General features: G+C 35.2%; 14 protein-coding genes and 5 long non-coding RNA genes across 25 annotated transcripts; 9 read left to right on the top strand and 10 right to left on the bottom strand.

Moving 5' to 3' along the window:
- Positions 1-1040: 1040 nt before the first annotated feature.
- LOC143460928 (bactericidal permeability-increasing protein-like) lies at positions 1041-2818 on the bottom strand. The gene is made up of 7 exons (XM_076958620.1): positions 2645-2818; positions 2475-2562; positions 2204-2332; positions 1973-2072; positions 1694-1831; positions 1507-1570; positions 1041-1242 (listed from the first exon to the last, which is right to left on the bottom strand). Exons 1-7 carry the CDS (start codon positions 2745-2747, stop codon positions 1220-1222), a joined length of 645 nt encoding a protein of 214 aa, XP_076814735.1. The 5' UTR covers positions 2748-2818; the 3' UTR covers positions 1041-1219.
- A 4341-nt stretch (positions 2819-7159) lies between these two features.
- On the bottom strand, positions 7160-7894 carry LOC143461155 (uncharacterized). The gene is made up of 2 exons (XR_013118005.1): positions 7769-7894; positions 7160-7438 (listed from the first exon to the last, which is right to left on the bottom strand). It is a non-coding gene; the product is annotated as an uncharacterized LOC143461155 (long non-coding RNA).
- A 3189-nt stretch (positions 7895-11083) lies between these two features.
- LOC143461027 (uncharacterized) lies at positions 11084-16466 on the top strand. 2 transcript variants are annotated; one of them, XM_076958768.1, is made up of 9 exons: positions 11084-11363; positions 14066-14190; positions 14288-14378; positions 14495-14623; positions 14781-14933; positions 15069-15165; positions 15542-15682; positions 15968-16022; positions 16201-16466. In XM_076958768.1, exons 2-9 carry the CDS (start codon positions 14088-14090, stop codon positions 16248-16250), a joined length of 819 nt encoding a protein of 272 aa, XP_076814883.1. In that variant the 5' UTR covers positions 11084-11363; positions 14066-14087; the 3' UTR covers positions 16251-16466. The 2 variants fall into 2 exon arrangements, with proteins under 2 accessions (XP_076814883.1, XP_076814882.1); XM_076958767.1 differs by lacking the exon at positions 11084-11363 and adding an exon at positions 13943-13991.
- A 4690-nt stretch (positions 16467-21156) lies between these two features.
- LOC143460927 (bactericidal permeability-increasing protein-like) lies at positions 21157-23027 on the bottom strand. The gene is made up of 7 exons (XM_076958619.1): positions 22840-23027; positions 22670-22757; positions 22425-22553; positions 22195-22294; positions 21887-22024; positions 21695-21758; positions 21157-21372 (listed from the first exon to the last, which is right to left on the bottom strand). Exons 1-7 carry the CDS (start codon positions 22940-22942, stop codon positions 21350-21352), a joined length of 645 nt encoding a protein of 214 aa, XP_076814734.1. The 5' UTR covers positions 22943-23027; the 3' UTR covers positions 21157-21349.
- A 3183-nt stretch (positions 23028-26210) lies between these two features.
- LOC143460063 (uncharacterized) lies at positions 26211-28683 on the bottom strand. Its single transcript, XM_076957423.1, has 5 exons — positions 28552-28683; positions 27667-27873; positions 27373-27531; positions 26769-26962; positions 26211-26640 (listed from the first exon to the last, which is right to left on the bottom strand). The coding sequence occupies exons 1-5, from the start codon at positions 28577-28579 to the stop codon at positions 26551-26553; spliced, it is 678 nt and encodes a 225-aa protein (XP_076813538.1). The 5' UTR covers positions 28580-28683; the 3' UTR covers positions 26211-26550.
- Positions 28684-30294: 1611 nt separating this feature from the next.
- Positions 30295-32111, bottom strand: LOC143461224 (uncharacterized). Its single transcript, XM_076959057.1, has 4 exons — positions 31694-32111; positions 31369-31527; positions 31104-31303; positions 30295-30942 (listed from the first exon to the last, which is right to left on the bottom strand). The coding sequence occupies exons 1-4, from the start codon at positions 31860-31862 to the stop codon at positions 30823-30825; spliced, it is 648 nt and encodes a 215-aa protein (XP_076815172.1). The 5' UTR covers positions 31863-32111; the 3' UTR covers positions 30295-30822.
- Positions 32112-34174: 2063 nt separating this feature from the next.
- On the bottom strand, positions 34175-35961 carry LOC143460889 (uncharacterized). Of its 2 annotated transcripts, none has more exons than XM_076958560.1 (4): positions 35658-35961; positions 35404-35562; positions 35061-35278; positions 34175-34700 (listed from the first exon to the last, which is right to left on the bottom strand). In XM_076958560.1, exons 1-4 carry the CDS (start codon positions 35809-35811, stop codon positions 34566-34568), a joined length of 666 nt encoding a protein of 221 aa, XP_076814675.1. In that variant the 5' UTR covers positions 35812-35961; the 3' UTR covers positions 34175-34565. The 2 variants fall into 2 exon arrangements, with proteins under 2 accessions (XP_076814675.1, XP_076814676.1); XM_076958561.1 differs by having other exon boundaries at positions 35061-35275.
- A 511-nt stretch (positions 35962-36472) lies between these two features.
- LOC143460888 (uncharacterized) lies at positions 36473-39050 on the bottom strand. Its single transcript, XM_076958558.1, has 4 exons — positions 38739-39050; positions 38467-38625; positions 38137-38306; positions 36473-37910 (listed from the first exon to the last, which is right to left on the bottom strand). Exons 1-4 carry the CDS (start codon positions 38899-38901, stop codon positions 37173-37175), a joined length of 1230 nt encoding a protein of 409 aa, XP_076814673.1. The 5' UTR covers positions 38902-39050; the 3' UTR covers positions 36473-37172.
- A 1477-nt stretch (positions 39051-40527) lies between these two features.
- Positions 40528-42836, top strand: LOC143458828 (ketohexokinase-like). The gene is made up of 8 exons (XM_076955705.1): positions 40528-40787; positions 40975-41112; positions 41308-41445; positions 41605-41671; positions 41764-41919; positions 42003-42091; positions 42213-42249; positions 42301-42836. The coding sequence occupies exons 1-8, from the start codon at positions 40687-40689 to the stop codon at positions 42601-42603; spliced, it is 1029 nt and encodes a 342-aa protein (XP_076811820.1). The 5' UTR covers positions 40528-40686; the 3' UTR covers positions 42604-42836.
- Positions 42837-43277: 441 nt separating this feature from the next.
- Positions 43278-50370, top strand: LOC143460024 (uncharacterized). Its single transcript, XM_076957378.1, has 16 exons — positions 43278-43828; positions 44566-44723; positions 44966-45158; positions 45444-45671; positions 45900-46060; positions 46269-46428; positions 46578-46835; positions 47054-47158; positions 47440-47510; positions 47618-47733; positions 47891-47943; positions 48069-48109; positions 48406-48646; positions 49236-49338; positions 49464-49600; positions 49732-50370. The coding sequence occupies exons 1-16, from the start codon at positions 43742-43744 to the stop codon at positions 49849-49851; spliced, it is 2232 nt and encodes a 743-aa protein (XP_076813493.1). The 5' UTR covers positions 43278-43741; the 3' UTR covers positions 49852-50370.
- A 3049-nt stretch (positions 50371-53419) lies between these two features.
- Positions 53420-58583, top strand: LOC143460620 (mitochondrial tRNA methylthiotransferase CDK5RAP1-like). The gene is made up of 12 exons (XM_076958206.1): positions 53420-53964; positions 54168-54288; positions 54380-54461; positions 54679-54810; positions 54898-55018; positions 55195-55300; positions 55944-56074; positions 56957-57054; positions 57243-57429; positions 57505-57654; positions 58158-58298; positions 58380-58583. Exons 1-12 carry the CDS (start codon positions 53494-53496, stop codon positions 58485-58487), a joined length of 1848 nt encoding a protein of 615 aa, XP_076814321.1. The 5' UTR covers positions 53420-53493; the 3' UTR covers positions 58488-58583.
- Positions 58584-62353: 3770 nt separating this feature from the next.
- LOC143459069 (uncharacterized) lies at positions 62354-70411 on the top strand. Its single transcript, XM_076956034.1, has 8 exons — positions 62354-62600; positions 63074-63269; positions 63391-63569; positions 65713-65890; positions 66044-68017; positions 68179-68255; positions 68431-68541; positions 68796-70411. Exons 2-8 carry the CDS (start codon positions 63079-63081, stop codon positions 68987-68989), a joined length of 2904 nt encoding a protein of 967 aa, XP_076812149.1. The 5' UTR covers positions 62354-62600; positions 63074-63078; the 3' UTR covers positions 68990-70411.
- A 1394-nt stretch (positions 70412-71805) lies between these two features.
- LOC143459066 (VWFA and cache domain-containing protein 1-like) lies at positions 71806-81505 on the bottom strand. 3 transcript variants are annotated; one of them, XR_013117734.1, is made up of 25 exons: positions 81291-81505; positions 80895-80957; positions 80391-80552; positions 79946-80154; positions 79521-79680; positions 79254-79401; positions 78997-79080; positions 78759-78893; positions 78393-78457; positions 78100-78238; positions 77649-77798; positions 77238-77355; positions 77026-77137; positions 76706-76871; positions 76347-76483; positions 75846-76027; positions 75553-75663; positions 75283-75411; positions 74889-75078; positions 74568-74747; positions 74291-74397; positions 73975-74093; positions 73750-73868; positions 72741-73422; positions 71806-72652 (listed from the first exon to the last, which is right to left on the bottom strand). XR_013117734.1 is itself a non-coding variant. In XM_076956030.1 (24 exons), exons 1-24 carry the CDS (start codon positions 81429-81431, stop codon positions 73219-73221), a joined length of 3330 nt encoding a protein of 1109 aa, XP_076812145.1. In that variant the 5' UTR covers positions 81432-81505; the 3' UTR covers positions 71806-73218. The 3 variants fall into 3 exon arrangements, 2 of the variants coding, with proteins under 2 accessions (XP_076812145.1, XP_076812146.1); XM_076956030.1 differs by having other exon boundaries at positions 71806-73422; XM_076956031.1 differs by having other exon boundaries at positions 71806-73422; positions 74291-74388.
- A 95-nt stretch (positions 81506-81600) lies between these two features.
- On the top strand, positions 81601-83880 carry LOC143459070 (uncharacterized). Its single transcript, XR_013117735.1, has 2 exons — positions 81601-82487; positions 83755-83880. It is a non-coding gene; the product is annotated as an uncharacterized LOC143459070 (long non-coding RNA).
- Positions 83881-85202: 1322 nt separating this feature from the next.
- On the top strand, positions 85203-86903 carry LOC143459073 (uncharacterized). Its single transcript, XR_013117738.1, has 3 exons — positions 85203-85395; positions 85485-85732; positions 85841-86903. It is a non-coding gene; the product is annotated as an uncharacterized LOC143459073 (long non-coding RNA).
- A 1255-nt stretch (positions 86904-88158) lies between these two features.
- LOC143459067 (VWFA and cache domain-containing protein 1-like) lies at positions 88159-96931 on the bottom strand. Of its 2 annotated transcripts, none has more exons than XM_076956032.1 (24): positions 96717-96931; positions 96321-96383; positions 95817-95978; positions 95372-95580; positions 94947-95106; positions 94680-94827; positions 94423-94506; positions 94185-94319; positions 93819-93883; positions 93526-93664; positions 93075-93224; positions 92664-92781; positions 92452-92563; positions 92132-92297; positions 91773-91909; positions 91272-91453; positions 90979-91089; positions 90709-90837; positions 90315-90504; positions 89994-90173; positions 89717-89823; positions 89401-89519; positions 89176-89294; positions 88159-88861 (listed from the first exon to the last, which is right to left on the bottom strand). In XM_076956032.1, exons 1-24 carry the CDS (start codon positions 96855-96857, stop codon positions 88658-88660), a joined length of 3330 nt encoding a protein of 1109 aa, XP_076812147.1. In that variant the 5' UTR covers positions 96858-96931; the 3' UTR covers positions 88159-88657. The 2 variants fall into 2 exon arrangements, with proteins under 2 accessions (XP_076812147.1, XP_076812148.1); XM_076956033.1 differs by having other exon boundaries at positions 89717-89814.
- A 95-nt stretch (positions 96932-97026) lies between these two features.
- On the top strand, positions 97027-99306 carry LOC143459071 (uncharacterized). Its single transcript, XR_013117736.1, has 2 exons — positions 97027-97913; positions 99181-99306. It is a non-coding gene; the product is annotated as an uncharacterized LOC143459071 (long non-coding RNA).
- A 1322-nt stretch (positions 99307-100628) lies between these two features.
- Positions 100629-102329, top strand: LOC143459072 (uncharacterized). Its single transcript, XR_013117737.1, has 3 exons — positions 100629-100821; positions 100911-101158; positions 101267-102329. It is a non-coding gene; the product is annotated as an uncharacterized LOC143459072 (long non-coding RNA).
- Positions 102330-103584: 1255 nt separating this feature from the next.
- On the bottom strand, positions 103585-112719 carry LOC143459065 (VWFA and cache domain-containing protein 1-like). Of its 2 annotated transcripts, none has more exons than XM_076956028.1 (25): positions 112504-112719; positions 112108-112170; positions 111605-111766; positions 111160-111368; positions 110559-110718; positions 110292-110439; positions 110035-110118; positions 109797-109931; positions 109440-109504; positions 109152-109290; positions 108704-108853; positions 108313-108430; positions 108101-108212; positions 107781-107946; positions 107422-107558; positions 106921-107102; positions 106628-106738; positions 106358-106486; positions 105964-106153; positions 105645-105824; positions 105368-105474; positions 105048-105166; positions 104827-104919; positions 104602-104720; positions 103585-104287 (listed from the first exon to the last, which is right to left on the bottom strand). In XM_076956028.1, exons 1-25 carry the CDS (start codon positions 112642-112644, stop codon positions 104084-104086), a joined length of 3423 nt encoding a protein of 1140 aa, XP_076812143.1. In that variant the 5' UTR covers positions 112645-112719; the 3' UTR covers positions 103585-104083. The 2 variants fall into 2 exon arrangements, with proteins under 2 accessions (XP_076812143.1, XP_076812144.1); XM_076956029.1 differs by having other exon boundaries at positions 105368-105465.
- Positions 112720-113022: the final 303 nt, after the last annotated feature.

Genomic DNA, 113022 nt, shown 5'->3' with positions numbered 1-113022 from the left:
ACAAACTTTTTGCTATATGTTATTTTACAATTTACGTACACGACTTAAATATATTTCAAAACGATTCTCATTAACTCTTTGATTTCTTGTATTTCTTTTTAATCATGTTTAATTATTGTAGATGTAAACGATTTCATGAAACGTATACTTAGAAACTTCAATCAGAGAAATTTAACCTAAAGCTCTTTCATTATAATAACTTTTTGCCACACTTCAGGCTAAATTTAACTGTGATTGCGCTGTGGACAATGTAAAAGTCAAGATATAACTTCATATTACTTGATGAGGTTCGCCGTGCTTTATGTATCTTGCTTTTTCAATGCTGTTAGAAACGTATTGAAAATTTTCATGAATAGGTATATATTAAATTAAAAATATTTATGTGTTAATGCTTATATGTTAACTGCCTTAGAAAATAATCAAATTTGTAAAAGTTTTGCATCAAGCAATCTATACTATGTAACATTTTATATAGACGTCAATTATAAAATGTAACATTTGTTACATATCTATCAAAAAGAATGATTTACTGTAATTTATTGCTTCTATAAATAGTTTTTATACTCTTTGTAACTTTGTACTGCATTGGTTTAGTAAAAGAAATTTTAATTAATTTTTGTAATACTGTGTCTGTTACACCGGCTCTGCATGCACAGCATATGTGTGATAGAATTATCAATGATCTCACACTTATGTTTTATTCAGGGTTTTACAGCGTAACACATTTCAACATGTTTTAATTGTTTTTGTCTGACTTGTGCGTGTGTTGTAGCTTTATCACTTTGCACGTTTTTCTTATCTTGTCTATCATTTTAAGCTGTAGCCTGTAGCCTAAATTTTGTGTTGTTGATACTCTCTTAAGGTTTTCTTAAAAGTTTTACAAAAACCTTAAGTTCTATCTCCACTCTACGATTAGTAAATTAATCCAGAATCAGTTAAAGTATAATGACCTTGACCGTAAGGAAAATTTAAAGACATTGATCTTAATGTAACTCTATTCGTTTTAAAATCTGTTTAACTAGAGCAGTAAATAAATACACTTATGTTTGATATACACCGCAATTTGTATTATAGATTGGCGTTGTTGAATAAAACGCGGAGAATTTTATGTACGTCTAAATCAGGCAGCAAAACTTGAACAAAATTAATAAACAACAAGTGAGCAAAAAAAACAGCAAATTTTTGTCTTCAAAAGTTGTATGTGTAATCATTTAGACTTTTATCCACGGAGGTGAAGGTTTGCTGTAAATAGAAAACAATTTTCTGACTAAAACACCATTTGCATCAGCAAAAACTTTGGTTTAACCAATAAACAGAATTTTGGCATAGTTTTACAAAATACCTCTAATCAAAAATCATTATATAAACTGATAATTAACTAATTTATTTGCTTGGAGGTTGGTTCGCTAAACAATCGTCTTATTTTTCCTTTGCAACAACAATATTAAACATTTGATAACAAAACATGTTTTGCAAGATTACTGGTGTTATAAATGACGTTCTTACCCAAAAGTTGTTGGTTGAGCTTGGCCACATTTTTAGTCATTGCTGATTCCACAGCTGGGCAAATCTAAAAATAACGTTTGCAAGTTGGTAAAAATTGTGTAACGTGAAACAGATAACTACTTAAAATAACTTAAAAATAAAACCAGTGGATTTTTGTAATTGAAATTTTGTTTTAGATTTTACTCACTCGGTCTTCTATTTTGTCTCTGATCTTTTTTTCGAAGAGATTAATGATGAGGTTGATTATCCATTTGAGCGAAGTGTTGTAAACTTTGGCGTCAAATTTACCAATGTTGGCGTAGCAGCTTTTTGGCACATATGAAAACTAGAAAACCAACTAACACATTTTGCTATTCCGATCAATAAATACATAAGATAGGCTATAGGCTATGGTCTTTTATACTCAAATTTTACATAATGTAAAATCTAGCGTTGTCAACTAAAATAAAATTTTATCCCAACTCACATAAGGGCGGCCATTTCTTGTTCCCAGTTCTATTGTTAGGCAAAGGTCAACTTTACTTCCTGTAGCGCGAAGGCTTCCTGATTTACGCAAGGTAAAGAACCTATAAAGGATTGAGTTTAAAAAGAAAACGTTTGCACGGCAACTCTGTTAAAAACCAAACAGCTCAAACATTTCGCATTGTATTTTTGTGCGTTTTGATAAAAGTATCATTTGTCTCTAGAAAATACTTACAAAATCTTTTTCCAAGCTTTCCAGTCAGCTCTTGCTCGAAGATATGCGCCTTTAATGCAAATTCTAAACTGACATCTCTTTGGTTGTTTAATACTGATTGCTCCCAAGTTGAAACTTTCCAGCTTAATGCTAAAATGCAAATAGAAATAGTGCAAAAAATGAGCTAAACAATAACTTGCAAAACAATAATGCTATGTTATATATATTTCCTAATGATGTTGCAGCCTGTCGGAAAATTTAAAACAAGTTGTTTTTGACTTCAGAAACTTACTTCCAGGCTTCGTAATTGCTTCCTTTCTGCCGTGGAATCGACAACTGTGCCAAGTAGCCCTTCAAAAAGTTTGCCCCAATGCTTGCAACTGCTCAAAAAACACGTAAATCTTGTCATATGCTATATGAACTTAATATTTTATGCATAGTTTTTTTTACAAAAGCACTCACGTTCGTCAAGTTCATTTTGGGGCACAGTTAAACAGCCAGTGGTCGCTGTAGTGCTTATGAGAACCAACAAAGCAACAAAAGGATGAAGTTTCTTCAAGTGCATTTTTAAGATTAACAAATGGCAATGGCAAACAGTATTTACCTGAATAATTAATCTGTAAAAAACACTCTTTTAAAAAAACCAGTAAATTTCTACACAAATTGCAATTTTAACGGTTTCGGAAGCATAACTTTCAACCGATCAGTATTTTAAAATTTTCTTTGAAAAGTTGCTTCTCATTCTTTGAGAAACATTTCACTTCTGGTTCATATAGCGCAATTTTTCTCCTTATATAGTCGACCGCTGACTTTGACGTCATGAGTGGTTTCATGTTTTCTGGAGTAATGCATAGATCCAGAAAACAGTTCAAACCTGTCAACAGAAACTACGAAGTCAAAAAAAACTTTTGGCTCCGCAAGCGAGTTTTCCATTCCAATTACTGTCAAAATAAAATGTAGAAACATTCGTTTACGAAATAAAAGCTCATCTATAAATACATTCATCTACCCGTGATGTTACTTGGCAAAATTTGTTGCTGCGATGATCGAAAGTTTGGCGTTTGTTTGCAGTTTTAAAATCTAACAATAACAAAAACTTTGTATAGGTAACTTCTATTACTATTCACTATTCACCACCCCAAATATGCAGGCTATATGCCAAATATCAAAATTACACTTCTTTGCGGCATTTTTGCAATGGTTATGGCATTTAGCCAATATTTACATTTTCAAATTCCATGTGTTATTATCCTTAGCTTTTTGATTGTTATCATGTATAGCACTTTATAATTTAAACGTTTTTGTTGGTACACTTTTAATAAACTTGATAAATATAGAAACAAAATTATGCGTTGAAAGTTTCTTGTAAACATTAAAACTTAAAATTAAAGTATTAACTTGTCAATCTTCGAATATAGAGGCAGACAACGACAGCTTTTGGTCACGAGTCTTTAATGTTTTCGTCATAATAATCGGTCAGTTGCGTGCAGAAACTATAATGTCTACGTGCCGAATACAAGCGTCATTTAAAAAACTTCTTTGCTAAAGGGCAACACACTTACCACCACACAATAACTATTATACTTTTCAATTAAATTATAAAGAAATTATCAGTCACAACTTTAATTTGTTAAATCGACATTTGTGTGGTGATTGTAACATTTATATAATTTGTATAACTGACGCCAGTGCTTTTTGAGTTTTAAAAGATCAAAAGGATCTTTCACAATTTCTACGTCTGCATCTACAGCAGAATACATTATCAGTTTAGTCGCCAAAATTCGCTGTCTCAATTATAGTTAGCGGTCTACAAAGCCAAACCTTAAAATATTAATTGAACATGAGAAAGTCTGTAGATAAAACTGCACAAAAATATGGAAAGTAGAAACCGATCAAAAAAGCAGTATTTGAATGCAGTATTTTATACCTTTGTTTTTTGAGCAACTTCAATTCATATTTAGTGAACATATACAAATTCACAGAAGACGTGCTGCACAACTATAACAGAGAATTGGTATATTTATGATAAACTAAGTTCTATTAGTTTTCGGTATATATCTCAAAACAACTTCGACTTAAAGTTTGACACAATGAGCATTCATTTGCAGAATGCCCGGAGGACAATCGAACATGCGGGACGTCGAATTAGAAGAACAGAAATAGACACCGAGACCTTTTATCTATATCAAGCGAACGCCTATACTATATGTCACGTATAAGAAATTTATCGCGCCCACAAATATCCTTGTTATGATGTCATATAATCTAAACCAGATGCATATACACTATACAGTATATAAACAAATGCTGTTACTATTTTACCGGAAAAACATTGTACGTTCAAAGTCATTTTTACGTTTTTTTACCTCACTTAAATGTTACAACATTATAACCTAAACCTAACCTAAATTTTCCTACTAATCCAAATCTAACTTCAATTAAATCCTAAATAGCATAAATCGAAATTTTGCATACTCGTTCTCCTAACCCACTGGTTCTTAACCTTTTTTCTATATTGTACCCTTTTGCCAAACAAGATTACCAGATTTACCCCCAAAATATTCAATGGTGATAATTTATTAAAAAAACGGCTAACACAGGATAATAAAAGAAAGAAAAGCATGAGAAGTTGCAACTGCATGCTCAGTGTGTGCCAATTTTAGCACCACTCATGCGCCTTACAATCGAGTAAAGATGGTATAAGCCAGGGATGTCCAACCTTTTATTATAGTGGGCCGCATTGTCACTTGAAATAATTCAATGGGCCGCAGAACCTATTAAATTTCAAGAAAATGGGTACATAAAGAATATATATACATATATATATAATCCTGTTTCTCCCATACTATACTATTACTGCGCCCCTAAAAGCTGACTGGTACATTTTAATTAGGCTAAGATTCAAAGTTCAAAATACTACTTGGAGTGAAAATGACTAGCGGGCCGCACAAAAATCTCAGGCGGGCCGCAGGTTGGACATCCCTGGTATAAGCTTTTGCTATGAGAGAAACGGTTATAAATTTACCCCAAAAAATGAAGAAATTTACCCCCAGGAGTAAATTTACCTCAGGTTAGGAAAAGCTGTCCTAACCTAACCGCCTATGTTTAACTATATGAACTGCATGACTTACTTACGGTGAAATAGTCACTCTGATAAACATATTAAGTTAAGTCTAAATCAATATGTATAACACGGAATATTATATTACGGCATTTGATTTCTTTTAAAATTTCAGCAATAAAAATTTACTTCTAAAAAATTGCAGTTTAATGTTGATCTTATAATAGATATGTAGGTTTATTTTATTATAGGTTAATAAAGCACTACAAATTACTTATTAACTGTTGCGCTATTATGGTAACTCTGAAAGCTTTTTTCATCTGTGGTCACCTCATGTCTACTCTTCTTGGGTTGGGCTTGTAAGGGCATAAGTGAGTGTACTTGCAATATAAATACATTCACTGTTGTGCTACGTGTTGCGCCGCTTTTTTAAATTTAACTGTCGCGAATAGCAGCTGTTCATGCCATAGAAATCTAAGTTACGATGAGAATTAGACCTGTAGCGCCACCAAACGCTGGATACTCACAACAACCACACGACATTTGCCAGAATGCAGCATTGTTACACTGAAGTCCCCTTTAATGTATTGCGTGGCTTATACTCAAGGACGACCCATATCTGTTTGTTTTGTGTTTTCTGTGCGGCTGATAAACAAGTGCAGGCTAAATTAGGCTGAGTTAGGCTAAGTTTCTTTCTCTTTGCATACATTTCATAAATAGAAGAAACGTTGATGTGGTATTTCAACGCAAATGAGCTCGAATGATGAAATATAAAACGTGCTTTTGTGATTTATCGCAGTTGTAAGCATGAACTAAAAACGAATAGACAGGCTGATATTTTTTGTGTCAAAGAAACGTTTTCATCATTTTTATCATTTTAACAGTAATGAAGGCAGTTCAAACCAACATCAAACTTGCCTTGAGTTATCACAAACTGTCAACTAGCGGAGGAGTTTGCCTTTTTCTTTCTTCCCGCGTGAAGGTTGGGGTTTCCCCTTAGTTGGTTTCACGTTTAAAAGTCAGTAAAATATGCAGATGCATTATGGGCCGCAACTGTTTTTGCCTGTTATGTCTGCAATACTTATGGTAGCAATGTTACAGCATGGAGGACTAATAAATAACTAACTGTTTGTCGAATACAACAAGTCAATTTTAACTGTATAGGAATTATAAGAGGTCTCCAAAGTAAAAATCGAAAACGTTATTGGTTTATGAGGAATTGTAAGTCTTCTCGATAATTAAAAAAAAAACATTTAAGACTGTTACATTGTGCGTTTCGTGCAAGATACATATGAATGATTCATCATGACAGACGTAACGTTGGTTTTCTTATCGCTTATTTATGGTTCTTGATTCGCAGTTCAAGCGATTTACCTGTTTAATTACTTGTTAACTTATGTAAGAGTCAAGATTTAAATCAATTTAAAAAGTTTTAAGCATAAGTTTAAATAAACTTATTCGAATTTATACAAATTCATTATACTTACTCTTATTTTTAATAATGTGCATGATTTTAATTTGATAATATATTAATGATACTGTGTGTTGTTAATTTTCCTTTCGTCCAATATAGAATAGTTTTATACAATTCATAAATCTAAAACCTATTTAAACAAGCCTCTGTTGACGGCCAAAGTATGTCCGAAGCTAATTACTTCAAAAAAATCATGTATTTATAGTCTGCAGTTATATTGCATTTTGCAAGCTTGTGTTGAGTTCAATAAAAATCAATTCTAATTCAATTTACAGTAAATAATATCATGTAAACTCAAATAAATTCAAACAATCATTGACTTAAAAGCAAATAATTTAAAAAAAAAACTACTATCATGTGTTTTAACAAATATGACAAACGCCTCACAATAAAGTTTGTTATTGTATTTCATACGTCCACCAAAATCCATACGTATGCTGGGAACAGCTTTTTTGATTCACTTGCTGTAATGCAAATGTAAAAAATTCGATTTTTAACTCAGAACAGTACGCACGTTGGCGTTAAACATAAATAGTGGACATGAGACATGAAAGGATGTACTATAAGCAAGCATGTCGTCGCACGTTTCGCGGTCGTTGTAACAGCGACGAATGGCAATTTGCTCCCACCGGGCTCGTACCTCCGGTGAAAGTTTTTGGATCGCCATCTTGCGGCTCTGCCGGAACGGTTTCTGATTGGGGTGTGACCGTCGACTCTTTACCTGTGTAAGAATAAATATCAATATACATTTGTGATGGAGAAGAAAACTTAAAGACGGACGAAGCAATTAACGCAGCGTGTGGAAAATTGAGAAAGATAAAAAGCATTCAACTTAGGTTTTAATTTGAAAAGAAAAAAATTGAGGAGACTATATACTATGTCTAAGGTAAAAAGGTGGAAAGAGCCAATGCATCTAAAAGTGGAGGTTATAAACAAACGGAAGCTATACTTTAACATGAAATAATACAAAGCAAAGTGCCTAAAAGTAAAATCTGATGAGTATAAAAAAATCTTCATATATTATTCGTATTTTATTCACGAACATACTCACGTTCGTCAATTTGATTTTGGGGCATAGAAAAGCAGCCATTGGTCGTTGTAGCGCTTATGAGAACCAACAAAACCACAAGAAGATAACATTTCTTCAAGTACATTTTTATAAAAGGTTTTATTAGTGACAAACTTCAGTATAGCAGTAACCTAATTTGTCGATTAATTAATCTGTAAAAACACTTTATAATTTCAGTTCCGTTTACGGTCTTCGGAGATATTTCAATAGAACTGTCTTTTTGAAGTTGTTTTTTACTGAAAAATTGCATTCTTCGAAAACCTCATTGCTTCTGGCTCAGATAACGTAATTTTTCTCCTTATATAGTCGACTGCTACCTATGAAGACATGATCGTTTTCATGTTTCCAAAGTAATGCTTAGATCCAAAAATCAACTTCAAAGGGTCAACTAAAACCGCATATTGCGTTGCACGTCAAGATTTTGCGTTTATACTGTATAATAGGTTTATTGGATTGAAAAAATCATAAAGAAAGATACAAATTCTGCGTTCAAATATTTTTTTTATGCTAATGTAATTTCAGCATTCCCACACTGTTTTGTCACATCGCATAAATTTGTCATCGTCAGTCGAACAAAAATCAATAAAACAAATTAAAATTATGCATGAAAAAATCTTCAATTAACCAGTAGTTTAATCAGATTAAGGTTTCTTAGTGGTGAGTGTGATATTGTTAAAGTATAAATCAGTGTCGTGATGACGCTCATGTGGCACGTAAGCGTTTTACTTTCTGCACGCAACTACAGTATATCTATAACCAATTATAATGACAACAACATTGATGATCTCCGCCGGCCAACGCTGTGGTTTTGAAGCATCAGCAACCGCTAATCATACGTATCACAAACGTAATCCGGTTAACTTCCATATTCGAAAATTGACAATCTAAAACTTTGATTCGAAGTTCTATCAAACAACGTAATTTTTGTCGGAATCGTTTGTTGCTATTTTAACTAAAAGTTTGTTTTTAACCGTGCAATCTATAGGGAGAATTAAACAAGATGTTATCAGACAATTCCTTTAAGGCTTCGTAATTGCTTTCTTTCCGACGTAGGTCCGACAACTCTGCCAATTAACCCTTCAAGGAATTTCTTCAAATGCGTTTTACCAAAAGCAATTTAAAATTGATTTTGTAATCGATATGTGTTTATACATATAATAACTTTATACAGAATTATCAGAACCGTTAACTGACGCGTGATTACATTTTCATTAAGATCATCATTAAGAATATTTTTGATTCTTAATTAGGTTTTAAATCTTAATTGAGAAATATTAATTATTAATTATGATAAGAATTATTTAAAAAACAAAATTTATTAGTTCTTAAGCTAGCCATATGAAGGTTAAGAATTTAAAAATTATGACAATTTTATCAACGGCCTAAGTAACTACTCAGCGGTTTACTGTATTGTACAAAAGTCGTAAGCAAAAAAGCTGCGCATATCATCTTATTAACTTATACCTTATGTTTCCATACTGCCCAACGTTACCTTGAAATTCTGGGTCAATCTGGTAAGCCAGGTTTAATGACACAAATCAATGAGTCTGATATACTATGGTAGGCATGTTTCAAATAAATTAATATGTAATAGCACATTCTCAAAGTTGAAAAATGTTTTAAATTACAAAGCTTGTTCAATTTCTTTAAAAGGCTATGACATAGTGTTGTTATTTCAGGCTGTACTTTTTACATGCGCATGGTTTCAATTAGTTTCAAAACCATTCTCGTTGACTTTCCAGCTTGTATTTTTCGTTTTAATCATGTTTAATTATCGATTTAAACGATCTCACGAAAAGTAAATTTGGCTAATTTCATCACAGAAATTTAACCTAAAGCTGTTTCGGTAGCGTCATTTCATGCCACGTTTCAAGTTAAATTTTACCGCATTTATCCTGCGGGTATAATTATGCTGCGGTAAAACTTAAAACGTTTGGTAAACAGAAAGATATAGCCTCAAACTTAAGTGGGCTAAAATCGAAGTGGAAAGTGGTACACTAAGAAATACACACGAAGTAACACAAGCTCACATTTAACCAGACGTTAATAACAACATAAATGCAAAAGCGTTATTGTTTTTGATAGCTTGTTAAATGGTTTATTGACGGGAATTCCCAATTTTATGGATCTATGTTTTTACTAATGAGATGTTTGTTAATCTGCATGCACAGTATTTGTGTGATGGAATTATCAATAAATTTACACTTATAATTTAAACAGGTTTCACTGCGTAACTTATTTCAACATGTTTTAATTGTTTTTGTCCGATATTTGCGTGTCTTGTAGCTTTATCAATTTGCACGTTTTTCACATCTTATCTTTCATTTTTACGTCTAAGCTGTAACCCAGTAGCTTATATAATATAAGCCTTGTTCATGTTAAGCAAGAGTAGTCGTTTTCTGTTGCAAATAAAAACTTTTATTCAAAATTCTTGTCTTTACCTGATGTGTTCGACGCAGCGGTTCACCGTTCAAGAAAATCGGCCTAGTAGGAGTGGACGCGTTACATAAACCCGTTAGTTGTGAAGCAAAGTTCAATCATTGCCATTATAAGAAATGATTTACTGTATGTGTCACGGGATTATTTTATGCACCCGTTTTATAGCCACCGTATCGTTTGTTCGCACCACTCCTATATTTTAATCTAGTTAAATGTGTGAGTCAGCTCTTATTTTTATTCGCGTTGTGTCTTTTGTATGCATGCTTGTCAGGTTTTAGGTTTGCTCACGTGATGCTGTATTTTACTTATTTATTTGTACACGTGTTTTTAGTCGATCTTTTGTGACGTCTCGCATCGCGACCCCTAGGGCCTAATTGGTGTTTAGCCGTCCCACGTTGATTCTATGATTGCGTGGAATTTGTTTTGGTGTGGTGTTGCGCTCGGGTATAGAGTGGTGGTTTAGTTACGTTTGGGTTTTATAGCGAGAAGATGATTGTTTTTATTTAAGAAAATGCTATTAAAAGTTATTAAAGCAAACAGAGCTATTTGACTAGCTGTCGAGCGGGAAGTTCCTGGCTGAGAAAAAGTTTGGTTACATATGTAAACATCATATAAGCTATGCATATAATTACGTTCATAAAAAATTTTGTTACATAAATTGCATACTTTTAAATCTTTGTATGTTCATTAATTAAGAAGCAATTTATTTTTAGCAGTATAGCTAAAAAGAACTTTGTGTACTAAAATTATAAACCATTTATTCATGAGTAATTTAACTTACATTTCATCTATAAAACCTTGGTACTTAGATTAATTACATGACAAAGTTATCTCAAGTATAAAATCTATTTACAGTACAGTAAGTATTACAGTCACAAAATCTCGCAGCGAGTGTTCAAAACTCTTCAAACGCAAGAAATCATAAAAAACAAGTTTAATAGAAACTCCTCGAGGTCAAACTGTTTCTAAACGTTGGTGCCATTTTGTGCTTTTTATTGAGAAGCATTAAATTACTAATTGCGTCACTTTTGAATTCAAGACTGATGAAAATCGTGACTTTATAGCGTCATAAAGCCAAAAATAATTTCTGAGTCGCAAGTTATTACATTGAGAGCTGTATATAAGCGGATGTGTGAAGGTGAACTTCATCATAGCAAGTTAAAATGAAGTTCTACAAATTAAGTATAAACTGTTAATTTTGTTTAACCCTCCGTCTACCACGAAAAAAACTAACGTTGTGAACCAATGGGGTCAATTTGACCCCATGCTGTATTGTTCATATGTTGCTGTAGTTCTACGACCTAAATGTCTGCTTTTCATGCAGGATAGCAAAGTAGTACTTTAAACTGTTGTTTTATTAATTTTGGTATAAGCTTTAGCATATACTTTACGTGCTTGATCAGTTAAATACTTTATGAAGTTTTGGATTACTTGTGAACTAAAATCATTTTGAAGTACTCTCGCAAATAATACAATAACACATTCAAACGAAAAATGCTAAAGTTTTAGAATAAACAAACATCAGTAAAAGAATGAAAAAAATTAACAAATAACACCAAAAGCTAAGTAACAAATAACACTTGCAAGATAGCAATGTTCAATGCAAAAGCACTAGCAACATAGACCACAAATTGTCTCGGAATGTCCCGAGCAAACGTGCTTCTTGCACATATAGCAAACCAAACTAGTCTTCTTGTCCTTTTTTCTGTCACAAAGGCTACAGCGCTGTCGTTTCATTTTTGGAGGATTGTCAACATCATCTTTGTTTCTTCTTTTTTGTGCTGATGCAGAAGAAACTGAAAACCTTTGAGAGGGGTCAGGTTGGGTGTTCACGCCAGCAAGCTCTTTACCCAGCTCTAGAAGGAAATTTCGTCTCTTCTTTACACTGATGCTTGGGCTTTCACCATTCAATTCCAGCCATACAATAAAGGCATTTACAGCACTGACGTCGATCATATTGTAGAAGAGTGCAACAGGCCATCTTCTTGTCATCCTCTTGCAGGTGTACGTTCTCACCATCCGGTCCAAGGTATCGACACCTCCTTTGGTGGAGTTATAGTACAATATAACTTCCGGCTTTCTGTCTGAAGAACTTGCATCAACATCTGGCTGGGAATGCATAGTTGACAGCATCGGCACAACACAGTTCTTCTTAGGGCAATACGAAGCTATCATGGCATCATCTTGAAACCCAAATAATGTTGATTTGGTCTCCCTACCTTTTCCCACTGTGAATTGAGGAGGAAGTTCTGGTTTGTTTTTTCTTAGCGTTCCAACGATGGTTAGTTTTTTGTCCAAAAGTGTTCGTGCCAGTGAAAGACTGGTAAAAAAGTTGTCGCACGTAACATTTCGTCCAGATTTTTCAATCTCCTTTGTCATGTCGAGAACAACTCTTGTGCCTTGATTGACTTCTCGGGGAGCGTTATCATTTTTTCCCAAGTATACTTGCATTTTCCAAGCATAATAAGTATTCGAATCACAGATTGTCCAAATTTTGATACCGTATTTACCTGGTTTAGAGGGTATATACTGCCGGAAAGGGCATCGGCCTCTGAAGCATAAGAGCTGCTCATCCACCGTCATGCAAGCCCCAGGGATATACGCATCTCGTAAGTATGAATCCCAAGTGTCAAAAACTTCTCTGATTGGTTGAAGTTTGTCCAAAGACCTATTTCTTCTTCTTCTTTGTGCATCATCAAACCTAAGAACTCTCAGTATTTGCTGAAACCTTCCACGACTCATGATTTTGTTGAAAATTGGTCTGCCATCATCTTTACTCCAAAGATGGGTTGCATTTTCATTTCCTGACTTATAAACTCCAATAAGTATTACCACGCCAATGAAACTCTTGAACTCTTCAGCTTCCACATGTTTCCATTCTCTGTTGTATACAACTTCTCCTTCTGCATTGGTCCATTTACAAATTGTTTCTATGAGTGGTTGACGTAGAAACAGCATAAATGAGTCGACAACGGAACCACCTTGCCTGTTGGCAAATCGTGATGGGCCTGGTGTTGCATGGATGATGTTGCGAGCAGGAGCTCTGCCAACTGAATGTCCTACAGGACTGGAAGACCAGCATACGGATTTGTTTCGAGAGAGAAAAGAACTTGTGGCAGCTGTCAACGAAACATCTTCACTGTCACTTTCGACTGAAGTATCTGAGGAAGCATAGTCGCTGATGTGATCAACCTCTCCGTCATCAGAAGACAAATATTCATCATCAGTCGACTCTAGATCTTCTTCGTCCAGCAAACGCGCAACATCCCCCACAGTTAACCATCTCCTTTCCATAGTAGAACTCTTGTATTTTGAAAAATTGTTGGTTTTATCTCTTTTGCAATTTTCAAAAAAAAATTACTGTATCAGTCTTATATATCAAAAATAAACTAATATTTGTGGTTACTATTATATCATATACAAATAAAAGTGCAACTCCTAGTTTATTTTGGTGATTTATATATAAAAACCTTTTTGCAACCTCAGTTTTCCGGTTATGATTCCGTTGGGGTCAATTTGACCCCATTGGTTCATAACGCTGCTTCGTTTGGCAGGCGTAGTAAAAGATGATTTTATTTACTGAAGTTTGTGTTGGTTATACCACTGGGGTATGCGCACAAAGTCACCAAATTTCAATGTTCAATCTTTAAAACTAAAGAAATAATCACACAGTAAAATTACGATTGGGGTCAATTTGACCCCATGGTAGACGGAGGGTTAAACAATTACCGGCTTACTTAATTTTTTGTCAGAGCTGGAATTTAAAGTAAGAGTTATCTACAACTTATTACATAGATGTTGATCAATATGGATTAATTACTGTATGGTATATTTTAACAGGCTGTAAACTACAAAGTTCACGATGTTTCTGGAAAAATTCAAACTCGTACTACTTCTCGTGGTGGTTTTTAGTCTCAACGAGAAATCGTCAGCCCTTGTTGTCTCGCAAACACAGTTGGACAATTGTAAGTGATCTGCACAATATCTTCTATTGATATAACAGTAAGTTTTTCCAATGTTAACAATTAAGCTATTTTACTCATATACTATATGCTCCTGCAGTCGCCGGATTTCTGAAATTGATGGTGGGAACTTTTCTTCGTCAAGCGTCTATTCCCGACATCAAAGACAACAAGAAGTTGGAACTCACAAAGTATATAGGTTGTGTTTTCTATAGTAACCCAAGTTGACATAAAACCTAAAAACATAAGATCATGCAATATATTTGGAGATAAGCTGGATTAATGCAACAGCTGATACGTTTTCCAGCTTGGACGTCACTAGAGCAAGCGTAGGAAACGTTATAATCAAAAATCCAAAGCCAAGTGAATTCAAGATTTCGCTGAAAAACATCGATATTTCAATAAAAGGAAGATTTCGATTCAAACAAGAAATAAGGTGATTGGAATACATTGTTTTTATTCTCTCATGCAACTCATGTGTATAACTTAAGGTCCTTCATCATGCAACTCAATAACTTTATAATTTTTGTTTTGTTGATAAACTGAAAACTTGATTTATACAAACTTTAAATACAATGATTGTTGTTTTTTAGAGTGCCAATTATAGCAGCCGCTTTGCCGTTTTTTGGAAGAAAAAAACGATTTATCGGCAAAGTCTTCAAGAAAATTAAAAATGTTGTCAAAAAACCTTTCGATCTTGCTAAAAAAGTAGTAAAAACGGTTCTGGATAAAACACCGAAATTCAAGTGAGTATATTCATTCTATATTTTGGTTAAATCATTGACTATTTGTACGTCGCCTGATATACTACCAAAGACATGCAATAACTTCATTTGAAGTTACCATAATTTGTTTTGTTTTAACTTTTGTTATGTGTTTAGGTTGACCACTATTAAAACATCAGGTAATGTCCAAGTGAGCGGTAAAATTGATTTGACTGTGACACTAAAGCTGGAAACCAAGGGAGAAAAACTTGTGGTAAAACTCCCAATGATATCAAATTACAGTGAACAAATATATCAACAAATTTTAAATGTAAAAGACAGGCTTGAAGTCGATCATCACTATAGTTCTTTATATTTATTTGCAGGTTTATATGCAAAACTCGAATTTACCTATCCGCAATGCGTCTTTTTATTTCGTTACTTATATATTTACACATCAAGTTGTTTATGTTACTTATAGCTTGTTATTTATTCCTATTAATAAAGTCATTTACCAAAATGAAATAGCTAGTAACTGAATAAGTATACACGAGGAACCAACATAAGAAAGTAACCAATCTTATAATGATGTAAAAATGAGAACTCTTTAACGCGGATTTTGTGCATCTTTAACGCTTTATTACGTTTAGCTCACCTCTTTGCCAAACAGTTGCGATGACGACATAAACGATTTTAAAATCAGGATCAGTGATAACAAGCTCAAATTCATCATCAACCCCATCTTGAAGTTGTTACGTGGCACAATCGCTAGAAAAATTATTGAAAACAAGGTAAGTCGGTTTTAAAAACCTTTTCTTCACTTAGTTGTTTATATAGTGTTTGCGTTATTGTGTTGTGTGTTTGCGACGATTTAGCAATTGGCGTATCTTTTAACCTTTAGCGTGACAATTAGCGGTTTACTGTATAGTTACTCTCATTCAAGGGTGTCGAGGTTCACCGTAACTCCGAAATTAAACCTGATTTCATGGATGAGAGAACTCTTGTAACATTTGTAGATTGTTTGTGTATTGTTTTTCGTCAACTTCTACTATAAATAACACCATTAATTCATACAGATCTGTGAAGTCGTTGACAACAAACTTAACAAAGACTCCGGACTCACAATATTTTGTGAGTACTGTAGAACAGTGTTTATTAAGTCTGTGATCAGTTTTGCATACGTTTAGTACTGTAAAATGTAACTAAATTTTTAATGTTTGCAAAAAAGTCGTGATTTTAAAAATTACCAAAATTTTCCTTAAAATAACTCTTATTTTGTTTTTTAAAACATTTTTTTTTCTTTTTACAGCTATTCCGCGCAATCGGTTAAACAGATATTCCCTAAACAGACGTGTGTAAAATGAGATAAACTAAATGAGCTGATATTCTACCATTGTTTGGAAGTCACAACTCGCTTTCTCTTTGTCATAATTCTCACAAATTGTTTCAAACATGTTTTCTGTCATTTGTTATGAAATGTTCTTTGAATGTTTATTACAATTTTCTATAACTTTCCAGTCGTAAAGGAGTATATGGCTAATCCAACGTGATGAATAAAATTACAGTATAATCGCAGCAGTAGTGCTTTGCCTTTGCATTTGTTAGATATAATAAGATTTATAGCAGTTTTTTGGACAGATCGTTGAGAGTAAAGTTGGCAGCCAAGTTTATCTTAAACCATTTTCTAACAAGAATTTCAACTGTTTTTAACGGCTGAAAACAAAGGGTTTTAATATTTTTCCTGCACGTTTTTAATTTTCATATATGATGGCACATTATAGAAATTTAAAAAATATATTTTTTTTGCAAAACAATACCGTCATTAAGTTTTTAATAGTAAACGGAGTGTGGTAGCCACAGTGCTTGGAAAACCAGTATCAAAAAAATTTTGCAATATTTCAAAATTTCGTCTCTATGTTATGAGAAAGTTGCAAAATACCGCAAATATAACAGGCACCATGCAAATTGGTTACCAGTGCGTTGGTTGTTTCTTCAGTTACCTAATTAAAACGTGAAATTGTAGTTTATTAGGTTAGGTTACTGTTCAAATCACTTGCTACCTATTGCAAAAAGCATAGTTTAAGATAATTTCAAAATAATTGGGGAAAACTATACAACTTAAAAAATGTTGATATAATTGTTTAATTAAAATATGTTATATAATAGTATAGAATATTATATAATAGTATATAATAATGTTATATAATAATTTAATTTTTGATAAGTCAATACAAATGCAAGTAAAGAGTTATAAGTAGGGCGATTATTTTTTGACTTGTCAAAAAAAGTCAAAAATTTGTCAAATTTACAGCGTTAGGTTAAAAATTGTCAAAATTGTTTAAAAAGTCAAAATTTTTTACCAAGTCAAAATTGTTTACAAACTGCATTGTTATGGTGTAATAGAAGTTGCACTGTAGGTGAACTTGTCATTTTACATCGTACACCTTGTAGCCTAATTTTTACTATTGTAAATGGCCCATTGTCTACTTATTGTGAATCAGCTCTTGCTTCGGTTTTGCTTTAGGTACTTCATGTATCTTTAGTTTAGAACAGTTTTTGGTGTGTCTTAGTTGCAGTTTTTTGGCAGTGATTTGCAATTAGCTCATTTCCCTTTTCAGAATAGGCTAGGTCTGTGTTCAGATTTTTGCCTTTCTTTACTACAATAAATTTTAAATTTTGTACAATAATGCTTAATTTAACTACTTGAGTTCTTCATACGTCAAAATTTGTCAAAAAAAAGTTTTTTAATGTCAAAGTTTGTCAAAATTTTCAATTTTTAGGTCAAAAACTTTCGTTTTTTAGGTCAAAAAATAATCGCCCTAGTTATAAGTATTTCCAAAAAATGTGAAACAAAATATTTAAACTTAATATTAAGTAAGTTATTGTTATTTTTGTTCGCAATAAACACTCCAACAAATAAAGCAATGTAAGTTTGACAAACGTAGTTATAGAGGTAAAAACAATTTAATGCTTGAAACTGTCAAATACAACAAAAATCCTTTTGCATACTGCATTAAGTTGTTTTATTATTACAAACGCAAGACGATCATCATAGCTTGAAATATTTCAATAATCATTAAAGTTTACTTGAAAAACCTTAGACATAATTATTTAATCAAAAATGCATCATAACCTTTCATATTTGTTGCAATAATAAACTTTGCGTTTGCAACTTTTTATGAATGGAAACGCTGTTTGTAAAAATACATGAAATGTGTGCAACTTACAGACTAATTTGATTAACAGTTTGTAATGAATCCGGCATCTTTAGTTTAATTATGTGATTTAGCTGAAGTTCGAAATTCTGAATAACACATTTTGCAGCAACTGCACTATTTAGCTTCTGCTGCATATTTAACTAAAGTGACGATTAAAAAACGATTAAAATCGTGTTAATTAGGTGTATGGACCATACAGCATATGGTCAGGGTCGCCATACCGTCCTAAATTCTAAGATTTTCCTTATTTTGAAAGTCTGTGTCTTAGAAAATATTTTGGTCATTTTTTCTACGAAACGTCCTTATTTTCACTTAGCCTACGTCTTTATTTTAGTCTTATTTTTAAGGCAAAAGTTTGGACATTTCTACACCGTTAATATACCATTTTAGATCATAAAGGAAGCTTTTTTACAGTTGCAATTAAGCTTTGCTCAGCAACAGAAAAACAATGTTGTAAAGGGGAGGCAAACATAACGTGTACTATTAATGTTGTGAGTACATTTCTTTTTTCTCTTGGTATACATTGATTTGTGGCTGTGCATTGCGTTGTAAGCATTACATAAACTAAATGTAGATTGCAGGGATTAGTTTGAAAAATGCTCTGTTAAAAGGCTATTACAAAACTAATCTCCATGAAAAGCTTAAACATCATTTACAGTAGCAAGTATAAGTAGGTTAAAGGAAACAGAAATCAAAGCAAAGTCTAGGCCAATGTTTAACAATAATATGCATTAACTATTCTGATTGACTTCATTTGGATATTCATAAGGTAAAATATAAAGAATCCTGTCCAGCACCGAAACTGTATTAAATGCCTGTTGTGAGCTATGGTGTACCGACACTTAATCACGCGACACTTAATCACCGACACATAATCACTAGGACATTTAATCACGCGACACATAATCACTTGGACATTTAATCACGCGACACATAATCACTTGGACGCGACTTTTTGCTAGTCACGGGCCAAATGTCGAGTGTACAACTCTTTGGCGGGCCGGAATTTTCATTAATACTATAATTCACACTCACTTCAGTATATTACGCTACATTGCTGCAATCTCAATCATACCAATCACAAAAAGAGCAAAATATATGTATTCACACTTGAATAAGGTCAATTTGAAATTTTTCGGGAATGGTATTGGCGTCCACATCAAAAGGAGTACTGAATAGCCTGAATTTATTTTGTAGAGAACGAATGTCGGAAAAGCGTGAGGGAAATTCAGTAATTCAAGCTCGTGTGCATCTCTCTTTGTATCTATAACGACTAGTCTAGTCTACTAGTCTAGTCTACAGACAATCTCGTACTTGGTACGAGATACTAGTCTACCGCCTTCGCACCATTTTTATGTCTCGGGCCGGACGATTTCGCAGGCCCGGGCTGTAGGTTGCCGACCCTTGGTCTATAGCCTGCCGCTGTCTTACCGTTGTAAATCGTGATTATTTTAATTTAGCGGACATTACTATGACTAGACAGTTAATCACGCGACATTTATATAATCAACCTTCTATTCCAATGCGGTACAAGGCACTGAAACTGCGCGTACAAAACACAGTTGACCGTTATCTGTCAAGCGAGATTTTAGTTTATCTTCGTGCAGTTGCTCACATTTCCCATGCATGACATTGTTACCTACTGTGTACGGTAGCCTTATCTGCGCAAGCAATGTTTAAACATTTTAACAATTTCTTTTCAGGTTTATATTTGTTTTTTCGTGTGTAGACATGCAATTTTCGATACTGTAAATGTGTGATTAAATGTCGCGTGATTAAATGTCCTAGTGAGTATGTGTCGGTGATTAAGCGTCGCGTGATTAAGTGTCGCGTGATTAAGTGTCACCAAACCGTGAGCTATGTGTAGTATCAACAAACACTTAATTGTTGTATCCCATCTTTAAAATAGCCTCGGCATGTTGGGAAATCCCCTTTCTGACTTAGGTTCGTGTTATAATTTGCATGAATTTTGAATGCCAAATTACGTTAAGCAAATCTCTCATATGTTTTTTTCGTTCAGTTGAGTTTGTTTAAATGAACGAATCTTTGTTATCTAAATTTTTAAATGCACAAAAGTTTTATTAAAGCCACTGTGACGAATTTTGTTCCTCACGTGCCTTATCATGATTACTATGTTGTCTGTTTGAAGCGTTTTATCAATTAGCGCCCTTTAAGCCGTTTTTTTGAGGAGCACGAACACGTGTTGGAGTTCGAAGATTTCTAGGTAATACTGTAGGAGAACTTGGATTGGTCTGATGTTTTTAACTTCTATTGGACAAACGATTCACCTCCATTTCCTTCACATACCTTGGAACAAGGAAAAAGTATCGCTCGGGTGGACATTGATTCAAGATGAGGGTGGGTTGCGAAGTTTGTTCCTCACGTAGCTTGTCATTCATGACTATGTTGTGAGTTTGAAGAGTGTTTTCAATTAGCACCTTTTAAGCGTTTGTTCTTATCCTTTTTAATCACTGTGTGTGACACCTTTGATCAATATAAACGTTTTGCTTGCTTTTTGTTGAAGTTAGTCGGTGTCTAGCTATGAACGATTATTTATATGTGGCTTTATAAAGTTGATCAGTTTGTTTTGCTAGCGTCACGACGCTACACAGTATACAGTTACTCACAGTGAAGGGTGTTTGCGGTTCGCCGTAAACGTGAAATTTTAGCCTGGTTTCGTGAACGAGAGGATTTTTCTTACATCATTATTTTATTTGAGTCTCTCTATTTGAACAGCACAAAACGGGTGTAATTCATCTTTCGCTGCGCTTTCCACTTCTGCTGCACCATGTACCGTTGGTTGGCTATTTATACCCTCACTTTGATAAAACATTCTAGATGAGCTGTGCTGCTGAACACTTCTACTTTATTTATGAAAAGAGATAGGATTGCAAAAGCGTTCCAGGTCAGAACCATCTCTTGATTGATAAATTTTCCAGAGCCAGTGTTACCCCATTTACTTTCAACAGCCATGATTGACATTAATCTCAGTGTACTGTAGCTATTGCTTAAATTCTTGTGACTGCTATAACGCACCCAGACTCATGTTTGATATGTATGCACAGCAATGTATTATAGCGGTATTTTAGGAGGAACGGTTCAGCATATTTTAAATTCAATCAAATCAAGCAATAGCTAACAACCAAATAAAGCGTGAGCAAATACATTAAAATACAGCCAAATTTAAAAAAGTTTCCAAAGTACCGCCTTTGACAATTTCTTGCGACGTCATTCGTTTCTTTATCCACGGAGATGAAGATTTCCTGTAATCAAAAAACAGATTTTTATAATTACGTCTGCGATAACGTTATTTTATTGTTACGTCAACAATGATCTTGTTATGGCTATAGAGCAATTTGTTCTTTTTGCATTACCTGAACTGTATAATACACACCTCATAATAAAAATTAAGAACTTATACGTAAAGCAATCTTTTTCTTGTAACTATAACATGTGTCATTTTTTTAGACGTTGTTTTTTTAATGAAACAAGTGTTCGTCCTTCGCAAAATATCCGTAAATTCGACACGTTGTATTATAAGTGTTTTGCGAGAATATTCCTGATTGATAGAAAAAATGTTCTTACCAACAAGCAGCTTGTTTAATTTAGCTGCGTTTTTAGTCAGCGCTGTGTCTACAGCTGGGCATATCTAAAAATTGGTATTAAGAGAAATTGTATATTTAGTATTTAGTATATAGTAAAACATTTACCCAAAGTGACATTCAAATAAAAATGCGTAGACTGATAAATTCAAATTTAGATTAGATTTTATCTCACTGCGTCTTCTAGTTTGTCTCTGATCTTTTTTTCGAAAAGATTAATGATGAGATTGACTATCCATTTGAACGCAGTGTTGTAAACTTTGGCGTCAAATTTACCAATGTTGGCGTAGCAGCTTTTTCGTACGTATGAAAACTATAACAAATCAATAAATGATTTTTACTATTTCAACCAATTCAGTATAAAAAGTAATTTATTAACCTTCCATATAAAAATCACAATTTTTTGACTTGAAAACATATTCATATACGCGCCATTTAACCATCACAACGGTAAATTAGATTATTTGTATGTATCTATCTCACATAAGGACGCCCGCCAGTTGTTCCAAGTCCTATTGTAAGACAAAGGTCAATCCTGCTCCCTGTAGCGCGAAGGCTTCCTGATTTACGCAAGGTGAAAAATCTGAAACGTGATAGAACGATGTTAACAAAAACGACTTTGTAAAATATTTTACACTTTTAGCATTTATGAGAAACTGATGTGCTCTTTCTTATGAATATCGTTTGAATCAAAGCATTAATTAATTATTTACAAAATCTTTTTCCAAGCCTTCCAATCAGCTCTCACACGAAGATATGCGCCTTTAACACAAATCCTGTACTGACATGCCTTTGGCTGTTTAATACTGATTGTCCCCAGATTGAAACTCTCCATTTTAATGCTACAATGCAAATAAAAAAGAGTTTTAAACAATGAAATACAGGGAATAACTGCTATTAGCTAATATCATTTTAAAGTGCTAAAAATATTTAAAACAAAATATATTCGTTGACTTACTTCCGGACTTCGTAATTTCCTCCTTTCTTTCCTGGGATCGGCAACTGTGACAAATAGCCTTTCAAGAAGTTTGCCCCAATGCTTGCAACTGCTCAGAAAATATGTAATTCTTGTTATATGCTTGATAAAACGTAATATTTTACGCATAGTTTCTTTACAAAAGCACTCACGTTCGTCAAGTTCATTTTGGGGCACAGTTAAACAGCCAGTGGTCGCTGTAGCGCTTGTCAAAACAAACAGAACCACGAGAAATTGAAGTTTCTTCAAGTACATCCTTATAAGGTTTTATAAGAATGACAAATGTGATCAGTAAAAGTTTATACCTGAACAAGTATTAATCTGCAAAACAAAGCACATTCAAGTTCATGAGTTTCACAGACTTCAGAGCAATATCAACCGACAAGATTTATGATTTTTTTGAGAAGTTGCTTCTCAATTTCTGAGAAAATTTTTACTTCTGGTTCATGTGGTGTAGCTTACTCCTTTATAAAGCCAGTCGCTGGCTGTGACAACATCAGCGGTTTCATGTTTTCCAGAGTATTGCAAAGATTTATAAAAAAAAAACATTTAAAGCATCAACGTTGAAACCACGCATTAAGGAAAAACCTTACCGCCGCGAGCCAGTTCATTCCAAATCCCACCAACTCAATAAATGATGTTATAAATTTGTTTCTATATGAAAAATCACTTGTTGTTGTTGTTGTAATCGGGAACTTCCATTCCCAAGTTACCTTTCTACTGCTGCAACGATAGCGTTTAATTAAAGCGCATTACGGTAATTTTACAACCTGCTGGTTTTAATATTAATGCAAAACGAAAGTTTCGAATCCTAAATTCGTGTCGAGTTAAGTTTTCCAGCCGGAAGGCAAACAAGGTTTTAATTCGTTCGTCAGCCAAGTACAATTGCTATAAATAATTTCTAAACATAACAGATTTTGCGATGACCGTGACATAAACGATTTGAATGTTTTCATTTATACTGAGTTATAGTGTTTTACATGGTGGTTGTTATATTATGATGAATCCCTTTTCACAGCATATATGCTACTCAGTAGCAATATACTGTAAAAATGTTTAGTCCCAATTTTTTTACAGGTTTATTAAAACATCAACATAAGTTCGTTTGCAGAAATTGGTGATGTCAACCTTACAATGTAAATTGAAGTGATGATTTGGCGTTTGCGGTCATGTATGCACACATAAGTGGTAGCCGACAACTTTGAAATCATAAATTTTTAACTAGTCACAATAATTGTTGTAATTACAATCCAAAAAACAGCACAACATATATCCTACCTGTCTTAAAAAATTCGTTTATTTTGACTATATGGCACTTTAGCGGGTCAACATTACAGGCCCATAAAGCTTCATATATTGAAGTGTTAAATTTTCTATCATACTGTAACTTCAATTTGTTCAGTCAATCTTTGCGTTTTATCTTATAACACTATGTACATGTAATGACAATAAGAAACTTGTGAAAGTTTAAAACTGTATCGCAAATATCGACGTTATCAGAAAAAAGTGCAATCTTTTGCAGCGTGCATAGCTTTTCATTGATACTGTACAGTATGATTTGTCCGTTTTGAGCAGCTTTAAGACATGTAACGAATGTTTTCAATATTAGCCATTTATCTCACTATTGAGGATTTAGTTTGAGTTTTGCTTGTACACTTAATTGTATATATATATATATATATATATATGTGTGTATGTTTTATCAAAATATAGTTATCTTAGATGCTTATGTTACAAAATGATTTATTGTTTTTCTCACAAATTTATTCATTATATTCATTATACTGTAGTTACTAATCTTCCTGAATATGAACACGTTTTGATAGCATGTTTGTTTCGTATGGTCTATACTGCATCTCCGAAACCACCAATTCCGCTATACGGGTACACAGAGCGTTTAACTTACGTCGATCGTATACGATTGCACCTGGGAAACAGCAACGGAAGCAATAAAACACTTGGCATAGGGAAAGTAACAATAGTGCAATGTGGATAGACGCGTCTTGCTCTCTCCTACTTTGTATGCTTTCAGCTGGTTTTTAAGATGGAATGGTCTATTATACGCTTAAATAATAATTGTTTGAAATACCGGTTTGAATTACAAGTTGCTTGGAACAACTTGTCGAGCACCATAAGGATATGTAGCCAATGACGTATTTAGGATTTCATTAAGGGGTTTGCCAATAGCCAAAATTCCCTTTAAGCCCGAAAACATTTCACTATGGTTACCTCGTTTTTATTACTTGCTTTGCCCTTAAAAGAATTTCGATTTTAAATTTGGCAGAAAGTCTGAAGCGAAATGAAACTTGAAAGGAGCAGAAACTGAAGCACAAATGTAGACGCGAAAGTCGCTGTTATCTATATAAAGCGAATGTCTTTGCGAGGTATTTACTATAATTATGCTTTCTAAGTTGAGCTTTGCGTTGTGCGGGAGGTTTTATAGCACTCTGAGCGCATCCACATTCGAGCAAAGAAGGTGAAATAACGACGCAAATGTGGCAGAGTGTGAGTAAAAATTAAGCCCGAACTCGAAACCGACACGAAAAGTCCGGCCGACTTACAACTCTATATGCCAACGGTTATATATTGCCAGAGTATAACAGAAAACGTATAATATTGCGTGAGTGATGTTTCGTTGAAACCATATCTTGTAAATTAAAAAAATGCTTTTAGCCAAATGGAAGAAAAACAACATTATTCTGAAAATTTATTCAAATTTTCTTTGGAAAGTATCAATGTTATAAAGTATAGTAAAATTTCGTTTTTATTTTTTCTAAAGCTTTAACTCATTTTCCTGTTGCTGTCCGCTACTTTATAGACTTACGTCAGAAAAACATGCTCGCTCGATGTCATGCCTTCATGCTGAGCTTATCCTCGTTATTTCACTATCAAATTTGCTATCTTTATTTTATGCGCGCTTTACAGGCCATAAGAATAATTTGTGACTGTAACCGTGGTCAATACGCTTGACGCGCTACTTTGGAAATCTTTGAGTGCCTCAATTAAGTTTGACACCACTGCTGGTTTAGTGATTAACATATGATTAATCTTGTATGTTCCTTCAATACGCGACATACTTCTTGCAAATACGATGTGTGCTGGTTATGAGAGTTTATGACGTTAAAAACGTGTTTGTTAGCGATGTAAATCCATTCGACGAATATTTCTTAGTTTGTTTTTATCAAACCCTTTCACAAGAATATTCTTCAATGACGTCAGTGTCGGAGAAACTTTACGCAATATTACTGGGCCCAACTAAAAGTGATTTAACTTTATGTGAGTGTTATTAATGTCGGCTATATACTGTTGTTATTACTCTGGTAATCTTTTGACAAACTGCAAGAAATCTTTTCTTCCAAAATGGGAGACGGAACCTCTATGAAACCCCTAAAGCTCACGAAATTTCACAAAGATTCCAGGGAACTTTTGTCAAAGAGCGCTCTTTTTGGACCATGAAAACACTTCAACTTAATTAATCGAATCTTCGAGTTAACCGTATATATATAGTTTTTATTTAAACGAAATAGGACGGTATACGCCAAAAAAGGGTCTATGTTTGGAAAGTTGCTTCGAGTAATTACAGGAAAATTTAAATTAAACGAAATTGGTTTGAATACCTTTCACTGTATTTTAAGTAAATTTTTTATCGATATAATTTTGACATGATGGCACATAATAAATTTTTGTATACTGCTTTTGTCTAAATTATTTAAAATTTCAGTAAGATAAATTAAGGGTTAAATAAATCAATTCAGAGATAATCTCATAAACGATATATGTTTATCTCTATAGTTTATTACAGCATTACAAAGGACCAAGTAACCGTTGAGCTATAGTATTATGTTGCGTTTAACTTATTCATTTTATTTATTGCTATCGGCCGATGCATTGTAGTAAACTGCTGGAAGGCTTGCATCACCAGTGGTCTTTTCTTCGTTCTTTTTGACCGTTTCCTAAAATCGAAATTTTACGTCTGGTCATATTCCCACAAGTGAACGTGCTGTTTGCAAAGTTAACTCTCTGCCTGTTTACAATGCGTTTTACAAATTTTTTAATTTTTTTTAATTTTTTAATTACTTACTGGTTGTGAATAGCAGCTGCTTACGCCGTAGAAAATTCCTGCCAGAACTAGAGAGGCAGCGCCACCAAAGGCCAGATAAACACAATATCCGAACACAGCATCCGTTTCAGTTATGTCCACTATAGGCTCCGGTACCAGCAGGGTATAATCCTCAAATCCATAAAATAATCCTCCACCAACAAGTAGAAACGCTCCTGACAACATTTAACAAATACCTATATGATGGCATACCGGTTTACGTTGCACTTCAGGTTCCCTCTATAGATTTGAGCAGCACACGGGCGATGATTTCCATTATTGTGCAGTTTTTGCTCTGTTACCAAAAATGTAGGCGCAATGGGTACAAACGCTAATAAAGTACAGTACAATATCCTTAGAGGTATTCACGAAACTACATAGGCAATGATACTTGCGCCAGGTTAACTTTTTTGTATGCATTTTATGCAACACTCAGCGCAGCAAGCATCAGCGCTTGAATTTGTGGATACATTGCAGACCTCAAACATCGACGTAGAAATCGTATTATTGTTTTGATGTATAGAAATTACTGTCAAAAAAATGTGTTCTAAAGCAATCTACATTTACAAATTAAAAATTTAAGAACCTGAGACGATGTAAAACAACCCAATAATTATCTTGAAACAAACTTGACGACCGCCTACACACCGTGCCACCCCAGCCCCGAGCAACATAGCAAAAGTGTGAAACGCCACGCCACAAATGAGAAAACCTCTTGCCAGACTGAAATCACTAGACGACCAGGCTGTAACAAAAATATTATTGTTAAGTGTTATTTTACGTTTCTTGTATGTCAACGTCAACGTATGTAGTTATAAGGATCATGCAATTTTAAAACTGCCAATTGCAAAAGGCAAATCACTGTGAACAGCAGACTTACCAATGTCATCGCACTCCTCACTGGTGCACTGCTGCCATAGACCCAATGTCAATGAGGTGACTCCAGATTTCTGGTAATACAACCAGCCCGTTGTAGAAAAGGCAACCGTCGACAGAGTAGCACCAATTATTGCAGTAAGCAAACCAACATTAAGAGCAACTGCTGACGTTTTGCTTGAGGATATGATCTGGAGGACCATTCTGAAACCTTAAACTATAATGTCTCAGTTCTTAGTTATGGCGATTACAGTATATCTTCCGTGAGTTTAACCTACCCACATTTAAAAGTAAATTTCTTATTGGAACCTGTTTTATGCCTGACCGTTTTCACTTTACCGACCGATATTAGTTTATCTACCAACAGAGATATGAAGAGGTTTATATGTAGGACTATTTCGTTTTTGATATACCCGGAAATGTATTACTGCTTCTACTTTCTGTTTTCTAGGCCTAAATCTGACAACATAGTGAAAGTACACTGTTTTTTACAATCTGCTTTACTGCAGTATATCAATTATCTATATTCTATAAATAATACGTTGTATTACGTAATACGTAATACGTTGTATTTTATGAGTCCTGTTGAACGATTATGAAAACAAAACTCATTTATTTAAAAATTATAGTTTTATTTGCAGATCGGAAATCTTTGAAGCAATGTTTATTAGCCAAAACTAATAATGCGGTTTCCAACAGTATCACATGCAGTATCAGGTTAATTAAATTGTTTGTTTGCTCGTTGTATTTGTTTATTTTGTAACCATTCTCATTGCGTTCTATTAAATGAAGTGCCTCTAATTCCCAACCATATGTAGGCCTATATAAAATATATAATATTTTACAGATGTTATATAGTAAAAGTACAGATGTAACCGAAAATTCTTACTTTCGAATGCCTGGCTGTCTTCCCACATTCACAGTGAACCGCGACACGATCAGTGTAAAACCCAAGAAAGATTTATATTATTAAACAGCCCCCACGACCAAAACCAAACCGACCTTCTTAAATCACTTAACAACGGCTTTTATACAATACAAAAGGTGAGGTTTTAAGCTATTGATAAGACAAAAGTGCACAAAACGTGAGGTAAACAACGATAATCGCAATTAATCCACTAAAAGCAAAACACCGTGATCATTGCACATCAAGTAGAGAATTAACACACCATAAAAAACGGTAAAATATAAGATACTATAAATAACACGTGACATATTTTTGTTACACAGAGAAGGCCTAAATTGCTAATCGTCTTCGAGGAACACAAATCGTCAATTATGACTAGGGCAACCAGTTTTTTGACCTAAAAATTTTAAATTTTGACCTTAAAATTTGCAAATTTTGACCTCATTTTGACCTAAAAAGTTTACATTTTGACCTTATTTTGACCTAAAAAGTTTACATTTTGACCTTATTTTGACCTAAAACGTTTAAATTTTGACCTCATTTTGAAAAACGCTATACTGATAGTCTCTACACTGTCTACAGCAACTTTCTAATCTAAAGCTGCATTTAAAAATGACAAAATGCTTTTCTAGTGTTGACTTTTTTTTCGTTTCTGCGTATTAAGATTGACAACTTGCAGTTTCAAATGCAATGCCGTCACATCGTGACGTCACCAAACGCGCTGAAAAGCCTTCCCTCTCTTTGTGTCTTTGGTTCTAAGTAAAATTTGCGGGACTGGAATTGTTTGCGGTACAAGAAAAGAGAAAAACGGAAGAATAATATTACAAAATGGTTACAAAATTACAAGTTTAATAGATTTTGACCTAAAAAAAAGACCTAACGAAACAATTTGACCGTATTTTGACCTAACGTAACATTTTGACTTTATCTGACCTAATAACTTCTATACCACACGTCGTACAAAGCTGAAATTTGTTTTGTGCTTGTTTCATAGCATTCTGAGCAGGTAAAAAAAATTGACCATATTGACTTTTGGTTGCCCTAATTATGACCAAGCAGACCCAAAAGTAATATGTACAGTATAAAGTATTAGAACGAATGTAAGTCGACATATAAACTCTATGTTATAATAAATACAGCGTGTCGCTGTCGATAGCAAATAATGAAACCTGAAATTTCAATTAAAATATATGTTTGTGTTTGATTAGGTTGTACAAACATCGCTCGTTGCTCTTTTCCTACGACGTAGACTACACAATGAATAGAAATATTTCAACATAATTGCGTTTTTCCTTTTGCGGTTCATTTAACAAACACGTCACTTCTCTCATTTTAGTGGCTTATCGCCTCTTCTCTCTTCTTTTTGCCGTAAAGAAGAAGTCAGGCTTAAACTGGTCTCAAAAGTCAGTGACGTTACTTAAGCAGGAAACGAACTAAACTGCATGCGATCAATCCTTACCTAAATTTTTTTTACCAAGAATTGTACTGTAAGTCTTGTTTTCTTGGCAAAAAGACATGTAATGTACGCATTTTAACAGGTTTTATTAATCAAGGTTTACATTCATGGTAATTAAATCCGTAGAAATTGTGAAATTCGGATATTTGGCAAGCAAAATAGTGTCTGTTAGTGCCCTTGCTGTTTTTGTTCGCTTTTTATAGCATCATTGCTTTTGTTTCTGCTATTTTACCATATATTGTGGTACGTGAAATAAAAGTAGCTAAAAGTCTATTTACATTTTTTTATTGATCAAACTCACTACGTGAATTGTCATGAAAGCTTTTACAACATAAATATACATGAAAAATTTAAATAAAAAACACATAAATAACATCGATTGTATAGACATTATTTCATACAAAATAGCAATAACTGTAAATAACTTCTTTGAAAAGATATTTTCTGTAATATGCAAGTCAACTTTACAGTGGCCATGTAAGTAAAAAGTTACATAATTTTGATAAGTTTTAGTAGTAAAACATATCTTGCTATTTTATGTAAGCTTTTAAAATACACTATCTCACTAAAAGGCAAGAGCACAAGAAGTATACACCAAAGTATCACACATGAAACTAGTTTATAATTAAAATACGAAAGGGCATTAACAACAACACATAATGCTTCCTGTGTTTGGTTTCACAAAAGTTTGCTAATTACAATCATGCAGTCACATCAAATGATGGCCATATAAACCAAACAACATCATTGGTAGCTAGTTTCTGTCATAGATTAGACTTGTATGGAATTAAGGACCTTTAAACTAGCTGCTGATGGTACTGCACCTTCTGGCCAGGTAGTTGATTTGGAATGTAGACACCAGGCTGGGCAACTATTGTGGTGGCTGTAACCGCATTGGTCTTAGGCGCTACCTGTGCCTAAAAATTGGAGTAAAACAAGTTAGCAATCAAGTGTTCAATGATAATAATTAAACATCTTATTAACTGAATTTTCTACTTCTTATCTAAATTTGGATGTGTATAATGTGGGGAATTGCGTGGAATGTGGAAGTGCAGTTCTACAATAATGTTTTACTTACTGGAGAAGATTCGCAGCATGCGCTTACGCTGTAGAATATTCCACTAACAAACAAAGCTGAAGCTCCACCAAGTGCTAAATAGACAGAAAGGCCGGGCGTGACCGTATCAGTTGCGACAATACTGCTGATAGAATCTTGAAGAAGAGATGAAAGAGAACTGTATCCGTAAAAGACTCCTCCTCCGGCAGCAACAAGAATACCTACGAATTGCTCACATTAAATATTACACGTAACCGACAAACATATGCATGAACGACAGTCTCACCTGCAGTTATGTAAAGTGAAGACACGGTGCCCTTGCAGCATGCCTTGCTGCTGTCGCAACAAAATAGAACAGAGAAACCTAAAAAGAGCCCAAGAGAAAAGAAAAATATGCCTCCGATCATTAGACCTCTTCCTATTGCGATGTGCAGCACTGACCATTCTATAAAAACAAAAAAGTGTTTTGAAAAAATGCCTTAAACCAACTTGTGTTTATATCAAATAACTATCCATGGTAATTGGGCTTGATATTTTTTGAGTGCAATATGACAGAGCATAGTATATAAACTGTTAATGTTAGCTTTAGCATCACAAACGTTGAAGCTCACCAATGTTTGTACAAGGTGTGGTGGAGCAATCTACCCAAAGTCCAATTTTATTTGTGCTGCCATCCTGTTTTTGGACCGTCAGCCAATCAACAAGTGCAAATGCAACTGAAGAGAGACTGATCCCGGCCAATGCCAAAAGGACTGCAAGAACGTGGGCAACTTGAGCCATCCTGACAATTTCTTTGAATCGCTTTCAGCAAGAATCAATTCTTCCTGCTCTGAACTTTAAGTAACTGCAAGTTAATTTCTACGATCAGTATAAAGCTTTCTGCAAAAATGATCTAAACATTTTCTTTTCTTTATTTACCACATGCTAATATTTAAAAAATCTAAACTGAGTTCGATTGACCAGCAACGGTGTTAAGGTTTATTACATATACAACGGCTCGTGTCATAAGATTATAATAGAACAAAATTTATCTGCATGTAGTACATATACCTAAAGCTGAGACTAGAGCTGAGACTAGAGCTTCACCGCTGTTGTTTCATTACAAAATATAGAAGCTATTTTTGTCTCCAAAACAGCAAATGACTTGGGCATTTTCACAAAGACGTTATTGTTTCAGGCAACATGATATGGCAGATATTCAATTTCATCGCTATTATTCCGAGAAAAAACAGTGGGATCGGTTACTTCGCTCTTAGCAACTAATCATCACAAACACACACAAGTTACAACACTGCGGTTTCATAATAATTAAAGAGAGCATATTTCCGGCTTGTCATCTTCGATTGCATCATTCAAACTTTGAATTACAGATTTACAAATCTTTTTTTGTTGCAGTAGGTAATACGACAAAAAATACCTGGATAAATGTTTCCGGACTTTCTAACGCAGTTTCATGGCCTGCGTTTGCGCTACTAACGCTTTAAGAAATTTTCGTAAAGCCTAAATTTTGGGATTATCACATCGGATTTTATATGACGAACATCTCGGTTGTACAAATTTTTGAGACAATTTTGCGTTTATTAACCTGACTGTATCACACTCACTGTGTTCTTATTTATGATCTGCGCTTTAAAATAAATCTAAGCTTTTTTACAATTTATTGGAATTAGAACACAGTAAAGCCTTACTATACGTTATATCAGGTATATTTTTCAACAAATTACTTCGCGACCTACGAACAAGCCACTTCATAATTAAACCCATCACATCAACTCTTGTGTAACATTTATTGTGTCGTCAAGAGAATATGTTTAAATTGATGTGAGTAAGGTAAAATGACACCACATACGTACCTTCGATGGTTGTCTTTTGTGGACCACATGGACCGCCACGGTTGTTCTGAAAAGGTTTTGTTGCGGACTTTGCTCGAGTTTTCTGAAATGAATTTCCTTGCAAAAACCAAATTTACATTTTTCTTATCTTCTGCCGTATATTGTGTCCTGTTACTTTTTTGCATTCATTTTCTTTTTCTTTCTTGTAGAGATTTGCATTGCTCAGTCTTGGACTTCTCAGTCTTTGCTTCGGAGTGTCCATCTTAAAAAATCGTTATTTTTCTTTTCTTTTGTTTTTTTCTTATCGCGAGTAGACTTAAGCCAATTTATGCAGGAGACCAATCCTGATTGTGAAGATTTGATTTAAGTGGCCGTGAAACTGGTTGAAGCCTACATCCAGGCATTACTTTACGTGTTTTGCCAAGACATCGCCGTGCACACTCAATGAACGTCAAACTGACAACTTTTGCGGCCTTGGTCTTTTGCTATAAGCCTGTTGTTAGGTCACAGAGCCGTGATTGTCTTGTAATATTGTATCAGTCAGTTCAGGAAACTTTCCAGGAAATATCAATATCCAGCATTATCATTTGTACAGAGATACTTCGGTCTATTTTCAGAATTCTATTTTGTCACAACTGAGACGTATTCTCTGCTTTCCCGTTCTCCCTTGCTTCCGAGATCCGCCTTCAATTGCAACTAATCATTTTGCAAATTCTGCAAGTACGTTGTTTGCCTCAGTTTGCGGACCGATAGTGGCGCTAGTGAGCTATAGGCAGCACATAAAAGTTGACAACCTCAAGCCCAAAACAAAAGATCTAAAATACATGTACACTATAGGTGCGATTTTGTAGCGATACAGCAAAGACGTCCCAAAACGTAAACGCGATAGGGAACGCACGAGATGGTCAATCCGCCCCCGGCATGCCCATTTGCACTTGCCTGTAAATTGAACGAGCGTATTTATGGATGTTTATCCAATGGCGGCAATAGGCAAATATAACTGAATATGATTCAATTTTTCTCACGACATTAGTATTCAAACACTGAAAGTTACTGTGTTTCTTTCCCGTTTTACATTACATCTTTATTTGACTAAATTAGCTTTTTTTTGGTTTTAATGCGTTTTAATATCGTAATCAATCCTTGATGAGATATTATTACTGTAAGATATTTGTACAAAATTTTCAGCTGTAACCGTAATTTATTGCTTTTTACCTGTCTTTAAAAGCTCTTTATTCTGACATATGTGCTTCGAAAACATAACAATTAGATATCTATTTATTTTTTGGATATTTTCTTTAATTAAATCCCGATAAATCAGACAATACAGTTGATTTGCTGAAAAAAAAAATAAAACAGTGAAAGTGCTGGAACATGTGCAATGAAAAGCATAAAACTTCTATTAGATGTCACAAGTTTTTGTAAAAAGTTGTTTTAACCTTTTAAATACAAGGAACAATTACAAAGCAAGCAGTTCGTATGAAGGCTATGAATTGTGAAGCTGTGAGTACAACTACACGGAAATATTTCATTTACTTTTGTTTTTCTAACTAGTTTTTTGTAAAAAGAAATCTAAAGTGTTTGTGTATGTATAAGCATTTTAATGGTGCCGTACGTGAAAATACATGTAATTACAAATACTTCGTAAACACTAGTAATATAGCGCTCGATCATTTGGTTGAATCGGTTGAATCATCGCTGGATTTTGGTAGTAGGGCCCCGGCTGACTTGGGCCTGCCGGTGCAGTTGCTATTATCCTAGTTTCTTGATGTGGTGTTATTTGCGGCTGTAAAATATAAGTTATGATTTGGTAATCGTCTTCGCCCAAGTATAACTTATCTTTTAAAGTTCTCCAATGTACGAATATAATTTTGAAACAATATATTGTTGAAGTTATTGTTCCCATAACTATAGTTAACTATATAACTATGTAATTAACTATAGTTGAACACAAAAGTTTTCAACTTTCCGTTTTCAGTTGTGCAAAAACGAAAATATATTAAATAAACTGCTGTTATTAAATGCAATAAATGATAAAAAGCTCAACATTTTGTCCGGCGTTGTTTACTATCAACCAAGTGTTTACAAAATTATTATTTTGACGAACTTTAGTGACTCTTGCGCAAGCCACGACTCAGAAACTTACCGACGAACTGCAGCAGCCACATATGCAATAGAAAATGCCGCCTATAAACAAACAAGCTGCCCCCGCCCAGGCTAGGTAGAGTGAGTAACCAAAGCTGGTAGATATCGACGATGAAACGGTCAAAGTTATGCCCAGTAAAGAGAAAAGCCCAGAAACTGACGATCCAAGATAGTTGAATCCGGTAAAAATGCCTGCTCCAATTCCAACAAGTAAACCTGCTAAACCAATTTGAAAAATGTTGTCTTACTGCTAACACAAGGTTTTAAATTTTGCGACCGTGAGCTTAAAATATAATATTCTAGTTCAACGTATCGCATTGCTGTAAACTTTTAAATGCTTATGCCTCCAACGATGTAAAATGCTCCCATGGTGGCTCTAATGCAAGCATGATTTCTTTCATTGCAAAGCTCTAGTAACCCAAGAAATCCAGCCATTCCATAGAAAACTATTCCCCCAATCATGGCGCCTCTAGTAGCTGTGGTAATGATAGATGCGGACCAACCTTGAAAAGAAACATTGTCTCAAACATTTTCCATGATATTTGGGTAGTAGACGCAGCCCAAAATGTGATGTATAACAATGATATACACCACTCACCTATTGGTGTGCAAACGCTCTCTATACACTGCTGCCACAAGCCAATGTTAACAGCTGCATAACTGATCCATGACGGAGTAGAGAAGCCAACCGTAGCTAGCGCAGCCCCAGCTATGGCAAAGATAATTCCAATGATAAAAGTTGCTTGAGCCATATCTTTAGTTTAGTTTTAAATTTTGGTTACAGTATATAATCTCATCTGCCGGACTTATACAGGCCTGAAACGTACTTACAACGTACTCAGATTAAAACTTACTGCTTCAATTTTTCTTTAGTTACATGTTATAGTTTTTACAATCCTTGTTTCAATTAGAAACTCAGAAATTCTTTATAAGAAACTGCAGAGGCTTCTTTCAGGAAAGCTAGAAAGCTGTTGTATAAGGCTGTCGCTCAAGTCTCAAAGTTAAGGAACTTTTCTCGCTTGTTATGTTGATATACTGTAATTGTAGGAACATATTGAGAACATATTTTACTGTTGAAAGTTTTCTCATTTGCACATCCCTTGCTACAAAACTGGTAGCATGAAAACGACTCAAACCTCGACTTGTTTCAGCAACAATGCATAAAGGTTCGACAGACGCTGAAGTTCGTCGTCTTGCTGCTTGACTACATTTAGCTTGAATATCTTTGCTGACAACTCGTCGCATTTACGCTCGTAGTTTAGCGTGACCATTAACACGTTTAAGCAGCCATGACGTGTCAGCGCCGCTGTCGTCCTGACGACTGGGAGAAGATATCCTAACGAAAAGGTTTTTGTTAAGAAGATTATTTAGCTCACCGAATACAAAGAAAAAAAACGATGGAATAAAAAAGTCGGCTTGTCCTTTACTTAACCACACAACAATAGACATGTCATTAGTTATTACTTACAACAAACGAACCATGAAGTAACACAGATGTTAGATCATGTCATTATTTCACAGGGAAATATTATACGTTTGAAATTTTGTCTATGTTTCTTAATAATCCAACTTAAAAGTGTAAAAATTGCAACAGAAACTTACAATAAACTTGGTCTATCTTATTTTCTATAATTCTAATACAACATCAGTTTAACCTTAAACAAAAGAAATCAACTTTTAAAGTGCATACCTTATTTTCTTCACTTAAGCATAGGCCATAGGGCTTATCTACAATGGATTGCGTGACCATATACTTACCGTAAAATAGTCACTTTCAATAAACATCAGTCGTCCATCAGTCCAATTATACAAAATAGGTTTTAAAGTTTCTGTTTACACGTATAACTTATAGGTTGATAAAAGTCACTTAAAAGAAATATTGTCATGTTGAATGCCATCGCATGCGCTTTAGTTAAATATTTAATAACTCCCACAATATCGGCTTGAACGATAATTTTATCAACAAACTTTTATTGTTAACGTTATTAGTCCTCCAACTATTTAACAGTGAATTTATTTTTCAATTTGTTTGTAAATTGTAGCCTATTGTTTTACAAAAATGTCTTCAGCAGATAAAGAAATGAAAAAAAACAGCAGAAGCACTGAGTATACTTTATTTTTTTTGGAAGGCGATGACTCTGGCTTTTGGATCGCCATATTTGGGTGTTGTTGATTTTGGCCTCTGTTCTTGTCGTGATTTTTTGTCTGCTTTACCCGGTGTAGTTTTTGGTCTTTTCCTGACGTCAGAATCAACTGTTGTTTCAGAACTTGCTCCTCTTGTGTCTTCATCAGCAACAGATTTGTGAGCCTCATCACCGTCTCTGACATTCTTTATGACTTGAGAAATATTTTCTTTAGCTTTATCTGCAGCGGGCGTTACAATGATATCTGAAGTGTTTTTTGTTTTCGCAGCTTCTGTGTCTTCTTCTTTGGGAACCGTTTGGCCGTTTTCGTCCTTGTCCCAAGCTTGTCCGTTTATGACGTTTCCTTTATCTTTCAGTTTGGGTATTGTCGGTTCCGCTTCAATGGAATTATCTTTCGATTTCACATTTTCTACCGTAGATTCCATTTTACCATCAGGCTGTTTCTCCGTGATATTTCCGGGAAGGTTGATGTCGGTCTCTTCTTCCTGAATCGACAAAACCTCGGCCTCTTCGTTTTTCGTTGTCACTGACAGGTTTTTCTTATTTATTTCGATCTCCTCCTTGAATTTGTTATCCTCTTCCGGACGAGTTTTACGATTTTCCATTTCTGTCACCGCGTCGTTGTTCGTCAGCACAATCGCTTCATTTTGCTCGCCGAAAGGTGTCCCCGGAGCGTTTGCAAGTGCATCAAGGTTTTCGACCTTTCGCTGCAATTACAAAAGAAAGTGACGTAAAAACATGCTTGTTGCACACTTCGGTCACGTTTCGCGTTGACCAAAGTAGGGTGGGGTAAAATTTTTAACGCAGAATATGTTGGCATATTTGTAAAGTAACGTTTAACAAAGAACATTGTGTTTTTGATTATATCTATAAAGACTGAACAATTTGTAAAATTCGTTGCCTGCTAGCTATGATCGAAGTTTGTTCCCTCACCTTTACCATACTTAAATACGCGATCACCCAGAAGCATATTCCGTTGCAGATATTAAAGCCCCCGCTTATCCAAGCTAAGTAGATTGAAAACCCAAACGTCCGCCTCAGCTGTGCGTAAGGTTCCTGGTTTGTTACGAGAAAGACCGCAGCTCCGGCAAAGGCGAGGACTCCTACAGAACCGACAGTATCAACAACATAACAACTAAAACTTAAGACATGATGTTTGTTTAAATCGGGATATCATAAACTAAAATCAGAAGGTTCAACTGGATTTTACCAATTCTTGAGCATGAGGCTTTGCCAAATCTTACACTACTGTTAAATTGTTACCTGCAATAAGCCCAAATAAACCAACAAGCAAATGTACAAAGGTGCGATCAGCCAGGTCGTCTTTGCACGGTATAGTGATGGCAAAAAGACAAATAGTAAAAAAACAAGAAAAAATTATAGCAACGCCGAGGATCTCATTATGGGTGTTCTGGTTTGAAACTGTAAAAATATTTTTGTACATTTAGAAAATTAATTGTAGTTTAAGTTAGAAGTATTGTCTTTAAACAATAAGTTCAAGTAATGCAACTATAATAAGTAAGTAAGTCTCTCACTTCCGTAAGTGGTCACGTAACTTGCGTCATATTGAGTCCAAGATACTATGGCAACAAATAGGATGATAGAAGCGACAGACCCAGCTACGCACGCGAGAACGGAAAAGAATGTTTCTCGTTTTGTTTGCGTCAGTTGTCTGTAGACTCTCTTAAGTTGCCCCATTGTTGTTAGTTTACACGCCTTTTCTGTCTTATAGCTTCTTTTCCAACTTCAAGATGCAGAGCAATAAAAGCAGTTTAAAACAGATAACTAACTCATAACTTAGAATTGATTAGCATATTGTAGGTCTTACAGTCTGCAAATTGTTCTAAACAAAAAATCTTTAAACAAAACGAAAATTGACAACGACGAGAATATATGATTATTGCCTTAAACAGGCAACCGTCCCAAGTTCTCTGCATTGACATTCACAAAATCATTACTTGTGGCTCTATCGCCAGTTAGTACAAGAAGTACTGTATTTGTAGCTGTAGTTTCATTTTAATAGCCTATTTGGTAGGGGCATTGTCGTGTCTTTTCACGTAGAACAAAACAAATTTACCTCTGAAACAAAAGCGTGCTTTGTGAAGAAACCCAGATATCGTTACCATGTTTCCACTTTAAAGTTTTTGAAGTAGATGGCTATTGCTAGAATAATTTTCTTTATAAATATAAACTTTATTCTGTGTTTTTGAAACAGGCAGGCTGCAAATCTGTTAACAAGTCAATGATTTTTAAGTGATTTCATCGTGTTGTTTCCGAAAAGTAGACTGTTTTGGCATAACACCGGATTTATATGTTTATTTTCAACCTTGAAACCTTGCTATAGCTTCTAAAATTACTCAACTCAATGCTTTCCAAAACAACACTGTTATCACGTAGGCCTTAATTCCTTTGTACGGTCCAGAGCAATAAATATACCATTTATCGTATATACAAGGCCGAGCTATTTTTGTTGTGGTTTTCAATTGGTTGCCGTTTTAAGCTTGTTTAATTGCATGCTGCTCTGTTTGTTTATGACCAACAGGATAACCAATACCAAGCCCAATATTTGCTCACAAATTGCACAGTAACACCAGGATGACCATAAGTCAAACCGCAGATAACTTCTTCTGGCGTTCTTTAATTCTGTTTTTGTGTTGCAAGGTGGAAAACTTTCCTCATATTTGCAGAGAATTACTTTGAAAAACGATGTCTCAAATCGATCAAGGGTTGCGTTGTTACGTAATTGTTTAAGATTATCACACAGAGCAAGTTCCCGTCAGATACTTCCCAAAGTTGAAATAAGTTCATATATGTGACCATAGTGGGGCCCCGTCTTTATTTAGGGTAAGTTATAGTGCGTTGTGTATACAGGCTTGTCAACGTCTTGCAAAACACGTAAGTTATGTAACATATCGAAGTGGTACAGTATTTTCACCCGCTACGCGTGCGTTCAGGGAAAACATTGAGATTAATAACATATTCGTGATTGTATACATGAACTATCATATATGCACGTGACATTATGACGGAGCTAGTTGATATTTTTAACATAAAATCCCCCACACAGAATAATTGCCAACATACATGGCTCACTTTCGCGGCCATTGTTTTGCCTTATCATGTCCATAAACAGGTTAATGTAGGTCACGCCCACCTTCTTGAGGGACTGTAATTGGTTGATTTGAATGAAAACGCTGAACTTCATGCCAAGGTTTACGTCATACAGATTATGCGGTGTAGAAACCTTGACAATAACAATCAAAGGTGCCTTATCTGTATCTGTCTGCCGTTGTTTTCATGTCACTTTGACTTATCGGCCGGCAGCTAATTGACGGCGTCACGTTCAATTAAACCACTAAGAAGCAAAATTCGGCCAAAAAGTTGATATATAAACCATGTCAGCAAGATTTACTCATACATAAGTTCCGAGGAAGCAAAGATATTGATCAACAGAATCGTTATTTTCCAATACACGCAGCCAACATGCTACATTCAAGCAGTGAGCGGATTCTTTGCGTTGGGCTGATTTGCTTCGATAACATCAGCGTTTGTGATAAGTTTCCTGCTGAAGGAAAAAAGAATGGGTAACATATTTTTGTTTTTTGTTGTTTATTAAACAATGCTTTTTTCTTTGCCTTACTTCTTGTCTTCGTGACGAGCAATCAGCCTACGCAGTCGCTTTTTGTGCGTAATAAAAGTCACGGATAAGTTTTCGTAACGCTTTGATCAATGTTTTAGATCGTTTTTATTTTTTCGCAATGGGTTTTATAGGGTAACAGGAATGAATTGGCAAAAAGCTGGAAACGCTGCCAACACTAGCGCGGTCCTTTCAATGCTTGGGAATATAGTGGACTTTTTTGGTGTTTTGCCGAAACGAAAAAAAGCCACTTTTCAGAACAACGCTGTTGAGTAAGCTTTATTGTAATAAAATTTTGTTTGCACTTTCCACATATAGGTTTAACAACACGTATTTGCGACTATAGTGGTTATGTTGTGATGAGGTATTTATTTATAAATCATTTAGTGATTGCTTCTTCAGACGTAACTTATGAAGAAGTTTGCATAATTCCGTATGGTCGGTTTAAGTTCCTTTCTTTCCCATAGCTTTATCAAGCAAGAAATGAAAAGTTATGGAGTCAATATGGAAAAGGTTGTTGAAAGACCTGATGCGACTCTATCCTGCTCTAGTGTGATTATTGGCCAAGACAACGATTCCAGGACTATTTTGCACCATCCAGTGGGGTGAGAGTAAGCTAATAGTTGGAACTTTTTTTAGCTCATGATGTAGCCTAAATTAAATAGCCTAATCATGACTGGCTATAACGAACGTTATGCTTATACAAAGAACAGCTTGTTATAAGCTACTGAACTTACTCAAGCACTGTTTAACTGTTTATATAGATCTGAACTTGATTATGAAGATTTTGCAGAGTTAGATTTATCGCAATATACGTGGGTTCATTTTGAGGTTGGTAGGCTATAGCCTATATAATCACAGTTAAAAGTAAATTTCAATTTCCCAAAATTGTAAACTCAAACGCTTATTTGAAAAAATAAAAGGGTCGCAACGACAAGGAAGTAGCAAAAATGATCGATCATGTCGTAGACTATAACAAGGAGAACACAGGCATACATTCGCCCATCGCAATATCGGTGGAACTAGAAGATCCAACTAAAACACGTCGTCTTCTGTCGTTACTTCCTCATGCTGACTTGGTAATTCAACAATTAAATCTATTTTGATAACAGTTAAGGACCTGTATCGCTTTGCTTGTGCAAATTCATGTTTTGGTGTAAAGGTTGTTGTCAGTCAGGACTTTGCTACAAGTTATGGACGTGATAGCGCCACATCGGCTGTGAAGGCCATCAAGCTTCACACAAAACCTGGGTAATTTATCTCTTGTTTGTAATAAACAGTAGGCTAGTATCTCTCGCATAAGGTAGGCTATATAATAGATGTTACTAATCACAAGATTAATTAACGCACTAATATGACAAACCAAGTGTAGAAAAACTATCGACAATACCGGTATTATTCCTAAACAGGTTAGCATTCAATTTTTGATCGATTTGTGGCTATCTATCCGCAGGGCCTAGATTGTTTGTGCTTGGGGAAGTTGTGGTGCGGCATCCGGCACATCAGGAGTCATCGGTCATGTTATTACCACTCCAGCTTTTGCACCTGACTGTGTTGTGGACACACTCGGCGCTGGAGATACTTTTATAGGCGGACTAATTCACGCCCTGGTACATCGAGCAAGCCTTCTCTCTGCTGTTAACTTTGCTTGCCGCGTTGCTGGCCACAAAGTGGGCTCATACGGTTACGATTGCCTGCGTGATTTTACACGAAATGAATCAAGAACGAAGCAATCTCGAACATTTGTCATGGCTTCGTGCTGAAAACTGTCATATGTACTTATGAGTTGATTTTTTTTCTATTCAGTTATAATTGTTTTATCTTTATTCGAATAATAACGCAGCCTAACTGTTCATATCAGTGTATTTTAATGAGTTGAATTGAGCTATGATGTGTGATGATATTTTACAGAATTGTTTTGATATTGAACCGTACTCTTTAACTGCATATTGTGCTTTTGCTCACTCGCGGGAGAAATAAATTTAATCCAATGCAATTTTTAAGTTGTTATAAAACTTGGCTTGTGGCGCTTAAGATTTTTTTCTCCTGTTAATTAAGTGGCGTTTACATTTGTGTTTGTATTGTAGCTTTTGTTGATGTAGAATAGATGTAGGCTAAGTTTGCAGGGAATTGTAGACACAAGAGTCTTGTGTAGACAAGACTCTCATTTCGGAATACTTGCAATGTCTGGATGTAAGAGTAATTTATTAGTGACTCGTCTTAATTTTGTTCGCAGCCATATATCAGCACATTTTTCACAAAATAAAACCAGAAATCAAATGACTATAGCTAGGCCTAGGTATATGCTAAATAGCCTAGCCACTTCACCAGTTTAGGCTACTGTGAAGAGTTTCATAGCCTAGCTTATAAGCCACTAGCCTAATATTCTCTTCAAAATTTTCAGTCTGGCTTCGCTTTACAGTATTTTGTCTGACCAGGTGGCACTTGCAAGCACGAGATTTATCAACATACTGCATACACCTAACTTTCTTCGTGCCGATTTATAATAAATAAAGAAAAAAACTTGTTGTTTAAATGCCAATTTATAGCCTAATACAAAGCAAAGCATTGAGACAACAGTACACACCATCGAACCAAAAATCATGTCTTCACATGCACAATTTCTTGTCAAAAACTGCCTTAATTTCCAGTCTGGAACAAAAGTAACCTATGTGTACTTAACTGAAGTTTGTATGCATTTAATCAATTGTGGACACAGTTTTATGCATTTTTACACCTGGCAGCCTTAAATTGTTCACTTGAAGTGAACGTTTAGATCTTTTGAGCACTCTAGATCTTGTTAAAAAAGGATAAAAAATGCAGTTCGTGTTTAAGGGTTGTATTTATGCTTAACAGCTTGCTTTGGAGTATATATGCATATACATTGTATAAGTAAAAGTTATGGATGCTTACGAAGTACTAAAGCCCATCGGAAAGGGCAGTTATGGAGAAGTTCATTTAATTCAACACAAGAAGGAAAGGAAACAGGTTGGTGCCTTTAAATAAGATAGAATATTTAATGTATATAGCTTTAGGCTTTTAAAGCTTACCAAACACATTGTGAAACGTGGAATTTTTAAGGATTAACAAGTATATATATATATATATGCTTATTTAGAACATTTATAACTTCGTCATTAATGTTACCTGTGCTTGCATTCTGAGTAAAGCTAATACAGTCAGACCTGGTTTATCCGGCCACTTTGTTTCGTCATAAAATGTCGGGGTAGCCGGATTATCGGAAAGCGAAAAATCAATCAATTCTGCAAATGCAGCACCATGTTCAAAAAGCAGTACGCACCTTACTCCAATTCAAAGTTTGCGTAGGAGTTTAAAGAGAGAATGTGCAACATTATTATGCGTGGATAATCAGCTATTGTTTTCATCAACTAACTACTGCATCTAGGACAATCGCGAATCATTTTCTCTTCACTCTTAATAATCTGGTTTATCAGATTTTATTGCTATTTATTTAGCACATTTGTCCCAAAACGTTTGTGTCGGAGTCGGACAGCGGGGTTTCCGGATTAAAGGAGTAAAATGCATAGAAAGAAATCCGTTTCAGGCAGTTTTGTGTCGGATAACAAGGATTCCGGTTGTTAGGGGTTCGGATTAACGAGGTCTTACTGTATATAACTTTTGGGCAGTTGGTACATTGCCTTTAGCGTACTATATAGCCTACTGGTTTTAGTAATTAACGTGAACTATCTATGCATTGCTTTTAGTACGTTGTTAAGAAGATGATTTTGCACAAAGCTTCTAAGCGTGAGAGAAAAGCTGCTCAACTGGAAGCAAAACTTTTGTCAAAGTTAAAGCATCCAAATATTGTCTCATATAAGGATTCCTTTGAGCACGATGATGGATCGCTTTACATAGTTATGGGGTACAGATAATGTATATTGTTTATTTGTATAGGCTTGTTCAATAATTGGCTAAACAAGTGCTCTTTATGCAGTGAATCTTTTCAGTAATAGGCTATTGCTATTTAACTGTTCTAATCTAGAAGTTTTTACAATTATACTTCTGTTTTATCATTGCTTTATCAAGCATAGACATGCATACTTGTTGCAGCTTGTGTAATAATAGAATTCAAAAAGAATTGACCTGTTGTGAATTATTTGCAAGGTACGCTGAGGGAGGAGACCTTTACACACGATTAAGAGAACAGCGAGATCGAAATGAATTTTTGAGCGAAGTCCAGGTCGTTAGGTGGTTTATACAGATTTGCATGGCCTTGCAATACCTTCATCAACAACATATTCTGCATCGTGACCTGAAAACTCAAAATATTTTTCTTACAAAAACAAAGATGGTTAAGGTGAGATTCACACAAGTCACCACCTACAAATATTAACAGTATTGTAAGAGAAACTTTGCATTAGACTTAATCTCACCCTGAAATCTTGTTTCTTCTTGTTATTGACATTTGGCGCTACTATTCTTGGAAGGAATTTTCTAATGATGTATATGAATTGCATACTAGTGCGACAAAGTCATTGCATCTGTTCATTGTATACACCATAATGAGTACCAAAATGTTATATGATACACCTTATATTCTGCATTTTCTGATTGCCACTTTTGCAATTTTCTCCAACTCTAGGTCGGTGATCTAGGAATAGCCCGAGTTCTTGAAGGTGCCACAGACATGGCAACAACACTGATTGGGACTCCCTATTACATGAGCCCAGAGCTGTTTTCAAACAAACCGTACAGCTACAAATCTGATGTATGGTCTTTGGGTTGTTGTGTTTATGAAATGACCACTTTGAAACATGCCTTTAATGCTAAAGATATGAATTCGTTGGTATACAAGATATTGAAGAAAAGGGTAATGTGGTTTTGTTTCAAACGCAGGCTAAACGTACATGAAATGATACTGATTTATACTATTTATCATGGAGATTTTTTTATTTAATTTCCTGGTAATGTACTGTAGTGAACTAGTAACTGTTATTGATTTGTATGGCTTAACTTGTAGTTCTAATTAATCTTCAGTTCAGGAGAGACTGTTGTATGTCTGTGGCTAACTTTCTGGTTTTTATTTTTGCACTGCTAGCCTCCAAAAATGCCAGATCAATATAGTGAGGAACTCTGTGAAATCATAAAGAGCATGTTGCACCAGAATGCTGACAAGCGACATTCAGTTAATAAAGTATTGCGACATCCATTCATCAAAAAACATATACAGCTTTTTCTAGACGAAAGCAGCAAATCACGGTAAAATGAAAATAATTAACTTTACGAAATGATGTATCAAGTTATAATAAGCATACACTGGTACAGACAGGTTATAAAATAATTATACCGACAAACTTGTTTTATATTGTTTGATTAAGACACTGCCTGAATGTTAGATTGAAAACTTCAATAAAAGTTGTTATGACTCAGTTGTAATTTGAGCTTATGTTTACATTTTGTCCAACAGGCGACCGACCTCTGGACGTTCTCGACGTGGAAGTGAAATCTCATCTCGCAAAACCTCTACATCATCCGCACAAAGCAGATGTAGTTCACGGGAGTCAAACCATTCAGTGCTGGATAGAGAATCCCCAAAACCTGTTGAACATATTTTTGCTGGTCCTCAAGTAAACTACGTTATGTTTATTAACTTGCTTGATGCATTTTTAAGTTAGGATTTTTTTCAGAAAAGTCATTAACGTTTAGCGTATATTTTTCTCAGTTTTAAAATCATCAAATCTAGTTGTAACATGATGTAACAAAACGATTTTTTTAGAAAAATTCAAAATTGCCAGCTGTTGAAAAAGCAAGGCAGCATCGTCCACATTCAGCTCCAAAGCCAAAAACAACAGACATCGCAGACAATCCACCAAAAAGTGTTGATATCTTGGTTAGTGAACCTACTGAACAGAAAGCGAAAGAGAAAAAAGTTGATGTTAATGAAAAGATGCAAAAACTAAGTCTTGAAAACGGCAACAACAACAACAAGCTTACTCCCCCAAGCAAAGATGGAAAGTATAGCCAGGGTGTTAAAGTAAGAATAACATCACGTGTTGTGTAGTTTCACTTTTATGCCACCCATAGTTTGTATAGTGTTTCGTTTATTTGTAAAATATTAAAGAATGTTATTGTTAAGGTTTTCAATTATGGTATGTACTTGTGTATAGCCAATTGTAATTACAAATACGAAATTGAATTGGCGCTTTTATTGTGTCAGTTTTAACTCATTGGGTATTTCCTTGTATTTATTAGGAACATGTCCCAGATGAACCAAAAGCAAGAGCCATCAAAAGTGACTATCAGCGAGCAAAATCTGCAGGTTCAACTGCATCCAGCTCATCGGAGGACAGCAAAGCAGTATGTGCTTGTTGTGATTGTTGATTATGTGGTTATTCAAAGTATGAAGTGCTTTAAAAAGCTAAGTGAAAAGTTACCTGTTATGGATAGCTTCCAAACCTTAAGTTCATCTCAATATAGGTGTTTTCACAGTATTGATCAAAAATTCACAGCCCAATGCCAGGGATGTAAAGTTAAGGGCTAAGGCACTTAGATTTTGTTTGTTTTAGATATCTTCACCACCACATTGAATTCAAATATTTACAAGCTCTTAAACAAATAATAAATGTGACTTTTTACAGACTGTTTCATCAAGACCCTTGCCATCCGTTGCAAATAGGGCCACATCTCCGACATCAAGTCTAGAAATGCGGTAACTTTGATCATACTTACCTTTCCATTTTATGATTTATAATAAATATATATGTATAAGATTTATTTTACCCATTAAAAGTTTTTATTACCGTCGTTGTTTTACAGTGATTCTCGACCAAACTCAAGTGAGCAAGCATCTATCTCATCAAGTAGAGTAAGAGTGAGTTCAGCTCGTGAAAGAAGAAGAAAAGAGAAACAAAGACAAGCACAGAAGGAAGATGGTAGCTGTTTCCTCGCTGATAATTAATTGATAATTGACAGTTTTTTGAATCAAATCTATCTCAATAGGTTTTCTAACTGTTTTTGAAGAGCTTTGCAACATACCGGTATAAGATAGAACACTCCTAAAATGATTTTAGTAAATTTCTTTTTCTATAGACATTAAGAAGAAGCATATACCTCATGAAGTTGTTGTAGATGCACCAGTTACTGTAAATATATGGAATTTTTATTACAATTTTATGCTATTGCAACTTGCAAGTTTTCAACTCTAATCATGTAAGACAAGTTTATAATTTTTTTTTCTTCATACTAAACTCACTTCAATCTGTTTCAGGTTAGCAAAGAACATGAACAAAATTCGGCATCAGATCGCAGGTATGGAGCAGTTCATATGATTTTGTACTTAGTATTAGTCTTACATTACCTTATTATACTTCATATTGTAATACCCATAATGTTTAACATCGTGAAAACTTTCTCTTTTTTCGAAAGAAAAAAAAGACTTTAAAATGCAATACGGTAAGACAGCATTAACCTGAAGCTGAAATCCATTCAGTTGTTTATCAGATTGCTTATTTTTGTCATAAATTGACTTATCTAAATGAGTTTAGGGAACTTCGATAAACGAATTTATAACTTAAAATAATCTTAACTGATGGTTATTTTTGCAGTAAACGTAAAGAGAGTTCTGGAGCGGAAGAAATCAACCAATTTTACACTCTGCTGCACACAACTCTCAAATTGAACTCTGAGGAAGACTCTCCTCCTCTCACTCCTCCTCAGGATGAGTTGATTGAGCTCTCTTCTATTCCCACTCCTGAGGAGCAGAGAATAAACAGACTCACTCCAGTCCAAGAACTCTCTGAAAGCTCAGGGTCCAGCATAACCCAGGAAAAGATGAATGTTGTGAAGGTAATTTGTTGATTTTCTTGTTTTCATGACTTTTATTCTCTTCTGTCTTATCAGTGTTTCACATGATTAAAACTTTCCAAATTTTATATATGAAATAATTAGGTCTTTTTGGCAAAGCGTGCAGCGTGGGTTTATTGGTTTTAATCACTTGGTCAGATATATGACTGCAATTAATACACCAACCCTTTGCATGAGAGCGTACGGGTCATACCAGCCTCTTGGTCAACACAGAGCACCAAAATGATGAGAGGTTTTGTAGCGAGGATTTTCGTAGAAAACGGGCTAACTAATTGAACACTACAATTGAACTCAATAACTTAAAGAGAAAAATTGAAATTATAATGGTCAAGTATGAGAAGACTAGGTAGAAATTCACACTCACACACTCCCAGAACAGTTGGTGTCAGTTACAGCGAATTATAACATTTCCCTTTTCGTTTTAAACATGTTAAGTAATACGAGGAATTAATCGCCAAATAACATAAGTTTAGTTAATATAATTAGCAGAAAGTAAATCAATGCAATTAGAATTATCAATTCGTATTCAACTATTCACTTTGTTTTATTCTATTTTGTTGTCATCCAATAGAAGTCGGTAGAAGAGCCACAACTTTCCAAGAACACACCTCCGGCCACTGTGTTTGGTGTTCAAATGCCAATGCGTGCTCCACCTATGAGGGGAATTTCTCAAGGTATTGTGATGATAAAACGAGCTGGCCAGTGTTTTGTTTCGGTTTAAGACTTGTTCTAAATTTATATGCAAGGCTTTTGACAAGCTCACAAAATTCTTCATAAAACAAACTTGAATTCTATTCAGCAACTCTTGGTTCAACTGGCCGTCTGATGGACAGAATTGTTGCTTTGCGCAAAGATTGTATTCGAGGACTCGGCGTTCCATTGCTGCACAGAGCATATGAACTCCTAGATGGTAATTATGAAGAGGAACAGTTAGAGGTATGTTTGATCTGATCTTCAATGCTTGTTGAAATTATTTGTAGGTCCTTGTGTTTGTTGGTTGTCATATCTTTGAGGATTTCATATAAGTATTTATAAAATTCTTTAAATTTGTTTGTTGTCATTTTTAGAAAAGTTTAGTTGAACTGCTTGGTGAGGTTCGCTTCAAGCAATGGGCTGGAAAAATCTGGCAACTAAAATTTTGTGAAGAGTCTATCTTCAAACATTGCGGTAGCATCACTGCCTACTGATTTGCACTAAACCTTACAAGTATTCAAAGAGTAGCAAAGACTTGACGCCTTGTGGACAACTTTTCGTTTTGTGTCAAATCCAGTTTTTTATCACAATCGAATTTCAAAATATACCTCAAAGTTGGTGCTATCAAACGCTTCTGAAAAATCCTGTATATTCTTTATGTACATTTCAGGTTTTTATATGCGGTCAATATCTTCACTAATAGTAATGCATTAATTTCTTTGGCTCATGTATTAGGTGCTCCATTTGTGAAAACCTGATATTCAATATAGTTGCCTTTTCTTCCTTGTTTTGGTGAGACAACTTTCTTGCACTTGCCTGCTAGTTAACTGTGATATTGCATTCGTATTTTTTTTATTACTAGAAATGTAGTTCATGTTTATGGTACTGTTCTTTTAAATTGATTTGTATTGTTGGCGTAGTACTATCCATCTTTCAATACAATCATATATTTTTCAAAAGTGGAGATTATTCAGTATTCCTAAAAGCATATCAATTACAGGAAACTAATGATTTCCCTTATTGTGTTTGAAACAAGGTTAGTCTTAGCGATACAGCAGAAGTTTTAGTCGGTGTTGATATTTGTGGACGGTAAACGTTCCCCTCAGCTTCGTGGATGTAATGTAATAAGAAACACTGTCAACAAAGAAAGAAGAGTGTAAGGCAGTGATTCCCAAACTGTGTGCCGCCACAGATTCTCAGGTGTGCCGCGAATCTTTTTGGAATTTTGGAAAAGAACTGTAGAAATATTTAAAATAAGGCATGCAGACAAGCAAACCGGTATGCGACTTAAAAGCGCTCAAACTGCTTCAATATCTGATAAATAAGAACATGTCCATCCATTAAGCACATTCATCGCATTAAAACGTGAAAATAAATTTTTTTTAAACCAACTTTTATTCTCTTGTAAGTGTGCCGCGAGCGTTTTATAGCTTTTCTAGTGTGCCTCAAGCTGAAAATGTTTGGGAACCACCGGTGTAAGGTATGTTCAGTGGGGTTTTACCACCATAGACATCCTATAACCTAATGTATCATGCCTGTTGGCTTCCTGGCAATATAATCAGCATTCAGCACTGCAGGCCTGCCACAGTAATAAACACTAGGCCTAGACTTATAGAAGTGCACAAGCACATGCTGCAGAACTTATATTGTACACTGGACCCTTCTTACAGGCCTGCCATTAAACCAGCTATCATTTTGATGTAGTTGTTCATTCCTACACTAAGGATAGCCCGATAGCCTCAAAAAACAAACCCACTGGCCAGTTGCAACTGAACTGATAAAATTTGTGGCAGGCTGGTAGCCTAGCAAGTTTAGACCGAAATAATTTGTCACAAGTTGTCATGCAGTATGTCAAAATCTCAAATGAAGATAATCCAGAAGCTTATTGAAATGATTCAGATCCTTGGGAAAACCTTTTTTAATTTCTAAATTTTAGTTTCTCTGGAAGTTAAAGACCCATGTAACAAGTACCGGTATAGATTACACTGGCCAACAAAAAAATTTTGGCATGGAAGGTAAGAACGATTTTAGAGTAGCCTATATCAGGGGCGCTGAACTCGAAAATGCCATTAGTTTTTGCAAATTGGCTCTATTTTTTAAGATATTAGCGAATTTCGATATTTTTGGTACCTTTTAAATTTGAAGGTAGGTTGCATTTTATATTAAGGAACTGCCTATATTAAATGTTGTTGTAAGTCTATGTGCACTAAAACCACAAGAATGAGCTAAAGCTAAAGACACAATGAAATTAGCTAAATGAGGAAGTGCTGCATAAATCTATTCGTTTCCATATATTCAACACAAAAAATGCCCCATTTATTAGTATTTTCATCAGATTCTCCTAACATATTGCAATTTGTGAGACTAAGCTTCCAATACCACATTAAAACTTGCTTGAAGTGAACAATAAATAGCAGTAATTTGGTAATAACAAACCAAGTATGCCTAAGCCTACACAAGAAAGACAACAATTTGTAAAATAGACGAAATGAACAATCAATCAATTTTTTTCATTTACCACGGAGTATTCAAAGCAAAACACTTTACGAAGAAATATATCCATTTCAGGATGTGCATTAGTGAAGTTCTTAGATGCACTCTAGTTAATTACTCAAATTAGCTTAAAGTCATCTGCAGGAAAGTCCTCTTGTACGACTTTCGCTTGTAGTCTTGTTGTGGACAGCTTCGCATTAGGCACCAGCAGTAATCTGCCATCATGTGAATCATCTACCTTGATATCTCTCTTCCATTAATTTGATATCTTGGTGAAACCTTTCACCTTGTTCCTCACTCATTCATATTTTCGAGGTTTTCAGGGAAGCGATCCAAGTGACTGAATAGATAGTGAACTTTTATGCTCATCCTTGATCCAAGAGCTTGAAAGTTCGTAAGCTTCACTTCTACGAGATCCACATAGTTGCTTGCTTTTACAACTGCAACGAAAGAGTACCAGGCTGCCTTCTCAACTTCAGTCATATGTGATGGAAAAACTTGATCTTAAAGTAATTTTCGTATTTGTGGCCCATCAAAAATTCCTGCTTTCAGCTTTTCAATACTAAGACTAGGAAATACTTTGCACAGGTAATCAAAACAAGCACCATCTTTTTCTAAGGCCTTGACAAATTGTTTCATCAAACCCAATTTGATGTGCAATGTTGGTAAAATAATGCGATCACGACTGACCAAAGGTTCATTTACAATGTTTTTATCTCTGTGCACAAGCTGTTCATGTATGGAGTATGGGCCACTCCTTTTTAATCCAGTGTTGATCAGTGGCCCAACTATCCCAGTAACAAATAAAGCAGGGGTACTTGGTGTAGCCGCCTTGTTGTCCTAAGAGAAAGTTGACCATTTTCAAATCAACGCATATCTCCCAGTTATGCTCAGCATAAGAAAGTTTCTTCAAGACCATTTTAACACGTTGGTAGTGTTCCTTTAAAACGACTGAGTGGCCAATTGGAACACAGGCAAACTTGTTTCCGTTGTGAAGTAGCACACATTTCAAACTTTTTTTGGAGCTGTCGTTGAATAACCTCCATTCTTCTGGTTTATATTCAAGTAGACCCATAGATGAAAGAAGTCCTTCGATGTTTTTACAGTATACAAAATTATCTTATTGAGAGAAAAATTGCATTAACATTTCTTCTCTGTCTCGTTAAAACGTTATTTTTGTTGCCAAATCAAGAATGTTATGCTGTGTGTAGATGTTAAGGCTTATGTTGTGCTTGATGGGAGATGATATAAACTAATGTAAGGTCTTAATTACCTCCCAAGCGAGTAATTTGTGCCAGACCACTAAACATTTGGGCAAAACTAAATAGCTGCTTCACATGGCTTCAGTTTTTGTTAACCTTTATAGCATACATTTCTAACTTTTCATGGTATATGTAGGAAGAAGCAATATCTCAAAAACTAGAGCCAATTCAGCAAAAGTAATAACATTTTCGGACTCAGCCTCCCTGATATACCCCTAAATCGATCTAACATATCATGCCTTTTGAAAAAAAATATTTTTTGTTGGCCTGTGTTAGCATTAATTCTTAAAATTAAAATGGAATCTTTTTTGCCCTTTTTGTAGGCTGTGCCTTACCTGCAGCTTACTGCAAAAAAGTTTGACAAAATACAATTCTCTTAGAATGCATCTGCGTTGTTTTGTATGTCAGTTTGTCACCAGACCTTTGCGGCATTCTAAAGCTGGATTATTGAGAAACTTACATTATGAACGTCATGCAAGGAATTTTTCTTGTTTTTCACAAAGAACGTGTAACGTCACAGTTTGTCCAAATACAATAAAGTCGCAATGCAAGTCAATGTTTGTTGCAAAAACTAATTATTCAACGAACATCAAAGGAAAAGGGAGAGACATTTCACATGTTCCTGATATTAAAGAATTTTTGTCAGCATCTAATGATGCCACCAACAAACAATTACATGACAGTACGGTTGAGCCCATTCCCTATCTGGAAAAAGCAACATATTCAAAGCCACCTAATGGAAAAACAGTTTACTTTGAGACATATGGCTGTCAGATGAATGTTAATGATGCTGAGTATGCATGGGCTATTTTAAAAGATGATGGGTATAAAAGGGTTGATAATTTAGAAAAGGTAAATATGCAATAACAAGTTAAATGTATCATATGTAGTTATGTACTATGTGGTAGCATTGTAAATGTCACCACAGTGTTTGGTAAATCCTTATTCTCAGTCTCTGAAACTATTTTAAAGTTTATATATTGTTGTGGTTGTGTTCTGTTTTATTTGTGAACTAGTTGTAAAAATCGTTGCAAGTATGAATTGCCTTCTTTCAGGCCGATGTTATTCTTTTGGTTACATGCTCAATACGTGAAAAAGCAGAGGACAGAATATGGAAACGATTAACTGTTTTAAAGGAAAAGAAACTGTCAGGATATCCCAAGATTGGAATATTAGGTAAGATTTTACAATCTGAGTTGCTGCATATGCTCACTTTCATCTCTGTTACTTAAATTTTGATATAAATTTTGTGATACATGTTTAATAGGTTGCATGGCTGAGCGACTTAAGAAAGAGATTGTTGAAAAGGAAAAGGCTGTAGATATTGTAGCGGGGCCTGATGCTTACAGGTGTGTGATGTTAATCAAAAATCTATTTATTTTCTGTTATCGTAGTTCGATTTGATTGTACTAGTATTTGGTCACTTCAGCCAGGTTTGCTTTGTACATATCTATAAGCATAATATTTGGCTGTTGTGTTTGGAAAGTGGCAAGGTGTATCATACATTATCAATGAATTTCTTACCTCTGATCTTAAGAATATTAATTTTCTCTATACATAATTTAGAGATTTACCTCGATTACTGGAACATGCCACAAATGAAAGCCAAACAGCAATTAATGTCATGCTTTCGGTTGATGAGACATATGCTGATATTATGCCTGTGAGGTTTGATGAAAAGACTAAAACAGCATTTGTGTAAGTAGGCTACTCCGCTGTACAACATGAACATTTTATCCCCAGAAGTAAAGTTCACGTTATCATTATTCTGGTCATTTTGTTCAGTTCCATCATGCGTGGTTGTGACAACATGTGCAGCTATTGCATTGTCCCATTCACAAGAGGAAGGGAGAGAAGCAGGCCTGTTAAATCCATCGTTGATGAAATTAGGAAACTTTCTGATATGGTTTGTGAAGACTTATTTGGATTATCGTATTATTCAACTATTTCTTAGATTTTTGAATTATGACTTGTATTCTTTGCATTATGTTTACTGAGATAGATAACTACATTTATTCAAATCATTTTTTATATTTTTGTGTGTTGTAATGTGCCTATATTGTACCATACATTTTTTCTCAGGGAATAAAGCAAGTTAACCTACTTGGCCAAAATGTAAACAGTTACCGAGACATGTCCAGTGTAGAAGTTGGAATGCCTAACCTGAATGCAGAGCCAATGAGTCAAGGTTAGTGCAGCTTAATTATGTCTTTTTGTTTTGGTGCTAAATTTGTGATGCATTTCACTGATTTATCACTTCTATTCATGTGCATGTTCACCAGGACCAGTAGACAGAAGCAATTGTGCCATGCCTTGCTCAAGGGCGTTATAAGAATGCTGCTTATCAAATCCGGGTCACATTTTTGTGAGCCCAGCACCTAACTGTTTTGTTAATGAATAAATAGTAAATATGTGATTAACTAATCAAGTCACATAACCAACCAAGAGCTGCATGCTTCGTTAGTTATGAGTTATAGCTGCATTTTGTCAATTAGATAGTTGTCACGTCACCTAAACTACCAAACAACTTTGTAGTCCCATTATAAAAGTGAAAATTAAAGCAGTTCTGATGCTCGGTTTCTTTGCTTGATAAACCGTTCTAGAATAGCATTTCAAATACTAAATTCAGAGGAATTCTTTTGGAATAATTAGTTATTCTATCTAGTTATTTAATCGTTTACTTTGCAAGTTATGGCAGTTACCGTTCATAGTTTGATAAATATTTCGTTGGAATACAAACACCTTAGTTTCCATTCCAGCCCACTTTGTATTTTGGCTTTGTGTATATTATTAAGAGCCTTGAGTTCTATATAATCATATCAATATTACAGGTTTTAAAACTATTTACAAACCAAAGCTTGGTGGGCTAAGGTTTGCCGATCTACTTGATAGAGTATCGAGCGTTGACCCTGAAATGCGAATTCGGTTCATATCACCGCATCCAAAAGATTTTCCCGATGAGGTACGATGCTTTTTGGACAATATCGGTCTCCTGTTTCACATTGTAGTACCTGTGCTTTTAATATTTTTGTAAATAAGATTAGTACAGTTCTAGAATTATAACTGAGAATTTCTGTTGCTTAACTACATCGCAAAAATGTTACGGTTTTGCGTCATTTTGACGCAGATTATTGGAAGTCTTATAAGGCGCTTTTTGTGTAAGACTGGAACAATGGACAGATTTCTCGCGAGCGCATCTTACGTTTTTTTAGCTTAACCGAACGAGCTGGCTCAGTTAAACAAACGCAAAGTTCGCTCGCGAGAAATACGAGAGTGAAACAAAAGTAATGCAATTTTTTTGTTACATTAAAAATACAAAACACCATAAAACAAAGCATCAAAATTAAACTGGTTTAATTAAGCTATCTCACGTTTCTATTTTTGAGGTCAACTTAACGTCCATGTAGTTGCATTTACATTTCTACGTTAATCACGGATGTTTTTCGCAACGAAACCTTGCGCGCGTGGTAATGGAAACAATTTTTTCCGGTTAATAAAAGTAAAACTATTACATAATATGCTGACTAAGATAAATGTTCTAATTCTGCTCCTGCCCCAACTGAAGTTTAATTTAGCCCTCAACACGTGAGGTAGGTTTTAACTTATCCTGTTATTGTGAATACTCTTGAAAGCAGTTCAACGTGAGTGAACGTTGTTGTCACCGCTACACCCCCAAACGCAATACTATTCCCGTTGAAAGCCCAACATGATAACCAAACACGAGCGAAAATGTCCAGTTTGCAAAAACATGTTAACACTTAACAGTTATCACAAAATTTCGTTATGCTAACCGCTATGGACGGTAATCGTATAACTACGTAACTTGTACAATACGGTTTTACAGGTTTTGGAAATAATATCAGAAAGGACAAACATATGCAAACAAATACATTTACCTGCTCAGAGTGGAAGCTCAAGAATCCTAGAACGGATGAGGAGAGGGTAAGATCGTTTATCTTGCGTTAATTTCCAGATCATAAGCGAGTTAGTTGTATCCCGAAACAGTTATTGTTGTTTCAGATAGATCATTGTTTGCGACGTTTTCTTTTTCATCTTTTACGGTCAAATCTCTTAACTCGATACACTGCGGTTCAAAATTTATTTGTTTTTGCATTTGTGTGATTATTCAGGCATACCCGGGAAGATTATCTTAACTTAGTTGAAAGAATTCGATCTTACATCCCGGATGTGTCACTTTCAACTGACATGATCACTGGGTTTTGTGGCGAGACAGAAGAGGACCACGAAGACAGCATATCATTGATGAGATTGGTCAAATACAATTACGCCTTTTTATTCAAGTACAGCATGCGGAAGGCAAGTGTATTTACCGTTCAATATCCTTAAAACGTTTATTTGCTTGATGTTTGTTACGTTTCATATTTCATACAGAAAACCCATGCATACCACAAAATGAACGATGATGTACCCGAAAAGGTGAAAGTTCAAAGGTTACAGGAAATTATGAAGGTTTATTATGAGCTGCTTGAACAAACACAACGATCACTGGTGGGCGAGGTACAGCTAGCACTTGTCGAAAAGGTATGAGAAACGTCACGCATTTGGCAAGCCATACACACATGTTGCAATGCACGCGTGATTCGTCATGTCAAGCAACGGGACAAAGTCCATGACGCACGCAAACCAAGTCTTAGTGAAATTTGAAGTTATTTAAAGTTTAGTTGAACAGTTCATTAGTAAGGCATGAACCAGACTGGTGATTGCTATCAGGAATGACCTCACGTATTTCCAAAGTGTCTTTTTCTGAAAATTTCTGGTAGCGTACATGACTCTTAATCGTCTCGCATAATGTACCTTAAAAGGCGAAATAGAGAGCATGCGATGACTGATTACCAAGCGTCTATATATAACCTGATGTGTAATAAACTGTTAAGCGTGGACGCACAGGTGAAAAACAAAACTGGGCTCTGATGACACCACAACGATTCGTTAACGCATAAGGCACGCAAATAGCAACCAAAGTGTTATGTGAAGACGTATTAATATTGGTATAAGTTTTTTTTTACGTATTTTACTTTCAAAAGATATCTCCGAAATCTACCGATTACTTGTTATCCCGAAATGATGGAAACATCAAAGTTGTTATTCCAAACACTGAAATCCCTTCAAGCCGAAACAACGCCCAGAAAAGCAGTATTGAACCGGGAGATTACATTGCGGTTGAGGTTGGTGAAAATTATAAGACGATTCTATTACTACTGCAATCATGTGGTTGTGTAACAATTTGTTTCTTTTTCACGTTATAGCTGACATCTTACAAACCAAACACATTTACTGGAATGCCCTTGTTCCATTCTTCGATAAAGGAATTTCACTCAGAAAACCATGTTTTGCAGCAATCAAATAAATTATAAAATTTTACAAGCGCTTTTCTTTACTACATTGTTCGTGATTTAGCCAGGATATATCTGTCTATATACTTGCTCAATATACAGCGTGTTTTGGCATTGCCTCTGGTATTTTGTCGAAATGCGTGACTACACTTCACAACAAAACGTACGTGAGGAATAGCTAAGCGTCGACCAGACGTTTTTGCAAACTTGCAGAATCATGTTTGTGTTTTTCAAAACAGTAGGTCTACAATATTGACTGTACATGCAACGCAAGTTGCTTGGAACTGTTAGCACATTTGCGTCAAGCAGATAAATGTAGAAAGAATAGCGGATGACGCGTTACACGTAGGTAGGCTAAACAATATTGAGTTGCCTTTGTTTACGTTAAATTTGGTTAATGTGTTATTTATCCTGTTGTAATACTTCCTACTGTATGTACCGGCGCTTCAGTTTCTACTAAGACAGACAGAATCTTGTAAGTTACATGGTTTAGGGTTCAGGCTCGTGTCCGTCACATCATAACATTTCGGCCTGCGTTTATGCCAACTTAAGAGTATTACTCTTTTGGCCAATCAGGTTTTCTGAACACGATGATGAAGATTTATCTGACTCCTAGTAAAGTTGCGTGTTTTTCTCGGTAAGCACAACAAAGATACTTCTTCACAGAAGCATGTTGGACGACCAGTAAAAACTGATAAAACTTCATTTGCATATTCATAAACGTAATGCAAAGCAAGGTATCGAACAAAGTTGAAAACGCAAGGGTATGATATACAGTATAAAGAAAAGTAATCAGCGAAGGAATGTAAATCAAGGAGAAAAACGAAAACTTAAAGGAAAATCTCCAAAACGTGGCGATGACCGCCACACTCTAGTTAGTTAGTCTGTGCCAAAATGGTTTGAAACAATGATGAAAACAAGTCTAAACGGCTACGACACAGATCAACTCACTAACAGCTCAAGTACAAATCGAGTCATATAATTATTAATTAAGTCTAACTGCTATCACGTCGAGTTAGTCATAACTCATATTCCTTTAATGTCCAGTTAGCTATGTCCGTGAAGTCCAAGGCATAACACGTACCAAGTCACAGGAAAGGAGTTATTTAAAATGTTCTTTTTGTTATACGTTGATTTGAGTGGAATCATAATAACCTACTCGCATTGCCATACGTAATTATATGCTATCACTTGATGAACACTTATAGTTAACGAGTTAGAAAATATATTGGTTTTAGTGCATTTGATAACATTGCCAGGGAGATGAAACAAGGTTATAGATCTAAAGGATTTGCAAATTTTGTATTATTTAAAATATATCTATTGTACTTGTCACAATCAAGCACTTTTTAATCCGTATAAAGTCCCATTACTAATAATAGAACAATCTTTGATTAATCACGAGACTGCGCCATCAAAACATCAATCCTGACGTAAATATTTCTTACGCTATAGCGAAATTATTGATGACCTTTATATTGTTACTAGCCAACCAATGATCCTTGCGCTCGTGAGTTTGTACAAAGAGGATTGGAGATCACTGGCTTGTCATAGTCTTACCTTGGAGATTCGAGAGTCATGCTTTATAGTGAATTTGGCCCAATAAGCAAATACAGGTCATGTTGTAATGAAATTCTACATGATTGGCAGCGTAAAAGTTTTGTACCTGACCCAGCGGTAGGTTATTAGCCTAGTTTATTTTAACAAACTTTAACTAGGCCTAGGCCTAATCTCATTTAAAATGTTATGTTGTTCACACCAGTTTATGTACTTAAGCTATAGTCACCGTATATACATTTATTCTAGCATTCAGTGTGTTTTGGCAACGTAGAGTCGTGCTGAATTTATTTTTTTGGAATTTTTATAGGCTTAGGCCTAGACTAGTTCAATACGAAGTCACGTTACGTGATCAGCATAGTATGGGACGTAAAACGAGTAAGAGTTTAGGTGGTATATGTGGCGCATTGGAATGTATTAATTCGGTTTGTATTTACTTATAGCCTAGCTTAGTTGATTATTTTCAAACTTTGCTTGACATGCCAAACAAAATTACCCTGTGTAACGTGCCGCAGAATACACAGAAACTGCCGCAGAATACACAGAAACTAAGTATTTTACGTAGCATTCTTCACTGTCCACATAATTAGACGTCATATCAGACAAGCCCAGTGCGTAGGATTCAAAACACTGCAAAATAAGAACTAGGAAAAATATTTTCAAAACTTTCTCTATGGTGTAAAGGAATTCATAGGTAACGCACCTAAGCGAAATTGTTTTAATCCAATGGCCTGAATACTTGTACTTGTACTTGAAAAGAATCAAAGTGGATCAACAATTTTCACATTGGCAGAAACTATGTAGACTGTCTCCATTCGAAGAAAAACTATGTCCACTGCAAAGAAGTTACAAATATGTATAAAATTATTAGCTGAACGACGCAGTTTAGAAGTATTATATTTTATTCAGGATGAAATTCTGCATGTAATGATATAACTTTTATTGTAGTACGTTGAGTATAACTTGTTTTGTTTGAGTTTAAATGAGGTTAATAGAATGTTTTCTGGTATACTGGCTACTTAAAACTAGCTTTTAACCTTCATGTCGATTTATATTAAACGAACAAAAAAGGTTGGTTATTTGTATGCCAATTTATTTTTCTTAAACTTAAACTTGTGAAAGAATTTCTATTCGAAACGTTTCTTTAAATTTTTGTGGAGCTATCTTTTTTAAGTTCCTTTTTTAACACGTTGACTGCCAATGCCTGATTCCCTAATCTGTTCCCAGATGCCAAGCAATATTTGCCTCATTTTTGTGTTTTGAATTTTCAGTACATTTCTCCTCAAAAATGTTTCTGTTGCCAGGGGTTTTTCTTGTTCTTGTCCAGAGACCACTTACAGCTTCAGTGCATACGCGTAAACACAAGATAAATTATGGTTGGCAACATGAGCCGCACTTCCAACCACGAGTTATCTCGTTGTTGACAGTCAACATGTTAACCACATTTTCTGCTTGGGTTTGATTTTTGTTGCGGAGCCAGTCTTTGAAAACAAACCGATGTGGTATAATGCATGGCCATTGAAAGCTAACTACATTACTCGATGTCAATGGAAAAATAGGTTATTTACTCCTACAATCTCTTACATTACAAAATAAAATTGAAACAATAGAATCATATATAGATGCTCGCAACAAACATTTTCTCTTAGAATGGACCTTTGTTGTCCGTACTAAAAAGGCAGAGACAACATGCTCAGTCAGTCATTGTATATCAGCAGTTTTTGATTATTTTTGATCATGTTTAGCCTCTAGAGACGAAATTATTTAATTTAAGACAACTCCCAACTTCACGGCATAACCGATCGTTTCCGCTTATACTACGCATAGCAAACAGATTCTTTAACGACTGCACAATTGAGGTACCTGAGTTTATCTCACAATTTTGGTGATGCTTTACGAAAACTTTTCAAAAAAAGCCTAAATTTACGAATAAATTCCAAAACTTTAATACCAAAAACATTTAATGTCTACATTTGTCTAAAAACTCCACCAATCTGAAAAGGAAAAATCCTGCACAAATACATGTAAAATTTAAAATTTTTGGTTTCATTCATTGGTAGAAATTTCGTAGACTGGCTTTGTTCAAAAAAATAGTTAAACCAGTGCAAAAAAGTTCTGATTATATTGGCCTACACGTTAGTTTATTGGTTAAATGACGCAGTTGAAAAGTATGTTGCAGAGGATGAAAGTTTGCATCTGATGATATATATATGTATAAATTATGTTGTTGTACATTGTGTATGTATATATAATTTGTTTTATTAAAGTACATGAAACAGCAGAATTAGGTGTTCTTTTCGAACTGGCTAGCTGATTAAAAATTATCTAAAAATATTTTTATTTGAACAGTATAGATTTGTACTGGCAGATAGGGGTATACTGTCTTCGTTGTAGCGTTTTTTTTGGTGCGTTTGATATGGAATAATATCTTCCATACACTGTTCGCCGGATAGTGAGCACCATGCTCAGTTGTGTCTTCATTATTCCTGAATGGAGCACTTCCTGCCTTTCTGTTAACGGACTTTGGAATTCTGCTCGACTTTGATTTTTCCTCATACACCCATCACCTACTTTTAAGTAAGATTTTAATAATTCCTGTGTTTTTTTTATAGTCATGTTAATTCTTAACCTATTAAAAGTGGACTTGAAATCTACACAAATTTCTTAAATAACTCTCTATGGCTATTATATAATAATAATCATGTTGTGTACACCTGCCCTATTATGTGACAAACTCAATAACTGTTATTTGTTAGTATTGCAATAAGTATTTGATACAAATAAATAATATATATACATACATATAAAGGATATCTGTTATATGATGCTTGTGTATGAATTCGTAAGTGTACACAAAAAAATAGCTAAAAAGATGTTCTTAGTTTTTTATTGTGATTTTGCATTTACATTTACATGGCATGCTTCAATTATATTTGAATACAGTACTAGTATAAATATATGTCTTCTTGCTAATTGTGATGGCTCAGCCTAATAATCTTTGTATATAGTATATATAATATTGGTTATAAAACTGAATTTTCTTTTTTTAGAAACAATGTCTGAAGCCGGACTAAACTTAGTCCAGTCCTGGCTTTCAACAGAGCTTGAACATCGGGGCATTGATGCCGTTATTTATACAAGGCATGTCCTGGATCTTTTGCTAAACTCAAAGCATACAATGGATCTTCATTTGGCAGAAAAGGAAGCCAGCATTTTTGCCAGTTTGCCACCAGGCAGCAATAAAAGGTGAATTCGCCGGGTACAAAGATACCAATGAACATTTTGTAGCGTAGGATATTTTTATATGTTACAAATATTGAATTCTTGATATTTGGCTTTCTATATATCAAACTTCTTTCGTACACAGAAAGCCAAAGCAAAAATACAAGAAACGATCGCATTCATTCACTTTTCTTGATGAAGTTGCTTTGAAAAAGGAAATGGCAGCCAACTTCCTTCATTCTGCTGTTGATGATTACGATGATAGCATTGAAACACTCATTGACAGTCTATATGTTAAGTTGAACACTTTACACCTGATATCGGGTAAATAACTCTATATATACAGTACATATAATATACTGCATATGTATATAGCTTAGGCTTTGTAAGTAAACTTATTAGAAACAGATAAGCTACCTACTTCAGTTTTCTAATGATTGTAGGGCCATAATATCGTGGCCATTCCGGTGTCAAATATTAGTTTTACGTATAGTATATCTATCAGTGTACTAGGCACATTTCCTCTGCTAAAAAGAGTCTTTTTAATTGTTTTTGTTTGCCCAACCGTTAACAGCTACTTCACCAATGGTATATTGTCGTGTAGTTGTCTACACATCGAATTACATTGCACAACCACCTTGTCCTAGCTTATACATCGCATATTGAGTCAGAGTGGGAATTGTGATGTCATAAAAGTGTGTGATTTGAAATTTACCAGTAATGCTTGCTTTTGTTTTGGTGTCGAGAGTAAAGCTCATACGTGTTCAATTTCCTTACTTGTTGCCGCAGTTGGACAAAAACTGATTACATAGTTAGAAAAAGGAATGTTTTGCCGTGATATAGATGTTTTAATTGTCGAATTGACCGAAACTACGTCGAGTAATAGCGAAAAGTTGAAAAATTTTCAGCTGGTTTTCTGCTCCGCAAGAGTATTCATGCTTTTTCTCTCCAAAGCGGCCCAAGAGAAGGGTCCTGGGGCTGTTTTTTTGTCCCCTGTGTGGCCCTCGTAAGGTCGTTCTAAAATCGTAGGACTTCGTAACCTTTCCGGTTATTAGGTGCACCTTTTGTATAAATTATTTGGCGTCTCTGGACCCCACAGTTAAAAAGCCTTTCCGGTTTGTGACTTACATGCCTGCAGACTGAGTAAGTCCCAGATTTATCATAAGGTAGATTTGCACAACCAGTAACATTATTCTGATACAGTTCCAGATTTTTTTGATATTTATATTATATGTAATATATAACATATAACATTATATATATAGTTATCCGTTTACTATGCCTAGACTTGATATTGCGACTTTTTGTAGGAATGGGCTGGCGAGGCAAAATTCAAATCTTTCTTTCGCCAGGGTTTTTGAAATTAAAGTTGTCACCAACCACCCTTCAACTCATTATAATAAATTATGCATAAGCCATGTATCCAGATGTCTGATTTTAAAGCTGTCATGGATACTATAACTCATAGTTGTGCCAGGCTATGGTATTGGTACTGTACTCTGACTGACCTATTTCCACTTTTTGTTACAAACTCACTTGCTGCATTCGGATATTTGTGTTTGGTTTTATGTACTTCAATCCTAACTTTCTGTATGCATGTTTTTGTCATGCAAAGCTTGCTTTCTGTGTGTGCCTTGTGACAGTTGATGATTATCTTTTACAAAGTCAATTGCGAAAAACTTGGATTAAATTTTAGATGTTGGCAGAAGACACGAGCTAAACATCCAAAACATGTTTTTGGCTCACCGTGCTAATTCGTAATTCCTGTGGCTACTCCAGTTTTGTGTTCATTCTGCATTGCATAATATAACGAACAAAATAGTCTTAAGACGGTCACCTTAAATACCAGTGGTGTCAAACTGGTGATCCATCTGGTATGTTGACCACAGTATCGAAATAACTTAACAATATTAACCTCCAAACCAGCATTTATTAACGAGAATTATCTTTCTTGCTTTTGATAGTACTTTAATACCTTGTCTGTTTGAACTTTCTTTAATGTCATGTTTATCTGCTGTGTATTTGCAATTTATATATATATATATACTCAGTTAATCGGTTACTGATCGTAACAACCCGAAAGTTAACAGATGAGTCTTCAGACATCATATAAAACTGAGAATTAAGCACCTGACAGTTAACATCACCCTTGATCATATCCTCCAAGGGAGTGCGCTTGGAATAAAAAATTGTCCCAAACTCTTTTTCTTACCTCGGTTTTCAAGACAAAGAGAAAACACGTGTACGCATAAAATATATTTAACAAGGTTGAAATTTACCAGAAATTTATTGAATTTCATTTGCATACTCCAGGAAAGTGTTTTCAATTAATGTGATAAGAACATCCCACATGTACTACACTGTATGTCCCTCTTTAACTGTGTCTGTGTATTCGATATTTTTTATTTAGACAGGTTATATACATTTGTGTGAAAGAGCAAATAAAATTGTTCATAAAACTTGTTAGATCCCACCGAAAATGGATCAAGCTCTGATGAAGGACTTGTAGGCAAGAAGCTGGAAAGACGTCACGAAAATTATCAAGATGCCTTTCCGCTTCTTCACAACAAACATGATTCTCATTCAAAAACTAACAATGTCACTTCTGTTTGGAATGGTTCCAACAAATTTGGAAACAAAATTGAGTAAGTATTCCTGTATCGTCTTGCAAAACATTGATGTATGTAGTTCAAGTTTTTATTTGCAATACTTTATTAATAGTAGTACACTCAGTCGGGTACTACTATTTGATTCAAATCTTTAGGGAATGTGAATTTATATGTTTTATACATTTACAGGCATGTCGATGTTCCAGAATCAAACAAATCTCTGCAGAAACAAGACGAAAACCATCCCAGGGTGACGCTGATAAACAAACATAAGAAAAAGCAGATATCCTCAGAAGAATCGAATCGAAATGTAATTGTTAAAGATTCTGGAACCAAAAAGAAAGCAAGCAGAGGCAGAGGAGTTTCAGGAAGATGGCGGCGTACCGGAAGCGTTTCCACGGTTTCTCCAACACGCGCAAAGTGGAGAAATAATCGTTGTAAGAAGCAGTGTGTTGAAGACAGGCGTGAATTTGACAAGGAAAATGCCAATGAACGAAGGCGGCCTCATGATCACAAACACGAAAGAAACAAACGCAAATTAGGATCATCTAACAACCATTCTCGAAGTTTTATGAGTAACGTTGGTGCCACAATTCCAAATGAATCAACTTGGCAAAATTTTGCAGAATTCAGCTACTTTAGCAACCCATCAAACAACAAATGGAAGAAGAGGTCAATGACCCCGAAAGTGGATGAAAATGAGATTTCGCATTTATACTCGGCTGGTATCCAGGAGATCTTCAATAACAAGACACAGTTGCCAAGAAGCAAATGGTTTCGTGACCCAGAATCTGGTTGCTTGGAGTTTGAACCTGCGTATAAGAATCAACAGAGCAGTGAAACCTCTCCTGTTTCGGACAAGGTTTTTGAAGATAAAGATACCTCTGAAAGTTGGTTGTGGTGCCCATCTCCCTCGCTTTGGGAGGACGATGACGGCCTCTCTCCAGGATCTGCTGTAAGTCGCTTGGAAACTATGTATCGGCCTTCCGCTAAATCTGATCCAGACATCACTGGACAACTTATGAAAGATTATCAGGATATCTTCGCGGATGTGTCTAATCTTCCTCCTCAAGTTGATAATGACCATGATGACTTGACTATTGGGAACTCTTTGGGAGATGCTCATTTTCTTCCTCCTTTGGATTTCACCGAAGAAGATGTTGATCAAAGTTGCAATGAAGTTTATTCTTCATCGACTCCTACCAAAGAATCTGTGAATGGATTCGATATCTGGCCTTACAGTGCTCCCATGAGTTCAAATAATGTCCAGAATAACTCAGGTGTTCAGTCTCTTTTATTTTCCGAGCCTTATTGCATGGGTGATGTAGCTGCTATCAACAAAACCCCTGTAAGCAGCAATGAAACCGTGAACAACGAAATAGAATCTTTGTTAAATTGCGATGATGAGTTGGCATGTGCAAATGTTGTGGAGTCAAGGAAAAGCATTTGGCTGCAGCACGCTAGTGAGTCGTCTGTGGAAGCTGAAATTCACAGGATCCTTCGTGGATGCAAGTTTTCCCCCCAGCCAACCGCTGAGGCTAAGAAAAATCTCAACGTCTTTGAAAAGTTGCACTTTAACAGCAACTACTTGACTGATCCTGTAGACAACTTCTTAGATGAGTTTTCTTTGAAAGTTCTTGATTCTAATTACCTCCATTGGATGATCAATCTTGGCACCCCTAATCAAGTCTGTAGTGGACGTGAAACCATGAATTCGCTTTTAAAGTATGATAAAAATTTCAATCCAGCTAGCGACCTGAATGATGAGGAAGCATTTTACTCTGCAGAGTTGGTTCAGCGAGTAGTTGATGTTGTCACGTTCACTGAAGATCACGGCTTTGAGCAAGATATCATTCAGAATTTTTTGAAAAGCAACAGATCAATGTTATCACCCTACAAGATGTCTTTTAATGAAATCCCAACCTCTAGCACCTGCCCCAGCTTTTCAAGTTACCAAGAATCCCCATATTACCTGAAGCCCAGCGCAAATAACACATCACTTCTGGCTGATTCAATCACAGAGAACGAAGCTTGGAAGACTTCCTTGAGAATAGGAAACATCTGGCAAACCATTTCCGGTATAAGACCTGTTGACATCGTTTACAGTGAAAAACAGGAAGCAGACAAGCCTGCGCCACAACCATCATCATTGACCCATTTTAGGTGAAATTTATTTTTTTAAATATGGTTTCACTATTTTACCCGGTACGTTAGTTAGTCATGTGGTATTAATTGTAAGTGATAGTGCTGATCTTAAAGTATGTCTCTTGTGTATCAGGTCATATTATTGGAATTAATTTTAGTTTTGTTTTTTCGTTCTTCAGACCTATCCACGCTAATGAACACGATTCCGATTTGAGCCAGGATTCAGACGTTCACGGCCACTACTCCAGCGACATTGGTATAGTTATTATTAAATGTATTTGTGTTAACTCTGAATGGTTTTAAGTTCTATTCAAACGTTTAGTAAGACCAGCTCGACAGGTAATAGAAATAGTGTACTTCCTCCTGAAATGATTGAGTTATGCAACTAAGTTATATTTATCTTTAGCCGTTAGTCAATTCTTTTTATTCAGCCGAATCCTACACGCCAGTTACTGATGAATATTCTGAATGCAAAGCAATCTCACCAGTCAACAAAACCAATGATGTCAGTGGACGTTGTGATATGTGGGGTCTAGAAAGAGGTGACTGAAATTGTAACTGTGAAATCTTCTATAGAGCCTCTAGTACAGTTTAGCAACTGTGTTGTATGTCTTTGCAGTAATTGCACCAAGTAAGGTAGTTTGTGTATTGTCATTGCTTAAATCATGTTTAAAGTGGATAAGAATATTCAAGTTTTCAAACAACGGAGTAGTAGCGGTTATCCTGCCCATTTTGCTCTGGCTAATGTTTCTCTTCTTATGAGACTTTAATTTTTATGACAAATATCTTTCCGCAGAAATCGGAAGGTTGCTTCATGATGAAGCAGCTGCAGCAGCAGCGGAAGAATGTAAAATCAATTTCCCGGCAAAGTTTGAAAAACACGGGGAAGACAAATCAATGCAAACCACCTTTGAACAACAAATACTAAGGAACGACACCGACATGTGCAAATCTCTTGCTGTCCGACCACCGAAGGCAAACTCACGCTAACAATTCCTTATCACTTTAGTATGGGGTTCAGCATGTCAGCGTTTGCAACTCTCTTTTAAGTTTGGTATGTTTGATATCTTATTTTGCTTGTTTTGTAGTCGTTAAATTTTATATTCTGATTTTGACAAAAGATAGACATGGTTTAAAAGTGAACTGGACAATTCTCCAGTTGAAATGATATCAATTTACTTGTATGAATACCTTGCCCATGTATCCATGTCACGTATTAACATAATTCCTGCATATGTATTGATACCTGCTGTGTCCATCAATATAATGGGAGATGGCCTTTGTCCAGTGAAAAGCTTGTCTATGGAAACCCAATATTTTATAATAATAATTAATAACCAAGACAGAAATTTATTTAATGAAGTAACCATAGTAACCAGGTTTCTGCTTTTTTCGTTGTGTCCGTCTCGAGAAAATTAATACGACAAGTATTATAAAAAAATGTTTTAACTATTTATTATATTGTAGGAACATATTACCTGTACATATTAATATTGTCATGTATCGCCTGTGCGAGTCACACTTCAGATATAGAGCATGAAATGTACATATGATGTATTTCCATTCATGTTTAACGAAGATATTTAAGTTGTCATTATCTTTGTGGTAGTTCGATTACTTCAAAAGAAAAATGTAACTCGATGAAATATCTAGAACAAGCTTGTTATTTTGCATGCCCGACTGTCTATGCGTATTATTTAATTTCTGTTTTGTTTGAATCGTAACTAGAGTTTCCGCAAAGTGACACATTCTTTCGTCTTGCTTATATTTGACTTTTCCTTTCCGATAACTCAACCCCCTTTTTATTAGTGATGTTAAATGTCAATAACCAGTCATTGTTGTAATCTAATTATTCGAAAATTACGTCCTAAAAATGTAAGTGGTTTGCTATTTGAAATATTGCTTATGTTTGTTTAAAAATGTTCACCAACTGACATGTCTAAACATCTGGTTTCCAAATTTCACTAATTTTTCATCTAACTTGGTCCAGTCATCGTAAATAAACGTCATAAACAGTGTTATATTATTAGATTTATCTCTACGTCTGCTGGAAAAAATGCTTTCATACCAAACTTTAACAATATCGTATGAAAAGTGTGTGAAAATATAAAACGTTTTGTTGCCATTTTGCTTCCCGTAAAGTCGTATTACCCCACAACCCCTACGCACCCAATTGTATTCCCCCAAAGAACCCCACCTGCTATTTAATGTAATTAAAGTTGTTGGCCTTGCTGTGTTTTTGTTGGATTGTATTGGAAAGTTTGCTTTTTGAAACTTGAATTTGGTCCAAATTGTTCTCAAATGAATAACGTCGTTAACTTGAATATTGAATACAATGTAATTTATTTCACGCGTTTTGCAGCATCAATACGGTATTAATTACTCGCAAATAAACCACAGCAAAGAACTATACTCAATTTCAGTTCACTTATTACTATAACATAGCCTTTGTGAAGCAAGGTTAGAAATCGTTTTTGTCGTCGAATCTGAAATTAGATTTTGATGCTTGGTCGTCAACCTTAATGGTAGTTTAAGCTCACAATGAAAAACAAACGCTTTTTACGAGAAGCCTTTTTTACTCTCGTCGGGTTTTAAATTTCGTCCATAAAGAGCAGTTAGAAAGACGCGCGATAGCACGTGCTAAAAATGCTCACGCAAACCCTTACAATATACCTTCACCTTTTTATATGAGCCTAAATACCATTTTGCTTATGCCTGTAGTTAGAATTTTACGCTAGTTATGCTTCCAGTGATACCCGACCATTTGTTCCCCTTTGTCTTATCATATATAAAAACAATTATTGTTCTGTTCCGTCTATTGTAATCATTCTGTTTGTTCACTTATTGAAGTTCTTGTTCTTCAAGTTAATGTTCAAGCTAAGTTTACGTTGTATTGACCTAAAATGCCATAAACGGCATAAACCTAACCAAAATTTACCTTCTAATCCAAATCTGACTTAAAATAAACCCTGAAGAACCAAGGTCAACTTTTTGCATACCCGTTATGCTAACCTAAAAACGCTTATCTTTTACTCGTTTTCTGTAAAACACCGTAGTCTCTTCACAGCAAAGATTTTTAACAATAATAGCCACGATATAAATTAAAGTAAGCATCGTCCTAATGAAAAACAATGTTTCTTAAACCAGCCTGACTTTTATTTTCTATGCATGTAAGTTTTTAATAAATCTTCATCACAGGACTTATGATTGATCATTCTCTTTTTTCCACACATCAGCGTCCGTAATCCTCTGTGCGCAAGTAGAATCGCTTTTGAGCGACATCCGGAGTTTGTGGAGATCTTCGAGTCAATGAAAATGTTTAGAGATCTTTTTGTAACATGCTCTTACAATACCAATGCTGATAATAAGTTCAACATACTTAAATACTGTTTCTTTGTCTCACTGAGAGCGAAAAATGAAAAGAAAATTTGGCCCTGGTTTTCGTAGACATGGCTGAATGAAATATTGACTAAAAGACGTTGGAAAAATACGACATGATGTTCCACACTAAGGCCTCTCATGACTAATTTACCTCAAAAGTAAGTTTGAACAAAATAAAATTATATAACATTAGCAGGATTGGAACCTGCAAAACCTCCAAAGTGTTTCTATAGAGACATTAAATGTATATTGTAGACCGGAGGATCGGAAATCTGTAACTACAAAGTTTAGTCAAATGTGGACATTCTGTCGACTACCCGCAACAATATTAGTGATTATGAATGCAACAACTTAAAGTAATGCTGATAGGCTTATCAGGAGGCGTCATTCAGCAGGACTTTCAAAATGGCAAACGAATCAATGAACCTATTGTAAAATTGCATTTATTGAGACCTACTGTAAAATAGCTTTCATAGAGAGAGCAACTACGTTTTGCCGTGAACACCGTACAACGGTCTTTCCATCCGCGATAAGCTTGTAGAGCACGTTGGTCAGAATGACTTGAAATACAGTGGGACCTCGTTAATCCGGACCCCGAACAACCGGAATCCCCGCTATCCGACACAAAACTGCCGGGAACGGATTTCTTCCTATGCATTTTACCCCTTTAATCCGGAAACCCCGCTGTCCGACTCCGACACAAAAGTTTTGGAACAAATGTGCTAAATCAATAGCAATAAAATCCGATAAACCGGATTATTAACAGTTAAGCGAAAATGATTCACGATTGTCCTAATACACTATGTACACTGGGTAGTTAGTTGACGAAACAATAGCCGATTATCTACGCATAATAACGTTGCGGTCTTTATTGATTCAAAAGTACAGTACTATACAGCATTGCGCTTTGTAAAAAATTTTAGCCGCACAGCTTTTTAGTCATACTATGAAATACTGTACAGTATTTTAGAAACGAAAAAATAAATTGTTCATCAACAGTAACAAACAACACTTCCGCGGTCGCAAAAAAATACGTACAGTACATCGGTTGAGTGCGGCAATCTATTGAAGACATACTGCTGCAACTCAATCGTGCTATCAGCTTTCGATATCGCATTGCGCAAAGATTGGAAACAGGTCAAAGAAAGTTCAAGACTGCTGGTCCCGCCGGAATGCTTCGCCATGCAAGAGCGGTTGTCAAACCGATTTGCGGCCGAATGTTCGTCACTTGGAGAGCATTCGTCTTTAATACGGTGGTTCTGGGGTTCGACACTGGGTCGGATCATACAAAAAATATAATTTTATTTTAGTTGCTGTCCAGCCAGAAAGTCGGTACTTAGAATTGGAGTAAGGTGCATACTGCGTTTTGAACACGGTGCTGCATTTGCAAGATTGATTGATTTTTTACTTTCCGATAATCCGGATACCCCGCTAAACCGACATTTTTTGACGAAACGAAGTGGTCCGGATTAACGAGGTCTCACTGTATATAAAAAATGTTTCTTTTTCATTTTTATGCAAGTAAGTTGCAAAGTATTTAGTAGATTTTTAATTTTTTAAGTTATGTTGACGAAGTGTTGAAAAGTTATTAAAATCTGGCCAATATGATATGAAAGTCAAATACGAACGACACCCATTACAAGATACCAGAAAAAATCAAAAGCAAAAAAGAACTTAATAATTAATATAAGCCATAGGCCTATTCAATAAGTAAAAACAGAGCGCACAAATATTGTAGCGAAAAATAAAACTTCCGCAACTCGCCAGTCGCTAAATGCAAAACAACGATAAAAAAGATGCAGATGAAATAAAAACACTGGATTTGACTGAAGACACACTTAATATTTTTGGTAATTAACCCGCGAAGACTCTTCATATGACGGAGGAAAATTATTTGCAGGATAAGCGCCTTTTTCCACTGTGTTCACGTAAATTGCCGAAGGCTCTTCTGCCGCGAAATATGCCGGGTTTGTCGCTGGTTGGGCCGGCTGGGCCGGAAAGACAGTTGGTGCTGACGGTTGAGAAGTCCGTCTGGCATTTCTCTACATGATAAAATGGAGAAACATGAAATGCAGCATATTTTAGTATTGCTTTTAACTAATGAACTATTATACAGTTGCATGCACACTATACATACGTTCAACATTTCGTTTTAAGATGATGCAATTTAAAGCAACTGTGAGGTACAAATTTAAACCACTTGATGAACTGACGTGTTGTTTAGAACAGATACACTATCTGCGGTCTTATGAAAACAATTCTTTTCACAACCGTACCGATTACTTGAACCTTCAATGAAATAGATAAAGCCCCACAGCACTTAGACTTTTAAATTAAAAGTAATTTCTATTATGAGCTAAAATGCTTACCGGTGGTTTTGATTTCTTAGCTTTGATGGCGATGATGATTCCGATAATAACCACAGCAACAACTCCAACAACTATTCCAACGATAGCTCCGAGGCCCAGGCCTTGTGACTGACCGGAATCTATTTCGTTTGAACATTTTTCAGTTAAGTTTGAAAATTTTAAATCCCAACAAATCACCGCTATATGTATGTATATAAATTTAAAAGGAACATGTGCTATAGTGACCTGTTGGATCAAACGTAAATGCAATCTTATAACATATCGGGAGAGACGAGAGATCTGTGTTTGTTGCAGCCACTGATGTCAATTCCTTGTTTTCCGGAGAACACAACGGAACTCGGGAACTTAAATAAAATTTCAAAAATCAGCTGGTTCGTTTTGTAGTGTACAAGCTACAGTTTAAGCGCGGAATTACGATAAAAAAATCAAATACAAAAAGGCGCAATATTTAATGTTGATAAAAATAAACAATCCATAAACATCACACTTTGGCAGTGATTCAGACTAACAACGGTCGTTTTAAGTTCTTTGAAAAATATACCTGGAAAAGTCATATTCGTTTGTACAAGGATGGTATTGTGGGTCAGGACTTTGGCAAGGACATTCGCAGGCGTAACCCGACCAAGTTGTTTCACAAACCTGATCGTACTATCATTAAAATTAAGGACTTATAAACATATGCTTATCACATTAGTACTTGATGAAGCTTGCAGCATGAATAACAACTTCTCAGAAGGTGACAAAACACGCAAGATTTTTTCATGTTATTTTCCACCTAAAAATCTGCATCATGTGATCTGTGTTGATAGTAATCTTACCGTTCCTATGCCGGAACCGCAAGTGCACTTAGAAGGGCGATAAAAAGAACATGAACCACCACTTGTCCTGGGACCTTTTATGACCATGTAGGTGTTCGTCTGTTCGATGGGAATGACACGAATGGTTTCACAATTTGAACCAAAGTTGACCGTTACGCTGTATGAACCACTGTACGACACCTAATAACACGCCACCATAAAATATTACAACAGTAAATAACATTTATCTGAAAACAGTGACCAAACTTGTCAAGCATAGATAGAATTCTTGTTGAAAAATGGCTCTAAGCTGTAAGTCAAACTTAGCAATATTCAACTTACGTTGTATGTCCTTTGCAATAAACTAGCCTCAACATTCGAACAACTGGTAGGATTCAAAATTCCGTCCCGTATGAGAAGATTTGCGATGTTCGAGTCTACCTCGGTCAAATGCTGGTTGGTCCGTACTGACGACGACTCAAGATATTCCTTAGCAAATATCACGAATCCTGCTTTGTCCATTAGTACACACCTGGAATTATATTTTGACTGAAAAATTGAACTCGTCAAAATATTTCGAAAAAAACAAGAATAATGTTTGTATTCATTCTCATATCACCTCGTCGTTTACACTGACACTTTATTTACTAGCCTACTACGCAAACACTGGTATCCCAGTTGTATACAGCTGAATATAACAGTACACAGAGTCATGTTAAAATGTAAAAAGACAAACCTTGTCGAGTCGTCATTTATACAATCTGGAAAGAATTCGGCAAGAACAGTTTGAAAATAAGACAACAAAATATCGACTCCCATCACCGCTACAACCTCGTCATTGATGACGTCATGAAGGCCACCAAACCTAAAAAATTGTTTTAAATACACTTTTATCCGATTAAAAATTAAATTAAAAGGATTCACGCCAAACTCTATAACAGTTACGTGTTTAAAGCTTGAGCGGGAAAACTAGAAATGATCTACATACACCTTAATATTCGCTTACTTTCCTTCAAAAAGAACTCTACTCAGTGTGATAATAGTCGCACCACTGGCAGCATCTTTGTAGGGCAAAGTGAGTACGTTGTTTCCGCGATTTGCCAATGCGTGTTCATACCTGAAACACTCGAGATCTTGAGTGCATTCACTTAAGACTCTATCGCGTTATGGTAACAAAAACGAAATGCGAAAACGAGTTTGTTATTATCAGAAAATTTTATATAGCCTACATTACTAAAGACATGAATAGATATGCGCTCTAGTATATCATTTTGGAAAACAGGAAAACGAAAAAATTACCATGGTCTAAGCACGGGATCATAATCATCAGGATACCGGGTGCCTGGAAAATGTCTAAAAACTCCATGCTTTGTTCCGATGTATCGCCAGACTACTTCCTCTTCTATGTCCGGATTCTCATGGAGTTCCGTCCACCACCTCTCGGCGTAAGATGTCGCCACCACTTCGTCTTTTATCCCAACCTATGAAATCGTATGGATATTGTAAATACAAAGTCACAACCATATTTTCTACGTAAAATTTAATAGAAATTGAAATAAGTAGAAATTTGTATGTTTAATTAAAATTTGGGTTCCCACAAGAGATTAACAGAAACACATAGAGTGGGTTTTTAAATGTGATTTTTTGGTAAACGTCAAACTCAGACAAAGGTGTCCAGTAGCCTATTACTTAATGGAGAAAACTTAGGTTGCTTTTCTTGTTCTAATGGACGCTCCAATAATGAAAATACAGAATGATTTAGAACTTTCTCAAGTTCATCAAATCCTTTTCCATGGTTACCTTCAAACCTTGACTGATAGTTGTACTTCCTTCCACGTAGTCTTTGATTCTACTAACATCTGCAGCAGTAAAGACTCGGGACAAATAATATTCTGGATCTTCATATGAACGGGAAGCCAGAAAAACTGAACTTTGATCTAGGAATAAAAGTTTGAAATAAGATTAAACTAAAATAATTCATTTCAAATCGAATTAATTTCCTCTCGCAACACGCTCGTCAGCAATTGTCACACATTGAATGTGAAATGATTGATAATGTTTTATTTTGATATTTACAGAAATTTGTTTTTAAGCTTGAGTTGAAGTTTCGTTACAATGTTTTGTTGAACACCTTCCATGTTAAAGTCACTAATTTTTACCCATTGAGCAGTAATTGTTCAAGTGTCGACACGCGGTATTTGGTGGAACAAGGTCCAAGCGATGATACAAAAAGGAACCACGTGGAACAGAACCTTGAGGCGCCAAAACTGACTGAATATCTTCATTTGCAAGAACAAGACAAACTGAAAAGTCCGTCCCTGGAATCTGTTAAAAAACGATTAGTTATAAATTTATTTCATATAAGATTGTGCTATATACAATACTAAAACAACACACAAACGTACTGACGTAACAATTTTATTTCAGGCTTACATATAACTTAACATCTAACATAGAATAATATTTCAAACGTTCCAACCTTCTTCCAGAAATAGGTTGACCGAACTTGTATCTCTTTCGCTCCATATCTCCTACCGTCACCTCCAGAAAGAACTTTGGTGGAATAAAACGTTTTTTCTCCGCTTCCTCCTCTTAATGAAATCATGAAATGTTATAAATCAAGAAATACAGTCCAATACTAAAGTACCGTATACAATAATACATTCACAAGGAGATATATGTTTGCTATACCTCTTCATAGACTCGAAGATCTCGACGAAGTCCGGATCTCGTTCGAAAGCGGTTGCACGTGCGAAGAGTGGTTCGCTGATGCCGATTTGTGGAAAAAGAGGATGATCAATCATCAGTCCTGTTATTAGATATAAACGAATAGTTTTAAAGCAAAAAAATATAAAACATTAGTTAACTTAATATAAGATTTTTTGCAACTAACCAGGATGTTTGAATAGAATTTTGTAATAGTTACCGTACGATACAAATCAAACTTACAAATTTAGAAAAAATTACAATATAAAAACCCTGCACAGTAGATTAATAAAATACAGACATCGTAAACTATAGATGTATTAATACACTTTTAATTACATTTAATTACAATTTTCATCGGTGCTCAGCTTAATCAAGAACTTATTTTTAACTGACCTGCTTCGTTGACAACAAAAGAATATGAAAGTTCCCCTGGTACAATGTTAGTCGTTTCAGCAAAAAGCTCTTCAATTGTGACGTCAACGGCAGCGACACCAATCAAATTGCCTCTGACGTAGACAGGTAAGCTGGCTGTGATCATTACACCTGAAAAATTTACAGTTATGTATAAAGTGATATAATTATATATAATTATGTATAAATTATAATTATAATTATACCATTAATATTTATGTTTTATAGTAGTGCTTTTTTTCTGTCATCAAAATGAAAACAGGTGGATTTTTAGCTCTGAAATTAATTTCTTTTACGAATTCAAAAATGTATTTGTTTGGGAAGTTCTACTTTCAAAACTCCGCATGCAGAATATTATAGAAATTTCATTATGATGCAATTTTTGATTATAGAAAATACTCGGCGTTCAAACAACTTGCAAAGCAAGCCTTACCCAAACCCCAAGCATCCAAGTATGGCACCGTCCAAACCGGATCAGACGCAAGCTCGTCATCGACTTTGAAAAAATTGTAATAACTTGCCATCTGGCTACGTAGCAAGTCCGGGTCGTCCACTTTAGTAAAGACGCCAGGCTGAAATGTAAACAAAAAACATTTATAGTCTTGCATAGTCAATGAATATTGTACTTTTTATAATTAATAAGTTATATGTTGGCAAATTGTATAAACATGTCAAAAAATGCCAAAAGATGAATTCTGTTATGTGAACACAGAAATATTGTCTTACCCTAATGTCCGATTCATCTATGACTGAAGATGTCGCCGTAGCCATGTCTTTAAGCACATCAAAATCTATACATATATATAAAATATAAACCACTTAAAATGTTTGGTAGAACTTAGTAAAATTGTAAAGGTCGTAAAATTTCAATTTCCTATCACTGCATTATAATTCATCTCTAACAAAAAAATCTAAATACAATTTATTTATTTTCTTTTCTTCGCAATCAAAAGCAACCTGGAAAGCAGCCAAATTATTTAAACAAATCATAAAAATATTTCGTTGCAAAATTGCAAAGGCAAAACCCATTTTCAATTATATCGACTAACACAATGTTATGCGTTTTGCTTTTGTGAATAAACTTTAACCAACCTGAGCTTCCAAGACCGTACGTCAGAATGACGACAGAGTTATTCACTTCCGCATTTCGCGATCTAAGGGTGTCTAAGATCGTGGATGTAGAAGGCTCACTGGGTTCACCATCAGACATGAATAGAATGACACGATCTAACAACAAGGAATAAGTGAAACAATTGCACCTCATTTGTGCAAAAGAAGTTCAACAGGTTAGGATTATAAAAGGTTGATGTTGATAAAGCTAATTTCAAACCTAGCTTGGTGCTATTTCTACTTTCAACGTCGGTTGAAAAGAAATTGAAGGCCTTGTCCAACGCTTTTGCATAGTATGTCGATCCTGTAAAAATATTCAATATAATCGAGGCGTTGTTAAAATAGAACGATGAATGTGAATTTTGTCGTGAAATATAAACCCTGCCATTTTCAAAAGAATTTTAGCCTATGATGTACTATTACAATAGGTTATGCATTTTTATGTACGAAGATTAATATCGACTTCTAGCATGTTACCGTCTGCAATGAGAGAATCAATAAAGCCCGAAACCTTTTTGATATTTCCCGGGGTAGCGAATGCTAAAGTGCTGGAGAAGCAATCGTCGTTTGCTGTGTCACCAACGTCCGTTGGCAGGGCATTGGTGCTGAATGCGACAACTGTAAACTGAAAGGCAAACATTATTAGCATTTTGCTTTGAAAAAAAAATACAAGGTGACTGGTGAAATATCTATGTCAAATAAATACGTTGTTTGTTTACAAAGCTTAAACTGCTGTCACCTTACCTTGTCGAAAGGGTTCAAGGTGCTAATAACAGTCTTTGCCGCACTTTTCGCCAATTCCATCAAAGTTACGCTGCCGTGTCTTCGTCCCATGGATCCACTCCTGTCAATCACAACCACCACTTCCTTTGGGACAGGAACGTTTGCTTGGACGTACCAAGGTCTAAATAAAAACAGAATTAAACAGATCAAGAATAAAGCAAAAGCAACACAATTGTGCGAAATTCGACAGATCGGGTGAACAATCAATGTTGGTACTATAGTTTATAAAAATTTTACAAAAGAATTTACCTGAAGCGGTTGTCATAGTTATACATTAATCATACAGCTGTATTCCCGAAAACATTTTAATTCGCTTGGGAATACCTGTATATAACAGAATCAGCCAATGTAAAAGCACCATATTATAGGATGATCAGGCGTTTCACCTAAATCGGTTGTCGTAGTCATCACAGGAATCTGATATTAAAGCTGGGAATCTGGTCGTCACTCCTTGCTCGCTTCCAAAATATTGCCACTTCAACGAAGGAAGTTCAATCAAGTTTTGGGCGCATGATTCCACAAAGGAAGGACGGAGGCGGACAAGAGAACTCTCGGCTTCAGGCGATATTTGCTCGCAAACTTGATTGACTGCGACCTGGACGTTATCATACGATATAATGTAAATAAGTGCTTAAAAGTTGGGGGTACGAAAATATAGTACATGTTGTCGCCATTGTAAGAACGCTTTATAGTTATTATAACTATATTATAGCTTATTAATACAGTAGGATTTATTTTACTACGTGCTAAGTTTCTGAGCACAGGACTGAAAAGTAACACGGTGATGAAATGACTGGAATGTGATAAAGCAATTTTGATAACTTGACAAACCTTATTTTTAAAGCGAAGATCATATTCAGTTTGCGAAGTGGGAAATTTACAGCATTCATATGATGTCGATGTGATGCCGGAATAAGCTCTTTCTACGGCTTGTTGAAGCTGTTGGACTGTCAATATCCTCTTTTGAAATTTGTTTTGAAGGTTGTTCACTAACTAGGTAAGAAGAAAACAGTTTAAAAAACTTTTTCAATATAAAGGAAATTAATAATGGTACAATTACAGTTCGAGTAATGCGTCTTCTGTTCGACGTTCTATACAAAACAACTACGGAGGACTGTACAACCGTTTAAGGTTGAACCATTTTAATAAGCAATTACAGTAAGGATGCATTCCTCACAATTCTTCAAACATTGCTATAACTTTTTAGGTTTTGAATATTCTAATATGACAATAAGCTTTCCGGTAAGTAACACTTGATATCACACTTATTAATCATACGCGTACTGGCAGGTACGTGATGTAATAATTGCTTTCGGAAAAGCGTTTTGTTCCTACCTGCTCAAGCACGGTATTTCCCACAAGAATTTGTTCGGAATAGCTCAGTTGATCAAGATGTTTCTGAAAAAACGAAAGTTTTGGGTTCACATTGCTGTAGTATAAGGAAGCAAAATCACTTAAGGCGCTGAAAATCGATCTTATGACTAAGTCGTGCTCTTATTTGTCACGTGTTTATCCACCAGCGTTTTGACAGTTTATTAAGTGACGTAAAATACGAAGTTTCGAAATAAATGTCACGCCACTTCTTTTTGAAGCTTTCTGAGTTTAATTTATTACAAATTAGTCCGCTTATAAACATATGTCAATATACAGGCTAAAGCTCATATGTGAAGGCCAGTTAAACTCCAGGTAGAGCAAAAATGTTTCAATTAGGTATTTGTCAACATAGATTACCTGCATAGAATTTTGTCCCAGAAAGTCTTCCACTAATTCCTTTATTTTTCTTGATAACCCTTCAGAGTCATATTGACTCTTTACAACGCCAAGACAAAATGAGGCAAGAAATATGCCAAGATAACAACAGGAAAACTTCATGGTAGCTTATAAGCAGTTTTATGTTCTAAAATGATGTCTTAAAATTAAAACATTTCTGGAACATCCATTTCAAAGACATTAGTATACGTTTTAACCCACATTTCAAAAGTCAGTTGCTCACGGCACCAAGTGCAACTTTATCTAAAAGTCCACATCGACCTACTTTTAGATTAAAAGTAAATCTATACAAAATATTTTCTTCACTAGAAATAATTATGCCTTACTGTATAATTTTAACCTTTATACCGCCCTATTAGTTTTCTTGCTTTCAAAAACGCAGTCAACCACTTCACGCAATGCTACAGTATAACCAATTTTTGGCTAATGCTCGTCTGAAAGTAAACTGACAACGGAATGTTTAACAAAAGTGGCATTACTTTTGTACATAATGTCCGGCACGTAAATACGTCATAGCACACTGGTAACATCACGCTTCCTGTACGTTTTATTGTAGCGTAATGACGTATGAATCAGCATACAGATATTTTTAAAACGAAAACAACAACGCATAGTTAGTCAAGTGGAAATTTACCAAATATTTTCATGAGAGGAAGGAAGTTTCGAAACCCTTCATCGGCGACATAACAACAGAACTGCAGGGCAAGACTTCAACGCTGGCAGCCAAGATGCAGCTGACATGTACAAAAATCATCAACGAACAAACAACTATTTAATACCCAAGTCTATGGCAGAGTAAACCCTTGCTGCAGGTTGCTTGTTAACCATTGTTTTGAAATTGTGTTTTCACAAGATTTTTATTTCCTTGTACTTTATATCTATAGTATCGTGCTTCAATCATATATGGCAAGTGTACATTTTCAACAACATTAACGAACCTTTCTGGTGATTATGACGCAATACAATGACGGTTTTAAAATAGCAATTTACATGATTTATAATAATTTATTATAATTATATATATACATGTATATAATTACATATAATTACATACATATAATTACGTTTGAAACCAAAAAATTAAAAGGTATTGTTTTCCCAGTGAAGTAAGGAAAGTATTAGCAAGAAAAGCAACAAGAAAAAAGTTAAGCCTTGGAGGTAATGCAATATCTATAAACGGTAAAAATGTTTTTTGCTAAATGCGAAATTTTCCCAAGAAGTTTGCTTGAAACTTTGCCGAACATGCTACTGCGAGCTTTGCCATAATGGAAGAAAGACTGTTAAAGTTGACAATGGTGTACTATGAGCTATCTCTTAAAATTTTAAACAATTAATTTTATTTGCTGAGAGCAAACGTTCGTATAATAACAGCATTTATATGACATAAATTATATGCTTTTGAAATAAAGCTTTCGCTTGGCATGATCTGACTTTGTTAACCATTTACAAAACATTTCAGTTCAAAAAAAATTACTATAGTGTTTATAGTCAGCTACTGCAAATATTACGCTTTTCTAAACGTTTGTTAATAATTACGATGACGCATCAAAAGTTTCATTTAAAAAGACTTTTCCAAAAGCAAAACTTTAAAACAACGTAATTCAAGGAAACGTTTCGCCACATTTAGGCAAATGGAAAAGCCTGCCACCAGTGTTCCCTCTAAGAAAATTTTACGCTGAGCAAATATTTGATTTAGTGAGCATGAGCATTTTAATGCTGAGTTAAAATGAATTACCAACTTTGTGAATTATCAACTTGATTTCCGGTATCATCATTGTAATTTAGTGTCACACACTCAGCTATATACTGCTGTATTTAACCATTCCTCTCTAAATTCAGTCTTCCTTTTTTTAGCTTCGTTTCCTTGAATAGACATCCCACTGGTAGGTCTGTATTTAACTTGGATAAATATTCGCTCAGTTTAGAAAATGTAATTACTGTAAATAGTAAAACCAGTCTTCAGAGTCGAAACTGGAAAATAAAAATCTTTTGCAAGCTAAGGAATAAAGTTAGTTGCATCCACGAGTGTGGAGTGTTTGTGAAGCAAAGTATGCTCATGTGCATCAGCACACGGTATAAATGCGATAAGCGCAGAAGCGTTCTGTCCAAAAATACTGTTGAAAATAATTTTACTTTTAAATTTGGAAATTGCAAGTGCGCAAGAATGAGATTTTACTGCGCAAATAGTCTGGTGGTACTGCGCATTTGCTCAGTTGCGCACCTTAGAGGGAACACTGCCTGCCACTATTTTACCAGAAAATATCGTGGGTTCAGAGTTATTTTTCACAGTTTCTCGTTAATCTAACTTAAATGTTATAACATAGCAATCTAAATCTAACTCTAAGAAAACCTTAAATAGCTAAAATCAACTTATTGCATGGCCAATTGCCATTCTCCTTACCTGACCGTCTATCTTTAACAACAGGCTGCGTGACCTGCATACGATGAAATAGCGACATCCGAAAGAAGATACTCAAAACAGATTTTCGAAAATATTCAAGTTTTGAAGCGTTTTATTTGTCACGCTAACAATAACAAGTCCGGTTTCTAACTGTTTGATTTACGCTTAGTCATATCCAGTATACGTCACTTAATAGCTGAGGCAGTATAAATTGTACAATGGCTGCTACGTGCTACGTATAAACTCTCGTGATATATATGTTTACAAATTCATGTTTCTGTTATTTATAGACTTGGTTAAACCGTTAAAGCCTGTTTTGAAACAGCAACTTTGTCATAAAATTCCTACTCGCTTACATCATCCCTTAAGTAATATAACATATAACACAGAGCTATTCACATACATACATAAAAATACAACACAAAGCTATTCACATAAATCACAACAAGGGAAACTAGGAAATTTGTGTGAATACAGGAAATTTGTTGTAATTTTCCTTCAGTTGTGGACATTGGAGCCTACTAGGCTACATAGTGTCAGTTAAAAAGATCTGATCTTTTAAGTCTGCATAAATACTTAACTCATTCTATACTACAGCAAGATGACAGAAAGTATAAGTAACTGATGTCGTCCACTAAATCACAGAATAAAGCCACTTTTTTTTCTATTTACTGCATGCGGTTCAAACATAAAACCTTAAACCTGACTACCCTTTTAGTTTAAAAAGTTAAACCTTTTCAAAGTTGTCAATCACAGAAAATATCTAGCTTAAAATTGCTTGGACAAACTCTGAACCGTAAACTCTGAACTTCTGGTCGAACCGTAAAATTCCAAAAAAATTGTAAAGGCTACCAAGAGTACCGTTTATGAACGTTTCTGTCTATTGTTTTGCTTATTTAGGCCAGCATTTTGTTTATGACGTAACACTGGACATAGAATCCGACATTGTTTTCAGGTATAGATTCTATACTCTATGGCAAAGGCTGTTAAAGTGCGCCTCGCTGACATGTTTTTATGGGTCTTCTAGCTAAAAAGTAATATCCCAAAATGACTACTAATAATATATCAACCAAATTGACAATCATTACTGATTTTGCGGCTCGCTGGTGTTCATATTTTTCCGCAAGTGACTCTTTCATTGAACAAGTTTGCCCACCCCTGCTAGGCCTATATAGTGTCAGTTAAAAAGATCTGATCTTTTAAGTCTGCATAAATACTTAACTCATTCTATACTACAGCAAGATGACAGAAAGTATAAGTAACTGATGTCGTCCACTAAATCACAGAATAAAGCCACTTTTTTTTCTATTTACTGCATGCGGTTCAAACATAAAACCTTAAACCTGACTACCCTTTTAGTTTAAAAAGTTAAACCTTTTCAAAGTTGTCAATCACAGAAAATATCTAGCTTAAAATTGCTTGGACAAACTCTGAACGTTTTTTGTGTTGTAGACGACCGAGCGCTGTAGATAAATTGAAATTAAGTCCACTTGTGGGAAATGATGTTAGCCTCGGGCTACAAGAATATACTTCTATTTTCTGAGATATTTATTGTTGGCATCCATGAAAGACTGGCAAGCAGATTGGCTGTAAATAGTATATAGTTTACGCAGAATATTTTATGTCAATTATATCAACTGCAGTCTGCAAAAAGGCACGACACAGGTAGTAGGTTGATGGAAAAAGTTCCCAGCAATACATACAGTCATTAAAGCGACCAACCCCGATCTTAAGGCAGTTTAATTGTTACTCAGGACCTGTGGGAAACTCTGACAATTTGGGTGCTGCGATGGCTGATTCCACAAAAAAAGGAAAACATACAACATATTTCCATTCGTCTTGTCATGCCAAGTTGATGTTGAAGCCGGTATTCTGCAAGACATTTCTGTGACGGGAGAATAGTCGGCGAGCGATGAGGCGTAGAGAGCTTGTGTGTTGCCTGATGACGACTCCGTGGAGGCTATGGTTGATATCATTCTGAGCTTGGCAGGAGATCCTGTAGGTAACCTGTTTTTTTTAATGTTAGTGGGAAGAATTCCACAAGCAATGGCACGAAGCTCGTTGACGTAGGTCACTTTTACCCAGTAATGATTCGTAGAATGTCATTCAGGGCCGCATCCAGCGTTTTTCTTGTGTGCGCTTCTGCACAATCCTGTGGAGGTGTACTCAGCATCGCAGTAACCAAACGTCATCGCTGCAGCGACCTAGGTGATAGCTTTGGCCCACCAAAAGGTACCTGCTAGACATTTAAGAAGATTGTCACAAGCAGACAACTTGCTGGTGGCGTCCAGTAGATGCTGTTTAAATGCCAATTGGCGGTCAAGTTTAGCACAAAGATATTTTGGGTGTAAAGCGCATGGGAAAGTTTTTTCGTTTAGGCTAAAGTTTAACTCGCGCTTAACTTAGCCTTCTTGTTGTTGAGGTGAAAAGCGGTTGAGGTGGTTTTTGCTGCGCTCAATTTCCGTCTTCATTTGCACTTGTGTAACTAATCACAGATAATTAATTAACATGTCCTTTGATATAGTTCTTTTTCTATGGTTGTCAAATTGGCAACCGCACTAAGCAGGTTCAAATCATCTGCGTTGGGTAAATCACCAATATAAATGTTGAAGAGCATCGGTGAAACGGTGGAACCCGAAGGCACACATTCCTATGACGACGACTATGGCTGCATCGCCCGTCATTAGTTTTAAGTAGAAAGGTGCGATTGAATAGAATGTTTGCCATGAACCGTAGAAGGTGACGATCGGGTACCGTGCGCAACCTATGGAGTCAGACGATGTTATATGCTGCCGTGAGATCAACGTGGACCACTCCTGTATTTCGGAATAAACTAACGAATGAAGTCTATTCCTTTTAATGTTTTCTTCCATCTCTCCTTACTCTTTTATCCAGAATCATTGACTGTATGTAAGACGTCATTTTATTTTATCTATTGCTATAAATTGGGTAATACGTCTGAAACCAAGGTTCTACATCTGTTAAAAAAACTTACGCGATATAGAATGTAAAATAGACATATTAAAATATTCAATATTACAAAAAAACAATTATTTTCACGTACCTTCAACGTCTTCCGAAGAAACTAGATTTTAGATCTAAAGCATTAAGTTTTGCAATTAAAGTCTGCCCCCACAATTCTTTAACTCCATTGAAACCTATATTTTGGTTAAAATGCTTGTCTCACTTTCTCAAGAAAATCATTTTTTTCATATATCCATAATGAAGTGCATGGTGCGATGGGTAGATTCCAAATTAAAACCACAAAAGTTGGTTTGTCGAAGATCTTTAGAACATATCCTAAGATAAAATGAATTGCTTATTCTTTATCAAGAGTTTTAATATAGCAAACTTGGGCGACAGAAACAAAGTTGGTTAGTTTTAGATAAAAAATGTGTATGTCAATATTCTTAATTTGTGTTAATTTTATACCTAAACATACCATTTTCAAATAGCAACCATTAGAATTGTAACGGATATAAAAAACTTCTAAACAATTTCTAGATAAATACGCTTGTTTAAAGACAGTATATCGTGTTAATTGAAATAAAGATAACTTAAAAATAACTTAACTTAAATAAAAATCACTTACGTGAAGAAATTTAGACGAAATTAAAAAACAATAAACGAATCAAATAAATTTCAACTAATTTGTATAAAACCAAAAGAACACGTTTATAGAAATTGAAATAAGTTAATAAAATTTATATAACTTACATTTCATATTATTTTGACCAACGAGCTATAATTTTCATGGCGGGCAGAGAGACTGTAACTTTTTATCATTTTTCTCAAATATACGGAAAATATAGGTGCTTTCTCTATAAAAGCACTGGCGTTCAGCTATTGGCAATCTTGAAAAGCCTGCTGAATACCTGTAGCCTAAGCAGAGTTCTTCATATTTAGGTCATGTTTAAAACGTTCAAGTTAAATAGACTAATCCCATTCTGTATCAACCAAAAGAAAATTTGCAAAAATTTTTGAAAATATTACCTTTCTGATCCCGCTCATGAGTTCCAAAATTTTCACTTAAAGATCTCTAAATTTGAGCATTTCCCCAAATCGAAAATGTTGAAAAACTTAGATTTATAGCGCTGTGAGATATTTAAAGCATTTTTTGTACAGCACACTAAGGCCTCTCATGACTAATTTACCTCAAAAGTAAGTTTGAACAAAATAAAATTATATAACATTAGCAGGATTCGAACCTGCAAAACCTCCAAAGTGTTTCTATAGAGACATTAAATGTATATTGTAGACCGGAGGATCGGAAATCTGTAACTACAAAGTTTAGTCAAATGTGGACATTCTGTCGACTACCCGCAACAATATTAGTGATTATAAATGCAACAACTTAAAGTAATGCTGATAGGCTTATCAGGAGGCGTCATTCAGCAGGACTTTCAAAATTGCAAACGAATCAATGAACCTATTGTAAAATTGCATTTATTGAGACCTACTGTAAAATAGCTTTCATAGAGAGAGCAACTACGTTTTGCCGTGAACACCGTACAGCGGTCTTTACATCCGCGATAAGCTTGTAGAGCTCGTTGGTCAGAATGACTTGAAATACATAAAAAATGTTTCTTTTTCATTTTTATGCAAGTAAGTTGCAAAGTATTTAATAGATTTTTAATTTTTTAAGTTATGTTGACGAAGTGTTGAAAAGTTATTAAAATCTGGCCAATATGATATGAAAGTCAAATACGAACGACACCCATTACAAGATACCAGAAAAAATCAAAAGCAAAAACGAACTTAATAATTAATATAAGCCATAGGCCTATTCAATAAGTAAAAAAACAGCGCACAAATACAGTATTGTAGCGAAAAATAAAACTTATGCAACTCGCCAGTCGCTAAATGCAAAACAATGAAAAAAAAGATGCAGATGAAATAAAAACACTGGATTTGACTGAAGACACACTTAATATTTTTGGTAATTAACCCGCGAAGACTCTTCATATGAAGGAGGAAAATTATTTGCAGGATAAGCGCCTTTTTCCACTGTGTTCACGTAAATTGCCGAAGGCTCTTCTGCCGCGAAGTATGCCGGGTTTGTCGCTGGTTGGGCCGGCTGGGCCGGATACGCAGGTGGTGCTGACGGTTGAGATGTCCGTCTGGTATTTCTCTACATGATAAAATGGAGAAACATGAAATACAGCATATTTTAGCATTGCTTTTAATGAACTATTATGCAGTTCCATGCACACTACATACGTTCAACATTTCGTTTTAAGATGATGCAATTTAAAGCAACTGTGAGGTACAAATTTAAACCACTTGATGAAATGACGTGTTGTTTAGAACAGATATACGATCTTATGAAAACAATTCTTTTCACAACCATACCAATTACTTGAACCTTCAATGAAATAGATAAAGCCCCACAGCACTTAGACTTTTAAATTAAAAGTAATTTCTATTATGCGTTAAAATACTTACCGGTGGTTTTGATTTCTTAGCTTTGATGGCGATGATGATTCCGACAATAACCACAGCAACAACTCCAACAACTATTCCAACGATAGCTCCAAGGCCCAGGCCTTGTGACTGACCGGAATCTATTTCGTTTGAACATTTTTCAGTTAAGTTTGAAAATTTTAAATCCCAACAAATCACCGCTATATGTATGTATATAAATTTAAAAGGAACATGTGCTATAGTGACCTGTTGGATCAAACGTAAATGCAATCTTATAACATATCGGGAGAGACGAGAGATCTGTGTTTGTTGCAGCCACTGATGTCAATTCCTTGTTTTCCGGAGAACACAACGGAACTCGGGAACTTAAATAAAATTTCAAAAATCAGCTGGTTCGTTTTGTAGTGTACAAGCTACAGTTTAAGCGCGGAATTACGATAAAAAAATCAAATACAAAAAGGCGCAATATTTAATGTTGATAAAAATAAACAATCCATAAACATCACACTTTGGCAGTGATTCAGACTAACAACGGTCGTTTTAAGTTCTTTGAAAAATATACCTGGAAAAGTCATATTCGTTTGTACAAGGATGGTATTGTGGGTCAGGACTTTGGCAAGGACATTCGCAGGCGTAACCCGACCAAGTTGTTTCACAAACCTGATCGTACTATCATTAAAATTAAGGACTTATAAACATATGCTTATCACATTAGTACTTGATGAAGCTTGCAGCATGAATAACAACTTCTCAGAAGGTGACAAAACACGCAAGATTTTTTCATGTTATTTTCCACCTAAAAATCTGCATCATGTGATCTGTGTTGATAGTAATCTTACCGTTCCTATGCCGGAACCGCAAGTGCACTTAGAAGGGCGATAAAAAGAACATGAACCACCACTTGTCCTGGGACCTTTTATGACCATGTAGGTGTTCGTCTGTTCGATGGGAATGACACGAATGGTTTCACAATTTGAACCAAAGTTGACCGTTACGCTGTATGAACCACTGTACGACACCTAATAACACGCCACCATAAAATATTACAACAGTAAATAACATTTATCTGAAAACAGTGACCAAACTTGTCAAGCATAGATAGAATTCTTGTTGAAAAATGGCTCTAAGCTGTAAGTCAAACTTAGCAATATTCAACTTACGTTGTATGTCCTTTGCAATAAACTAGCCTCAACATTCGAACAACTGGTAGGATTCAAAATTCCGTCCCGTATGAGAAGATTTGCGATGTTCGAGTCTACCTCGGTCAAATGCTGGTTGGTCCGTACTGACGACGACTCAAGATATTCCTTAGCAAATATCACGAATCCTGCTTTGTCCATTAGTACACACCTGGAATTATATTTTGACTGAAAAATTGAACTCGTCAAAATATTTCGAAAAAAACAAGAATAATGTTTGTATTCATTCTCATATCACCTCGTCGTTTACACTGACACTTTATTTACTAGCCTACTACGCAAACACTGGTATCCCAGTTGTATACAGCTGAATATAACAGTACACAGAGTCATGTTAAAATGTAAAAAGACAAACCTTGTCGAGTCGTCATTTATACAATCTGGAAAGAATTCGGCAAGAACAGTTTGAAAATAAGACAACAAAATATCGACTCCCATCACCGCTACAACCTCGTCATTGATGACGTCATGAAGGCCACCAAACCTAAAAAATTGTTTTAAATACACTTTTATCCGATTAAAAATTAAATTAAAAGGATTCACGCCAAACTCTATAACAGTTACGTGTTTAAAGCTTGAGCGGGAAAACTAGAAATGATCTACATACACCTTAATATTCGCTTACTTTCCTTCAAAAAGAACTCTACTCAGTGTGATAATAGTCGCACCACTGGCAGCATCTTTGTAGGGCAAAGTGAGTACGTTGTTTCCGCGATTTGCCAATGCGTGTTCATACCTGAAACACTCGAGATCTTGAGTGCATTCACTTAAGACTCTATCGCGTTATGGTAACAAAAACGAAATGCGAAAACGAGTTTGTTATTATCAGAAAATTTTATATAGCCTACATTACTAAAGACATGAATAGATATGCGCTCTAGTATATCATTTTGGAAAACAGGAAAACGAAAAAATTACCATGGTCTAAGCACGGGATCATAATCATCAGGATACCGGGTGCCTGGAAAATGTCTAAAAACTCCATGCTTTGTTCCGATGTATCGCCAGACTACTTCCTCTTCTATGTCCGGATTCTCATGGAGTTCCGTCCACCACCTCTCGGCGTAAGATGTCGCCACCACTTCGTCTTTTATCCCAACCTATGAAATCGTATGGATATTGTAAATACAAAGTCACAACCATATTTTCTACGTAAAATTTAATAGAAATTGAAATAAGTAGAAATTTGTATGTTTAATTAAAATTTGGGTTCCCACAAGAGATTAACAGAAACACATAGAGTGGGTTTTTAAATGTGATTTTTTGGTAAACGTCAAACTCAGACAAAGGTGTCCAGTAGCCTATTACTTAATGGAGAAAACTTAGGTTGCTTTTCTTGTTCTAATGGACGCTCCAATAATGAAAATACAGAATGATTTAGAACTTTCTCAAGTTCATCAAATCCTTTTCCATGGTTACCTTCAAACCTTGACTGATAGTTGTACTTCCTTCCACGTAGTCTTTGATTCTACTAACATCTGCAGCAGTAAAGACTCGGGACAAATAATATTCTGGATCTTCATATGAACGGGAAGCCAGAAAAACTGAACTTTGATCTAGGAATAAAAGTTTGAAATAAGATTAAACTAAAATAATTCATTTCAAATCGAATTAATTTCCTCTCGCAACACGCTCGTCAGCAATTGTCACACATTGAATGTGAAATGATTGATAATGTTTTATTTTGATATTTACAGAAATTTGTTTTTAAGCTTGAGTTGAAGTTTCGTTACAATGTTTTGTTGAACACCTTCCATGTTAAAGTCACTAATTTTTACCCATTGAGCAGTAATTGTTCAAGTGTCGACACGCGGTATTTGGTGGAACAAGGTCCAAGCGATGATACAAAAAGGAACCACGTGGAACAGAACCTTGAGGCGCCAAAACTGACTGAATATCTTCATTTGCAAGAACAAGACAAACTGAAAAGTCCGTCCCTGGAATCTGTTAAAAAACGATTAGTTATAAATTTATTTCATATAAGATTGTGCTATATACAATACTAAAACAACACACAAACGTACTGACGTAACAATTTTATTTCAGGCTTACATATAACTTAACATCTAACATAGAATAATATTTCAAACGTTCCAACCTTCTTCCAGAAATAGGTTGACCGAACTTGTATCTCTTTCGCTCCATATCTCCTACCGTCACCTCCAGAAAGAACTTTGGTGGAATAAAACGTTTTTTCTCCGCTTCCTCCTCTTAATGAAATCATGAAATGTTATAAATCAAGAAATACAGTCCAATACTAAAGTACCGTATACAATAATACATTCACAAGGAGATATATGTTTGCTATACCTCTTCATAGACTCGAAGATCTCGACGAAGTCCGGATCTCGTTCGAAAGCGGTTGCACGTGCGAAGAGTGGTTCGCTGATGCCGATTTGTGGAAAAAGAGGATGATCAATCATCAGTCCTGTTATTAGATATAAACGAATAGTTTTAAAGCAAAAAAATATAAAACATTAGTTAACTTAATATAAGATTTTTTGCAACTAACCAGGATGTTTGAATAGAATTTTGTAATAGTTACCGTACGATACAAATCAAACTTACAAATTTAGAAAAAATTACAATATAAAAACCCTGCACAGTAGATTAATAAAATACAGACATCGTAAACTATAGATGTATTAATACACTTTTAATTACATTTAATTACAATTTTCATCGGTGCTCAGCTTAATCAAGAACTTATTTTTAACTGACCTGCTTCGTTGACAACAAAAGAATATGAAAGTTCCCCTGGTACAATGTTAGTCGTTTCAGCAAAAAGCTCTTCAATTGTGACGTCAACGGCAGCGACACCAATCAAATTGCCTCTGACGTAGACAGGTAAGCTGGCTGTGATCATTACACCTGAAAAATTTACAGTTATGTATAAAGTGATATAATTATATATAATTATGTATAAATTATAATTATAATTATACCATTAATATTTATGTTTTATAGTAGTGCTTTTTTTCTGTCATCAAAATGAAAACAGGTGGATTTTTAGCTCTGAAATTAATTTCTTTTACGAATTCAAAAATGTATTTGTTTGGGAAGTTCTACTTTCAAAACTCCGCATGCAGAATATTATAGAAATTTCATTATGATGCAATTTTTGATTATAGAAAATACTCGGCGTTCAAACAACTTGCAAAGCAAGCCTTACCCAAACCCCAAGCATCCAAGTATGGCACCGTCCAAACCGGATCAGACGCAAGCTCGTCATCGACTTTGAAAAAATTGTAATAACTTGCCATCTGGCTACGTAGCAAGTCCGGGTCGTCCACTTTAGTAAAGACGCCAGGCTGAAATGTAAACAAAAAACATTTATAGTCTTGCATAGTCAATGAATATTGTACTTTTTATAATTAATAAGTTATATGTTGGCAAATTGTATAAACATGTCAAAAAATGCCAAAAGATGAATTCTGTTATGTGAACACAGAAATATTGTCTTACCCTAATGTCCGATTCATCTATGACTGAAGATGTCGCCGTAGCCATGTCTTTAAGCACATCAAAATCTATACATATATATAAAATATAAACCACTTAAAATGTTTGGTAGAACTTAGTAAAATTGTAAAGGTCGTAAAATTTCAATTTCCTATCACTGCATTATAATTCATCTCTAACAAAAAAATCTAAATACAATTTATTTATTTTCTTTTCTTCGCAATCAAAAGCAACCTGGAAAGCAGCCAAATTATTTAAACAAATCATAAAAATATTTCGTTGCAAAATTGCAAAGGCAAAACCCATTTTCAATTATATCGACTAACACAATGTTATGCGTTTTGCTTTTGTGAATAAACTTTAACCAACCTGAGCTTCCAAGACCGTACGTCAGAATGACGACAGAGTTATTCACTTCCGCATTTCGCGATCTAAGGGTGTCTAAGATCGTGGATGTAGAAGGCTCACTGGGTTCACCATCAGACATGAATAGAATGACACGATCTAACAACAAGGAATAAGTGAAACAATTGCACCTCATTTGTGCAAAAGAAGTTCAACAGGTTAGGATTATAAAAGGTTGATGTTGATAAAGCTAATTTCAAACCTAGCTTGGTGCTATTTCTACTTTCAACGTCGGTTGAAAAGAAATTGAAGGCCTTGTCCAACGCTTTTGCATAGTATGTCGATCCTGTAAAAATATTCAATATAATCGAGGCGTTGTTAAAATAGAACGATGAATGTGAATTTTGTCGTGAAATATAAACCCTGCCATTTTCAAAAGAATTTTAGCCTATGATGTACTATTACAATAGGTTATGCATTTTTATGTACGAAGATTAATATCGACTTCTAGCATGTTACCGTCTGCAATGAGAGAATCAATAAAGCCCGAAACCTTTTTGATATTTCCCGGGGTAGCGAATGCTAAAGTGCTGGAGAAGCAATCGTCGTTTGCTGTGTCACCAACGTCCGTTGGCAGGGCATTGGTGCTGAATGCGACAACTGTAAACTGAAAGGCAAACATTATTAGCATTTTGCTTTGAAAAAAAAATACAAGGTGACTGGTGAAATATCTATGTCAAATAAATACGTTGTTTGTTTACAAAGCTTAAACTGCTGTCACCTTACCTTGTCGAAAGGGTTCAAGGTGCTAATAACAGTCTTTGCCGCACTTTTCGCCAATTCCATCAAAGTTACGCTGCCGTGTCTTCGTCCCATGGATCCACTCCTGTCAATCACAACCACCACTTCCTTTGGGACAGGAACGTTTGCTTGGACGTACCAAGGTCTAAATAAAAACAGAATTAAACAGATCAAGAATAAAGCAAAAGCAACACAATTGTGCGAAATTCGACAGATCGGGTGAACAATCAATGTTGGTACTATAGTTTATAAAAATTTTACAAAAGAATTTACCTGAAGCGGTTGTCATAGTTATACATTAATCATACAGCTGTATTCCCGAAAACATTTTAATTCGCTTGGGAATACCTGTATATAACAGAATCAGCCAATGTAAAAGCACCATATTATAGGATGATCAGGCGTTTCACCTAAATCGGTTGTCGTAGTCATCACAGGAATCTGATATTAAAGCTGGGAATCTGGTCGTCACTCCTTGCTCGCTTCCAAAATATTGCCACTTCAACGAAGGAAGTTCAATCAAGTTTTGGGCGCATGATTCCACAAAGGAAGGACGGAGGCGGACAAGAGAACTCTCGGCTTCAGGCGATATTTGCTCGCAAACTTGATTGACTGCGACCTGGACGTTATCATACGATATAATGTAAATAAGTGCTTAAAAGTTGGGGGTACGAAAATATAGTACATGTTGTCGCCATTGTAAGAACGCTTTATAGTTATTATAACTATATTATAGCTTATTAATACAGTAGGATTTATTTTACTACGTGCTAAGTTTCTGAGCACAGGACTGAAAAGTAACACGGTGATGAAATGACTGGAATGTGATAAAGCAATTTTGATAACTTGACAAACCTTATTTTTAAAGCGAAGATCATATTCAGTTTGCGAAGTGGGAAATTTACAGCATTCATATGATGTCGATGTGATGCCGGAATAAGCTCTTTCTACGGCTTGTTGAAGCTGTTGGACTGTCAATATCCTCTTTTGAAATTTGTTTTGAAGGTTGTTCACTAACTAGGTAAGAAGAAAACAGTTTAAAAAACTTTTTCAATATAAAGGAAATTAATAATGGTACAATTACAGTTCGAGTAATGCGTCTTCTGTTCGACGTTCTATACAAAACAACTACGGAGGACTGTACAACCGTTTAAGGTTGAACCATTTTAATAAGCAATTACAGTAAGGATGCATTCCTCACAATTCTTCAAACATTGCTATAACTTTTTAGGTTTTGAATATTCTAATATGACAATAAGCTTTCCGGTAAGTAACACTTGATATCACACTTATTAATCATACGCGTACTGGCAGGTACGTGATGTAATAATTGCTTTCGGAAAAGCGTTTTGTTCCTACCTGCTCAAGCACGGTATTTCCCACAAGAATTTGTTCGGAATAGCTCAGTTGATCAAGATGTTTCTGAAAAAACGAAAGTTTTGGGTTCACATTGCTGTAGTATAAGGAAGCAAAATCACTTAAGGCGCTGAAAATCGATCTTATGACTAAGTCGTGCTCTTATTTGTCACGTGTTTATCCACCAGCGTTTTGACAGTTTATTAAGTGACGTAAAATACGAAGTTTCGAAATAAATGTCACGCCACTTCTTTTTGAAGCTTTCTGAGTTTAATTTATTACAAATTAGTCCGCTTATAAACATATGTCAATATACAGGCTAAAGCTCATATGTGAAGGCCAGTTAAACTCCAGGTAGAGCAAAAATGTTTCAATTAGGTATTTGTCAACATAGATTACCTGCATAGAATTTTGTCCCAGAAAGTCTTCCACTAATTCCTTTATTTTTCTTGATAACCCTTCAGAGTCATATTGACTCTTTACAACGCCAAGACAAAATGAGGCAAGAAATATGCCAAGATAACAACAGGAAAACTTCATGGTAGCTTATAAGCAGTTTTATGTTCTAAAATGATGTCTTAAAATTAAAACATTTCTGGAACATCCATTTCAAAGACATTAGTATACGTTTTAACCCACATTTCAAAAGTCAGTTGCTCACGGCACCAAGTGCAACTTTATCTAAAAGTCCACATCGACCTACTTTTAGATTAAAAGTAAATCTATACAAAATATTTTCTTCACTAGAAATAATTATGCCTTACTGTATAATTTTAACCTTTATACCGCCCTATTAGTTTTCTTGCTTTCAAAAACGCAGTCAACCACTTCACGCAATGCTACAGTATAACCAATTTTTGGCTAATGCTCGTCTGAAAGTAAACTGACAACGGAATGTTTAACAAAAGTGGCATTACTTTTGTACATAATGTCCGGCACGTAAATACGTCATAGCACACTGGTAACATCACGCTTCCTGTACGTTTTATTGTAGCGTAATGACGTATGAATCAGCATACAGATATTTTTAAAACGAAAACAACAACGCATAGTTAGTCAAGTGGAAATTTACCAAATATTTTCATGAGAGGAAGGAAGTTTCGAAACCCTTCATCGGCGACATAACAACAGAACTGCAGGGCAAGACTTCAACGCTGGCAGCCAAGATGCAGCTGACATGTACAAAAATCATCAACGAACAAACAACTATTTAATACCCAAGTCTATGGCAGAGTAAACCCTTGCTGCAGGTTGCTTGTTAACCATTGTTTTGAAATTGTGTTTTCACAAGATTTTTATTTCCTTGTACTTTATATCTATAGTATCGTGCTTCAATCATATATGGCAAGTGTACATTTTCAACAACATTAACGAACCTTTCTGGTGATTATGACGCAATACAATGACGGTTTTAAAATAGCAATTTACATGATTTATAATAATTTATTATAATTATATATATACATGTATATAATTACATATAATTACATACATATAATTACGTTTGAAACCAAAAAATTAAAAGGTATTGTTTTCCCAGTGAAGTAAGGAAAGTATTAGCAAGAAAAGCAACAAGAAAAAAGTTAAGCCTTGGAGGTAATGCAATATCTATAAACGGTAAAAATGTTTTTTGCTAAATGCGAAATTTTCCCAAGAAGTTTGCTTGAAACTTTGCCGAACATGCTACTGCGAGCTTTGCCATAATGGAAGAAAGACTGTTAAAGTTGACAATGGTGTACTATGAGCTATCTCTTAAAATTTTAAACAATTAATTTTATTTGCTGAGAGCAAACGTTCGTATAATAACAGCATTTATATGACATAAATTATATGCTTTTGAAATAAAGCTTTCGCTTGGCATGATCTGACTTTGTTAACCATTTACAAAACATTTCAGTTCAAAAAAAATTACTATAGTGTTTATAGTCAGCTACTGCAAATATTACGCTTTTCTAAACGTTTGTTAATAATTACGATGACGCATCAAAAGTTTCATTTAAAAAGACTTTTCCAAAAGCAAAACTTTAAAACAACGTAATTCAAGGAAACGTTTCGCCACATTTAGGCAAATGGAAAAGCCTGCCACCAGTGTTCCCTCTAAGAAAATTTTACGCTGAGCAAATATTTGATTTAGTGAGCATGAGCATTTTAATGCTGAGTTAAAATGAATTACCAACTTTGTGAATTATCAACTTGATTTCCGGTATCATCATTGTAATTTAGTGTCACACACTCAGCTATATACTGCTGTATTTAACCATTCCTCTCTAAATTCAGTCTTCCTTTTTTTAGCTTCGTTTCCTTGAATAGACATCCCACTGGTAGGTCTGTATTTAACTTGGATAAATATTCGCTCAGTTTAGAAAATGTAATTACTGTAAATAGTAAAACCAGTCTTCAGAGTCGAAACTGGAAAATAAAAATCTTTTGCAAGCTAAGGAATAAAGTTAGTTGCATCCACGAGTGTGGAGTGTTTGTGAAGCAAAGTATGCTCATGTGCATCAGCACACGGTATAAATGCGATAAGCGCAGAAGCGTTCTGTCCAAAAATACTGTTGAAAATAATTTTACTTTTAAATTTGGAAATTGCAAGTGCGCAAGAATGAGATTTTACTGCGCAAATAGTCTGGTGGTACTGCGCATTTGCTCAGTTGCGCACCTTAGAGGGAACACTGCCTGCCACTATTTTACCAGAAAATATCGTGGGTTCAGAGTTATTTTTCACAGTTTCTCGTTAATCTAACTTAAATGTTATAACATAGCAATCTAAATCTAACTCTAAGAAAACCTTAAATAGCTAAAATCAACTTATTGCATGGCCAATTGCCATTCTCCTTACCTGACCGTCTATCTTTAACAACAGGCTGCGTGACCTGCATACGATGAAATAGCGACATCCGAAAGAAGATACTCAAAACAGATTTTCGAAAATATTCAAGTTTTGAAGCGTTTTATTTGTCACGCTAACAATAACAAGTCCGGTTTCTAACTGTTTGATTTACGCTTAGTCATATCCAGTATACGTCACTTAATAGCTGAGGCAGTATAAATTGTACAATGGCTGCTACGTGCTACGTATAAACTCTCGTGATATATATGTTTACAAATTCATGTTTCTGTTATTTATAGACTTGGTTAAACCGTTAAAGCCTGTTTTGAAACAGCAACTTTGTCATAAAATTCCTACTCGCTTACATCATCCCTTAAGTAATATAACATATAACACAGAGCTATTCACATACATACATAAAAATACAACACAAAGCTATTCACATAAATCACAACAAGGGAAACTAGGAAATTTGTGTGAATACAGGAAATTTGTTGTAATTTTCCTTCAGTTGTGGACATTGGAGCCTACTAGGCTACATAGTGTCAGTTAAAAAGATCTGATCTTTTAAGTCTGCATAAATACTTAACTCATTCTATACTACAGCAAGATGACAGAAAGTATAAGTAACTGATGTCGTCCACTAAATCACAGAATAAAGCCACTTTTTTTTCTATTTACTGCATGCGGTTCAAACATAAAACCTTAAACCTGACTACCCTTTTAGTTTAAAAAGTTAAACCTTTTCAAAGTTGTCAATCACAGAAAATATCTAGCTTAAAATTGCTTGGACAAACTCTGAACCGTAAACTCTGAACTTCTGGTCGAACCGTAAAATTCCAAAAAAATTGTAAAGGCTACCAAGAGTACCGTTTATGAACGTTTCTGTCTATTGTTTTGCTTATTTAGGCCAGCATTTTGTTTATGACGTAACACTGGACATAGAATCCGACATTGTTTTCAGGTATAGATTCTATACTCTATGGCAAAGGCTGTTAAAGTGCGCCTCGCTGACATGTTTTTATGGGTCTTCTAGCTAAAAAGTAATATCCCAAAATGACTACTAATAATATATCAACCAAATTGACAATCATTACTGATTTTGCGGCTCGCTGGTGTTCATATTTTTCCGCAAGTGACTCTTTCATTGAACAAGTTTGCCCACCCCTGCTAGGCCTATATAGTGTCAGTTAAAAAGATCTGATCTTTTAAGTCTGCATAAATACTTAACTCATTCTATACTACAGCAAGATGACAGAAAGTATAAGTAACTGATGTCGTCCACTAAATCACAGAATAAAGCCACTTTTTTTTCTATTTACTGCATGCGGTTCAAACATAAAACCTTAAACCTGACTACCCTTTTAGTTTAAAAAGTTAAACCTTTTCAAAGTTGTCAATCACAGAAAATATCTAGCTTAAAATTGCTTGGACAAACTCTGAACGTTTTTTGTGTTGTAGACGACCGAGCGCTGTAGATAAATTGAAATTAAGTCCACTTGTGGGAAATGATGTTAGCCTCGGGCTACAAGAATATACTTCTATTTTCTGAGATATTTATTGTTGGCATCCATGAAAGACTGGCAAGCAGATTGGCTGTAAATAGTATATAGTTTACGCAGAATATTTTATGTCAATTATATCAACTGCAGTCTGCAAAAAGGCACGACACAGGTAGTAGGTTGATGGAAAAAGTTCCCAGCAATACATACAGTCATTAAAGCGACCAACCCCGATCTTAAGGCAGTTTAATTGTTACTCAGGACCTGTGGGAAACTCTGACAATTTGGGTGCTGCGATGGCTGATTCCACAAAAAAAGGAAAACATACAACATATTTCCATTCGTCTTGTCATGCCAAGTTGATGTTGAAGCCGGTATTCTGCAAGACATTTCTGTGACGGGAGAATAGTCGGCGAGCGATGAGGCGTAGAGAGCTTGTGTGTTGCCTGATGACGACTCCGTGGAGGCTATGGTTGATATCATTCTGAGCTTGGCAGGAGATCCTGTAGGTAACCTGTTTTTTTTAATGTTAGTGGGAAGAATTCCACAAGCAATGGCACGAAGCTCGTTGACGTAGGTCACTTTTACCCAGTAATGATTCGTAGAATGTCATTCAGGGCCGCATCCAGCGTTTTTCTTGTGTGCGCTTCTGCACAATCCTGTGGAGGTGTACTCAGCATCGCAGTAACCAAACGTCATCGCTGCAGCGACCTAGGTGATAGCTTTGGCCCACCAAAAGGTACCTGCTAGACATTTAAGAAGATTGTCACAAGCAGACAACTTGCTGGTGGCGTCCAGTAGATGCTGTTTAAATGCCAATTGGCGGTCAAGTTTAGCACAAAGATATTTTGGGTGTAAAGCGCATGGGAAAGTTTTTTCGTTTAGGCTAAAGTTTAACTCGCGCTTAACTTAGCCTTCTTGTTGTTGAGGTGAAAAGCGGTTGAGGTGGTTTTTGCTGCGCTCAATTTCCGTCTTCATTTGCACTTGTGTAACTAATCACAGATAATTAATTAACATGTCCTTTGATATAGTTCTTTTTCTATGGTTGTCAAATTGGCAACCGCACTAAGCAGGTTCAAATCATCTGCGTTGGGTAAATCACCAATATAAATGTTGAAGAGCATCGGTGAAACGGTGGAACCCGAAGGCACACATTCCTATGACGACGACTATGGCTGCATCGCCCGTCATTAGTTTTAAGTAGAAAGGTGCGATTGAATAGAATGTTTGCCATGAACCGTAGAAGGTGACGATCGGGTACCGTGCGCAACCTATGGAGTCAGACGATGTTATATGCTGCCGTGAGATCAACGTGGACCACTCCTGTATTTCGGAATAAACTAACGAATGAAGTCTATTCCTTTTAATGTTTTCTTCCATCTCTCCTTACTCTTTTATCCAGAATCATTGACTGTATGTAAGACGTCATTTTATTTTATCTATTGCTATAAATTGGGTAATACGTCTGAAACCAAGGTTCTACATCTGTTAAAAAAACTTACGCGATATAGAATGTAAAATAGACATATTAAAATATTCAATATTACAAAAAAACAATTATTTTCACGTACCTTCAACGTCTTCCGAAGAAACTAGATTTTAGATCTAAAGCATTAAGTTTTGCAATTAAAGTCTGCCCCCACAATTCTTTAACTCCATTGAAACCTATATTTTGGTTAAAATGCTTGTCTCACTTTCTCAAGAAAATCATTTTTTTCATATATCCATAATGAAGTGCATGGTGCGATGGGTAGATTCCAAATTAAAACCACAAAAGTTGGTTTGTCGAAGATCTTTAGAACATATCCTAAGATAAAATGAATTGCTTATTCTTTATCAAGAGTTTTAATATAGCAAACTTGGGCGACAGAAACAAAGTTGGTTAGTTTTAGATAAAAAATGTGTATGTCAATATTCTTAATTTGTGTTAATTTTATACCTAAACATACCATTTTCAAATAGCAACCATTAGAATTGTAACGGATATAAAAAACTTCTAAACAATTTCTAGATAAATACGCTTGTTTAAAGACAGTATATCGTGTTAATTGAAATAAAGATAACTTAAAAATAACTTAACTTAAATAAAAATCACTTACGTGAAGAAATTTAGACGAAATTAAAAAACAATAAACGAATCAAATAAATTTCAACTAATTTGTATAAAACCAAAAGAACACGTTTATAGAAATTGAAATAAGTTAATAAAATTTATATAACTTACATTTCATATTATTTTGACCAACGAGCTATAATTTTCATGGCGGGCAGAGAGACTGTAACTTTTTATCATTTTTCTCAAATATACGGAAAATATAGGTGCTTTCTCTATAAAAGCACTGGCGTTCAGCTATTGGCAATCTTGAAAAGCCTGCTGAATACCTGTAGCCTAAGCAGAGTTCTTCATATTTAGGTCATGTTTAAAACGTTCAAGTTAAATAGACTAATCCCATTCTGTATCAACCAAAAGAAAATTTGCAAAAATTTTTGAAAATATTACCTTTCTGATCCCGCTCATGAGTTCCAAAATTTTCACTTAAAGATCTCTAAATTTGAGCATTTCCCCAAATCGAAAATGTTGAAAAACTTAGATTTATAGCGCTGTGAGATATTTAAAGCATTTTTTGTACAGCACACTAAGGCCTCTCATGACTAATTTACCTCAAAAGTAAGTTTGAACAAAATAAAATTATATAACATTAGCAGGATTCGAACCTGCAAAACCTCCAAAGTGTTTCTATAGAGACATTAAATGTATATTGTAGACCGGAGGATCGGAAATCTGTAACTACAAAGTTTAGTCAAATGTGGACATTCTGTCGACTACCCGCAACAATATTAGTGATTATAAATGCAACAACTTAAAGTAATGCTGATAGGCTTATCAGGAGGCGTCATTCAGCAGGACTTTCAAAATTGCAAACGAATCAATGAACCTATTGTAAAATTGCATTTATTGAGACCTACTGTAAAATAGCTTTCATAGAGAGAGCAACTACGTTTTGCCGTGAACACCGTACAGCGGTCTTTACATCCGCGATAAGCTTGTAGAGCTCGTTGGTCAGAATGACTTGAAATACATAAAAAATGTTTCTTTTTCATTTTTATGCAAGTAAGTTGCAAAGTATTTAATAGATTTTTAATTTTTTAAGTTATGTTGACGAAGTGTTGAAAAGTTATTAAAATCTGGCCAATATGATATGAAAGTCAAATACGAACGACACCCATTACAAGATACCAGAAAAAATCAAAAGCAAAAACGAACTTAATAATTAATATAAGCCATAGGCCTATTCAATAAGTAAAAAAACAGCGCACAAATACAGTATTGTAGCGAAAAATAAAACTTATGCAACTCGCCAGTCGCTAAATGCAAAACAATGAAAAAAAAGATGCAGATGAAATAAAAACACTGGATTTGACTGAAGACACACTTAATATTTTTGGTAATTAACCCGCGAAGACTCTTCATATGAAGGAGGAAAATTATTTGCAGGATAAGCGCCTTTTTCCACTGTGTTCACGTAAATTGCCGAAGGCTCTTCTGCCGCGAAGTATGCCGGGTTTGTCGCTGGTTGGGCCGGCTGGGCCGGATACGCAGGTGGTGCTGACGGTTGAGATGTCCGTCTGGTATTTCTCTACATGATAAAATGGAGAAACATGAAATACAGCATATTTTAGCATTGCTTTTAATGAACTATTATGCAGTTCCATGCACACTACATACGTTCAACATTTCGTTTTAAGATGATGCAATTTAAAGCAACTGTGAGGTACAAATTTAAACCACTTGATGAAATGACGTGTTGTTTAGAACAGATATACGATCTTATGAAAACAATTCTTTTCACAACCATACCAATTACTTGAACCTTCAATGAAATAGATAAAGCCCCACAGCACTTAGACTTTTAAATTAAAAGTAATTTCTATTATGCGTTAAAATACTTACCGGTGGTTTTGATTTCTTAGCTTTGATGGCGATGATGATTCCGACAATAACCACAGCAACAACTCCAACAACTATTCCAACGATAGCTCCAAGGCCCAGGCCTTGTGACTGACCGGAATCTATTTCGTTTGAACATTTTTCAGTTAAGTTTGAAAATTTTAAATCCCAACAAATCACCGCTATATGTATGTATATAAATTTAAAAGGAACATGTGCTATAGTGACCTGTTGGATCAAACGTAAATGCAATCTTATAACATATCGGGAGAGACGAGAGATCTGTGTTTGTTGCAGCCACTGATGTCAATTCCTTGTTTTCTGGAGCGCACAACAATTGTATATTTACATACAAATAATTTTTTGCGGCCTATACCGCTTCAAAACAATGATAACTTAGAATTGAATACACTTATGCTTTCTTATTGTAAAGATGGTGAGCTATTGACCTGTTTCATTGAAAGTAAATGCTATTTTATAACATATCGGAAGAGAGGAGAGATCTGTGTTTGTTGCAGCCACTGATGTCAATTCCTTGTTTTCCGGAGAACATAATGGCACTCGGGAACTTAAATAAAATTTCACAAATCAGCTGGTTCGTTTTGTGGGGTACAAGCTACAGTTTAAGCGCGGAATTACGATAAAAAAATCAAATACAACAAAGAGCAATAATTAATTAATGTTTTTAAAAATAAACAATCCATAAACATCACACTTTGGCAGTGATTCAACCTAATAACGGTCGTTTAAAGTTCTTTCAAAAATATACCTGGAAAAGTCATATTCGTTTGTACAAGGATGGTATTGTGGGTCAGGACTTTGGCAAGGACATTCGCAGGCGTAACCCGACCAAGCTGTTTCACAAACCTGATCGTACTATCATTAAAATTAAGGACTTATAAACATATGCTTATCACATTAGTACTTGATGAAGCTTGCAGCATGAATAACAACTTCTCAGAAGGTGACAAAACACGCAAGATTTTTTCATGTTATTTTCCACTTAGAAATCTGCATCATGTGATCTGTGTTGATAGTAATCTTACCGTTCCTATGCCGGAACCGCAAGTGCACTTTAAAGGGCGATAAAAAGAACATGAACCACCACTTGTCCTGGGACCTTTTATGACCATGTAGGTATTCGTCTGTTCGATGGGAATGACACGAATGGTTTCACAATTTGAACCAAAGTTGATCGTTACGCTGTATGAACCACTGTACGACACCTAATAATACGCCACCATAAAATATTACAACAGTAAATAACATTTATCTGAAAACAGTGACCAGTGACTGGTCAAGCATAGACAGAATTCTAGAATATGGATCTAAGCTGTAAGTCAAACTTAGCAATATTCAACTTACGTTGTATGTCCTTTGCAATAAACTAGCCTCAACATTCGAACAACTGATGGGATTCAAAATTCCGTCCCGTATAAGAAGATTTGCGATGTTCGAGTCTACCTCGGTCAAATGCTGGTTGGTCCGTACTGACGACGACTCAAGATATTCCTTAGCAAATATCACGAATCCTGCTTTGTCCATTAGTACACACCTGGAAATATATTTTGACTGAAAAATTGAACTCGTCAAAATATTTCGAAAAAAACAAGAATAATGTTTGTATTCATTCTCATATCACCTCGTCGTTTACACTGACACTTTGTTTACTAGCCTACTACGCAACCACTGGTATCCCAGTTGTATACAGCTGAATATAACAGTACACAGAGTCATGTTAAAATGTAAAAAGACAAACCTTGTCGAGTCGTCATTTAAACAATCTGGAAAGAATTCGGCAAGAACAGTTTGAAAATAAGACAACAAAATATCGACTCCCATCACCGCTACAACCTCGTCATTGATGACGTCATGAAGGCCACCAAACCTAAAAAATTGTTTTAAATACACTTTTATCCGATTAAAAATTAAATTAAAAGGATTCACGCCAAACTCTATAACAGTTACGTGTTTAAAGCTTGAGCGGGAAAACTAGAAATGATCTACAAACACCTTAATATTCGCTTACTTTCCTTCAAAAAGAACTCTACTCAGTGTGATAATAGTCGCACCACTTGCAGCATCTTTGTAGGGCAAAGTGAGTACGTTGTTTCCGCGATTTGCCAGTGCATGTTCATACCTGAAACACTCGAGATCTTGAGTGCATTCACTTAAGACTCTATCGCATTATGGTAATAAAAACGAAATGCGAAAACGAGTTTGTTATTATCAGAAAATTTTATACAGCCTACATTACTAAAGACATGAATAGATATGCGCTCTAGTATATCATTTTGGAAAACAGGAAAACGAAAAAATTACCATGGTCTAAGCACGGGATCATAATCATCAGGATACCGGGTGCCTGGAAAATGTCTAAAAACTCCATTCTTTGTTCCGATGTATCGCCAGACTACTTCCTCTTCTATGTCTGTATTATTGTGGAGTTCGGTCCACCACCTCCCGGCGTAAGATGTCGCCACCACTTCGTCTTTTATCCCAACCTATGAAATCGTATGGATATTGTAAATACAAAGTCACAACCATATTTTCTACGTAAAATTTAATAGAAATTGAAATAAGTAGAAATTTGTATGTTTAATTAAAATTTGGGTTCCCACAAGAGATTAACAGAAACACATAGAGTGGGTTTTTAAATGTGATTTTTTGGTAAACGTCAAACTCAGACAAAGGTGTCCAGTAGCCTATTACTTAATGGAGAAAACTTAGGTTGCTTTTCTTGTTCTAATGGACGCTCCAATAATGAAAATACAGAATGATTTAGAACTTTCTCAAGTTCATCAAATCCTTTTCCATGGTTACCTTCAAACCTTGACTGATAGTTGTACTTCCTTCCATGTAGTCTTTGATTCTACTAACATCTGCAGCAGTAAAGACTCGGGACAAATAATATTCTGGATCTTCATATGAACGAGAAGCCAGAAAAACTGAACTTTGATCTAGGAATAAAAGTTTGAAATAAGATTAAACTAAAATAATTCATTTCAAATCGAATTAATTTCCTCTCGCAACACGCTCGTCAGCAATTGTCACACATTGAATGTGAAATGATTGATAATGTTTTATTTTGATATTTACAGAAATTTGTTTTTAAGCTTGAGTTGAAGTTTCGTTACAATGTTTTGTTGAACACCTTCCATGTTAAAGTCACTAATTTTTACCCATTGAGCAGTAATTGTTCAAGTGTCGACACGCGGTATTTGGTGGAACAAGGTCCAAACGATGATACAAAAAGGAACCACGTGGAACAGAACCTTGAGGCGCCAAAACTGACTGAATATCTTCATTGGCAAGAACAAGACAAACTGAAAAGTCCGTCCCTGGAATCTGTTAAAAAATGATTAGTTATAAATTTATTTCATATAAGATTGTGCTATATACAATACTAAAACAACACACAAACGTACTGACGTAGCATTTTTATTCTAGGCTTACATATAACTTAACATCTAACATAGAATAATATTTCAAACGTTCTAACCTTCTTCCAGAAATATGTTGACCGAACTTGTATCTCTTTTGCTCCATATCTCCTACCGTCACCTCCAGAAAGAACTTTGGTGGAATAAAACGTTTTCTCTCCGCTTTCTCCTCTTAATGAAATCATGAAATGTTATAAATCAAGAAATACAGTCCAATACTAACGTACCGTATACAATAAGACATTCACAAGAAGATATATGTTTGCTATACCTCTTCATAGACTCGAAGATCTCGACGAACTCCGGATCTCGTTCGAAAGCGGTTGCACTTGCGAAGAGTGGTTCGCTGATGCCGATTTGTGGAAAAAGAGGATGATCAATCATCAGTCCTGTTAATAGAGATAAAGGAATAATTTTAAAGCAAAAGAATATAAAACATTAGTTAATTTAATATAAGATTTCTTTCAACTAAGCAGGACGTTTGAATAGAACTTTGCAATAAATACCGTACGATACAAATCAAATTTAAGATAGAGAAAAAATTACAATATAAAACCCTGCACAGTAGATTAATAAAATACAGACATCGTAAACTATAGATGAATTAATGCACTTAATTTTCATCGGTGCTTAGCTTAATCAAGAACTTATTTTTAACTGACCTGCTTCGTTGACAACAAAAGAATATGAAAGTTCCCCTGGTACAATGTTAGTCGTTTCAGCAAAAAGCTCTTCAATTGTGACGTCAACGGCAGCGACACCAATCAAATTGCTTCTGACGTAGACAGGTAAACTGGCTGTGATCATTACACCTGAAAAATTTACAGTTATGTATAAAGTGATATAATTATGTATAATTATATATAAATTATAATTATAATTATACCATTAATATTTATGTTTTATAGTAGTGCTTTTTTCTGTCATCAAAATGAAAACAGGTGGATTTTTAGCTCTGAAATTAATTTCTTTTCTGAGTTCAAAAATATTTATTTGGAAAGTTCTACTTTCAAAACTCCGCATGCAGAATATTATACAAATTTCTTTATGATGCGATATTTGATTATAGAAAATACTCGGCGTTCAAACAACTTGCAAAGCAAGCCTTACCCAAACCCCAAGCATCCAAGTATGGCACCGTCCAAACCGGATCTGAAGCAAGCTCGTTTTCGACTTTGAAAAAATTGTAATAACTCGCCATTTGGTTACGTAGCAAGTCCGGGTTGTCCACTTGAGTAAATACGCCAGGCTGAAATGTAAATAAAAAACATTTGTAGTTCTGCATAGTCAATGAATACTGTACTTTTTTTAATTAATATATGTTGGCAAATTGTATAAGCTTATCAAAAAATGCCAAAAAATGAATTCTGTTATGCGAGCACAGAAACATTGTCTTACCCTAATGTCCGATTCATCTATGACTGAAGATGTCGCCGTAGCCATGTCTTCAAGCACATCAAAATCTATATATATATAAAAAATATGAACCACTTAAAATATTTGGTATAGTAGAATTGTAAAGGTCGTAAAACTTCAATTTTCTATCACTGCATTATAATTCATCTCAAACAAAAAAATCTAAATACAATTTATTTATTTTCTTTTCTTCGCAATCAAAAGCAACCTGGAAAGCAGCCAAATTATTTAAACAAATCATAAAAATATTTTGTTGTGAAATTTCAGGCAAAAGCAATTTTAAATTATCGACTAACACAAGGTTATGCGTTTTGCTTTTGTGAATAAACTTTAACCAACCTGAGCTTCCAAGACCGTACGTCAGAATGACGACAGAGTTATTCACTTCCGCATTTCGCGATCTAAGGGTGTCGAAGATCGTGGATGTAGAAGGCTCACTGGGTTGACCATCAGACATGAATAGAATGACACGATCTAACAACAAGGAATAAGTGAAACAATTGCACCTCATTTGTGCAAAAGAAGTTCAACAGATTAAGATTATAAAAGGTTGATGTTGATTAAGCTAATTTCAAACCTAGCTTGGTGCTATTTCTACTTTCAACGTCGGTTGAAAAGAAATTGAAGGCCTTGTCCAACGCTTTTGCATAGTACGTCGATCCTGTAAATATATTCAATATAATCGAGGCGTTGTTAAAATAGAACGATGAATGCGAATTTTGTCGTGAAATATAAACCCTGCCATTCTCAAAAGCATTTTAGCCTATGATGTACTATTACAATAGGTTATGCATTTTTATGTACGTAGATTAATATCGACTTCTAGCATGTTACCGTCTGCAATGAGAGAATCAATGAAGCCCGAAACCTTTTTGATATTTCCCGGGGTCGCGAATGCCAAAGTGCTGGAGAAGCAATCGTCGTTTGCTGTGTCACCAACGTTCGTCGGCTGGGCATTGGTGCTGAATGCGACAACTGTAAACTGAAAGGCAAACAATATTAGGATTTTGCTTTGAAAAAAAAATGCAAGGTGACTGGTGAAATATCTATGTCAAATAAATACGTTGTTTGTTTTCAAAGCTCAAACTGCTTCCACCATACCTTGTCGAAAGGGTTCAAGGTGCTAATAACAGTTTTTGCCGCACTTTTCGCTAATTCCATCAGAGTTACGCTGCCGTGTCTTCGTCCCATGGATCCACTTTTGTCAATCACAACCACCACTTCCTTTGGGACAGGAACGTTTGCTTGGACGTACCAAGGTCTAAAAAAAACATGTGTCGCGTGATTAAATGTCGCGTGATTAAGTGCCCAAGTTGCGTGATTAAATGTCCAAGTGATTATGTGTCGCGTGATTAAATGTCCAAGTGATTATGTGTCGCGTGATTAAATGTCCTAGTGATTATATGTCGGTGATTAAGTGTCGCGTGATTAAGTGTCACGTGATTAAGTGTCGCGTGATTAAGTGTCGGTACACCAAAAGCAACACTATTGTGCGAAACTCAACAGATCGGGTGAACAATCGATGTAGGCACTGTAGCTTATAAAAATTTTACAAAAGAATTTACCTGAAGCGGTTGTCATAGTCATACATTAACCATATAGCTGTATTCCCGAAAATATTTTAATTCGTTTGGGAATAGCTGTTTATAACAGAATTAGCCAATGTAAAAGCACCATATTATAGGATGATCAGACGTTTCACCTAAATCGATTATCGTAGTCATCACAGGAATCTGATATTAAAGCTGGGAATATGGTCGTCACTCCTTGTTCGCTTCCAAAATATTGCCACTTCAACGATGGAAGTTCAACCAAGTTTTGGGCGCATGACTCCACAAAGGAAGGACGAAGACGGACAAGAGAGCTCTCGGCTTCAGGCGATATTTGCTCGCAAACTTGATTGACTGCGACCTGGACGTTATCATACGATATAATGTAAATAAGTGCTTAAAAGTTGGGGGTACGAAAATATAGTACATGTTGTCGCCATTGCAAGAACGCTTTATAGTTATTATAACTATATTATAGCTTATTAATACAGTAGGATTTATTTTACTACGTGCTAAGTTTCTGAGCACAGGACTGAAAAGTAACACGGTGATGAAATGACTGGAATGTGATAAAGCAATTTTGATAACTTGACAAACCTTATTTTTAAAGCGAAGATCATATTCAGTTTGCGAAGTGGGAAATTTACAGCATTCATATGATGTCGATGTGATGCCGGAATAAGCTCTTTCTACGGCTTGTTGAAGCTGTTGGACTGTCAATATCCTCTTTTGAAATTTGTTTTGAAGGTTGTTCACTAACTAGGTAAGAAGCAAACAGTTTAAAAAACTTTTTCAACATAAAGGAAATTAATAATGGTACAATTACAGTTCGAGTTATGCGTCTTCTGTTCGACGTTCTATACAAAACAACTACGGAGGACTGTACAACCGTTTAAGGTTGAACCATTTTAATAGGCAATTACAGTAAGGATGCATTCCTCACAATGCTTCAAACATTGCTATAACTTTTTAGGTTTTGAATATTCTAATATGAGAATAAACTTTCCGGTATAAGTAACACTTGATATCACACTTATTAATCATACGCGTGGTAGGTAGGTGATGTAATAATTGCTTTCGGAAAAGCGTTTTGTTCCTACCTGCTCAAGCACGGTATTTCCCACAAGAATTTGTTCGGAATAGCTCAGTTGATCAAGATGTTTCTGAAAAAACGAAAGTTTTGGGTTCACATTGCTGTAGTATAAGGAAGCAAAATCACTTAAGGCGCTGAAAATCGATCTTATGACTAAGTCGTGCTCTTATTTGTCACGTGTTTATCCACCAGCGTTTTGACAGTTTATTAAGTGACGTAAAATACGAAGTTTCGAAATAAAGGTCACGCCACTTCTTTTTGAAGCTTTCTGAGTTTAATTTATTACAAATTAGCCCGCTTATAAACATATGTCAATATACAGGCAAAAGCTCATATGTGAAGGCCAGATAAACTCCAGGTAGAGCAAAAACGTTTCAATTAGGTATTTGTCAACATAGATTACCTGCATAGAATTTTGTCCCAGAAAGTCTTCCACTAATTCCTTTATTTTTCTTGATAACCCTTCGGAGTCATATTGACTCTTTACAACGCCAAGACAAAATGAGGCAAGAAATATGCCAAGATAACAACAGGAAAACTTCATGGTAGCTTATAAGCAGTTTTATGTTCTAAAATGATGTCTTAGAATTAAAACATTTCTGGAACATCCATTTCAAAGACATTAGTGTACGTTTTAACCCACATTTCAAAAGTCAGTTGCTCACGGCACCAAGTGCAACTTTATTTAAAAGTCCACATCGACCTACTTTTAGATTAAAAGTAAATCTATACAAAATATTTTCTTCACTAGAAATAATTATGCCTTACTGTATAATTTTAACCTTTATACCGCCCTATTAGTTTTCTTGCTTTCAAAAACGCAGTTAACCACTTCACGCAATGCTACAGTATAACCAATTTTTGGCTAATGCTCGTCTGAAAGTAAACTGACAACGGAATGTTTAACAAAAGTGGCATTACT

This window comes from Clavelina lepadiformis, chromosome 5 (genome assembly GCF_947623445.1).
Source record: "Clavelina lepadiformis chromosome 5, kaClaLepa1.1, whole genome shotgun sequence".
Classification (NCBI taxonomy): domain Eukaryota; kingdom Metazoa; phylum Chordata; class Ascidiacea; order Aplousobranchia; family Clavelinidae; genus Clavelina; species Clavelina lepadiformis.
This window is presented reverse-complemented; position numbering and strand designations above follow the sequence as displayed.

What these genes read in the sequence shown, in the direction of transcription:
- LOC143460928 (XM_076958620.1), bottom strand. Translation starts at nt 2,747, where the DNA reads ATGCACTTGAAGAAACTTCATCCTTTTGTTGCTTTGTTGGTTCTCATA. An exon ending in CCAAAATGAACTTGACGAAC is followed by an intron (nt 2,563 to 2,644) that starts GTGAGTGCTTTT and finishes TTTTTTGAGCAG; the next exon opens with TTGCAAGCATTGGGGCAAAC. An exon ending in GCTCAACCAACAACTTTTGG is followed by an intron (nt 1,243 to 1,506) that starts GTAAGAACGTCA and finishes TTCTATTTACAG; the next exon opens with CAAACCTTCACCTCCGTGGA.
- LOC143461027 (XM_076958768.1), top strand. Translation starts at nt 14,088, where the DNA reads ATGTTTCTGGAAAAATTCAAACTCGTACTACTTCTCGTGGTGGTTTTT. An exon ending in GATAAAACACCGAAATTCAA is followed by an intron (nt 14,934 to 15,068) that starts GTGAGTATATTC and finishes TTATGTGTTTAG; the next exon opens with GTTGACCACTATTAAAACAT. An exon ending in CCAAGGGAGAAAAACTTGTG is followed by an intron (nt 15,166 to 15,541) that starts GTAAAACTCCCA and finishes TATTACGTTTAG; the next exon opens with CTCACCTCTTTGCCAAACAG.
- LOC143460927 (XM_076958619.1), bottom strand. Translation starts at nt 22,942, where the DNA reads ATGTACTTGAAGAAACTTCAATTTCTCGTGGTTCTGTTTGTTTTGACA. An exon ending in GAGACAAACTAGAAGACGCA is followed by an intron (nt 21,759 to 21,886) that starts GTGAGATAAAAT and finishes ACCAATTTTTAG; the next exon opens with ATATGCCCAGCTGTAGACAC. An exon ending in ATTAAACAAGCTGCTTGTTG is followed by an intron (nt 21,373 to 21,694) that starts GTAAGAACATTT and finishes TTTTGATTACAG; the next exon opens with GAAATCTTCATCTCCGTGGA.
- LOC143460063 (XM_076957423.1), bottom strand. Translation starts at nt 28,579, where the DNA reads ATGTGGGAAGACAGCCAGGCATTCGAAA. An exon ending in AGACAGCCAGGCATTCGAAA is followed by an intron (nt 27,874 to 28,551) that starts GTAAGAATTTTC and finishes TTATAGTTTAAG; the next exon opens with GTTTCAGAATGGTCCTCCAG. An exon ending in GCAGCTGCTATTCACAACCA is followed by an intron (nt 26,641 to 26,768) that starts GTAAGTAATTAA and finishes TTTCGATTTTAG; the next exon opens with GAAACGGTCAAAAAGAACGA.
- LOC143461224 (XM_076959057.1), bottom strand. Translation starts at nt 31,862, where the DNA reads ATGGCTCAAGTTGCCCACGTTCTTGCAGTCCTTTTGGCATTGGCCGGG. An exon ending in CACACCTTGTACAAACATTG is followed by an intron (nt 31,528 to 31,693) that starts GTGAGCTTCAAC and finishes TTGTTTTTATAG; the next exon opens with AATGGTCAGTGCTGCACATC. An exon ending in TTCACTTTACATAACTGCAG is followed by an intron (nt 31,304 to 31,368) that starts GTGAGACTGTCG and finishes AGCAATTCGTAG; the next exon opens with GTATTCTTGTTGCTGCCGGA.
- LOC143460889 (XM_076958560.1), bottom strand. Translation starts at nt 35,811, where the DNA reads ATGGCTCAAGCAACTTTTATCATTGGAATTATCTTTGCCATAGCTGGG. An exon ending in GAGCGTTTGCACACCAATAG is followed by an intron (nt 35,563 to 35,657) that starts GTGAGTGGTGTA and finishes TTTCTTTTCAAG; the next exon opens with GTTGGTCCGCATCTATCATT. An exon ending in GTGGCTGCTGCAGTTCGTCG is followed by an intron (nt 34,701 to 35,060) that starts GTAAGTTTCTGA and finishes TATATTTTACAG; the next exon opens with CCGCAAATAACACCACATCA.
- LOC143460888 (XM_076958558.1), bottom strand. Translation starts at nt 38,901, where the DNA reads ATGGGGCAACTTAAGAGAGTCTACAGACAACTGACGCAAACAAAACGA. An exon ending in TTACGTGACCACTTACGGAA is followed by an intron (nt 38,626 to 38,738) that starts GTGAGAGACTTA and finishes ATATTTTTACAG; the next exon opens with TTTCAAACCAGAACACCCAT. An exon ending in TTTATTTGGGCTTATTGCAG is followed by an intron (nt 38,307 to 38,466) that starts GTAACAATTTAA and finishes TCGGTTCTGTAG; the next exon opens with GAGTCCTCGCCTTTGCCGGA.
- LOC143458828 (XM_076955705.1), top strand. Translation starts at nt 40,687, where the DNA reads ATGCTACATTCAAGCAGTGAGCGGATTCTTTGCGTTGGGCTGATTTGC. An exon ending in ATTTTGCACCATCCAGTGGG is followed by an intron (nt 41,446 to 41,604) that starts GTGAGAGTAAGC and finishes CTGTTTATATAG; the next exon opens with ATCTGAACTTGATTATGAAG. An exon ending in ATACGTGGGTTCATTTTGAG is followed by an intron (nt 41,672 to 41,763) that starts GTTGGTAGGCTA and finishes AAAAAATAAAAG; the next exon opens with GGTCGCAACGACAAGGAAGT.
- LOC143460024 (XM_076957378.1), top strand. Translation starts at nt 43,742, where the DNA reads ATGGATGCTTACGAAGTACTAAAGCCCATCGGAAAGGGCAGTTATGGA. An exon ending in CATCGGAGGACAGCAAAGCA is followed by an intron (nt 47,159 to 47,439) that starts GTATGTGCTTGT and finishes GACTTTTTACAG; the next exon opens with ACTGTTTCATCAAGACCCTT. An exon ending in AATTCGGCATCAGATCGCAG is followed by an intron (nt 48,110 to 48,405) that starts GTATGGAGCAGT and finishes TTATTTTTGCAG; the next exon opens with TAAACGTAAAGAGAGTTCTG.
- LOC143460620 (XM_076958206.1), top strand. Translation starts at nt 53,494, where the DNA reads ATGCATCTGCGTTGTTTTGTATGTCAGTTTGTCACCAGACCTTTGCGG. An exon ending in TCCCAAGATTGGAATATTAG is followed by an intron (nt 54,289 to 54,379) that starts GTAAGATTTTAC and finishes CATGTTTAATAG; the next exon opens with GTTGCATGGCTGAGCGACTT. An exon ending in GAGATTACATTGCGGTTGAG is followed by an intron (nt 58,299 to 58,379) that starts GTTGGTGAAAAT and finishes TTCACGTTATAG; the next exon opens with CTGACATCTTACAAACCAAA.
- LOC143459069 (XM_076956034.1), top strand. Translation starts at nt 63,079, where the DNA reads ATGTCTGAAGCCGGACTAAACTTAGTCCAGTCCTGGCTTTCAACAGAG. An exon ending in AAATTTGGAAACAAAATTGA is followed by an intron (nt 65,891 to 66,043) that starts GTAAGTATTCCT and finishes ATACATTTACAG; the next exon opens with GCATGTCGATGTTCCAGAAT. An exon ending in TCATCATTGACCCATTTTAG is followed by an intron (nt 68,018 to 68,178) that starts GTGAAATTTATT and finishes TTCGTTCTTCAG; the next exon opens with ACCTATCCACGCTAATGAAC.
- LOC143459066 (XM_076956030.1), bottom strand. Translation starts at nt 81,431, where the DNA reads ATGAAGTTTTCCTGTTGTTATCTTGGCATATTTCTTGCCTCATTTTGT. An exon ending in TATTGCAAAGGACATACAAC is followed by an intron (nt 74,748 to 74,888) that starts GTAAGTTGAATA and finishes GCGTGTTATTAG; the next exon opens with GTGTCGTACAGTGGTTCATA. An exon ending in GCGGTTCCGGCATAGGAACG is followed by an intron (nt 74,398 to 74,567) that starts GTAAGATTACTA and finishes TTTTAATGATAG; the next exon opens with TACGATCAGGTTTGTGAAAC.
- LOC143459067 (XM_076956032.1), bottom strand. Translation starts at nt 96,857, where the DNA reads ATGAAGTTTTCCTGTTGTTATCTTGGCATATTTCTTGCCTCATTTTGT. An exon ending in GAACAATTACTGCTCAATGG is followed by an intron (nt 91,910 to 92,131) that starts GTAAAAATTAGT and finishes TTTTATTCCTAG; the next exon opens with ATCAAAGTTCAGTTTTTCTG. An exon ending in ATTTACGTTTGATCCAACAG is followed by an intron (nt 89,295 to 89,400) that starts GTCACTATAGCA and finishes CAAACGAAATAG; the next exon opens with ATTCCGGTCAGTCACAAGGC.
- LOC143459065 (XM_076956028.1), bottom strand. Translation starts at nt 112,644, where the DNA reads ATGAAGTTTTCCTGTTGTTATCTTGGCATATTTCTTGCCTCATTTTGT. An exon ending in CTTGGATGCTTGGGGTTTGG is followed by an intron (nt 108,854 to 109,151) that starts GTAAGGCTTGCT and finishes TAAATTTTTCAG; the next exon opens with GTGTAATGATCACAGCCAGT. An exon ending in ATTTACGTTTGATCCAACAG is followed by an intron (nt 104,721 to 104,826) that starts GTCACTATAGCA and finishes CAAACGAAATAG; the next exon opens with ATTCCGGTCAGTCACAAGGC.